This window comes from Bactrocera dorsalis, chromosome 5 (genome assembly GCF_023373825.1).
Source record: "Bactrocera dorsalis isolate Fly_Bdor chromosome 5, ASM2337382v1, whole genome shotgun sequence".
NCBI lineage: Eukaryota > Metazoa > Arthropoda > Insecta > Diptera > Tephritidae > Bactrocera > Bactrocera dorsalis.
In genome coordinates, this window is record NC_064307.1 from 14,071,603 (window position 1) to 14,215,781 (window position 144,179).

At 36.0% G+C, this 144,179-nt stretch overlaps 11 protein-coding genes across 20 annotated transcripts in view; 7 read left to right on the forward strand and 4 right to left on the reverse strand.

Annotated features, from left to right (window-relative positions):
* Positions 1-17,686, forward strand: part of LOC105228027 (uncharacterized) — a 139,729-nt gene extending 122,043 nt beyond the window's left edge. The window contains exons 2-3 of the mRNA XM_049459066.1: positions 12,149-13,075; positions 14,901-17,686. Of these exons, the coding sequence (XP_049315023.1) occupies positions 12,149-13,075; positions 14,901-17,293 (3,320 nt within the window). The 3' untranslated portion in view covers positions 17,294-17,686. The remainder of the gene's footprint in view (positions 1-12,148; positions 13,076-14,900) is intronic.
* A 5,731-nt stretch (positions 17,687-23,417) lies between these two features.
* LOC105228028 (protein draper) lies at positions 23,418-70,512 on the reverse strand. 10 transcript variants are annotated; one of them, XM_049459068.1, is made up of 14 exons: positions 70,372-70,512; positions 69,843-70,147; positions 37,996-38,424; positions 37,762-37,925; positions 35,864-35,995; positions 32,595-32,841; positions 31,376-32,415; positions 28,536-28,742; positions 28,139-28,471; positions 27,664-27,831; positions 27,294-27,590; positions 27,064-27,222; positions 26,852-26,923; positions 23,418-24,448 (listed from the first exon to the last, which is right to left on the reverse strand). In XM_049459068.1, the coding sequence occupies exons 3-14, from the start codon at positions 38,139-38,141 to the stop codon at positions 24,120-24,122; spliced, it is 3,294 nt and encodes a 1,097-aa protein (XP_049315025.1). In that variant the 5' UTR covers positions 38,142-38,424; positions 69,843-70,147; positions 70,372-70,512; the 3' UTR covers positions 23,418-24,119. The 10 variants fall into 10 exon arrangements, with proteins under 10 accessions (XP_049315025.1, XP_049315028.1, XP_049315029.1 ...); XM_049459071.1 differs by having other exon boundaries at positions 27,064-27,219; positions 70,322-70,511; XM_049459072.1 differs by having other exon boundaries at positions 26,891-26,923; positions 70,322-70,511.
* Positions 40,769-42,098, forward strand: LOC105227945 (uncharacterized). The gene is made up of 2 exons (XM_011207515.4): positions 40,769-41,138; positions 41,232-42,098. The coding sequence occupies exons 1-2, from the start codon at positions 40,804-40,806 to the stop codon at positions 41,884-41,886; spliced, it is 990 nt and encodes a 329-aa protein (XP_011205817.2). The 5' UTR covers positions 40,769-40,803; the 3' UTR covers positions 41,887-42,098.
* Positions 70,513-70,844: 332 nt separating the features above from the next.
* Positions 70,845-72,449, forward strand: LOC105227946 (adenosine 3'-phospho 5'-phosphosulfate transporter 2). The gene is made up of 3 exons (XM_011207516.4): positions 70,845-71,789; positions 71,854-72,035; positions 72,108-72,449. Exons 1-3 carry the CDS (start codon positions 71,004-71,006, stop codon positions 72,271-72,273), a joined length of 1,134 nt encoding a protein of 377 aa, XP_011205818.3. The 5' UTR covers positions 70,845-71,003; the 3' UTR covers positions 72,274-72,449.
* Positions 72,450-72,653: 204 nt separating this feature from the next.
* Positions 72,654-73,875, reverse strand: LOC105227947 (ribonuclease P/MRP protein subunit POP5). Its single transcript, XM_049459108.1, has 5 exons — positions 73,677-73,875; positions 73,555-73,613; positions 73,247-73,369; positions 72,955-73,192; positions 72,654-72,896 (listed from the first exon to the last, which is right to left on the reverse strand). The coding sequence occupies exons 3-5, from the start codon at positions 73,264-73,266 to the stop codon at positions 72,717-72,719; spliced, it is 438 nt and encodes a 145-aa protein (XP_049315065.1). The 5' UTR covers positions 73,267-73,369; positions 73,555-73,613; positions 73,677-73,875; the 3' UTR covers positions 72,654-72,716.
* Positions 73,876-74,736: 861 nt separating this feature from the next.
* On the forward strand, positions 74,737-77,911 carry LOC105228029 (FGGY carbohydrate kinase domain-containing protein). Its single transcript, XM_049459080.1, has 7 exons — positions 74,737-75,110; positions 75,802-76,309; positions 76,374-76,752; positions 76,810-76,960; positions 77,078-77,152; positions 77,230-77,451; positions 77,540-77,911. Exons 1-7 carry the CDS (start codon positions 74,928-74,930, stop codon positions 77,678-77,680), a joined length of 1,659 nt encoding a protein of 552 aa, XP_049315037.1. The 5' UTR covers positions 74,737-74,927; the 3' UTR covers positions 77,681-77,911.
* On the reverse strand, positions 77,692-79,471 carry LOC105228030 (mitochondrial E3 ubiquitin protein ligase 1). Its single transcript, XM_011207634.3, has 5 exons — positions 79,256-79,471; positions 79,013-79,182; positions 78,536-78,949; positions 78,251-78,458; positions 77,692-78,139 (listed from the first exon to the last, which is right to left on the reverse strand). The coding sequence occupies exons 1-5, from the start codon at positions 79,358-79,360 to the stop codon at positions 78,020-78,022; spliced, it is 1,017 nt and encodes a 338-aa protein (XP_011205936.2). The 5' UTR covers positions 79,361-79,471; the 3' UTR covers positions 77,692-78,019.
* A 1,514-nt stretch (positions 79,472-80,985) lies between these two features.
* Positions 80,986-82,885, forward strand: LOC105227948 (uncharacterized). The gene is made up of 2 exons (XM_049459098.1): positions 80,986-81,227; positions 81,940-82,885. The coding sequence occupies exons 1-2, from the start codon at positions 81,195-81,197 to the stop codon at positions 82,822-82,824; spliced, it is 918 nt and encodes a 305-aa protein (XP_049315055.1). The 5' UTR covers positions 80,986-81,194; the 3' UTR covers positions 82,825-82,885.
* Positions 82,886-84,952: 2,067 nt separating this feature from the next.
* On the forward strand, positions 84,953-85,686 carry LOC125778990 (uncharacterized). Its single transcript, XM_049459106.1, has 2 exons — positions 84,953-85,059; positions 85,127-85,686. The coding sequence occupies exons 1-2, from the start codon at positions 85,024-85,026 to the stop codon at positions 85,601-85,603; spliced, it is 513 nt and encodes a 170-aa protein (XP_049315063.1). The 5' UTR covers positions 84,953-85,023; the 3' UTR covers positions 85,604-85,686.
* A 1,577-nt stretch (positions 85,687-87,263) lies between these two features.
* Positions 87,264-95,412, reverse strand: LOC105227949 (major royal jelly protein 1). The gene is made up of 3 exons (XM_049459093.1): positions 94,663-95,412; positions 87,649-88,263; positions 87,264-87,576 (listed from the first exon to the last, which is right to left on the reverse strand). Exons 1-3 carry the CDS (start codon positions 95,194-95,196, stop codon positions 87,448-87,450), a joined length of 1,278 nt encoding a protein of 425 aa, XP_049315050.1. The 5' UTR covers positions 95,197-95,412; the 3' UTR covers positions 87,264-87,447.
* A 17,953-nt stretch (positions 95,413-113,365) lies between these two features.
* LOC109579657 (major royal jelly protein 1) lies at positions 113,366-115,175 on the forward strand. Its single transcript, XM_049459096.1, has 2 exons — positions 113,366-114,382; positions 114,454-115,175. Exons 1-2 carry the CDS (start codon positions 113,521-113,523, stop codon positions 114,747-114,749), a joined length of 1,158 nt encoding a protein of 385 aa, XP_049315053.1. The 5' UTR covers positions 113,366-113,520; the 3' UTR covers positions 114,750-115,175.
* The last annotated feature ends 29,004 nt before the right edge of the window (positions 115,176-144,179 follow it).

Below are 144,179 nucleotides of genomic sequence, written 5' to 3' on the forward strand. Positions count from 1 at the left end.
TGAAACCACATGTCAACCAAGTTCAGTTCTTCCATTTTTGGCAACAAAAAGTTTGTTAGCATCGAACGATAGCGATCGCCATTCACCGTAACGTTGCGTCCAACAGCATCTTTGAAAAAATACGGTCCAATGATTCCACCAGCGTACAAACCACACCAAACAGTGCATTTTTCGGGATGCATGGGCAGTTCTTGAACGGCTTCTGGTTGCTCTTCACCCAAAATGCGGCAATTTTGCTTATTTACGTAGCCATTCAACCAGAAATGAGCCTCATCGCTGAACAAAATTTGTCGATAAAATAGCGCGAAACACATTTCGAACCGAACACTGATTTTGGGTGATAAACAGTAAGGCGGCTGCGTCCGTTCTGTCATTGGTGTTGTTAAAGGAGCTACGGCAACGCCATCAGCGCCACCCCAGGTACTAATTGCGCGCACAGGTGGCAGGTTAATCAGTTACATGCACACGAACATACACGAAATGGGCTTAATTCTCTTTTATACTTTTTTTTCTTACTTATGTACATATATATGAAAATTTACATGAAGGTTGACCAATTTTGTGCGGCAAAGTCACCTAAAAGCTACTTTGTGCTTGTAAGCTAGTCATATTGCAGTTGGAATTTAATTATTCAATATACTAATTAGTCTCATTGATTTAATGAAGCCTTATATCTAAGGGTAACAATTATTAAGAAGAGGATTCTCATTTTAATATCATCAGACTGTGAACGGAACGAAGCTCCCTTGTACAATTATAGTCTAATGGCGCATGTTACTTTCTTAAAGTCTACTAGATGGTTGGGCTTCGCGGGAACTTGGTGAGCGCTGGTCAATAGTAAGCACTATTGAAAGTAGTCAAGATCGGGAGGAGAGGTCCTTCGTTCGATACACCCGTTCGATACCACGCGAGGTTTCAAACAAGGCGACTCCCTTCGTGCGATTTCTTCCATCTACTGCTGAAGAAAACAATTCGAGCTGTAGAGCTGAATAGAGAAGGTACAATCTTCTATAAGTAGGTACAACTGCTGCGTACGATGATGACATCGATATCATTGACAATAACAACGGTGCCGTTAGTTCTACATTCTCTAGGTTGGACTAAGAAGCGAAGCAAATGGTTCTGGTAGTGAACGAGGGCAAAAAGAAATATCTCCTGCCATCAAACAAACAGTCATCGCATTCTCGTCTTCGTTCCCACGCCACTGTTGACAGTCATAACTTTGAATTCGTAGATAATTTCGTCTAGCTTAGAACCTGTATTAACAGCACCAACAATGTCAGGTTCGAAATCCAACGCAGAATAACTCTAGCCAACAAGTGCTACTTTGGACTGAGTAAGCAATGGAGAATTAAAGTCCTCTCTCGACGAACAAAGACCAAACTCCATAAGTCACCCATCATTCCCATTCTGCTATATGGCGCAGAGGCATGAAGGATGACAACAGCTGATTGCTGAGTCGGCGTTACGAGTTTTTGAGAGAAAGGTTCTGCGGAAGATTTCTGGTCGAGATATTTGAAGTCTTTGCCACAATTCAATGAATTAAGAGACAACGACTACGCCTTTTTAGTTATGTTGTCCGAATGAATGAAAAGGCTCCAGCTCTGAGAGTATTCGACGCAGTACCTGCCGGAGGAAACAAATGACGAGGTGGAGGTCTTCCTCCCTGGATATATCAGGTAGATAAGGAACTGAATACACCCGAACTTATCTTCTTCATAAAACTAGTTCCCGAACTAAAACTTTCACTTATACATTCCCTACTACCGTATTGCGATATTCAGTAAATAATGGAGTTTCTGGTATACATACACGTTTAGATTATAAAGAATTTTTCTTCAGCTCCAGACAGAACGGTGTGATCATTTCTTTGCTAAGATGGTGGTTTGCCCTACTCTTAATAAAAATAGGAGAAAATTTTAAGTTTTTGAAAGTAGAATTCTCAAAAAGGAAAGAAAACGGGAATGGAAAGTAAGTGGAATGAGAAGCGAACGCATTGAGGAAAATTCGTGAATATAAAATAAACTAAATGTCGTCGGAAAGATCTTGGCGGTAGTATACTCTATATATACAAATATATATTTTCCCGTAATTCCTAGGTGGTCATAGGGCCTCTCGGTTTCGGTAATCAGAGGGTTTAAGATGAGTAGGTGATTAGCGTTCTGCATCCGAGCCTAGTTCCGGGGCTGCCGGTTTCGCCTCTAGGCAAGCAATGGCGTAGGAATTTCCTCCTCGCAGATGCCAAGGTTATACCGCCTTTACTCGGTCGTCAGAGCCTCGTTCGTAGTGAACTGGGGGTACCGCGCGAAGGTAAGGTTGACGTTTGGGAGGGATAGGTTATATATTCGCATCACCAACCCCATTTGTCCATTTTTGGTATTAGCTGAATGGGTAGTCTACTCTGCGCTTGTTTTAAGTTGGAGTGTTCCAGCATCAAAATAGCTATTCTTTCAATATGGATCAAGCCCAGGTAAGTTTTAGTAAGCCTCTGAACATATTTTTGCCATGGATAAGATTCAATAGATATTCGCAGCCAGCTGAAAACTTTTGCGACATCGATTTGTCAGATAATATGTATCTTCATAAATAGTAGAAGGGGAGAAGCTCAGCCAAACTTCTAGCGGAAATATAAGCCTAAATTATATATTTATAATTACGAATATATATGCATAAGTTGCAATATGTGTGTACTTGACTTGGAAGTGTATTACATGCTTTTTAACAGAGGCAACCGCTGCCAAGCTTCTGATGTACTTTCCAAAACATGTAATGTAAAAGTCTCTTAATCTCCGACTCGATCATATTTACAGCAACTTCAAAGCGCTTAGAAAAATTTCAATGGGCTCGTGGTCAATAAAAATTCAAACATCACTGGGCTGTAAAAAACGTGACGAAAAATCGTTGTCGGCGTATATGAAAATATATTGGGTGGTTATCGCTAACTTTAAAGCTTATATCTTATATACCATATATGTAAGTACGTATGTATGTATACACGTGTATACATGTACTCGTTTGGCATTGAAGTGCATTAAAGATCTCAATGGACAAACGTCAGTCAAGCGAAAACGCGAAACGTCGACGGAAGCAACGTATCGCGATGCAATTATTTCTGGCGCTGAGGCGGCGGCGTTGGTCGCGGTGGCAACGCTCGTTGGCGGCATGGTGTGCCAATTGGCAATAACTTGTGGAATATAGTATAGTAGAAATGCAACAATGTTGCAAGCTAAACATAAATGCCAGCAGCTATATGGCCTTCCCGCTGCTCAACGGCAATTGGTGACATTGGCACGCCAATCGTTGAACAATCAATGGTGGAGATGGTGGTGGAGACGTAGCGTAAGCTTGCTAAAAATATTCATAAAATTGAAATTAAAATTGAAATTATGCTTGAATGAAAAGTCATGCTATGTACGCATAGGTATATATGTATGTACAACTTGTATATATATATTTAAAGTCTATGTCAGTATGCGATTTGAAGCTTTGGAGGCAAAACTTCAGTTAAAATATGTAGTATATACAGATAAATAAGTGAGTGAAGCATAAGTTGTTGTTATTGTATCATGCTATACCGATTTTCGCTAAATTCGCATATATCATGTCGTAATTTAACGACCTTTACATGATCAACGCCAATGCGCTGGCTAATCATAGTGTGCCCAGTCAATGGCATGTCGTAAGCTATATGGTAAAGGGCCCGCATGCAGACGCACACACACACATACACCACACCTATTGTACATATATGTATGTGTGTGCTTAAGCAATTTGGTCACAACACTTCACCACTTCGCCAGGACATTGCATGTTATTCAGGGAGCACGACGCTTGCGCAGGGGTATGCGGTTCATAATGGTTTCATTGGAACTCATCACATGCTGGCTGCCAACAGTCCAACTAAGCTGGCTGTCGCACTCCACAGTGGCTTATTTTCGAATAGTTTGTTGTTATGTTTTTGAGATGTGAACATTTAATTTGTTCGCACAGACGTCTTTTTTTATTTTAAAGACAACCGTCCTCTCTTTGAGATGTTTAGCCGAATTTCACTTGAGCTTTCGCCGCTCTCGGTAAGCTTTCGATGATTGGAAGCTGATCGGAACTTTGAGAAATGGCACCTTCCTTCAAAATTTTAACCAATAACTCAATACAGTCCGATTAATTTTCGGTGTAACAGTCTGTAAAGAGGTTACCAGAGATTCCAATATGAATTATCCGAGTTATGTCCATCGTAAAATTTTGTCATATTAAGACCTTTAGTGATATTCCCATTCTCGCTTTCAGGAATTTTGTAGAGGGATGCTAAGTATTCTTTAAATTAATTTAAGTAAGCTATTAATCCACATCTGGTGGCAGTTTGGTGTCTTTTAGAGATGTTATATTTTCGGTTAAGTACAAAGATTTGTCTTACAAATCGATTGCAATAAGATTATAAAATTTATATACAATCTATACATATAGTTAATTATGTAAATACCACGCAGATGTCTCAGCGATGGCATACACAACCATCATTCCATAAAAGGTTGAATTCTTGTTCAATCCCAAGACAAAAACTCGGATCAGAATACATCAGGGGAAAATCATTAGAGTAGTATTTGCCTTTTTAATGTCTTCTTATCGATTTGATCTATAATGACATACTCAGTCCACAATTCTACATTCGTTTTGCCACTAACCAAGCTTGAGAGCCGCTTTAAGTGACGCTAGGTCATTGTCCCTTGCTAGAATACATGTACAAATGCCATTCCATAAAGATTCATAAATCTCCCGACCAATCCTTGCACTCTGCTGCTTTGAATCTGTCTTTGCCGTTCATCTGCTCCATATATTGAGACAAGTTGGAGGCTAAATTGATTCCAATGTTGATATATCAAACCTCCTAATAGCCGTCAAGAAGATTAAGTTAGGTTAGGTTCAGTTAGGAGATCGCTTCTAACAGGGATCTCTTTTCAACAGCTTAGAACGCCGATCCATGGTGTGCCTATCACAAATTTCTTAAGGCTATATCTCCTGGTTCTCTGAAATCCTGTCTGTCTTACAAAAGCTGGAGAAAGTGTATGAATGTTTTCACTTTACCTTCTTCCATACAAGATTAGAAAATTGCATCCGTCGAAAGTTTTAGCCTACGATTTGCCCTGTCGTGTCTCAAAAATTCTATGAAAAGATACAGCAACTAACAAAGGTTTCAAGACCGAAACATACTCTTGTGGAACCAACAAATGTGATCTAGTGACTGATGCCTAGAGTATACTGAAATTAATGATGAAACACTTCTCCAGCCTGCTGATCGTGAACCCGATTCTCCAATCGATGACGATGGAGCGACGTTCCATTGTGTACGGTATGAACGGTCTTCGGGTTAGCAATTAATTTGAAAAATGCCCAGTATGAATTCCTATGACTGCAGCCAGATGAACTTTTCTAAAGGCGAGTAATTCAGTGAATCTCCTGCGTTATACTCATAGCAGCATCTCGCATTTGCACAATAGCTGCTCATCAACCAACGACTGCTGAGCTCACGTAAGTTCGATAGGTTCAGTGCTCGATCGCAAGATAAGCACGGAGATCCATTTTATTGCCACTCCGATCTGAGCAGATAAAAGGTATCCCCTGACAACACAGACACTCTTTCACTAAGATTTTGCGAACAGTTAGCGAGTTAGCGAACTCTGCTATCGGAGTGAATGCTTACCTTCCTGAAGGAGACTGCATTTCGAAACTTGCCATACTTGAAACGTTAATAACAACTACTGCAGCTTAGAAATCACTACAGTAAACCGGTAGTCAAAACGTTAGCCTGACGGAAGGCTCTTTACAAAAAACTTAAACAACCCACCCTCATTCCAACCATAGGACTGGACTGCGACTTCTCCTGTACGTCACACGGGTTTCATTACAACTTTTCTTTTCTAAATCTGAAGATTTGGCTATAAATAAAGGGTGATTTTTTAAGAGCTTGAATAAAATTTGCAAAATCTCATCGGTTCTTTATTTGAAACGTTAGATTGGTTCATGACATTTACTTTTTGAAGATAACTTCATTTAAATGTTGATCGCGGCTGCGTCTTAGGTGGTCCATTCGGAAAGTCCAATTTTGGGCAACTTTTTCGAGCATTTCGGCCGGAATAGCCCGAATTTCTTCGGAAATGTTGTCTTCCAAAGCTGGAATAGTTGCTGGCTTATTTCTGTAGACTTTAGACTTGACGTAGCCCCACAAAAAATAGTCTAAAGGCGTTAAATCGCATGATCTTGGTGACCAACTTACGGGTCCATTTCTTGAGATGAATTGTTGTCCGAAGTTTTCCCTCAAAATGGCCATAGAATCGCGAGCTGTGTGGCATGTAGCGCCATCTTGTTGAAACCACATGTCAACCAAGTTCAGTTCTTCTATTTTTGGCAACAAAAAGTTTGTTAGCATCGAACGATAGCGATCGCCATTCACCGTAACGTTGCGTCCAACAGCATCTTTGAAAAAATACGGTCCAATGATTCCACCAGCGTACAAACCACACCAAACAGTGCATTTTTCGGGATGCATGGGCAGTTCTTGAACGGCTTCTGGTTGCTCTTCACCCCAAATGCGGCAATTTTGCTTATTTACGTAGCCATTCAACCAGAAATGAGCCTCATCGCTGAACAAAATAAAGCGCGAAACACATTTCGAACCGAACACTGATTTTGGTAATAAAATTCAATGATTTGCAAGCGTTGCTCGTTAGTAAGTCTATTCATGATGAAATGTCAAAGCATACTGAGCATCTTTCTCTTTGACACCATGTCTGAAATCCCACGTGATCTGTCAAATACTAATGCATGAAAATCCTAACCTCAAAAAATCACCCGTTAGCTTATTTAACCTAGAAATCAGTGATTGATGCCAATAGGCTGGGTTAGGATTGGTTAATCTGGTGGCTAATAAGCTGGGGACCCCAGATGCTTAAATCGTAGTCTTGCCAATGCGGGACAAGTGCACAAGAGATGCTCCATTGTTTCCCTGGTGCCTTGCTCTAAACATTTCCTGCAGTCTTCTCGATCTGTCAGCCACATACTGCGGGCGTGTGCCGCCACCAGCCAGTGACCAATTAGTATTCCGATCATGTTCCCACAGTTTCTTCTATCGAGAGATGACGTTAGAATTGCCAGTGTTATTTATTCAATGGAAATACAGACACTTAATGATAAGATATTCGAAATTTAAATAAATTTATTTCTTCATTGGCATATTCAAAACCACTGTGCGCAGCAGCTAACTGAATTATTTTTGCTGCCACATACTGTTGCATTCAACGCGATATTTGATGTTTTTTTGTTTTTGTTGCCGGCAACGTAGGTGCACTACGGTTTACGCGGATCGTGCAATAATCGTGTTAATGCCATGGTTAGTCCGTCCTGTCGCTGGTTGTTATTGTTGCAAGCTCATTGACGGTTGCATGTGTGCAATTGCAGTTGTTTAGTTGTATTCTTTTATTATATATTTTTTTAATGTTTTTGTTGTAATTTTCATAAGAGCAGCCTGTGCTGTTGTTGCTTGCTGGTGTTTTCGCCTTGGCGGGCAATGAAAGTGTGCCCTTGAGGGCGTGTCAACAGTCGTGCCAGGCATATTGACGACCACCGCAACAACAACAACAGCAGCAACAACTTGCCATGCAGTCAATGATGATAAGTATTGTTTCTAGTTGTTGTTGGCTGCTGGCTGCTGGCTGTTGTGGCGCACGTAGTGGTTTTTGGCGCGCATGCGTTTCACATTAATGCGATTGGAATGCACATGCTGCAGCAACACACACATACCTACGTACATATGTGATATATAATGTTTCTATGTTTGTATGTGTGTGGCTAGTGAAATTGGAATGTCTCGTTTAGCTTTTATTTTTCGATACTCGTGCGCTGCCGCTTATAAATCTCGACATTTGTTGGTGGATAATCGCTTTTTGTTATTATTATTTTCCATTGTTGTTATTGTTTTTGATTTTTTATTGTTGTCGCTGCTGCCGCTGCTGCTATTAATGATAATCATGATGATTCGTTCTGCTCCTCCAAGTGCTTTTAATGGAGTTTACGTCATTTAGATGATGAGTTGTGAGCGCTCTTCGCGGAACTAATGTGCAACAACAGCAGCAACAAGCACTAACAACACAATTTTATTATAACGCCTCCGCTGCGGCAATCGCCATGTGTTTTTTGTTGCAAATTGTCAGCATTTCTCCACCTGGACACAACACTTTTCGGCTCAGCCGCTTTCCAACGCTCCTCAATGCTCCCCAACAACTATTCATGCCTGTCTTCATGTGCTGTTTTATGGCAAAAAATGAAAGTGCTTCGTTGTTGTTGTAAGCTGTATGCAACCTAATTAAGCATTGCAGATTTCCTAATTCACCTGTATGTCAGCTGCAGACTGGTTCCACGTTCACCAAGGCAGCCACAGGCCACAAGCCAAGTGTTCGTAAGACCAGCAGCAATCAATATTGCTCAGCAACATATCGGAGGTAGCAAGTACGTACTACATATGAACTATATATATATACTGTATGTATACAGTATATATGTAGTTGTATATAGTATGTATGTAGTTGCAATAAAATACATTGTACGCTAGTTGTCGCCATCAAAAGCGGTACTCTCCGATCAGCGAGGCAATAAATGTTGCAAATAGAGACATAAATAGTTGACAGCCAACAAGTGTGCAATGTAATTGACTAAATTATGCCAACAACAACCCAGCAACAACAACAGTGGTATGCTTGTATAATCGCATGTGTGTATGTATGTATGTATGCACCTATTTGCTCTATGCGCTGGTGACAAATTGTCTGGGCAATAATGAAAATAGCGACGACGTTGTCATGATTTCTCTAATAGCTTTTGCATAAGCTTTAAAACATGTTTCGGTTACGTGAATTTCTTTTGTAGTATTTAGAAATTCGCACGGTCAAGTATGCCCAAAGAGATCTGTTTACGTTTTTTTTTTTTTAAACAGCTTTGTCGGGACGAGTCGAGAAAGGACGCATTTCATGCCCAAAATATTCACCAAAATCATTCGAACGAACTCACGAGAGATGTCGAGCTCTCTAACGCTTGCCTGACGATTTTCAAGCACCATATCTTCCACTTTTTTAATATTTTCATCTGTTGAAGAGGTTAAAGGTCGTTTAGAATTAGACATGTCTTCAACGACATTTCGACCGTCGTTTAAGGCTTTGTAAGCTTGAGGTTTTGATAAAATTTAATCACCGTAAGCTTGTTCCAACATTTTCAACGATTTAGAAATACGGTTAGAAATACAAATTTGGAACTAATTCTTTGTTTGATATGGTTATCCTTTGTAAAAATCGCAACGCATTACTGTTCAACTCCAGCATGAGGAGTGTAAATAATTTAGATTAGTTTATACTTGCTGGTTATAATGCCATAGATGGACCTACAGATCCTTCGTACTGCCATACAATATAATAGCAGCTGAAATTTACCTCGTATAGAACGTCAACGTTTGAACTCCGAAGTTCCTAAATAAAGAGGGCAGAAGTAGAGCAGGTTTTCCAGCGTCTCTCTCATGCCTACTTCCCTGTGCTTTCTGTAATTATCGCCTTTACTGATGTCCATCCGGCTCGCATGTAATGGCAGTAAGTTAATACCTGTGACCAGAGCAACAATCATCCTCCTATGTTTACGAGACTGTGTGAGTAAAAAGATTGTGTGTTTTTTTCGGTGCCTTGCACATGATCTTGATGACACTGCATGCTCTTAAGGCATGTATAAGTAATTTGATTTCAAACCTTTTCAAGAAAGCATATAAAGTCCTATACTTGTAATACATTTTTAGTAGGTCTATAGTATGAATGAACCTTTTTCTTATATCCAAATTATCAGTTGTTTTTTATTCAAATCACATCGATTCTCTCGGCAGAACTCATCTATGTACATATGTACATAGCTCTGCCGTCAACAAAGCACAAACCGCTCTAAGACTAAAATATGCTCAAACTGTATTTTTGCCTGTAGTTCATAAATTCAACGATACTGTCAACTTTGATCATACATACATACATATATTTACATAAATTCAAACCATTTCTTTTATGCTTGTTTAAGATGTTTCAAAATAAATAAATAAATAAATATTATTTTTTTAAACACATTCTTATAGTAAGTCAGGTACTTCTCAGACCGCATTGCATCATGTATTTAAATTCAAGTGCGAATTCACGAAAACGAAATTGCATAAAGAGCACTCAAAAATAATGAAATAAGTACAAATAAAAATTTAAAATATTTCAATGTCATCACGAGGGGCTTGGAGTTTCGTAATTAGAAGCGAGTAGGAAGCAAAGTCAAACAGCAAAGGCAGCTGAAAAAATACATTTAATATACTATATTACAAGTATATACCATATGCATACAAACACAATTAAGACGAGGGCAGTTAGATACACCTACAACTTTTTGGTAAAAAATGTGTTTCGAAAACAAAATATCTTAACTAAATAAGAGTTTCTTGAAATTTTCAGGTCATACTTTTGATGCCGAACTTAAAATCTGAAGAAATTATTCAGTGTTGGAAAAAGAAAATACTTGTAGAGGTTAAGTTATATAAATGAACCCAAGTATAAATCGTACTTTGATTGATTATGATCAGTCCTTTGTGAATAAAAAAAAAAAAAAATAAAAATAAAAAATAATTAGATTTTAAGTGTCGGTTAAAGCCCTTTTTATCCATTAAAATGGACTTGTCCTTACTTCATTTTTCCGTACAAAATGCAAAGCAATCAATAGTGAGTTTAAATCTTTTTATAACGTCTTCCTTTAAGAGGTTTCTTTAACTAGCGTCCGTTATGATTTTTAACACTAACGCGTGGACATCAAGAGAACAAGGTTCTTATATGGCCCATACAATGATGAACTCGTTGGCTCTCTGGTAACTGACTTTCAATCAGAAGGGTCTTTCAATCGTACAGTTACCGATGGTTGTGCAGTGCTCACTAAGCTTCCGCCAGTCCCAGCTATCCAATAGTAAACCCCAAGAGGACAACGAAGCTCCAACTCGTTCCTATTTCAACGACAGCGAGTTTGATGGGCTCTTACTTGTCATCTTCTCAGCTTTTCAGTGGCTTGGCATTCCGCTATGACTTGATAACCAAATTACTCCTTTCCCGTAGGTATTCCTTATTAATCTTCGAAAGCACGGTCATTGAGTTTAAGGCTACTACTGCCGTTCTACTATCGAAACGCAGAGTCACTTCCCTTAATTATTTGGTAAGCTAAAGCTAAAAGAGCATTCGAAGAAGATAGAGGTGGGGTTTAATGAGTATAGTATATATAGAATTATCGAGTCTGAATAGAACAAATATGTAGTTACTGGAGATATGATCTTATAGAAAAGATATGCTCAGTCTAAAGTAGACACAAGAAGGAATCAACGCTTGGCTCTTAGTTTTTGAACGTTCAAAAATTCATACAAATTAAGATCGAACTTACTTCGATATTGGTCATAGGTTAGGTTAGGTTGGTTTGGTAGGCCAAAGAGCCCCGCATAGACCACTTTTGGTTCTTCACGATACGAGATGGAGTTAAATTGCTAAGACCATGAGCTGTAGTCTTCCTTTAGGATGCATACTGTGGGAACCCAAGATGCTTACAGCGTAGTCTTGCCGATTTGGTCTTAAGGTTGAGGCTTATTGACTCCTTAGTCTTTAAAAACCCGGTACTCGCTGAGCTAAATATCTCATGTACCAAGTAATGTCCAAAGTAAGACTCGAGGATAGAGCGGTAGGCGTGAGGAGTGTTGTATCTTTAGTTACTACTATGTGGATCTCAATAGAAGTCACGCATTCATCAAACGACTCTTTTATATAATACGTATGTATAAATATATATACGAGGCTAAAAGCTAAAAAAACGAACGAAACCTCGACAAAGGGGATTTTTGCAGAGTTATTAAAATATTTCGCTGCACTAATTTGCGTATTTGCCTTTGAAATGGTTGTAAAGCGGAAGAATTAAAAACAAAACCTACACAAATCTTCAGTTCCCACACCGCCGACGCAACAACATTTGCAACCCTAAATAAATTTGCAACTTACTGCCTTTTCTAACTGTTAGCACAAATCTCATTGTTGTTATCTTTTCCCTTTTTCATTTCAATTCGCAGAACGCCAACAGCAACAACACAGGCGTACAAACGCCAGCAGTCAGAGCACCGAGCAAGGGCAAGGACAGCAACGTCAACAAACGCCCGCACCCGCCAGCGGCGAAGCTGTTACGCTTCGAGTGACAAATCCTATAGACAACTCGACGACGCGTCAACGTCGCACGCGCGAAGACAACGTGAGTGGGCGGAATCAGTTTGCTAATCGAGTGTTGTGCCGAACGCCGCCGCCGGTCTACGATTCACTGCCAGCTACACCACCGCCTTCGTACACGCCGCACAGCGCGGGTGTGGCTGCGGGTGTTGTTGGCGTGCCCACAGCTGAAGGCCGAGCCGTAGTCGGCGCTGACGTACCGCACAGAGCGGAAGTCTGGCAGCAATGTCAAGCATTCAGCGCCCCTCATTGTGGCAGTAATGTCGCAGATTATGTCGAAGTTTTACTGCCGGCCGGTGGTGTTGGATATCAGCAGCCGCTGGGGCAGCTACGAGCGCAGCAGCAATTAGTGCAACTTGTCGAGAATGTGGCACCAACAGTTGGCCAGCAGCAAGAGCAACAGCCAGAGCCAGGGTTTGAAGCACAAGTACAAGTTGGAGAACAACAGCAGCAGCAATTACAGCTACAGCAACAACAGCAACACTTGCGTCGCCGTAGACGTCTGCATTTGCTGCAGCAACAGCGTTTATCGAATATCAACGCGACAAGTACGGACAGCACGAGTAGCGGCAGCAACTGCAGCCTTAGCAATAGAAATAATAACAACAACAGCAACAATTATCATTTCTACAGCGCAAATCCGATTGTTGGTGTCAGTGGCCCTGGCGGCGGCGGCGGCGGTAGCAGCAGTGATAGTGAAACCTACGCTCGCTTGCCAATCGGCAGTGAACGACGACGTCAGCGTCGCCAACAGCGCATTGGTCGTGGCTTAAGGGGTATGTAAGCCATTAAATTTAGTTACAAAAACAAACTTGACATTGTTTGATATTTGAGGAATAGTTTAATACAAACGAGGTATTCCTTTTTGAACCGGAAATAGTCAGGCATTAGATGAGTTCTAGGAGACCTATTCGAACTCAGTTAAAAGATTATTTTCGAAGAAATTCAATCTTTGGCTTTAAAGTCATTAGTTGCAGACTAAAAGTCGTTTAAAATCATGCTAAGACCACTGAGCTTTTCTGGTCTGCTCATAAAGATTATATTCTTGTATTAACTTAAAGGGTGATACATTTGGAGGTTCAATGTTTTTTAAAGAAAAAACACAGAAACTTAAAATTTAGTGGAGCTATTATCATTCGAAAGTACATTATTTCGAATATATTTTTTGAAGATTATGTCTCTCAAATGTTGGCTACGGCTAGGACTCTGACGGTCCATTTGTTGAATCCAATTTCCGATGATTCGTTCGAGCATTTGAACCGGTAACTCACGAATTACACGCGTGATGGTTTACTCCAAGGCCTGAATCAAAGCGAGTTTGTCCGCATAGACTTTAGACTTTACATATCTCCTCAGTAAAAAGTCTAACGGTGTGATATCACACGATCTTGGAGGACAATCGACCGACCTAAAACGTGAAATTATCTGCTCACCGAAGTGTTCGCTCAATAAATGCATTGGTTAACACGATATATGGAAAGTGGCGCCGTCGTATAGAAACCAAAAGTCACCGAGGCATTAAATAGTCGGTTAACATGGCGCGATAATGGTCACCGTTGACGATTATATTCTCTCCGGTATCATTTTTGATGAATTATGGACCAATGATTCCATTGGCCCACAAACCACACCAAACCTTTCTTTTTTTCTGCATGAAATGACAGCTCTTGATTATCTTCAGGTTGCTCTTCGTCCCAAATCCAGCAATTTTGCTCGCTTATATACCCTTTGGGTCACATTCTTGCGCTACATCCTTCTGGGATTACGAAATAACTACATTTGGAAGAGCAAACATGAAAATCGCTCTGCGATATCTCATATAACATTTTCTCTGTTATGACAGTTGCTCAATAATATTTTATAGGGACTCAAAGGTATTTGATATGTAGACGCAGCTTATACCGAATATTGGATTAGACCTTTGTTGATTTACAGAAAATCGTATAGGATTTAAACCAGTAGATTCCACGAGTCAATGTAATTATTACCTCTTGTCTAGAGCGATGTTCAATTGAGTCAAGTTCGCCACCACAAACACCGTTCGAGAATATTGAGCCATATTGCTTCAAGCCTTCGAGAATCTCAAAAATTTTAGGATCCGTCATTTGTGAGCTTACACAATTGTCAAAGTTGTGTGGAAGAAGGTGAGAAGTAACACCTCAGGCACTTTTCCAAATTCCTCTTTTAGCAAGACTGAGGGTGAAACTTTTTTACAGTCGTAGCGGAAGATGAAGCCGAGACTGATAATAGCCACCGAAACAAATCTATGATAGGCTTCAAGAGCTTCTTATGAGCAATATACAAGGGTTTTAGACCGCATCGCACCGGCATTCCAATCTGTCCAAGTGTGATGCCAGTTACGATCGACCTTTTCACCTAACCTAACCTAATCTAACCTGACTTTACACCCAGATTAAAATTAACAGTCTATCAAATTCGTAGTCGACAATTCTACTCGAAATATTAAAGTCTTTTTTAGGAACATAAAGCAAGTTTAGGAATTATAAAACAATTTCTGACCTAAAAGTTTATAAAACTGTATTAATTAAAATCTTATCAATTAATAAAGTGTTCTTTACTAAACTCCCACCTATTTTACAGATGCCTATTGCCCTGATTTGCTGCACGCTTGCTCCTTAATCCTACATCAGCCGAACGAGCCCACACTTGAACCCAACGAGACCAGCAACGACAGTTCCGTAAGCAATTTTACAGCTACACCGCCACGTCGCACACACAGTCGTTGCTCTACAGAATATGTGGAAATAGATGAAATCCGTCCGGTGCCACGCGATCGAGAGGGGGCACGATTTAGAGCTCTACAACCCAGTAATTGGCAACCGCAGGTGGAACGTGCTATTAGCACACCTGAACTCCGAACCTGCGCCTATAATGAGGGAGTTGTAGGCGTGTCACTAAACGTGGAGAACACTGAAGGCAGGGAAATCGTCGAGTACCAAAGATTAGCAACGAACTCAACGCAACGGGACATGGGTCAGAACTTAAGCTTACGCCGGCCGCGTATCTCACTAACTTGGGTATTAAGAGAACAGCAACAACAACAGCAGCAACAGCAACAGGAGACACAAAACGAAATACAACCGCCCCTGAATGGCGATGAAGAGCCGACTACAACAAATTGCAAGCAACTCGGCAATGGCACATTAGAGACACCAAATAATAATAACGGTTGTGTAAACGGTTTGCTAACGACAAAACAACGCACCGAAGTGGTGCCAACACAGTTGACCACCACCTGCACTACGAATACAGCTACTACCACAACAACAACGACAACGAAACGTTATCGCCTCAAACAGCTGCCTGGCAGCACGGATCCACTCAATGGATACGCGACCACGCCCACCGCACATATGCCAGCCAATGCTTTGGCACCACAGAAATTCTTCAGCAATCAAAATTTATTGGAATATCGAGATAAAACTCGCGCCCCATCACGCGAACTGCTCTTCGTCTGTACGCCGCAACGTTTGCCGAAGAGTTACGACAACAGCGAAGCGCTTTCGCTGGCCAAAAAGCGCAATGAGATACGTAAGCGGCTCGCAGCCAAGATGGCGACACTGCAGGCGAACGGCAGAGCCAATGCGGACGGTGCTGAGGCCAATCAATTGGTCAAAAATGGCTGTGGTGCAACGGTAGCAGTCGGGTGCGTACTCACGCCCAACGGTATTGTGCTCGAAAAAGATGAACTAAAGTCGCTGAAGGGTACATACTCCGAACCGAGCTTGATCGCCGCCTCGGAGGGGCAACACCGTCGTCATCGGCATCGCAAACGACGCGAACGTAATCGTGGACCAAAGTTCGGCTATGAGATAAGCAATGTGGATGAGTTTCTGTCGAAGTGTTCGCTGGCAGCGCCCGGCAACATACCTGTGGTGCTCTCCGCCGCCAGCACGCTATACCAAACGCGTCCGGGTCAGCATCAGATTGAAATTCCACTGCCGCTTGGCATGGTGGTAAATGCGGTGTTCAAAAATCAAAACTGGTTATATGTACAAACGCCACATGCCGAGGAGGGCTATGTCGTCTACTCGTGTTGTCTGCCGCTCGGCATACTGCCACCGAATGTACGCAGCGGCGCCGCGGTTACCAATAAACCAGCACCTTGCTGGGAGTCCAACGGTGATATATTCCCACGTCCCGGCGGCAATATGACCGACTCCGAAAAGGAGATACGTCTGCGTGGTGGCACACGCTCCGATGGTGCACGTACGCCACGCGGCAAACGCGGCGATGCCGTCGGCACCGATGTGGATACGGCGAATGGTAATGCCACGCCCGTTATTTCCACAACCGCCTCCACGTGCGGCGAACATCAGGTGGATCGGCTCTATTTGCGTGCGGCCTCACAGCCGCGTCTAGTCGAGAAAGCGTACGCGCAACTCAAGTCCACGAAGCAGGCGTTGGCGCTACGTAATGCTGGCAACGACGAATATGTCACGCTTCAACAACAACAACAACAACATCAACAGCAGCAGCACAAGTCAAAGTTGCACGTGCAGAAACACATGCAACAACAACAGCAACAGCTGCAGCAGCTGCAACACAAGCCGCTCATCAACGGCTCGTACATAACGAACGGCCACAACGGCCAGCATCTTCATCCAAAGAATACGAACAATGCGGTGGCGTTGAGTGTGCCCTCAAATGCCACGCCCAGCGTCACCAGCATGTCACACAGCGCCAGCTTTGCGGCCAACTCAACCGCAAACGGCAGCGTGAAGCACACCAAGTTACAGCAACACGCCAGCGTGCTGCACATTGCTAGCCGAAAGCAGCATGGCCTGCGTCAGACGCTCGTTGCCATCAACACCGACTACTCCACCGAGAGCATTGTGTTGCACAAGGGCGAAATTGTGACGCTCTGTGAGTGTCGCGAGTCCAAAGATCATCGTCAGTGGTTCTATGTGCGCACGCGCGACGGACGCGAGGGTTACATACCCGCCGAGGTGGCCGGCCATGGCTACCTGTAGATCCGCTAAGGGTCTTCAACAACAACACCTACTAATCAGTAACAAAAAAACAAACGAAACTTAAATGATTTTTCTAGTTGTAAGTTGCACACACACACATTCCAGTCGCTTAGTCTGTAGCAGTTACATACATACACATATTATATAAATATAATATTAAAAATAATCTATCAATTTGATATTAATGATAATGAAAAGAAATATTTGTCTGGTGCCCGAAATGGGAGTGGTATGTATATGAAATACATTTAATTATGCTTAAAAAGTGTTAAACTCTTATGTAATTTAAGTATAGAAACGTTGTTTGTATGTATGTGTATGAACTTAAGATTAATTGCAATGAAAACTGTTTACAAAAATTAAATAAATTATCACTCCATCATCATAACAATTCAAAATCGAATCACGAAGTTTTTCATTACATCAGGGAGGCATGCATTCGTGGCTTGCAGGGTGTTATTAAATAGTCTGTCTTAGATGTTGTTTAAGTAAAGCCGAATTCTTAAGTGGCAAAAACAAAAAATCACCCAGTTATGACAGAAAAAATACGGCAGCCTTTAAAGCGTTTCCAGAAAATGTAATCAACATGATTGTCAAGTTCTTAAATGGCATGCTCAGACTTTGTTAATTGCTTTCACGAAGGAATTTGCTGATTTAACTTTATACCAAAACCTGGTGAACCTAGGCATCTGGTCAATTTATATCGACCAATTAGTATACTGATAATTATTTCGAAAATATTTGAAAGGAAATTATTGCATAGACTTTTACTTCTGCTGGAGGAGAAACAACTCATTCTGGATCACCAAAAGATTCAAAAAGTTGCACGGCAAAATTGAGCAATACGACAGCGTTCTTGTGCTTGCGCTCTACAATTTCTTCATGACTTTCCTTACAATGATTAACTCTGACTCCACAATTGCGGCAACCTATGCGGATTACACTGCATTGCTGACGTCGGGTAGCAATTCTAATGCTGCCTTCAGTTCTAGCCACTGGCAATAATACTGAATCACAAAATTCCTGCAAAACGCCTGCAGAATAGGGCTGATAGATCGATAAAACTGCAAGAAATGTTTAGAGCAAAACACCAGAGAAACTTGTCTTGCATTTGCAAGACTCCGCTGTAAACATATGGGGTCCCCATGATATGATACTCTGATGAGGCCGCAGTCTGTTAAAATAAACTCCACCTGCTATCGCAAAGGAGCAAAACTGGTCTATGAGTTGCTTATTGGCCTACCAGATTAACCTAACCTATGTAACTCTATACAAGTAGTGTAAGCCCTCAGGCACGAAATAAGTGCTCAAGTCGGCTTTTAAATAAAAAAATATAAAATTTCTGGGACCTATTGATAAGAGACGCACATGGGGAGACCACGTGAAAAATAAGGAGCACAGCCGTAATAAAGTTTGACAGCAGTAGTGCCTCCTAAGGTTAAGAAGAAGCGGCTCAAATGATTAGCAAATTTAATTATTGTTTTTTTTTTTCAATAAGACAGATTCTAAATAAAATTCCATCCGAATCAGACTTAGTGCCATTTTTTCAATGGCTGGTTAGCGGCGCCATCTGTCAGTTAAGTTCTGGTTAACTTTTTCTCGGAAAAGAACATGTTTTTAATCAGAACTGAACTTCCAGAACTGAGATGGCTGCTAATCAGATATTGAGAAAAAGGCCTTTAAAGATATTTAAAAAAGGAGAAACAAATGTGTAGTGAAATCGGAGAGCGTATTTTTGCTGTACACTAGGACCATTCTTCCATGATAAAAATAGTTTTAACATGAAATATCATATTGGCAGTCCGCCAATTGAAGACTTACGAGATAATTGATACAATAGATATCTCAAAAAAAAGTGTGGACCATATCTTGCATAAAATATTGGGCAGAAGAAAGGTCCTGCCACTTATACGCTTTCCGGACAGCAGGAGCAACCATGAAACCACTTCACATTAGCATTTAACTTTGTTCAACTACAATCCGAAGGAGTTTCTTCATCGTTTCTTGACTGTCGACGAAACGTGAATCACCTGTTACAGACGAAGGAACAGTCGAATTAGTGTACTTCAGGCGGTAAAACTGCAAAAATTAGGACGAAGACTGTCTATCGTCGAACTTATATAAAGGGTAATCCATTTCGAGGTTTCCTACATTTTTAAAGACAGAAATTTAATGGGAATGCTTATTATCATTCGAAAGAACCTTCTTTGGCATTTATTTTTTGAATGTTATTTCTATCAAATACTGGTGCGACTACGTCTCAGATGCATCATACGTTGAGTCACGTTTTCGATGACTCTTTCGAGCATCTCAAATGGTAATTTATTATTAATTATTGCCAACGTTAAATCTGTGAAGAAATTTTTCGCCACATAGTTGTTATATAAGCATACAAACCTCTCAAACCCTAGATGAAAATCTGTTTATACTCTTTTACTCTTTTTTTTTTAATTTTTTTCGTGGCCAAAAAGCTGCAGACATGTCATATCCACAAAAAATTATAGAAATTTGCATTTATTTAAAAATATTTATTAATTTACAATAAACATATTCTCTATTGTACAGTATGTATCTACGATTACTAATTCGCAATAAACAAAATTATTTCGCACACAAATTTATTTAATATAATATAGAAAATATAGTGGGCGCCATCAATTAGAAAATGCTGCAATATGGCTGCTAAATGTTGTTCAATATTCACACCAAAGTGCTGATTGCTGGTTTTACACTCTTACTCTTCTTCTTCTTTTTCTTCTTATAAATTGTAAATTATTTAATATGCTTTGCATTCTCTTATTGCGTCTCACTCGAATGTTTTTTGTTCTTCTAAGTTACATACATTTATGTATAGGTATGAAATAACTTAATTTTTTAATATATAGAAATATATACCTTACAAAAAATTACTAAATATAAGTTTATTTTTAAAATTTGGCGCATGACAATAATTATGATTTTTTCTTTACTTTGTAAATCTTATGCTAGGGGTTTAAAATTTTTACAAATTATTGCCCATATTCGTTAAAAATAATAAAAATTGTTGGAAATGTTTCACATATGTATGTAATTTTTGTTATTTTTGTATATGTATATTTGTAGGTTTTATAAATTTTAATAAACATTTGTATATATTTTTCATTTAACACACTAATCATTTAAATTTCAACAAGAATTTTAATACTTTAAACCTGATTGTATGGGTTTTATGCTTTCTATGCCGAATATTTTATAAATGGATTGTTTGAAGTTTCGATTTGTTCGTTAAAATTGCTTTGAATTTTCATTTTTATTTTCGTAAATTGATTTTAATTTTTTTAAATTAATTTTTTGTCCAAAATTTTAATTTTTATTTTCGTAAATTGATTTTAATTTTTTTAAATTAATTTTTTGTTGTCTAAAAACTGTCGAAAATTGCTGTATATCTAGTTTCTATTATTGCTGCCGCTCACTCATTAATTTGCGTATATATGAATGTATTTTATATACTATAGTCACCAAAAATGCAAAACAACGTATCACCAAAAAAATCGAAGTTGAGTTTTTTATGGCTTACGATTCACCACATAATATTACATATATGTACGTAAGCATCAAATTCTAAGCTTCTGTTATCAGATACAACCAATATATAACCATTTATCATAATCATTTTACAACCAAGAGTGAAATATTTCAATGAGTACGATGACCAATATATAGCCATTTTATAACCGAAACACGAATATTTTTTTCAATACGAGTGGTTTCTATTATATCATTTTTCGTTCGCCTGCAAACTTGTCAAAACTGATGTTACGTTATTTTGCATTTTAGTTGACGATATGTATGTATATGTATAATTCCTTGTATGCACTTGTATATATTCTTTAAATATGACAGATATGTGGTGCTATATTTCAATAATCTATGTAAACATTACACTATATTGTTATTTATATTTCTTTCTTTTTTTTGTTTTGTTTTGTTTTGGGAAGAGGTACTCATTATTTAACTGACAACATTTATGTACTATACATATATATGTTCACAATACAAGTAAGTATATTAATTTTTATAATTATTGCGCTTCGTTTCAAAAGATTGAGCAAAGTGTTTCGTTTCCAGTTAATATATTATTGAAGCAGTTGAATGTTTCAAATAATTTCAAAAATATTTGTTAAGTAAAATATATGAAATTAATGCATACAAATGTTAGCGGCTCTGAAAGTTGAAAAAAGTTTTGAAAATTTTTTCTGTTAATTTGGTGGTCAGTTTTGTATTAAATGCTCAATTAGCCAATAAGAAAGCATGATTAAATTATATAAGCTTGTGTTACTGGAGAGCCGTGCTGCCACTTATGAACAAAATTTTTTAATCAATAATGACAAAAAAAAAAATTTGTTTTTTTCATAAAATTTTTAATCCATAATGACAAAAAATGTTTGTTTTTTTCATAAAATTTGTAATCCATAATCACAAAATTTTTTTTTTTCATGAAATTTTTTATTTTAGAAAGACAAAAAAAATTTTGTCTTTTTTTTTTAATTTTTTCATGAATTTTCTTGCTTACTTTTCGCTGATTTTGGGTGTTACACAATTTTTTCGTATTCAGTTAGTATACAAAAATACATTTTTTGTGGCGCAAATTTTCGAAAAATATATTTTTGAGTCACAAAAATTGAGCAAAACAGCTGATTTTGACATTATGAGTTAAAAAAATCCTGACAAATTTCATTGTTGACTTCGACAGAACTTTATATAATTGAATCATGATCAGAAATTTTTATTTACGGTCCGCTTATTTTTTAGCCAATTTTAATTTTATATTAATTTTGCTGTTTTTTGAAAAATATTTTCAATTATGCTAATTAGAAATTTTTATTTAACTTTTAAAATTTATTTGAACACCATGTTATTTTAATTTTATTATTTTTGAAAAGTATGCCAAGTTTTTTAAAATTTGAATTTTATTTTATTTCTTTTTTATTTGTTTTCCAAATTGTGAATTTACTCTAATTTTTTTCAAAAGATTTTAGTTTTTTAATTACTTTATTTTTTTATCTAATTTTGAGTGCAATTATAAATATTGCGGATTTATTTATTTTTATTATTATTTTTTAATGTAACTAATTTTGAACTTTATTTAAATTTTTAATGCTTTTCGAATTTTTTTTTAATTTTGATGCTTTTCGAAAATTATTTTTAGGTAAACTTTTTTTTCGAATTTATATTTAATTTTTTGATGCTTTTTGAGAATTTTTTCAGTTTAATTTTTTATCGAATTTTTAATTTCCGAATTATTTTAACGTACAAGCTACGTTTTCTTTCAGAAATATTATTGCAAGAAATTGACTGTAAATTTTTAATTATTTTGTGGGCTTGTACATATTGTATATACTATGATAATATATACTATATATATACATATGTATGTATGTATGTAAAACAACACACTATCACTAACTATAAAAATATCAACCACACAACAGTTGCCGAGGCGAGCATACACACACACCTAACTTTGAAAGATGCATAAGTCTGTTTTTCTTAAATTAAAATTTATAAAATTAATTACTAAAAATTAGTATGTTATATAGAATAAGCAAAAATTAAAAAAATAGAGACAATAAAAATTTTAAATAAATAAAAAATAAATGATTAAAAAAATTAAAAATAAAAAATATTTTAAAATAAAAAAAAATAAAAAAAAAATTACTAAAAATATATTTTTTAAAATGTATGAAGAGCAATAAAATAAATAATTTTTATAAAAAAAATATAAAATAACAAATAAAAAATATGTAAAATATTTTAAAAATAAATAAAAAATAAGATAAATTTTATATTCAATCAAAAATATTAAAAAAAAAATAAAAAATTACGAAAATTTTATAATCAATCAAATATACATATTTAAAAAAAGATAAAAAATAAAAAAAATTAATAGCTAAGAAAAAAAAAATAGAAAAAAAACATATGTTAACAAATAAATAAAAAATATGTAATATAAAAAAAAATTTAAATAAATAAAAGATGAGATAAATTTTATAATCAAAATAAAAATAAAAATAAAAAATATAAGTAAAAAAATATTAAAAAAAATTAAAAAAAAAAATAAATAAAAATTTCTAAAAAAAATTTGAAAAAAGAATAACAAAAAAATTTTGTCTCAAATTATAAACACTTCGCTAATTAGTTTTTTCGCAGCTTTTAATAATTTTATATTAGAAATAAAAGCTTTAAAAAATATACAAATATTATTCGAGCGTAGAAATATACAAATATAATAAAGGCGTAATAATATATTCAGCAGTTCCAGATACATAAATATACAAGTGAATAAATAGGCAAATTAAAAATATCTACATATGTATGTATAAATATGTATGACACGCACCTTCACATGTGAAAGCATACAAACATGAGAGCGTGAATCTTGCATATCCGCATATCCTGAGCGTGGTGAACTCAAAACTTGCCAAAGGAAAAGATTTTATGTTGTCACAACAACAAGGAAAGCGCCAACAATAACGCAATCAATATAAAGCAGTAAAAATCACAAAAATTCTTGCATGAATTCAATTTTGGATAAATTGTTATTGTTATTGTTTGCAGCTATACAAATGCTAGTACAAGAACTAAAACAAAATAATATTAATAATAAAACTTCCGTCGCAATCCTGAGCTATGACAATTTTTAGAGTTCACACTGCTTGTATTATACATTTCCAGCAAACTTCTTAGCAAATATAATTGCACGCATTTACACACAGCATTTAAAACATATATTGTATGTATGTATGCGTGCACAAAAAGTTTCTCCCGTTACGCGTATTTATATAATTTATATAGCTTGACTTGTATTGGAACTGGGTGAGGCAGTCGATGCATTGTCGCAAATGCTATCACTTGTCGTATCCTCCGCACTTGCCAGATATTGCTTGGTAATCGCTGCCAGCGACGTTGAGGCGGCTTCTTCTTCGGCCGCTTCCTCGAACGCTGTCAGCGCATTGCCATTTGCAGCGTTTGGCTTCTCTAATAGTTGACTCATTGCCTTCAAGTTGCTCGGCTTTTCTTCGTCGTGGTTTATATTGAGCGTCGTGTCGTTCATGCGATGATAGTGCGGCTTCTGCGACGTACTCGGCCGCGAGTAATCCAAATGGTCATATTCATCTAAGAATGTAAATTAATATTTATTATTTATTTATATTTTCAATAAAGTGTGGTGAATAAGACACTAAACAATTAACAAAACGGAGTAATTTGAGATGTATTTAAAGAACAATGCATTGGTATGTGTGAACGAAGCGAATAAGCGGTGCTAACTAAAGCGCGGAATTTTTAGCGAAGAAGTGCTGATGTGAAGTGTATGTTTTCAAACTACCTTCATTTATGATAAACATGAAAGCTAGGCGACAGCGGTGAGCTGGATGTCTTTATATGTATGTATACTAGGATGGGCCTGAATTTCAGGATTTATTTTGTGGAAAAATTGTAAAAATAATATTTTGAGATTTAAAGTTAGGTTTTGACGTCAAATAATTTTTGAATGAAAAGGCAAAAATTGTAAAAATTATATTTTGAGATTCAAGGTTATATTTTGCCGTCAAATATCTTTTGAACGAATCGACTTAGCAAAAAAATCATACGATTTTTTGTAGACCTTTAAATAAGAGGTATAAGCTTGAATTTTCACTACTCAATCATTTCTTTAAATGCATTAAACATTCATACAAAAAAAATATTCCTGTTTTATTTATGTGGAAATTCAAAAAAGCGGCATATGTTAAAATTAATGTCAAGAAATCTAACTTAATTTAATTTGCTTTTTTTTGTACAAATTTGAGCAATATTTCCACAGTATATAAGGTAAAGAAATTAAAAGTTTTTTTTGGCCCACCCTAATGTGTTCAAAACTAAAAAGTTTTTCAAAGCAGCTTATGACACTTTTGAATAACCATTCTCTCGACACTGGAGTCTACGTAACCGGAACGGACCCGGACTTTTATCCAGTAAAGGACTGTCAACTCGGCAGAATTCTGCCGTTGCAACAATAACCTCGATTTCTTAACATATTCTGTGGACGTATGTAAAATGGACGGCAAATGGAAGGTAATGGAGCTATTTTATACTTTTGAGAGAACCTAGAACTTTTTCATAAAACACGAGCGATAAATATACACTATATATTTACATATAACACTTTTAGAATTAAGAATTAGGATTTTTATACTTAATCCATAACCGTCTGTGCATTCGGCAGCTTATCTTATACTTTTTTGGCGTAGACACCGCTTACGCGAGTATAGCCGAGTACAACTCACGTTGCTCGGAAAACATTTTTTGATAAAATTTGAAAAAACATTTAGCTCACAAAAGGTAACAGTGTGCGTAACTAAACGTAATGGAAATATTGCCACGCCCACAAAAATACAGAAAGTGCGTTATTACAATAAGTACTTTAAAGAAAAATGTTTTTTAAGACATTAAAAAAAGAGAAATGTTATAGTTTTATAAATTGTGCGTAACTACTACTGCTCTAATGCAACTTTTATGGTAATACCACACCAAATCGGACGTAACCCAGATCACATTTTTCAAAACTATTAAAGTATTAAGTGACTAATTCATATGATCAAATTTGACCCGGACTGGTACAGAATGCCTTTTTTTCTAAATTGGTACTTTTTAAATGTTCGTGTGAGCATTGTTTTGAAACTGAGTTAAGCCGCAAACCCTCGTCAACTATTATTGCCCTGCAAAGTGTGGCACAAAAAAAGTACTGCGCTCTGCTTACCCTGGATGTTGAGAAGGCGTTCAACACGCCAAAATTAGCACACATAATTGAAGCCCCGAATGAAATACGCGCCTCTGAATACCTCATATTCAGTATAATGAGTTATTTGAAAAATAGAAGCCTGATTCTTGATATGGACGAAGGCACCAAGAGCATGGTGATAGCAATAGTTAAACAATTAGTCGACCCAAGAACCAAATGCAGCTGTATAATGTGGGAGTAATATTGGACTGCAAATTAAAACATAAGGAACACCTAGCGTATACTTCCTTTAAAGCAAACAATATTTATAATGCTCTATCGAAAATGTTGGCCAATAGAAGCTGCGGGCATAATAAGTGCTTTCCGACGCTGCTGATGTATTAGCCGATATGCCATCCATTGATATCCAGGAATATGAGCTAGAATTATATTAGCTATCAGCGCCTAAAATAGTATTGGCAAAGATAGAGGAGAGGAACAGGAGCATCAAACTGAGGCAGCAGTGGTGGCTGCGCTGAGATATCGGTCTGAAATTTTGATCTTGTATTTGAACTTCTTGTGACAACCGCAAATACAAAAGCTTTGTTATTTCCATTTGATTTTTGGTACATCGCCCTTCTAATTAACCATAAAAAAACGTCTAGAACTGTGAACAATTAACGTGTGATATCACATGCTACCAAAAGTGTCAACGAGTAAACACTAAAACTACCATAAAATGAGCAAAAACAAATGTCTAAAATATTTACAAAAAACTATAGGAAAAATGGACGTTATATATGTAGGTATATACGCACACCAGATCACATATTGTTGGCTTGAATTCGTTTTCTTACCCTCAGGAAATAGTTGCTTGCAATAGACTTTGACTATGTAAGCACACACATATGCATGTATGTATGTTTCGCATTAAATTGGCGTTTGCGTATTTTGCGTATTGAAATTGATGAAATTACAAATGCATTCAAATATGTATGTGTGTGGACAAATCGAAAAGCAAAATACTTACCGGGATTATTGTAACCCTCTTTTTGCTTGATTTCATCGTATACATGCTCCACTTTCAGCGGATCTTCATACGGATTATAGATATTCGGATTGGTGAGATCAGCAGTTAAATTCTTGGCGGACATATCATGCGAAAAGTTGCCGGAATACGAAGCAGCTGCTAAGTGAGTAGAGAAAATGCGAAAATTATTACAACAACAAACACTTAGGTATATTTAACTTGAAACTCACAGCCAGTGCTGGAATTCGAGTTATAATTGTAAAGATCGCTGCGGCCCAAATTATTGATCTTCGGACGCATATTGTTGAGTAAACGTTGTTGTTGCTGCTGCTCTGGAAAACCGTAAACGGGATTGTCGAAATTGTGCCGATCCGCCCAATTCTGACTGGGATCGCTTATATACTGCACATGTTGGATTTCGGTTTTCAAATTCGAGACGCGCCGACGATAGTAGAATACGAGTGCCATAATAATGCCGCACAAGATGAGGAATATGAAGGAACCCCAGACGACGGCTGAACGATTGGCTGTAAAAATGAAATGTGAGCAATTTAGAATTGTTTAACAAATGCAAAAATATATGTATGTAGAAAGACTTACAACCCGCTTGCGCCTCTTGTATGCGTTCTTCGGCCAATAGACGATCACAATTGTCGCCGGTATAACCCTTGCGACAAACGCAGCCGACTGCAATGTGGCAGACGAAGTTTTGTGATGGACATTCACATTGGGTGATGCAGTGTTTGCCGTAGAAGCCTTCGGGACAGACTGTAAAGTGTAGAAGGAAAATAATTGTTAGTTTGAGAGTCGAAAATTTGTATTCGAGTTAAGATATTCTGTTTAGTATATGTATATAAACTCGGTTATAACCGCGTTAGCGTTGTCTACGCCAATAAAGAAGAGGCTATGTATATTTCAATCTGAGTTGCTCAGAGTTGTCGAGAGGTCTGGAGTTCTGCAGAAATTAAACCAATAATCTGATGGAGGCCCGCATACTATATTCTCCCCGTGCGACAGCTTTCTCTGCACGTCCTCACCTGGAAATAAAATCGATTTCTATGCTCTTGGATCTTACCTTCTTCACAGCGTGTACCCATCCAGCCAGCGGGACAAACACAGAAACCGTCATTCTTACGACAAGTGCCACCATTTTGACAACGGCAATGCTGCGCACAATTGGGACCATAGTACTCATCCGGACAGGAGATATTACAATTGGCGCCAGTCCAACCCGGCAAGCACAAGCATTGACCGGATACATGATTACACTCGCCGCCATGTTCACAATGACATTTATTCTTGCAGCCGGGACCATAGTAACCGTCCGGACAGGGATGCTTACAGGTCAAACCAATATAGCCGGGGCGGCAAACAATCTCACCGGTAATGTGATCGCAGCTGGTATTATCTGGCAAAGAAAAAATATTAAAAATTATGTTTTATTTGAAAAAGGACAAAATTATATCACTCACTTTGCGCCGAATCGGGGCAACGTTCCTTGCAGCCAACGCCGAAGAAGCCATGCGGACACGGCTCCGAACAGTCAACGCCAGTCCAGCCAGCCGCACAGATGCAACGTCCGCTATCGGGATCGCAGGAAGAGTTGTTCAGGCATCTGCAAACTTGATCACAATTTTCACCATAATAGCCAACGGGACAATTGGTTTCGCAATGTACACCTTTTTATGCATAATTTTTGGGCGCAACGTATTTGTGCGCACAAAAACAAAGTTAACGCAAACGTAAACAACGCAATGCAACGCAAACGTACGAACAATAAATACAGCAACGTAATGGAACGAAAGTTGTGGGTAAAAAAAGAGAAATAATTTAAATTAACCGTTATAAAAATTGGTGTTATTTTACATATGTTGTTGTGTTTATGTGTGAGTTTGTAGAGTGGGGAGTAATTGTGAAGGAGTGTTCATGCTTTTGAGAGTAAAATGTGCTTTGATGAAAGTGAGGTTAGTTTGATGGTAATAGTAATGAGTATCCTAGTAATGCATTAATTACTTTAGAAATCCTTACTTAACAAATCAAAATCATTTCCAAAAACAAAATTTGCCTGCTACAATTTTATGAATATAAAAGTTAAGTTATATAAATATGGGTTTAAGGTTAGGTTCAAATACGAAAAAAATATAAAAAAATAGGAAATGTTAAAAGAAAAAAACATTGAAATTTTTTAAATATATATTTTTTATACTAACAACCTTTTATAGGGAATATATTTTTTATTTCTTTAACTTTTTAATGATTTTATTATGTTGCTTTGTATACCTTTAAGGAATTTTATGAAAATTTCATATAAAATAAATAAAATAAAATAAAATAAATCAATTAAATTTCAAAGAACCATTTAAATTAAAAAAAAATATAATTTTGTAAATGAGTTATTTTCTTTATAAAAAAATAATAATCTAAAATTAAAATTTAATAAAAAAAAAAATATTAATACAAAATTTTTTGAATTTAGGTACTATAATTTTTCATTTGGTTTCTTTTTTATTAATAAAAATTTAAACTATTATTTCAAACAAATGTCAGCAAAAAAATATTTGAAAAAAAACTTAAAAATAATAATTTAATTATAATCTCGTAAATTAATTTTTTCTGTATAAAAAATTATAATACAAAATTAAAATTGAATAAAAAAGTATTAATACAAAATTTTGAGAATTTAGGTAACATCTTCCATTTTATTAATTTTTTGTTTATAATTTTAAATTTTAAGTATTTAAAAAAAATAACGTTAATTTGAAAACAAAAATTTATTTAAAAAAATTATTTAATTACAATTTTATAAACAAAAAATCATTTTCTGTATAAAAAGTAATAGTTTAAAACTAAAATTTTATAAGAAAATGAACACATAAATTTTTGAACTTATGTAACACTTTCTTTTTTGTTAATTTTTTTGTTTCTAATTTTGTGTAATTTATAGTTTCAAATTTTAAGTATTATTTCAAGCAAATGTAAAAAAAAAAAAAAAAATTTGAAAAAAAAATTAAGTTTAAAAAATATTATACCCGAATTTTTATTTAAATATGTAACATTTCTTTTTTTTGGCAAAATAATTTTTTTTATAAATTATATTTTATGTATCACTTAATAAAATCATTTAAAAAATGTTTTTAATAAATTAAAAAAAAAAAAAAATATTTAAAATTTTTAAAACAATTAGTTTTTATACAAAAGCAATAAAGTAAACTTAAAATATAAATAAAAAATAATAAAAAATTTGCTGTTTTTAAAAATATGAAACGCTTTCTGCTTTGTTGAAACTTGAGTATATAAATTTTTATATTTTCGAATTTCAAAATCAAAAGAAATATTGAAAAATTTTTAAAAAGTTTTAAATATAATTTTGAAAAGTAGTAAGTTTTTAGAAAAAAATAACAATGTAAACTTCAAATATCTAAAAAAAATTGTGTATTAATACAAAATTACAAATTTGTAGCTAAATCTTTTTTAAAATTTTTCAAAATTATATTTTAAATTTTAAAACACCAAAATTTTTTATGTAATATTGTGTTTTTTATACTTGGAGACAATTTTGTTTTTAATTTAAAAAAAATGTACAAAATAGTTATTTTTGGAAAGGAATTTAAAAAAAAATTAAAAAAAAAATTTTGAAATCCAATTTAAAAAAATATATTAAAAAATTATTTTTGAAATCTATTTTGAAAAATCGAATTCGATTTAAAAACAAAATTTTATATATATTTTTTGAAACTCGATTTCAAAAATAATTTTTTATATAGTTAAATTTCAAAAACTAGTTTCAAAAAATATATAAATTTTCTTTTTTTTAAATCGAATTCGAATTTTCAAAATAAAATTTGTTCTTCAAATCAAATCCAATTTAAAAAAATATATAAAAAATTATTTTTGAAATCGAATTAAAATTTTCTTTAATCGAATTCGATTTTTCAAAATTTATATTTTAAATCGAATTCGATATTTCAAAAATTTTTTTTATATTTTTGAAATCGAAAAATTGTTTATTTTTTAAAATAATCTTGTCAAAGCGTCTATTTTGAATAATCTTATGAATGAAAAATGTTAAAAGTGAAGCTATGAAAATATAAATAAGTTTATTCCAAATTTAGAGTCAATACTAGGACCAAATTTCAAATAAAGTTTCTTACGATGCAGTATGAAGGAGTGTCTACTGATGAGGGCATGTATGGATTAATGGCTTAATATGTGAGTTAAGTTATGTATGCATGTATTGTGTATTAACATAGTTTAGACGATGCAGCTGCTCCGACAAACTACACACCCACCCACCCACTGCAGGAAAACCTACCTCCCCAACCCTGCTTGCAGACACACTTCCCGCTCGCCGAATCACAGGCGATCGTATTGTTCGCATCACATTCGCATTGCAACTCGCAGCCGAGCCCAAAAGTGAACGGCTCACACTTCTGATCGCACTTCTCACCCATCCAACCGGGCGCGCAAGTGCACGCGCCATTTTGCGGATTACAGCCGGCATTATTGTAGCAATTACACTTGAATTTACAATTTTCACCATAAGAATTCAGATCGCACGGACGATCGCATTTGATATTCCGCCAGCCGGCAGTGCAGCTACATTGACCCGTCTCATGTGAGCACAACGCGCCATTCTGACAATCGCATTTCTGCGCGCAATCCTGTCCGTAACGTCCCTCCGGACAGCGCTCCTCGCAACGCTCACCCTGATAGCCCGGCGCGCATATGCACGTGCCATTGACGGGCGAACAACGCGCCGAATTCGCACACTCACAACTCAATTCACAACTCGGTCCATACTTCAGGAACGGACATGGTCGATTACACTGCGCGCCGCTCCAGCCATTCTGGCAGTAACACTTGCCCGACACCGGATGGCAGTATTCCGTATTGAGCGCATCACAATCACACGTCTTATTACAATCGTCACCGTACTTGTCGAATGTGCAAATGCGTTCGCTGCAATCGTCACCTTTCCAGCCGGGCGCACATTGACAAGCGCCGGTCGCCTTGTCGCAGGTACCATCATTCTGACACTTGCACTTCTCCGTACAGTTCAAGCCGTAAGTGTTGAGCGGGCACTCGTCGTAGCAGAGCTCACCCAAATAGCCGGGCGGACATTCACATTGGCCGCTGATGTGATGACACGGTCCACCTTTGAAGCATTCGCATTGCTCTTTGCACTGTGCGCCGTAGAAACCAATCGGACATTTATTGGCGCAGACGTCACCCGTCCAACCGGGCGGACATAGGCAAGCGCCACTGCGCGGATCGCATGTACCGTCATTCTGACAGCGACAATCTTGTTTGCACTGCACGCCGTGTTTGCCGTCCGGACATAAACTCTCACATCTTGGCGTGGCGTGGAAGACACGAAAAACAAAAAGCAAAACGAAAAACAAAAGAACAATATAAAACAAGTTGGATGGACAACTAGGCTAGCCATAAAGTATTATATTCATGTGTATATGTATGGCCAGCGGAATTTCATAAGCTAGAGCGTTAGTAAGCCAAAACCCGTGCAAACTTACAATGGCCCCGTATAACCGGGCGCACAACTGCATTCGCCCGAGATGTGATGACAGCTGCCGCCATTCTCACAGCGACACTCCTCCATACACTTGGCACCGTAATGATCTGGCGGACATGTGTCGCCACACTTCTCACCCCGATATCCTTTGGCGCACTCGCATTCGCCGGTGGCCGGGTCGCAGGTGGCATTATTCAAGCAGTCGCATTGCTTGTCGCAATCACGTCCCCAGTAACCCGCTGGACAATCTGTATTGGAATTATCGTTCGATTATTTATGTGCTTACGAGACAAGAAAAAAACAAATAATTTTGCTATTTTGCTTTCGTTGCTTTTGGCTCATTTTCAACATAATGCGCTGTGCTTTGCGATTGCAGGCAGTTAGACCCACAGCCTTTTTGGTGTTAGTACGAGTATTGCCACACAGTTACATTTTTTTTTAATTTACGCACGTAAAGCGAAGCGTTTGCGGGGACATTGACGTGGAAAAAAGGATTATTGGTTTATTAAAAGGATAATGTTAACGGTTTACACTGGCCTGCTGTGCTGTGAGTACACATAGGTAAGTGAGTGGGAGGTGTTCTATGCTTGTGATAAATAAAAATGCCAAAAGTAAAAATTAAAAGTGAAAAAAATAATTATGTAAGTATATAAGCAAAAGCTATTAGCAGGTAACAAAGCACAACAAAGCATTATTTTCAAATCAAAGCAATTTACAGCACGTTTGTTGTGATAAGAAAGTGATGTATTCGTATATATGGTAGGCACATTTATTAGGGAGCTTAAAAAGAGTATATATTTTATGTGAAAACAAGAAAAGAGTAAACTTCGATTGCACCGAGCCTGTAATAAACTTCACAAATTAAAAATTTTCATACAAAAACTTGATTTTCAACGGTCAGTTTGTATGGCAGCTATACGCTATAGTAGTCCGATTTGAACAAGATATTCAGATATTGTATTGTTGCCTTGGATAATAATTTACATTATATTCTGAGCCGATATCTCATCAAATAAAAAAGTTTTCCATATAAATACTCCATTTTCATCGGTCAGTTTGTATGGAGTCTATAGCTTATAGTCGTGCGATTTGAACAAAATACTCGGAAATTGCAGTGCTGCTTTGGATAATAATCCATACAAAATTTCGTGCCGATATCTCGTCAAATATAAAAGTTTTCTATACAAGTAATTTATTTTCAAGGGTCAGTTTGTATGGCAGCTATAATGTATGTTGTAGTCGTTTGATATCGGCGGTTCCAACAAATGAGCTGCTACTTTGCGAGAAAAGGCCAGGCGAAAAATTTCAGATCGATATCTCGAAAACTGAAGCATCGTTTTTTGAAAAAAAACAATTTAAAGTCTTTTTGAAGCACTCTAATGACGTTTCAACGGCCCGAATAATACTATATTGTTTACGAATTATTTATAAAATATTGAGGAATTTCATATACGAAAAAAATCTAATATTTTTACCAATTTATAACAAAATATATAAAAAATGTAATCGAAGCCAAAAAGTCTACAAACATATTCTCGTGTTTTCCTACAACTATTCAATCGAATTTTACAATTCCAAAATATACACCGTGACTAGGGTCATAGGTACATATCACATATTTCAATACATCAAAAGACACAAACAAACGTGCTGTCAACATTCTGCGCAAAAAATAGCAAACAAAAATTACAAAGAAAGCCAAAACAAATACGTAAAAAGTTGAAAACAATTAAGCAATCAAAGCTACAAAAGCAACAAAACGCACAAATGAACAAAAACACTAAATATAAATTCTAATTTATATCCACGTAGCGCCGGTCATGTCAATTTAGTGCAATTTATATACGATTTATTAATATTTAATAGTTTCTAAATTTTTTGGAGAGAATTTTTTCTCTCTGCATGTGTTTCGCACATCGTTTAGAGTCACTGACTCACTCATTAAGATAGTCTTTAAAGAAAAATCAGTTGTCACACTTAATTGACATTGACGCAGCACTAGAAATACATATGAAATACATACTTATATAGACACTAGAAATACATACATATATACACACATGCTGAAGCTACTCGAGCGCACTACAGACGCAATTATTTTGCGCCATTTTTTATTATTTTTTAGTAAGCAATCTCGAAAATTTATTTAACAACAAAGCAATAAAATTATTCCAGCAGCATTAGACACTTCCAAAATATGTTGAAATTGCTTAATTAAGTTGGCAACTTGTACAATTGTACTTAATTAATTAGAAATTTTCTAAAAATTCCATGAAGCATACACCATAGCTTCAGCGTGTGTAAGATTAAGGTGTCTTATTTTAAAGCGATATTTTGTTTTTCACGGTGATAACTGAAGATAGTACATACGTATAAAGATTATTCATACATATGTATATACTTATAAAAAATAAAAAAATCATGCTGCGGTGCATTCAATATGTTTTGAGTGTAATAATATCGTATATAATTTAAAAAATTACTTTCCCATATAAATTACATAGAAAACCTTATTTTCGGTCTTTTAAACTCCCATATAAATAACAAAGAAAAGAAATTTTTACGGCTTCAATTCGTTTTTCGACGTAAATTTTTTTTTCGAAAACCCCCTTGTATAACTATAGTTAAAGCTTAAAATTTGCAACAAAATTATTCTGTGCGTAAATCCTCTGAAACTAACATCTGTCGAGATAGCTCTTTATAGAGCTGATAAAATGAATGTTAATTTTATTTCACTGACATTTTTTTTGTCAATATTTATTATTTTACATTTAATAATAATTTTTATAGACAATAAGAAACTATTAAAATTTGTTATTTCAGAAATCACTCTAAATTTTTTTTTTGAATATATAGCCATTAATTAACTGATAAATAGAGATAATATTTAGGAGTGTAATTCTTTATCATATTTCATTTTTGTAAAATATTTGATATTTAATTTTTGAAGAATTTTTAATATTTTTTCTTGAAAAATATTCAGTATTTTATTATTGAAGGCTATATAATTAAAAATATTTATTTAGAAATATTTATTATCGTACGAAAAACAAATGTCTTGTATATAAAAAAATATGGGAAATTAAATTTTTTTGCATGAGCTAAGCTGATATTGCAGCTGAAAGCATTTACTCGGCGGCAAATATTGTATTTTTTCAAAGTATCGGATTTTTAAGTAGCAGAGAAAAAAAATATCGCTTTAAAATGAATGACGCTTATGTAAAATAAACATTTTTATATTTAAATAATTAAAAGAAGAATTTAACGAACTCAAATCGCAGGTATCACCACCCCAGCCTTGTTCGCATTTGCACTTCTCCGGTGCAATACATTTGCCATGTTCGCAGTCGTGTGTACACTTCGGAATACAGCCATCGCCATTCGGGTTTTCAGTGTAACCATCTGGAAGCGTGAAAATCATTAATACAAAAGTTAAAATATAAAAAGCAGAGAGTTTCATAGATATACATAAATTGCAAAATTTCTAAATGCTTATTTACAGGCGTCTTGCGGAATTAATTTATAAAATATAGTCACATTAATAGAAAGAATAAAAGAAATAATACTAAAAATAATACAAGTAGAGTTACTCTTGTGCAAGAATTAAAGCCGCTCGACCTTCCCAAGCGACTTAGCTTTGCTCTATGGACTTTTGAAAAGTTCCAAGAAGATCCGACGTTTTCAAGCCAAAATTTGTTCAGCCCATTGCTGGCTCAACGAGTATGTAAACAAGCAAAATGCCGCATATGGGATGAAGAGTAACCTCAAGAGATTCAAGAGCTGCCATTTCATACAGAAAAAACAACAGTTTGGCTTGATTTGTGGGCCGGTGGAATCATCGGTCCATATTTCTTCAAAAAGCTGCCGGTGAGAACGTATCGGTCAATGACGACCGTTGCACCATGATAACCGATTATTTGATGCCTGAAATTGAAGGTAGTTATCTCGACGACATTTGGTTTCAAGGCCAACATTCAATTTGAAGTTCTGTGTTTTTTCTTTAAAAAAGTAGGGAACCTCGAAATGGATCACCCTTTCGAATAATTAACATAAAGCAAATTGCTTAACAACTAAATAATTTTAATAGCAAGAGTGTTAAGTTGCTTAATTAGTATAAATTGTATCTCAGTGATCACAGAGTAAAATAATTGTGCTTTCTCACATGATGTTAGAGGAATTCCCCTGATCGGCAATGGCAGATATTTTAATAATAGAATAGGTAAACTACTATACTCAGATTTTTAGTAATTAGAACTAGGATTTTCCTACCATTTCGAGTAATATTTTGAAAGCTAATGATTTGGATAATGTCAATTATATTTCCGCTTTATTTGATTCAACGACTTGCTCGCAAAAAATTTCGCGAGAAAATTGCCTTACTTCTATGTACTACTATATATACATACGTACATACGTATGTACGCATGTTCATGCTAAATATTTGCGGAAATATCTTGAAGCTATTAACTAGAATTCATATAGGATAAAGTAAGCGAAGATTTAGTGGCTTTATTGGAAGCTAACATTTTTGAAATGATTAGAAGAAATGATAAGGAGTTGAAAAGCGTCCTGAAGATACAAAGTCGAGTATATTAGAGTATAAGGAATTCTAGAGAAGATTTCATGATATTTTTATTGTAATTAGAAACTGTCATTTCTGAGATATGGTTTGAGGTAAAGGAAACCGTTGAGTATCGAATAAGTTTGTTAGAAAAACTTAAACTGTGCAAATTTACTTGAAATCCCCGTTCTTTTGTTACATACTTCTAATGTAGACATAACTAGAAATCTGTGAAATATGTCAAATACTCTAGGTATTTGATGGACAGCATGTTGATTTGCGAGATATCAAGCGCCAAGCCCGGCTTCACAAGGGCAAAATACTGAAATTTGAGCCAAAAGTTCGACTCTTTATGTCGACACAAAAATTAAGGTTAAGTTTTATCTATTAAAATTTTTCAAAATTTCAACGTTTATGAGCCACTTAATCGCCTATGCACAGCTAATGGAATAATTTTTAACTTTTTTCTACAATTCTGAATGGCTCATGAAAATTTACACCTCATTGTAGGGTATTTTGCGAGGGTCTTTTTCACCTTTTTGTAAATATCTGAATATTTTCAAATATACGTATTAGTCGTGTACACCCTTATTTCTAACATACGCACCACAGCAAGCGCGCACAATGCGCGTTTTCATAAGCGTCCGCGTTTTATTGACCGTACGATGTTTGATTTGATATGAAGAGCAACGCGGCGGCACATTGAGACACCAAACCGTTTGACGCTCCTGATATGACTGCAATTCGGTGGTTGTTACTTCGACGGGATAACTGCAAGTGAAATATTGTAAATATTAGAAAAAAATGAATCATTTTTAATTAAAATGTATGCTATACTCACTTCTCACGCTTCTTGCAGACATTGGGTCCATCCAAGCCCTCAGATAGACTGACTAGCATATCATTCGAATAGACAATGTTGATTATGCTCAAGAGTATGAAGAGTTGTGCAAATAATTTGCAATAAGTTACTGTTATAGCGGACATTTTGCGTTGAGCGTTTGGCGGATGCGCCAATGTTTTGATAGCGAAGAACGAAAAGTAGACTGACGCTGATGCTATATAAATATTATATAGGCGTACATATACACACACGAGTTTATATGCGTATGTATATTTATATATTAACTTAGCAGTGCGGTGATAAAGTCGCAATTGCTCCAGATGATTAAATTATTTGCAGCATAGTTCCAGCTTTTATCTGGCTTTAGAAACGCGTTGATGATTCAATGGGCTGTCGGCAGCACTCACACACTGGCATAACATGCAACTGCAAAGAAAAAGTGAAAATGACACAGGCATTAATTTATCTGTTGACTATTGTGTGTACATTTGTTTGTTAACATGTGTAATTTTATTACAAAGTACATGGTGATTGCAGATAACAGCAGCGAGTGCTAATCGTGTTAACTGGTAAATTCCCTGTTAATAAACGTACTTGTTCAGAAGGGATATAACATTTGCTTATTGATGTTAGAAAACCACTTGGAAAGCCCGTTAACCACGATTTGATATTTTTTGCGATATAAAGAGATGTTCAACTATGTGGAACAGTCAGTTAAGTCAGTTGAGCCTACGTTGCCTACATTTCGGCGCACGGAGATACATTAACCAAATTAATTTTTATTTAGAAGCTGTTAAATCATTAGTTCTTTATGAAATGTGTACGTTATTTGAAATAATAACCGAGCATTTATTTTTTATTTTTAGTTTTTTTTTTTGAATATGCAATTTATTTTATTTTTTAAGGTTGAGAGCACTTGTGAAGTAGATAAAAAAATTGTATCATGCATTAAGACAAAGAATTGAATAAGAAATGAGCTCTTCGAGAAGAAAATTTAAAATTAATATTATTGAATAGGAAATATATTACTTTTTGGTCACGTATAGTGAGTGGTTTTTAAGAGGTTCTCTGAACTACTTTTTCTTGGTTAAGTTTTCTTGACACAATTCCAGCTGTGACTGGAAACTGGAAGTTATGGATATATTTTGACAAAGAAGTATGAAGGAAGTTGAGGTGGAATCACTTTTATTTTCCTATGCTGCCCAGCTTTTCCCACACTGAGGTTGAAATATCTCAGTAGACACACCTACGGCGAGCATTGTGAAGATGCTGGGATTGATATTAACAAATTTGTGATGAGTTTAAAATGCTTCGTTGAACTAAGATCGTCTGGTAATCCACATTTAGGAGTATTGGGTATCATAAAGGAACTGAGGGAACTGAGCTACCTTTGTTGCGAGAATTAACTCTGCGATGAAACCAAATCTGACTGCAGGTATTCCGATTTTCATCTGACCTCAATTAACATTCGCGTTCTAATTGGCAGATATTTGTATTTCGGGAGCTGAAAATCATCATCCATAGTGAAAATTGGTGAAAAATTTTTCAGAACGATATTTTTGATATGTTTCGACGACGAAAATTTAGCTCTACGCGAGGTCTATTGGCTTTTTGGTCCAAATTTCCAAAGATATGCCCAAAAACAAACAATCGATGAAAATTAGCTGAGTTCATCCATCATTGGTGATATGACACTTAAGAACTTCTTAAGAACTTTTGTTTTCAATAACGTACGAACCCAAAAATTATGCAAGATCTTCACAAAGTCCACTTCATAGGCAAAAAGTTGTCAAAACAGAGTCATTTTCTTAAAAAAAAGCTGTTAGGCACTAAAAAATCGTACTCTGTACTCATTAGAAAACCGATCGATAAGTACATTCGCTGGTTTCTATTCGCCAAAATTTGCCAATTGGCGAATCGAATAAGCAACTGACTTAGAAGAGATAATTTAAAACATTCTATGAGTTATTCTAGGTACTCTTTTGCGGTTTTTGATATATCATCTGAACAAATTTGACTCGGACAGATTAAACCGAATCGATATTTTTTATTTTTTTCTGAAGTTTGATATCCATAAGACAATTAAAGGTTTTTTCGGGGGATTTTTATCATTTGAAAAAGTTCAACAACGAGTTTGCTAAGGACTTTGTGTTTCTTATGGAATCTCCGCAACGGAATCGTTGAAAATCCTGAAGGTGAGTCTAATTTATCTTGAAAACTAATTTTAAGTACCGCAAAGCATCCAGTGAAGGATGTGAAGTCATCAATAATTACATAACAGAGAGTCTCAGCATTTCTACGAATCAACTCTACACTTTTTGGCTAATATTTTGAGTATGAAGGGTGTCAAAGCTACACTCTTGCCAAAATCTGAATCTTTTGCAAAAACGACGTCGAGTAGTCAACGCAAAAGAGATGTTTGACAATGAAGCTGAGAACTCACACTCAACATACTTTGACGAAGCGTGAATTTATGAATATGAACTCGAAAATGTTCAACAATTTAGTGAATGGCGCTGCAAAAATGAGCCGAAACCGCAAAAAAAAAAAAAATCACTGAAGACCAACCCGGCCGTGCCTTATAATAAGTGTATAGCAAATTGGCAGGCTTGTATTGACTCAAAAGGAGTCTTTTTGAAGGCGATAATGAAGATTTGCATCGAAATGCCGAAAATAGTGTTTTTTGGCAGTCTAGATAAAATTGATTAGACAGTAAAGGACAGTCAAGGTAATGTCGAAACGAACACGTTTTATATTTACTAAGATTATTATTAACTTCAACACTTTTTTAATAATTTAATATCGATGCACGGAAACTCTATTTATTCGAGAAATGAAAAAAAAAAAAACAAACACAACAAGGCTTGGAGAATACAGTTAAAAACATACACACAATATTTCAAAACAAAAATAATTCGGATATTTAAAAACAAACAAAAGAAACAATATATTTTACTAAAAAAAATAGCAGCTGATTGCTTTATTTTGCATTTGGAGAAGATATCAGCGAAAATTGAGAAGCCTAGGCCTGCAATGCACACATACAATGAAGGTTTAAATTACGTGCCACTACTGGCAGCACAAAACGCCGCACCACACATGAGCAACGGCGGCGGAGTTTGCTTCAACACAGCACAACGGTGATAAGAACAAGCCACAAACTCACAGCACAACACAATAAATAATTTAAATGATTATATGTTTTCAACTAATTTTCCCTTCTATTCATTTAGTGCCGCACGAGGGATGTCTCCGACGACTTTGGGCAGCGTCATCTGTTACAACGGCAACTATGAGGGCGATCTCAGCATGTTCGGCAGCAAGCCAACACTGCAGGCGCTGACACAGCAACGCCGCCTGGAGCTGGTGGAAACCGATTCGGACACCGAGTACCGACGCGAATTGGAAGCTTATCAACCGCCACAGCGTAGTAACGCGCACCAAAGTAGCGGCATTGAGCGGCAACTGCGGCGACTGCTCATCTACTATGGTGACCGTTTGTTGAGCCCCAAGCGACGCCAACAAGCCACAGCATTCACGAGCAGCATCTATAAGAGTTCATATTATCAACGCACAAGCGATTTGCTGTACCGAGCCTGCGCCTGGACGCTGTGGCTGTTGCGACTGATGCTATTCACGCTGCTGCGCTTCAGCAACAGCAGCTATGGTTGTTGGCGTAGTTGTATTTTGATGCGGAATACAGCGCGCCGCGTGCTCTGGTGGATGACATTGGCCAAATGTGGCGATGTGAAACTCTTCGTGATGATATTGATCGGCACACCGCTCGTATTCGTCATCGGCGTGGTGGGCCTGCTACTCTCCGTCTATTGTGCGTTGCGTGAATGTTTTAGTAATGCAAATTTTCTACGCCGATTTCATGTCACCTGAATTAGACACACACACACATGCCGCGCCACCATATAGAGAACGATATATTTTTGAGGATTTTCAAGGATATTAATTATAAATGAGCGAAATTCCATGTGCCTCTGTCATAAAGCGCACTCTACAACAAAAAGATATATTTCTATATATATATTTTTTGCAACTTTTTCACTATTATTAAATTTATTTTGCATAAATTTAGTGCAGCAAATAAATTTTACACAATTTGCCTCGGATAATAAATATTTTTCCTCTGATTCGGTGACGAGTGTTTCCGTTTTCAATTAGCGAGCGACTGATCGTTGACACAAGTGGTTTTGTGTATGGGAGCTTATCATTTTGTAAATATATTCCACGATTACGCTACGCATGTGTTTGTGTATGTGTGTGCTTACAAAATCTGATATGCGATATGTATGACAGTTATGTTGAACGGTACTTGGCGTGGGACACTTTTTGAGTAGTCTTTAATTCTGGTAGATATTTGTCATTGAGGCTATTAATATCAGTTTCAAGGAGTGGTATTTGCAATAATAATAAAAAAATAAAAATACGAGGGATTACAAATTTTAAAGAGATAAGAAAATGTCTAAATAAAACTGTTTTAAATACATACATATACAAATTAAGGAAGAGCTATTTCTGGACAATATATTTACAAGTACAAAAGGCGAGTGAAATATTTCGCATTGTTTTCAAAATTTATAAAAAAGTTGCAAATGAATTTAGTATTGTAAATTTGATCTTTCGAACCGATTGCCCATATATTTTGTTGTTGTATACATACCAACTCTAGAGATACCTTTAATCTTTTAATTGGAAATCATTGTAATCGGTATATGAGACATCGATGGAGATGCTGATTGTTATAAAGGGTGATCCAAGTAGAGGTACTTTTTTCAAAAGTCTTTCTTTTGACAAATTACGCGTCAGTCGTGTCAAGCTGTCATATTCTTTTTGTTTAATTTGGCATTTCATTAAGAGAGACTTACGCCTGAACAACGTTACAGATCGTCCGATCGATCGAACTTTATTACGAAAATTCACGTTCTCTAAAGAATGTGTTTCGCGCGCTTCGCTCAACTTATGGTCAACCTAACCGACCTACTGAACGTACTAATCGCAACTCAATCACCTATCTTCAGACCCACCATTCATTATAAGATACAAGTCGATCAAATCCAGTGGCTGAGAATGTACACGAAGACCGTGGACAGTAGATTCTGCGACGTTCACAGGAACTCAGACGTATTCTACGTCGAGATCTTAAAATAAGAGCGTACAAAATAAAGCTTATGCAAGAACTGAAGCCGTTCGACGTTCTCAGCGAAATCGCTTTGCTCTATGGGCTCTTGAGAAGTTCTAAGAAGATCCGACGTTTTCAAGCCAAATTTTGTGCAGCCCATTTCTGGCTCAATGGGTATGTAAACAAGCAAAATAACGCATATGGGATGAAGAGTAACCTGAAGAAATTGAAGAGGATGTCATTTTATGCAGAAAAAACAGTTTGATGTGGTTTGTGGGCCGGTGGAATCATCGGTCAATATTTCTTCAAAAATGAGAGAGAAGGTATCCGTCAATGGCGACTGTGATCGCACCATGATATCGGATTATTTGATGCCTAAAATTGAAGCTCTTGATATCCGCGACATTTGGCTTCAACAAGACAACGCCACTCCCTCCACATCGCATCAATCAATTGATTTATTGAGAGTACACTTCGCTGAGCAGATAATTTCACATTTTAGTCCGATCGATTGGCCACCAAGATCATGTGACATCACAATGTTAAGACTTTTTCCTGTGGGGGTTTGTAAAGTCAAAAATCTACGTTTCGATTCAGTCCTTGGAGCAAAGCCTCACGTGCGTCATTTGCCAGTTACCAGTGCAAATGCTCGACCGAGTCTTCGAAAATTCGACGCAACGGATGGACCATCTGAGACGTAACCGCGGCCAAAATTTGAAAGATATAATCTTTATGAAATAAATACCAACTATTGTTTCTTCGAAAGATAATAAACATTCCCCATTAAATTTTTATCCGGCAATGGACTGTCAACTCTGCAGCATTCCTCAAGCCTTGAGCCTTATATCGAAACTAATATACATTGTGGCAAAAAAGTACACGGATATTGTAAATAAAAAGAGGCAGTTTGGGGAACAAGAAAAAATTACACGTAGACAAATCTGCTGAATACAGTGGTTGATGGTACATAGGCTGCTATATATATTTCTGGACTAGGCAACACTAAGTGCTGCCAGGTGCAATCTGACATTTCAATTGGAAAGTTTGACATTTTTTAGCATAACATCACTCAGAACGTTTTGTCATTTAATCGTGAATTGTTTTATTTACAGGGAATTAAATAAATCATCTCGGTCAATTTTCACAACTTTCGACGTGGATTATGACGACAAGAGTGCATCGATGAACTAATGAACTAAAATCATTGTATGGCTATGAAGCACCATCCTCTAGGACTGTGAAAAACTGGTACAACGAATTCAATCGTGGCCGACGCTCGCTCAAAGACGAATTCCGTGAAGGTCGTCCAAAAACAGCCGTTGTGCCAGAAAACATCGATGCCGTACGTGAACTGATAATGCAAGAGCCGTAATGTAACATACCTTCAGATAGAGGCATGCCTATGCATTTCTCCCACCAGCATACATTCGATATTGCATGAACACCTGGCCGTAAAAAAGGTTTGTTCTCGTTGGATTCCGCACAATTTGACAATCGCTCAAAAAAAGGCTCGTGTGGATTGGTGTAAAGAAATGCTGAAAAAATACGATCGCGGTGCTTCAAAAGACGTTTATAAGATCGTCACAGGTGACGAATCATGGATCTATGCGTATGAGCCCGAAACAAAACAGCAATCGACCGTGTGGGTCTTCCAAGACGAGCCAAATCCAGCGAAAAAAAAAACATTTTCGTTGATAAATATTCCTATTTTCATTATTAGGCCAGAAATATATATAGCAGCCCTCGTATTCATTGCGTTTTTGGATTGAAATTCGGTCACAAGTGTGGCTAGACATGTTCTCGCTCAAACGCCTAAATACCGCCAAATAAAACTCCTTATTGATCGTCTGTCTCTCCGGTACAAATTCATGATGCGCCAAACCTCGAATATCGAAAAAAATAATGAACATCACTTTAATTTTTGAGCGGCTTTGTCGTGGTTTGTGGTTTTTTTTAGTTTCAGCTCGTTTTCTCCTCCATTCCGATCATTGTTGACATGTTTGCATGTCAAACTCATAAAATCACGTCTCATCGCATTTTCTTTTAAAAATCATATTTTGGTTTACTAAATACATACATACTTGTATGTACATAAGAATTTCATGAGGTCCTGGGTCTACCCGATAAATTTGACTATGTCGTCGACGAAACCAAGAAATGATTTCTTGATGCTCCTAGGAGGCCGCTGCGCTCCAAGCAACCTGTTATTGTACGGAATGCAGAGGTTTTCCACCTTATCTTTAAGTGGGTAGTTGGTAATTTTACAAAAATAGCGGTTAACTAATTTTGTGTATAAGTCGAACTCCGTTGGGTTTATCCGGACCCGTTAACTACGTTATAGAACTTATGAACATAAATGCAGACTAAAGGAAAGAATTCGTATGAACTCATTAGTTGCCGCTTGTAAGTAAGCTTCATTAAATTGCAAATCTTCAACAAAAAAGAATATTACAATGATTTCGGTGGAAGAAGATAAAAAATGGTCGGGGTTTGCAATACTACAACTAATTTAAAAATTTTATATTACCATTTGGAAACTTTTTTTAAGAATTTGTGAGTTAAGACTATAAGAAAGCGGGCTACAATGTCATGCAAAAAAAGATTTGCCTTTGGCTCGAGCGCGACTCAACACGCATTTATCGCGTAAGAAATGCGAAGTAAAGCTTTATAACAACTTTGCTGTAAAGAGTTTTTCTCAATGCGCATTAAAACAAGCCGATAAAATGCGTGTAGGTAATTTATAATAACAATAATAAAACAATTTTAGCTTATCAACGCGACTGCTACACATGAACTTCGACCAATAGCTACGAAAGGCATTAAGTAAACAAAGAGAAATTCACTTAGAAGAAATCAAAAGTAAATATTTATGCGTAATTAAGTGCTAAAATGCTGATATCTGAAAAATTTTAGCACATTATGTATGTACATATGTAAGTATGATATATGTGGGTGATGTAGGCATAAAAAAATTGTTTGAAAATGGAAGTGGAAGTGTAATTGGCAGCCAAGTGGCATTGAAATGAAATTCGAGCATAAAAAATGCTGATATCAAAATCTGTGTTCAGAATTCACACATGACGAAGCATAGCCACTGTAGTCCACACAGAGTATTGAAAAATTCCATATGTGCACAACTGATATAGGGTTACAAAAAATAACGGTGTGCGTAACATATATGTCAGCATAAAAAAATTTATACTTGTATGAATAATATTTTGTCAAAGAAATGTGGATTGAAACAAAGTGTTATGAAAGTGCATGAGAATATTGAAGTTTTCGTAATATTGCAAATATTTTATTTGTTGAGGATCGTCACACCTTCTTCCACGAAAATGACGAGAAGTCGGGCTTTCAAGTTCAACGATCTCGAAAGTTGGCGATATTTTGCGGTAAAATTATATTTTTAAAATTTTTGCGAAATTTAATTTCTAATAAAAATAAAATCAGGAGAGAAAATAAGGTTTCAAAATAAACTTAAATTATACAAAAATACTTTTTTTTTTATGTTTTTCCCAACTTTGTGTCACCCTGTTTATTGCAACTAACATTGCTTTCCTACCCTATCTAAACACAAATGTAAAGGTGATTTTTTAAGAGCTTGATAACTTTTTTTAAAAAAAAAACGCATAAAATTTGCAAAATCTCATCGGTTCTTTATTTGAAACGTTAGATTGGTTCATGACATTTCTTTAAATGTTGACCGCGGCTGCGTCTTAGGTGGTCCATTCGGAAAGTCCAATTTTGGGCAACTTTTTCGAGCATTTCGGCCGGAATAGCCCGAATTTCTTCTTATTTCTGTAGACTTTAGACTTGACGTAGCCCCACAAAAAATAGTCTAAAGGCGTTAAATCGCATGATCTTGGTGGCCAACTTACATCAAAATGGCCATAGAATCGCGAGCTGTGTGGCATGTAGCGCCATCTTGTTGAAACCACATGCGGCAATTTTGCTTATTTACGTAGCCATTCAACCAGAAATGAGCCTCATCGCTGAACAAAATTTGTCGATAAACACATTTTTGCGAAATTTAATTTCTAATAAAAATAAAATCAGGAGAGAAAATAAGGTTTCAAAATAAACTTAAATTATACAAAAATACTTTTTTTTATGTTTTTACCAAATTTGTGTCACCCTGTTTATTGCAACTAACACTGATTTCCTACCCTACCTAAACACAAATATAGTACATACATATATCTGCACACCAACACAAATAAATCTCAATAAAATGCCATCCGTTGCTTAACTCAATAAAAATGTTGCACTTTCGTATCGCTTGTCATTTCGTATGACGACATTAAGTTACCTGACGACATTGCATTACATAATCCCATTAGGCGCTCAGATATCCATCAGCTGTCATCGGAAACCTAATGGTACATTTGTGGTTATTCTGAATGCATTTGCATATTGAAAAGTCTAGAAAGCTTGTGATCACGTACTTTCCATGAGTTTCTATTTTCCGTGTGTAGTTTTATTAACAGGTGTCTAAAGTGGGTCAATAACGTATTAACTGCAGAATGTGGCAATGATGGCGGACTCTGTACTCAAAGGTATTTCACAAAATCGAATTTTCTAATCATATTCGACGAAGGTTTTCGCAAGACAGAAAGGCGAATACATGAAGAGAGAGATTGGAAATTAAAAATAAAATTTCGATCTCTTGCAGATTTTTTACGACATTTTAAAGCATGAAAAATAGATGTCATTGACTTTTTACGTTTATATAACAAATTATTTCGGTTAACAGACATAACAGTTTGAATTTGAAGATAACATCAGCTGCCAATTAGGTCTGGAACTGCAAGACCAGTCTCAATATTTCTTTAAGTAATTTTAAGCAATTTTGAAGCTCGGAAAAATGTTTGTTAAATCTCAAGAGGACCCCAGGGCAGTCGGGTCTACGTAACCGGAACGCACCTGGACTTTTATCCGGTCAAGGACTGTCAACAAAGAAGAATTCTGCCGCTCCAACAACAACAATATCCTTTAATGTCTTATGTAGATTAATGCCGGTATTCTGCGAGCAGTCTCAAGTCTCTAATAGAGACTATATACCATTTCGTTTTCCATTTAGTGTGGTCCATTCTGAACAATATGTACGGAAATTGCCTTGAACAATAATCCATGCTTAATTTCGTGAAGAAATCTTGTGAAATAAAAAGGTTTCCACACAAGAACTTAATTTTGATCGGTTTACATGGCAAATATATGATGTAGTTATCTGATATCGGTCCGAATTTTTAGATCTTTATTTCAAAACTGAGGTATCGTACACACAGAAATGTTCAGGGTATAAAATATTCGCGGTATAAATGTCGTATGGTCGGTTCTGCGAAACAGTTGTTCGAAGCGTAACTTCTTTTGGGTCGATATAGAGTATTTATAGTACGAGAGAGATATACATATATTTTTAGGTGGGAACAATCTGATGTGGTATCCATGGAACGTTTGTACAACACAAAACACTGAGCTACCCAAAATTCGTTTTATAATGGAAACAGTGATCCAAAATCATTGAAATTTATCAAAAATGCAGGTTACAGAAATCGGTCATCGTCCGAAGTTATTAACGAAAGATTTGAAAACATTATTATTGTTATTATTCTTGAGTTATCTCTATAGATAGAAACAGCAGAGCCTTCAACATCTCTAAATAACATACTCATAGTAGGTATCTTTTAGTTGATGTTAAAAGGCGTTAAACATGCCTCCGCTGGGCTAAAGACCAGTATATTCTGCCGAGGATAATTCGTAAAAGAGATAATTTCTTAGATTTGTTCTTCTACTACATCGGGTTCCTAAAACTCCAAGTGTTAGCTACGCGACCAGTACTTCTGATATGATTCGTTTGAGATCACAAAAAGCAGTTCGTAGAAATCTTCCAGTCCGAGATTTTTTTTTTCATACATATTTCGATAGGTGTGGGTCTGGGATCATAAAGTAAGATGAATTTGTTTATAAAATGTAAACTCTTCAATTATTCCAAATGAGTTTCATCCCCTGCAAAGTAGTTCCCTCCCGATAAAAGCCATTCTTGCCGCCATTCTTTCCAGTCTTCGAAGCAATCGCAGTCTTCGATTTTTATGTTCTCAATCTTGCCGAACTGGAGTTCCCGAATTTATTATTGATCACAGTTGTGGCTTTAAAAATAACATATTAAAAATTTAAATCGATACCAAAAATAGTTTTTGAGATAGAGCCTTCTAGAGAGTATCCGTTCAGTTCAATCAGCTCCATAAGTTTATATTTAGACGGGTTTTTCTCGAAACCACTTAGTTTTTAAATTTATTTGAGCGATTACTCAGAGAAATCATCCGATTCTACCTACTTTTAATCTGACCAAACATCAGCTTTTGCTGGACCAAAAATGATAAAAATTATAGATAAAATTCATCTTTATCTTTAAAATGCCGCCATTTTGGTAAATTATGATTTTTCCTAGCGTAGGACAGGACATTGTACGTGCAATATCTTCTAGTAGAAAATTATTTTCAGGTTTGAACCACGAAATAGCAACACTGCATCAGTGGATGATCTTTGTAGCGCCGTCGAAACACGCCTGTATCTCGAAAAATATTCAAATTTTTTCTCAAAACATTTTACTGTGTATTTTTTAAATTTTTATAAATATATCATTAAGATTTTGTAAAAATTTATTCAATAATTTTTTTTTTAATTTTCCAAAAATTGCATATTTTCAACCTATAAAGCCAGATGTGCCCTTTAAATATTAAAATTTGCTTTTTTTTGTAAATTAAAATTAAAAATTGCATTAATAAACATTTTCCAAGCAACTGCACACTCATAGGCATAATTATCCATAATGCTGTAGTACTTATACCCATACTTATACCTCTACAAATAAGTATAGAATATACACAAATATAATTACCAATGATTGTGGAATGCAACAGCTGTTTTGAAATTGGAACAACGTCAATAAAATGAATATTGAAAGGAAGAGGTTAATTCGATCTTACTCATATAAAGCAATTATAAAGGCAGACCCTTGAGAGTAACATTCACAACAGTTTGGTACTAAATCACCGCTTGACTGTCGAATCAGAGGTAAAACACCGAAGAGTCGAAGTAGTACTGTATGGAAACTGCTCTTTATGGAAGTATGCCGATTTAAACGAAGCTATGTCGTTTTGAGAATTTATGAGTTCTGTTTCGTCTAGAAAAATTAAGGCCATAAATTGTGCTGCGGTCAAATCTTTAAACGATACAGATTTTTATTAGTAAGCTACTTCAAAAAAAACTTTTTTAATACACTTTTGCGATAGAACTTTTTTCAGAGAGTGGAGGTGGTATAAAATAATTGTTCTGGAAACAAAAATATATATCATATACCATATATACTAAACATATAGTACTAGGATGAGTAAGTATTTTAAAGGGAACATACATATGTATATTTCCAACTACCTCTATATCCATCTACGTATGTATGTAGAATTTCCCATTTTAATAAAAGTATTTTGACTGACGACAGTGTATATTTAAACGCTCATTAACTGCACGGATGTTCCCAAAAACAATAAACAAACTGTAACATTCACTTTCACATATTAAAATAAAAAAAAACAACAAAAAACCGACTGAAACACAAAAAAGCTTTAAAAATCGTGCAATAGTAATAAGTGGAGTGGTGACCCGTAATTAGGGCTGACCTATAACTATTAACGTCTAGCAAATTAAAATATTAAAATGCAAGTAAATCTGTGTATGTGTGTGTCTATGTAGGTAGACTGAATAATAGAGTGTTGTACGTACAAATCTGTTCGGTCGGCAATAATGGAACACGTGTAAACATTTGCGTGTTTTAATGTGTTATTTGTATAACAGGAATATATGTATGTTTGTATGTATGTAAGTGCATAGGTAGGGTGATAATATTAATGCATAATGTGGACTCAGTGTAATGTTGTTAATACATTGTCAAGGTCGCCTGAAAAGTTAAGTAAATATTTGTGCAGTTCGTGCTTACTTTCGTCGAAAGGAGACATTGCAAACACACAGAAATGCAAGCCTGTTAACCTATTGCTGCTCACATTGGGTCAGAGTGATCCAAAAACTATAGCTATTTATAGTTGCCAGATTTTAAGTTTCTCTAACTTTGACAGAAGTTAAGTCAAGCTTTTTATTTTATTTTGGGATAAAATTTTTTTATGAAATTCACCACTTTAAGATAAAATGATTTACTTAGGCACCTTTAAGCCATCATTCCTTCCAGAAATATCTTATTTTCGTCGATTAACTTTGATGTGTGTTCATAATCAAGAGTAAAGTTAGGTAAGGTAATATGGCCGAGCCTTATGGTTAGGGTCACGAAGAATACTGCTGAAAGAGCCAGTATTTTCTGACGCTACTAACTTATAATTACGGATCAACAGGGCCCACATAAATCGACAAAGCGCTTTAAGCGGCTATGTTGACTTCCTAAGTGAAAAAACACGTTTTTTCTGATTTGTTTCTTGAAAGGGCAGTGTACTTAATATTTAATAAATAAGTAAAAAATAATAATAATAATAACAAATAAATAAACAAATGCACACGTACAGGATTTGACCTGAGAACATGGCCTTTAATAATTAAAAAAAAATAGATTCCTTGATCCCAGGTCTCCACGAGCACCTCCAATAAAGCTTACTAGTATTGAGGAAGATTTTCAATCTCAAATCCAATAACAACAAACATATTATATTATACCTTTAGATGAATAAAGATAATGGTCAAAGAATTTGCCAAAATTTTGATTTTTGTAAAAATAGATATTTCCCAAAAAAAAAAGTTTGTTTTGAAAAGAAAATAAACTTTAGAGTGGCTTAAAAATTCGAAATTATTATCCAAAACATTATTCCTGCGCTCATTTCTAAGGTCGAAGATCTAAGAAGGTCGATCGATTCAACAGTTCGAAGAAATTTTCCTTACCAACTTTGAATACAAGCCTACGTGTGCTACAAAGACTCCAAAGACTGTTGAGAGATCGTTGAAGACATGCCTCGTTCTGGACGACCTTTGATCTTTTAAACTGAATAAAAATATTAAAAAAAAAGTGATAGAAGTGGTGCTTGAAAATCTTCAGGAAAGGGTTAGAGAAATGACAGCAATAGAGCTCGACATCTATCGCGAGTCCGTCCGAATGATTTTGATGGATATTTTGGTTATGAAACCCATTTTTGCTTGACTCGTTACAATAAAGCTGAGTTTTGTTTTCGGAAAGAGTACGACTGTGACTGAATTTAAAATCAAAAACGCAATGAATACCATCTATCAACCACCGTATTCATCATTTGGTTTCGTGTGATTTTTTCTTGTTCTCCAAACTGAAATTGCCGCTCTGTGGAACCCGCTTTCAGTCGATCGAAGGGATAAAACAAAATTCGCTGAAGCAGCTGAGGGTCATTCCGAAAAGTGCTTATGAAAAGTGTTTCGAGGACTGGAAAAATCGTTGGCATAATACACCTACATATATTCATCTGGTGGGGAGTAATTTGAAGGCGACAAAATAATGATTGATGAATAATTAAATATTTTGCGTTTTATTTACATTTTCTGCGTACTTTTTTGTCACAATGTAAGTGCATCCATCAAATGTAATATGCATCATAGTGGTTTCATAATTGTCCGATCAGCGAATTTATTACATTTTATACTTACGTATATGTACATACATACTTGTATATGTATATTTTGAGAAAATTATTTCTGCATGATAATGCAAGCCTTGTGTGAACTAAGTTGAAAGCCTTCTGGGATTCGGTTATCATTTTAATGACTCTTCGCTAATAATTAAATTGATAATTAACAAGCAATTTGTTATTGCACAGTCGAGTGATTGCAAATACACATAAGCCATTGGAGAGGAGACACAATTATACCTACATACATATTAATGTATGTATGTACATATATGCTCTTCGTAGCCAGTGGTTAGCTTTGTGATTTCGCGATGTGTGAGTTCAATGAAGAGTGGCCGCCGCAGACGAATAAGTGGAGTGTGACCACGATTTGTTTATGTGAAAAATTATATATACAATATTTTAGCGTAGTGAAGCTGACATACTAAAGTGTAGTTATTTGAACTGATCGACCATAAAGCGCGAGTGAAGACATGAACTTTGTGATGTTTGCTTCCGCGGAGCTTTCATTTCAACATAATAAATACATAGGACATAGGAAGAGTTGTGATTGATAAAGCAGCATGATTATATAATTATATTGAATAATCAAGCACTGCACTCGCTTTCAGTCGTAAGATCGTAATCTGAAATACATTTACCTGAATGACATTAATTTGAGTCTAAGCTTTGGGAGTCTCAATTTTACGCAAAACAACGAAAAAGTCTAAAAATCTCTCAAATTCAACATAAGTAAAATTTGGAGACAGAAATGAAGGAATGTATGTATATCTTTCACTAGACATAAAATTAACACAATTTCTATACATTCGGTTATATTATCTGGTATATATTAGTTAGTATACTTTATCGGTTATCACTCGAAAATTTGCAAAAAAAAAAAATGTACCGAAATTTTCGGAAAATCAAATATTTGAATTTAAAATTTTGATAATTTTGAAATTTTATTCCGATTTGATTATCTCATTCTATCTCTGTCTATCTGTTCGTTAATACCATATACGCCAAACTAGTCCTTAAGTTTTTGAAATATCGATCTGAATTTTTGCTCACGTTATTTTCTCGCCACGAAGCTGCTCATATGTCGGAATTGACGTTATCGAACCACTAAAACATATAGCTGCCATACAGACTGATAGATAAAAATTAAGTGTTTGTATGAAAAATTTTTTTATTTGAAAATATATCTTTATGAAATTCGGTGTGAATTATTACTCAGAATAGCGCAACAATTTCCAAAGATATTTTTTTAGATTGGACTACTATATCATATACCTTTCATACACATTCAACTATCAAACTCAAGTTCTTGTATTGAAAACTTTTTTATTTGACCAGTTAACTTTCCGAAATTTGGCACAGATTATTGCTCAAATCATCGCTACAATTTTGAACAAATTGTTCAGAACGCATATAGCTGCCATACGAACTCATCGATCCAAAAGAAGTTCTTGTATGGCAAACTTTTTTATTTGATAAGATATCTTCATGAAATTTAGTATGGGTTATTGTCTGAAGCAATGCTACAATCTACGAACATATCTTTCGAATCGGTCTACAATAGCATATAGCTGCCATACAAACTGACCTATCAATATCAAGATAAAGATCTTCTTATGCACTTTTAAGCCATACGAAATCATTTTGGATTGAATAAATTCAAAGCTTATATTTTTTCTTGTTTTATTTAAACATTTTTAATTATTTCCGTTGTTTTCTCAAAAAAAAAAAAACATTGAAAATGTATGAATTTTCGAAACACTAGACGGCTTAAAAGCTTTAATTTGCTCAATCAAAAGAAAAAGGTTCATTAGCATAATCGCAATAGTTGCAATTATAATAAACAAGCAAAAAGGTCATTTCCTGGAAATCACACTTATTTTTATTAATCTGATAAGAAAAACTGATATGAACTTTGACACTTATTATTTCACAACAAATAGCATATACCCTTATTAGCTAACAGAGTGTGATTTTTTAAATAAAAAAAATATTAATAATAACAAAGATCATATACATATGTACAAAGAAATAAAACAAAAAAACTCAAGTTCAAAAGGGTTAAAAAAGCTGAGCGTTAGAAAATTCTATGAATGAAATTTACTACACTGTTTAATTAGCATTTGTGCACAAATCAATTATCGGCTTATTATTTACTGCACAGATGCGATTAACAACAAACAAATATTAAGAGACAATCAGCTGTACATACAAATATGTTTACAGCACATACGAGTCATCGATTAGTCACCCATAATTGTACTATATAGTAAATGTGTATATACAGTGGTGGCGTGTAAACGTAAATAGTTCCTATATGCCAAGAAAATTTATTTTCCACATATTGTTCATAATACACTGCTCGGTGCGTAAGTCTATATGTAAACACATTACTAAGTTAATATATGTACGTGTGTACATATATTATAAAGTCTCGGCGAATATGAGCAAAATATTCGGACAAAATTATAAATAACGTATACGCCAGGATGTCCGTTCAGATGGATAGGCACGTACATATATAAATAAATACATACTTATGCCGATATGTGTTTGTAGAGCATATCTTGGCAGAGTGAAACAGATAGTTTTCTCATGCCACAAGCAGTACAGCATATGCATACATATGTACATATGTGCGTGTAAAGGTGGCTGTGTATGTTTGCTTGTGGATTTAAACATTTTTCCTAGAAACTGCAGAAGTAAATTGTTTCATATTGCAGTTTAGTAGATTATAAAACCACATAAGTTCATACAGATATGTGTAAATACATATTAGGCTTATGAATGCTGCAGATTTATTACAGATTAGTCATACGACAGATAGTAAAAGTAAATGATGATTAAGCCATAAGTATTGCCAAGCAATTAACCCGCTGCAAAATCATTTTTAAAAGCATTTTTTAAACGCATGCTACATTAGCGTAGTGGCATATGCAAACATTGTGACAAAAAAGTAACCGGAAATTGTAAATAAAACACAAAATATTAAAATATTCATCAATAATTATTTTGTCAACTTCAAAGTAATCAAAGCCTCCCCCCACCATTTAATACACTTATGCCAACGATTTGTCCAGTCCTCGAAATACTTTCTATAAGCACTAAGCTTGATTTTTGAGCGGCTTTGGCGTGGTTTTTTGGTTTCGGCTCGTATTTTTCTCTCCATTTTGATCATTATTTACTTTTTTGCAAGTCAAACTCATAAACCCATGTCTCATCGGCAATTATTATACTTTCCATGAACGTGGGATCAGAATTCGCACGATCAAGCATATCCAAAAAGACCTGTTTACGGTACTGTTTAAAAAAAAAATTCAACTTTATCGGAACGAGTCGAGCAAGAACGCATTTCATGCCCAAAATATCCACCAAAATCATTCGAATGGACTCGCGCGAGATGACGAGCTCTCTTGCCGCCATCTCTCTAACATTTGTCGGACGATTTTCAAGCACTATTTCTTTCACTTCTATATTATTTTCATCAGTTGAAAAGGTCGAAGGTCGTCTAAAACGAGGCATGACTACAACGACCACGCGACCGTCTTTGAAAGCTTTGTACCACTCGTAGGGTTGTGTTTTTGATAAAACTGAATCTCCATAAGCCTTTTCCAACATTCGCAACGATTCCGCAAACAAAATTTGGTTAGAAATACAAAATTTAAGACAAATTCTTTCTTCGATATTTTTATACAATGTAAAAATCGCAACGCACTACTGAAGTGTACTGACTTAAGCAGTTCGGCTGCTTTTTTGTCACAATGTTATATAATTATCTTTTCCTTCAAGTCCACAAAAAAAAAATTACGATACAGTTTGTTTTCACTAATAACCTTTTAATGAATCAACTTGCGAATTTCAAATTTTGATTTTTTGCGGTGTAAATTTATTTGATAATATTCTCCAAAAATTTTAAGTTAATACGGCAAATAGTTTCGTAGATAGGGATTTTCAAAATTAGTTTAATTGGCTCACAAACTTTTCAGAGTCGTTGAGGAAACTTACTCCAAAACGGCTTGGCCGATTGACTTGAAATTTTCTCACGCACCAGAGCTACACTGAGATGTAAATTTTTTCTCAAAAAATAATCTCTTTTTGAGTAGCACCTACCTTCGATCATTACCTGTATTCTTCTATTGTACTCGTAATAATAATTATTATTTTGGTATTTGGATATGAAAGTCCTCATGGGGATCGGTTGCGGGACCAAATGAAACCAAAATTTTTCAAAATGAATCGGTTAAATTAAAATTAAATTCTGTAAATGTGAAATATTTTTATTTTTTTATTAAATAAAATGCCTATTCTCAAAGAATTCCTAAAAAATGTGTTTTTTCTGAATTGCAAGTGGATATGACGAGTAAAAAATAAATACATAAAAAAGTTTTATTCATTCGAAATTAATTGCACTGAAATGGATTTTCAACAGTAAAATTAAAATTTAAGCATTTAAAAAAAAGCTGAGTCATATTATATTGGGTTTTCAAAAAAGTCTTGCGGTATTTTTATTGAATTTTTTTTTTATTGAAATTGAAATGAATTTTTGATGACTCATGCCCAGCTCTTGACCGATGCTACGGCTGCTACTATGCCGGTCTCTTTCGACCAATTCAGCGATTTTATCGCAATTTTCGACGACAGGCCTTCCGGAGCGTGGCGCATCTTCGACCACCTCTACACCAGAACGAAAACGTTGAAACCATCGCTGTGCGGTGGAAATGGAAACTGTATCGGGTCCATAAACTGCACAAATTTTATTGGCGGCTTGAGATGCATTTTTGCCTTTATCGTAGTAGTACTGTAAAATATGCCGTATTTTCTCTTTATTTTGCTCCATGTTTGCGACGCTATAACTCACGAACGACTTAAAAGAAACGACAATCAATCAAACACGTGTTAGCGCGTGAAATGAGCTTTCCAAAAAGGTATAGCATGACCCGATGCGACGAATAAAACTAGAACTACGCGCTTTCAGCGCCAACTAGCGAAAATACCGCAAGACTTTTTTGACAACCCAATATATGTATGTACATATATCTACATATATGTATGACTGTAAATACAATTCATTTTATATATAGTAAAATTTCTATATATGTATATAATACAACAACTGCAAAATGATTGGTATTGGATTGTAATTGGAATGCTCTTTTCAACATTTTTCTAGAATAAACAGCTTCCAGCAAAGAGAAATTGCAATAAAATATTTTAAGTGCAACAGCAGCGGAGAAAATTTTGAAATATTTTGGAAAACAGGTGGTAAAGAAATCAATTAAACATTTTTGATTTTTATGGATTTATTATGGAATGTTATCTGCATGGAAAGATGTGTACTTCTTAAATTAGATTCACACATTTTTTCAATCACTGTCAGTACCTCTTTATAGAAAGTTCTTAAAAAGAATTTTGTACTCAGTAAAAAAAATTTAAACAGGTGGCAACTTCGCTAAAAAGGTCGTTGTTTCTAAATCTGCTTAAAACACCTTAATTTGATTAATATATTATAATATTTTATATCAATATTGGCAGATTGGATACTCATAAATATTATGATCAATTTAAAAAAAAAAATCAAAAATGTGGCAACTCTTCTCATTTTCTCAAAATTATCTTCGACGAAAAAGCATTTAACTAAAGCTGCTTAATCAGCCACCCATTTCGTGTTAATTTAATTTACCTTTTAAATTCAAAAAATTTAATCGCGTGGTAAGTCCGCTAAAAACATCGTTGTTTCTAATTTTGACTAAAACTATTTACTTCGATGGACTAATACATTATGTCATATCAATACTGGAAGATTGCATATACATACAGACATATTTTATCAATTCCTTTGAATTTTTTCGTTTAAATATGTGGCAACACCGCTAAAAATTTTTTCGAAAAAATGTAAATAACAAAAGCTATCATTTTTTTTTGTATATGTACATATTGCAATCTTAAATTTATTCATCAATTAAATTCGAAAAAATAAAAGGGTGGCAAGTACACTAAAAAAATATTGTTGATTGTTAATCTTCTTAAAACTGCTTAATTTGATAAACATATTATTTAAACTAAAAATGAATATTAAAATTAATATAATTTAAAAAATAATAAAAATATGGCAACTCTGATAAAATATTTTTAGTTAAAAATCAGGCAATTAAGAAGCAGACCCTTCTCTCGCCGAACAAAAATTACGCTCTATAAGTCCTACTTTATTCTCGTTCTAAGTATTATACTACACATCGCAGGTACATGGACGCTGATGAACTTAGATGAGAAAGTCTCAAAGCATGCGAGAGAACTGGTTTACACAAGTTCTTTGGAGCCGTGCGCGCGAGCGATGAATAGCGCTGAAGATGGAACCACGAACTGTATGAGCTTTACCGCTAAATGGATATAGTTAAGCGTATAAAAATCCCACGAAGGCCATGTTGTTCGCGTGATAGATGATGCTCCAGCGAAAAACTACTTCGATTCGAGACCCCTGAGTAGACAACGGAAACAAGGGCGTCACGCTATCAATTGAAGGACCAAGTGCGATCTTTCTGCACTTGTTTAATTGGCGTGACCTCGAGTAAAGGCAACTGGAAAATTTGTGTGCTCTCTGCCTAGGTCTACCCACGGAAGTAACACCACACACTTGTCTATTAATGAATATAAAATATTTGCAACATTTTTTTTCTCCTTTTCTCAACTAAAATTGGTTTCGATCAAATTCTAATGAATGTATGTATGTATGTATGTATGTAAGTATGTACATATGTATGTATGTATGTATGTATAAAAGTTTTTCTGTAAACAATAAAGCTTTTTGATTAAATTTATTGCAGTTCAATTTCATAAACGATAACAAATTGAGGCATTTCATATAAGTATGTACCTATGTATTTCTATATGTGTGTGAGTGAATACTTCTCTGTGTCGCGTTACGTCAAAGTTGAAATTTTAATTCAATTCTCCACAGCGTATTTATTCGTAGCTAGCATGTGTGGCAAATTGTACTTAAATGGTCAATATTGGTAGAGATATCGATGAATTCATTAGAATTTGTATCACCACATAAAGTCCAATGGGAAGTAGAAAACAAAAAAAAAACGTAGCAGTAAACATATCATGAAATTATTACCGTATTGCTTTATGGTAATTTAGTGTATAAAAGTTGAACATTTGAGTATGGAAGTAGAAATTTAGACCCATCATAACCTCAAAGGGTCTTCAAAACTGTTCCACATATTAAAAAATGCCAAGTTATTTTGTTCAAAATGGCAACTTCTCTCTTTTCTATTTCCTTTTTTTGACTTTCGGATATACCTAACCGAAACATACCCGATATTTAACCAAACAATGCAAGTCAATTCCTAAGCAAATTCTAAGACTATGAGGAAATTTTTTTACGCCATAACAATAATAACCACATTTGACCTTCTTTCGACATTCGGATATACCTAACCGAAACATACCCGATTTATAACCAATCAATTTAAATCAACTCCTAAGCAATCCCTAAAACCATTAAGAATTTTTTTAACGCCATAACAATAATAACCACATTTGACCTTCTTTCGACATTCGGATATACCTAACCGAAACATACCCGATATTTAACCAAACTATGCAAATCAACTTGTTCAAAATCGCTACTTTTCTCTCTTTGTATAATCTAATTTAACTATCATGCCTGCCTACTTTCGACTTTCGGATACACCTAACCGAAACATACCCAGATATATATATGACCAAACAATGCAAGTCAACTCCTAAGCAAACCCTAAAACTGTTTGGATAATGTTTTACCATACGTCATTGCAACAACAACAACAACATCTTCTGGTGCTACGTCCGCTGTTGGGCTACCATGCAATCACACCGGAAATTATTAACCAATTTTTTAACCACTAATTAAAATTCGCTAAAAATGCATATAATAATTGTAATTTAAATGAATTCAATATGTATTTTTCCAACAATACCACTAAATTATTAGTCATTCGTACAAAGCAGCAACAAAGCAACATTTTGCACTCATTTTAATTCGCAAATGCAATTCAATTTTCCTTTTTCATAAATACATATACACACATAGATATTTACATAGGTAACTATATCACTGCATATTCAAAAAATGTGTGTGTGTGCAGTGCATATTTGGTAAAGTTGTGGTGTCGGCACATATGTATGCAAGAACATATGTCGGTTCATTTAAAAATAAAATTGCAATTACAAACACACGAATATATACATACATACTTACTATGTACATACATATATGTGCATGTTTATGTACATATATAAAGTGTAAATATCAGCACGTTCTCTTGAACAGCTGAGTGAGCGTTTAATCAGCCGATGTTTTGTACAATGAGTGTGCATGCGTACTCTCACAATTCCATTTGCATGTATGTTTGTATGTGTTACAGACAGATACTGTGGCAACGGTAAGCAGCACTCTTTCACCCATTATATTGCTTCATAAACGTGATCAAAGTGTCAATTTCATACTGTCACTTGTGGACAGAATATTCCGTTGAAAATTAGGGAAGGCAAGAATTATTTTTGAAATAATGTTATTGTAGAGATTTTGAGACTCAAAGTCTCTTCCACATACACCTATTTGAGAATTTATGTAACATAAGAAATCATAGAGATAATTTGTTTTTTCACATTGCTAGAAATTTTTTCAAAAAATGTTGTCCTAAATTTTCAAGTTGATCCGAGTAATAATATAAACATTTTCTATGCAGAAAAAAGTTATCAAAATCACCCTTTTTTTCTTTCGTCGAAGTTCTAAGTTAAGGTTTTAACTAAAACACGTATTTTTAGAGGAGTTATCCTGCCAACCCGGACGCATCTTTTTTCGAGGGGTCACTGGAAATAGCGTCGCAACGGCAGAGTTTAAAACATTGTTCTCCAAAAATTTCAGAATTTTTTTTGTTAATAGCGTGTGTTTGTAATAATAAAAATTTCGAATAAAATATTTCGTTCTTTAAATGAGAAACTAGATATCCCCTTGAGAAGTTATGTACATATTATATAAGCAGTTCCAAGTCAGAAAAATGCGATTTTTGCAAACTTTTGAATAGACATTTTGTTTTATCAAATAATGTGCATTTAAAGGATTTATTTTGGTTAATTTTGAAAAAAATTAAACTCCCTAACCGATCTCTAGAAGGACCTTCGAAAAAAGGTGTTCTGGTGACGAAGAATTTTCTACTCAAAATTAACTCAAATAAAATAATTAGCGATAATCTCACACTTTTGATCATTTCCGAACAAATATATCTAAAAGAGTAGCAGTGAGCAATTTTCTTCACTGACTCTGAAAACAGAGTTTCGAAAACGTATAGTTTTGAGAGCCGATTACACGAAGTTAAGAGAATTCTTACAAATACACTCATATATGCGAAACTATACCGGATCAACTTAAAATTTACAGAAAAAAACAAAAAAATCTTTTTCTTTATTCAGAAGTGAACATAACCTCTTAAATCATTGCTTACGCTTGGAATATAAAGAAAGTAGACATTGTATTGGCAATCTAATCATAAGCCGTACAAGAACAGCTGATTCAACTAACCTTATGGACAATTATCAAATTATGGACCTTATCAGGCACACTATCGATCAAATCATGGGTCACTCTCCCAGAGGTTATCAAACACTTTCATTACAATTGGTTTGTAGATTATGTTAGGTTATATACTCGTATATAAGTACATTTCTTATAATAATTTTAACTACTAACAATTCTAATTGAACCAGCGAACTATGATAATAAATATCGATTACTGGTGACCGTCGTAATAATTATGCTACATCCAGATATCAAGAACTGTTCTCAAGATATAATAGTATTAACGGGATTAGTATTATAAAGTGATAAACGAAAAGGTTTGTTATTGCTTAAAAGACGAGCTTTAACCTTATTTTTATAAATGGTTATTGCTTTTTAGATGATTTTGTCAGTTTTATAAACATTTTCTCTGCTGCAGAATTACCTTTTTCGTTAACAATATGTCAGGTAGTTCTATTCAGTTCGACTTCTGATTGTTCGAGATAAACAAATTCTGCATGAATGAAAGTCATAATTTTATTTTTATACCACATGACTTAAGTGTAAGTCTTTTTAAATCTTTTTTAAATCTAAATAAATGATTATATCATCCTGTTAGTATGTTATTTATTTGTTTATTTACACTACTTTCGCTTATCTCAACACACTGTGCTACAGAGGAGACAGTCACAGTGTAATAAATTCTTGTAAACATAAAAATTGTCAGCAGCGGGAGTAATGACAAAACGTTTACAGAAAGCAGCCAATGAAATGCTGGATTAAAAAGACATTTTTATCTATACAAATATACACAATAAAGAAATAAATAAATGCATATACTCGTGTATACTGAAATGTTTGTACAAATGTACACAATGCAAGGCGAGTATGAGTACATTAGTGTGCCGGCGGTGTCAGGTTACAATTCTTAATGGCTGATAAATTTAATTTTAATATACATACCTATACAGAAAGTAAATAAAAAAGTATATGTAAGGCACATTTCAGAAGAAACAACTTTTTAGTCAATAACAGACTATGAAAAAGCTCAAATATTTCTATTTTTTATTTCATACTTTTAATGTCGATAAGATTTGATCATTTTATGCTCTATAAGTAGTAAACACCAAAAGAAACTTCTTGCCTACAATAAGGCGCATAATGTAAAACTGACAATTTGGCATCAATAGTTTCATTGATAGTAACATAAAACTAAGGTCAAACTAAAAATTTGGACATAAATCCTCTGCTGAGCCCTCCCAGAGGGTTCTGTCTTGCAACAGATAGAGACCACAGTATCAGACGTGGGTAGAGACAGGCAGCAGTGGCAGCTAAGCAACAGAGATCAGTTGAAGAGGCTAAGCTAAATTGTTAGTCGAAATACCAAAGATTAAGAGCGTGACATCTGTAAAATAATTTGGTGCTGCAGCCGGGTACCGCGTTATCATTGGGTGCACTCTGTGCTGACTAAGGTGGCGCTGGAAGTGATTTAAGGCAATCCAGGTCCACGGTCTACCACCGGTGGTGGTACCAAAATCAAGAAAATTGCGCCATGATGGCGTACGACCCTTACACTACATAAATTGGCAAAGTTGGAAAAAGTTCCGGATCCAGCAGCGGTAATTAGCAAAGATATTCCATCCCAAACAAGAGCAATTAGTGTGAATCGCGTTTACACCATCGCCGCGGAATCAGATAATGCAGCTGATCAGAGCCTGTAAACGGAATATGCAAACTGAGGGATGCAGATTCGTCAATGCATCGAAGACCCCGGTGAATCCGGATACTAAAGGAGCCACAATGAAGCTTCTGTTGTTGTTAACAAAGAAATCCATAGAACCGCTGACGAAAAGGGGCGAGGAAATTAACTTTGGTGAAGAGGTGTAGATCATGATTTATAAGTCACAATCTATAGAACCGCTGACCAAAAGTGGCGGGAAGATTAACTATTATGAAGTTCTCGAATCACGTTGAAAGCATTAAACAAGGTCAGTGTTCTTTGGCGCCTGAGCTTCCAGTCAGAGCTCTATTTTTTGTATGTTTTACAAGACCATTTTGTAGAGCATTATATTTCCTAAAAAAATTATGAAACGAAATATTTTCTCCAGTTGTTAGAAGAGAGATGTGAATTTTTCTATCTGATAATAAGAAAAAATATATAAAACTGCAGGGCAGAGGACCTTCCCGTTACAATTGAGAGCTCATACTTGCAGAAATTTTCATAAAGACGTCTATTTTACAATGTACCAAGCGAAAAAAAATATTTTTTTATATCCACTCTAAAATACAGGTATACATATTTAATATTGATATTCAATAAATATTTTTTATTGTTTTAATAATTTATTTATTTTTATTTTTATTCTTATTTTTTTTTTTAGTTTATTTTTTTAGCCTAATTATTATTATTTTTCTTTTATTATATGATTTTTGGATAAATTATAATTTTTTATACTGTATTTTTTTTTGTTTCTTATTTTATAATAATTTTAATTATTATTTTTTAATTCTTTAATTTTTATCACTTATAGGCGCGCATAATTTTCTTGCTTAACATTTATCTTTGTAAATTCCATTCACGTTGGAACGCACCTCTTTATGTTCATTTGTGCAGACTGCAAGTGAATGCCCGCAGGATAAACAGATAATGAGACGCCACAGTGAGTCTGATTGTCATATTAATCTGCTTGTTTACCACATGCATATGTTCATACATGCGCATACATGTTATCATTTGTAGTGAATATGCCGAGTGATATCCAAACACAAATAAATACATACCTATATACACCGGCAGATACATAGATATCCTATATGTATGCATTGAATGGCAGCAGCGAAATGAGAAAATGAGAAGGTGCTGATTCTCCGCTGCGCTTTTAGTTGGTAATCACAAGCTTTTGTTATGCAAATAAAGATTTCAAAATAAAGCGGAGCATGACAACAACAGCACTGTAATTATTATTGCAACAAAGAACGATAACAGACGGATATTTACGAATATGTACGAACGTATATGAAAGTAAGTAGTCACAAAAGAGTAACGTGCCATTGTCACGGGTTGATGAGTATTAAATTCTACTTTTATACGAGTACATATTTATTTACATTCATATACATATGTATATGTACATATATATGTATATGTACATATGTATATAGTATTTATAAATGAAAACTTTCAAATATGTGTGAAAAAGTATCGTAAAGTCATTTTGCACAAAACATTCCAGCAGACTTTCCCAAACAGCAGTGCCCGCTGTGTATCTTCCCATGCACTTCTAATGTCAAAAACATATCTAAATAAACACATGTCAAGCACATGCAACATTTTTCTGCGCTTAGATGAGTGCATGACATTTATGTAAACATCTGCGAATAACTGGATTTCCCGTGTGTGTTGAACTGCAGCAGTTCGTTGTGGATTATTCTTGGCTAGAATTTAAAAATTTAGGTAGCAAAATAAGTGTAATCTTCACATCAAATTTGACTTGGACTGATTAAAAAAAAAAAAACAATTTTATGTATTCTAATACAAGCCTTTATTATCGGCTTCATAATAACCCAAAAACATTAACCAAATTCTTCCGGCGGATCTATAAATGATGTCGAGATCCTCTGCTACCTCTTTGATGCAAAAACGACGATTTTCAAACAGTTCTAGAATATTGCCTTAAATTTTCAAGTTGATCCGAGTAATAGTTTCGGAGACACAGTTTTGAGAACTTGTGCGCCTGAGGCTAGCTGGACTAAGTGCGCCCTCTTTAAACGAGCTCGTTGTTCAATATTTTTTTCCAGTGTAAAATTCGCCAGAAAAAGTTTTCGTGTCGTAAACAAACACACACTAATTGACATGTTGAACGCAAAACTTCACAAATCAACATAAAAAAGTTTTAAACAACCTAGAAAATACCAGTCCGGGTCAAATTTGATCAGATGCTATAAAGAGTGTTTGGGAGTATTTAGATCAAAACGTCACACGTCAACATAAAAAAGGTTGAAACAACTTAGAAAATATTTTTTATTGATTTGGGGTGGTATATGTAAATCGACCAGTCCGGGTCAATTTTGATCAGATGCTATGTAGTGTGTTTTGGGTTTTTACACTGTAAAAATGATGGATAAAGAAATTACATTAAGTTGTTTGTACTAAAAGTATAATTGAATGCTCGAAACCTTCAAGTGGAACCTTCAAGAGGTTTATCATCACAATTAAATGCTTTAAAAAGGGAAACTTGCTGGGTACGTAAGCATCTCATTCGAAAAGAGCAAATCTCAACTTTTATTTACTTTTCTCATTACCGCTATCTATCATCTATAAAATTTAAAATTTTTCTAATCAAATATGGTCGTACATTTAGAAGAAAAAAATTAATTATGTGATATATATGTACATCTGTACTTATATAAAAATACTTATGTAGATATATTCCAGACTTTGACGTCGCCGCAGGTCTTACGCCAATTGCGGTTAATAAAAAAAATTGTTTTTTCTGACCACAATTTGAAGTGTGGCGTGAGAGTTTTTTCTGCTCAAAAAATAGTGTGTAGATCTCAACAAATGTAATATAATAGGGAATCTATTGCGAATTTGAAATAAGTGCAAGGTTTTTTTCATAAGTGAAAATTGAAAAGAAAATCTATAAAAATAAATTTACGCGCATTTAGTGTGACTAAATTTATAATTAGCAATTCTAAAAATGTATTTAGACTTTAAAAGCGTTTCAAATGCACTATTACATAAGTGCTTACATTATTGCATACATACATACATATGTATATTTCACATACATATACAAACAAACATATTGCAATCCATACACTTGCCGTCTCGCTGGTGTTCTTCTAAACAGAACTGTGAATATTAATTTTTCTCAATGTCAGGATTCTCGAAAGTGTCAGTTTCATGTAGAGCAAAGCTTTGTGCATATGAGAAATGTGCAAACAAACATAGGAAGGCATAAGCCTATGTTTGTATGTAATCACATAGTTCCATTGCTTACAATTTACATTGTATTTCGCGACGTCAGCAAAAAATTTTGCCTTACGCCATCTTATTCGCACAAATTACAATGTTTAGGAGAACACTAGCAGACTTTATACATTATATTATTAGAAATCAGGCACAATGCACTTTGCCGGCATTGCACATGTTCTAAGCGAGTGTATAGGAGAGCTGTGTACACATGGCAACCAGACTTGAATTGCCATGCAAGAATGGAACTGGATGTAGTATGATAATTAAATGGTTTGATTTAATTTCAACTAAGGTTGGACCGAAGCTATAATACCCTTCACGTGTGCAATTTTTATGGCATAAAAGGGTATAAAAAGAGCTTTATCTTTATTTTGATCGGTCAGTTTGTATGCCAGCTATATGCTATAGTGGTCCGATCTGAACAATTTCTTCAAAGATTATACCGTTACTTTGGATAATAATCTATGTCGAATTTCGAAGAGATATCTTAGCAAATAAAAAAGTTTTTCATACAAGAACTTGATTTTGATCGAACCGTTTGTATGGCAGCTATATGCTATAGGGGTCCGATTTGAAAAATTTCTACGGAGATTTTACCGTTACCTCGCATAAAGATGCATGATAAATTTCGTGAAGATATTTTGACAAATAAAGAAGTTTTCCATACAAGTACATGATTTTAATTGGTCAGTTTGTATGGCAGCTAAGCTAGAGGAGACCGGATATAAATATAATTTCTGATAAATAATTCTAATTCATAGAGAGAAAAGGTTGAGTGCTAAATTTTAGATCGATATTTCGAACGCTGAGGCACCAGTTCGCATATATACAGACGTATGGACAGACAGATGAGCCAAATGAACTCAGCTCGCCACACATCCTTTCACACTTTTTTAACTTTAAATTAAAATTAGAACGCAACACTAAAGTTGTTATCAATACTTATACAAAACGCGGCCACTTTTTTGCACTCAACTGTATAAAGCACACACATAACTTGTAACTTAATTCCACAGTATATACTCGTACTATATGTACTGCAGTGCAGTTTCCATTATCATTAGTAAATAAACAGAAGTATCTAGTATATAAAATTGTTTCAAGGAAGCAAGCAGTGGCACTCACTCACTGTTGCAGACGTTTGTTGCAGCCACGCTTGAAAGTCAGAGTCATGTTGCAGACGAACTGCCGACTGCGGCATTGCTCTTACATGATAAACTAGTATTTCCCGTTTGAATGCATTTCATTTTCTATGCATACGTCTGTCTATATGTGCGGACGTGCGTCCCTCTCTTCTCAATGCCGCAAGCGTTTAGACACTCACCAAGCGCACGACGATGGAAATGTTCTTTTAAATAAAAACTATGCGGGCAGACACAATCAATTGAAATCAGCGGCCGCTTGGGCGGTTTGGGAGGGGTGTTTGTTTATTTAATACATCAACATACATACATATGTACATATTTACGTACCAACTTGTACCTACTGCGCACAGCATCTTTATAGAAAATTTTATTGCGGTGGATTTTTGTTGGCAGGAGAAACAAGAAAAACTCACATGTGTATACGATTATGATTTATAAAGAAAATAAATAATAATTATTAATTTTCGGAAATTTTTATTTGATGAAGTAATTAGATTTTAGGAATACTATGAATGTAGTTAATATTATCAATTAAATAAGTTTTCAAATTTAATGGCTTTTAACCGAAAATTTTTCGCGTTTAGTTGCACTTTATTCAGTATATTTTCCACAGATACATACATTACATTTTTATGTACAAATAAAAACACGTAGTAAATTCAACATACTTATTTCACAAAAACTGTTCACACAACTATGTAACTAATCTTTTACTCATAGGAAATATTTTGTTTTTTTCGTTCTTATGGGCTTAATTTTGACAGCAGCATGACATAGAATGCATTAAAAACATACAGACAAACACATATACTTAGGCACTCACCCACCCTCACATTAATTACGTCTCTGTCCCTTTAAATTCGCCCTATTTTAAGGTCATTATATATTTACATACTTACATGTATACACACATGGTATACGCATACTTGTACATATGTATGTAATCTGCATGCATATGTGTAGAAGTATCTTTTAGTCGTGCTTCTAAGCGAAAGCCATGAGATACAAAACACACATACAAACAAATGCATTAAACCACTTGTACCCGATAAAGACGTACACAAGTACAGAGTAATTTAAAAAAAATAAAGTAAAGAAAAACAGTACCTAAAGAAATCCAAGCAGAATATAAAAAATAAACAAAATGGAGAAAATACTTTGTTAAACGAATGGAAAAGAAGTGGAATGGCGAAAGCGATTTTTTAATTGACTGGGCTAGAGCAATTACCTAAAGCGTAAACTGTGGAGAAACAGCTAACTCTTTTCGAAACAAATAACTTGATTGTTATATGTGGTTGCAGAAGGAAACCAAAAATTTGCAAATAGTTATGTGATAATGCATATTTTTCGGTTTTAACTTCGCTAGGTAACTACTTATTGGCATAAACAAGACACTTACCTTTACTTCATATCACAAGAAATGCTTCTCTAATATAATGATAATGTATTCACTTAGCACTGGTTTGATTGTTTTCATAAAAATATCTTTATTGATATTTTAATATTGCGTTTACTTTTAAAAAATTGCTTTCTCTTTGCATACATTAACACTTTTCACCAATCTTTTATTGACTTATTAGTAATTTCGCATTATTTTTATATATTACAGCATCATCGCAGATTTTTTCCAGCAGTAAAAAAAAAACAAATAATGACACTAAACCGGTTTTCCACAGCTTTTATATTTGATATATAAAATTCCAACTAGAAAAAAGCAATAAACACAAACCAACTCAATTAAATCATATTATAACAATATATATTTTAACAACACAATTTAGTTATCAGCAACGTTACTTAATTTATTAGTATTAAAACCACAAATCACTGCCCAATGCGCAATTAATTAATAAAATTTGGTGAAACGAAGCGACCAACCTTTTATAGATAGGAGAAAATTTATTTTACCGATGTTTTCGCACACTTACAATATATGTACATATATAGTCGTTTTACTTCACGCACTCAAATTGAAATTAATTACTCACAACTATTTATTGTACTTGTTAACTTTTGAGTCGTGCGAAATATTAAACAACATTCACTCAACCGATCAAAGAATAAACTGAAAATACATGAAAATGTCCCATTTGACATCACTGTCAATTTATTCTTCTTTTCTTTCTTTTTTCCATCTTCTCCAGTTCATATAGGTTGCCACATCAATTTCTGTTGAAGCGAATTTATTAATTATATACGGTGATTCATTAAAAATATTAAAGAAAACTTTATCGAATAAGACTTTTTACTTTTTTATTTATAATGGCTTTTTCAAAAAATATATTATTATAGCAGTTTAAAGCGATTGGCAAACAAATTGTTTTTAAAATTCGAACACACCGCTCCAGAACAACATGCTCAATATCTACGTGTATACCGCCCTTAATAGAACATCTTGAATAATCGAATTTCGAACTTAGAAAGAATGTAAATGTGGCGGTTGATAGGTAAACAAAGATTTTGCTTAGAATTCATTTGCAGATAAAAAGTTTTAGCCAACAATTTGCCGGTGATGAAAAGTGCGTTAATCAAATAGAACGAAATATAGAGTAGCTTAGAAATGGCGTCGGTTAAAGTGAATAGTAGTGGCAGTAAAACATCAACCGACTCCGATAATCCACCTGAATTACGAATTCTTTGCTTTAATCTTACCTACTACAACCGCACCACACAATTCCTTTTGAGCTGTGCAGGTGTTTTTGTGCTATACCTTATTTATGGGTATCTGCAGGAACTAATTTTTACGGTTGAAGGTTTTAAGCCGTACGGATGGTTTCTCACACTTGTACAATTCGGTTATTACATTTGTTTTGGTGTAATTGAACGCGATCTAGAAACTAGACGTAGAGCTCAATTACTACCAGGAGGTAGTGTTGAGACATCTGAGCGTCGTATACCAATGCGTACTTATTTTCTACTTGCCGCACTAACACTCGGCACTATGGGACTGTCAAATTCTAGTCTGGGCTATCTTAACTACCCCACGCAGGTGATATTCAAATGTTGCAAATTGATACCAGTGTTGGTGGGCAGCATTTTGATACAAGGAAAGCGTTATGGGCCACTTGATTTTGCTGCCGCTTTTGCCATGTGCATTGGACTGGCCTGGTTCACCCTAGCCGATTCGCAGGTCTCACCAAATTTCGATCTCACCGGTGTCGCCATGATATCAGCGGCACTGCTTTGTGATGCAGCTATCGGTAATGTGCAGGAAAAAGCAATGCGAGAACATAAAGCGTCCAGCAGTGAAGTTGTGCTTTATTCCTATGGGTTGGGTTTTATTTACCTGTTGGTTATACTGATGGTGACTGGTAATTTTTTCAGCGGTTTCGCCTTTTGTCTTGAGGTGGGTTTCAGAGAAAATTTCGTAAATAATAAGTAAATATATTTTATTTTTTTTTGTATTCTAGCACATAGTGGAAACTTTCGGCTATGGCTTCTTCTTCAGTTTATCAGGTTATCTGGGCATACAGTTTGTGTTGGCTTTGGTGCGAAGCAGTGGCGCGCCAGTAGCTGCCACCGTGACGACAGCAAGAAAAGCTGTAACGATCGCATTATCATTTGTTTTCTTCAGTAAACCATTTACCTGGCAGTAAGTTAAAAAATACGAGAAAAACGACATATACATACATATTGAACAAAATATTTTTTTTTCTACTTGCAGATACCTCTGGTCAGGCTTAGTTGTGGTATTGGGCATATATTTAAATGTGTACAGCAAAAAACACAAAATGACTATGCGCGATTTTCAACAAAAGTTCAAGTATGCGCTTAACACCTTCAGAGTTTGGGAGCGTTCTTCAAGCCGCAAGTTCTTAGTAGAAGTTTAAGCGTGTAAAAATTTATAAATATCTTTTACGTGAAAAGGTACATTAAATAGTAAAATTGTAAATGTTTGTTACTATAATGATACCAAAATTAGTGTAGTAATTGCGAGTAGTTCGATTTGACAACAAACACTTTCTAGCTGTAGTTTTGACTTTAGCCCGTAGTGAGTAGTAGTAATTAATATATTTTGTGAGGTAAAAAATGAATCAAATGTAAAATTCATTTAAATAGAAATTTATCATATACATATGTATGTATTACCAACAAGAAAGCACTTTATTTCGGTGCTTTATTAAATGGATATACCACCTAATTATGTATGAATGTAACATTTTTCTTATAGCTTTAGACTACCATGGGTGTAAATAAAAACAAAAAAATATATAAAAAATTAAATTTATTTACTCTACGATAAAATGTAAATTCCTATTGAAACGCAACGTTGCTATTGCTCTAGATCGAATTCCATAACACGTTTGATGAAGTCCTTGCGTTCCTTCGCAGACGCGATTTGACCCACCATTTCGTCCAAAAATCTTTGCTGGTGATTTATTATGAACTTGTTGCAATGTATTATAGTAGCACCGACATAGAGCGTATGGAATTTTGCACGCACATCTCCGATCTACATATTAGGATAAATATTTATTTTCTTTCAGTGTCACTTATACTCATGTACCTACCATAGTTATCAAGGGCAACGTACTAGTCAACGTACGATGTGATCGATGTAGGCATCTCATTATTGCTATTTTTGTGCGTTCATTACAGTATTTCACGCGAAAACCATGCTCCACAGTACCCAGTCCATAGTCGCCGTAGTATTTTTTCACATTGCGTAGCACGGATTTTGCTAGTACGGCATCGTCAATTTTTAATATATTCGTCGGTTTCTCAGGCACTATCCTGACGACTACATAACTAAAATTTGCTAATATTTAAATGGGTTTATAGAGGATTTCATTAATTATTTACCGATTTTTGATCCGCACCATTTTTGTTAGAATATCACGTTGATTTGTTGATTTTCGAACATAAACATAAATCAGCTGTTCGTAGTCAGATAATGGGGGTTGCCAGATTTGAAATTACAAGAATCTTCCGAAAAATTGAATTTTGAATTAAAATACAAAAAACGTTAACCTCGATTGCGGAGAAGTTAGAATGCCTTTCACAAATAAAGATATACTATATACTGAGATATATACTGAAAGACAATCGGACAGACAGACAGACATTGCTAAATCGACTCAGCTCGTCACGTTGATCATTTATATACATACCTTATTTGGGCTTTGAAGAATGTAGCTTCAGACCAAATTTAGTCTTTCAAAGTTCATGGCTGTAAGCAAAGAGACAATAACTACATTCGCAGTGGGTAACTCGTTAAATATCATCTGCTTACCCAGTCTTACAAGAAAAGAAGGAAACTAAACACCAGTCGATTTGGCTCAATCGGCCCCCATCTCCTCCAATGATTGTTTAAAAGAGTGTACTCTAGAGGAACACCGTAGTCCTTGGAGCACTAGCAACACACGGCATACCACAAAGTTACTTTGCAGTAGAGTTGATGGTGAGCAGACTTTCAGAGAAGGTGATCTGCAAAAAATACACTATGGTCAAACCCCGTAAGTTTTTTTATTAGTGAACACGGGTTTGTAGTCACTTAACGAATTTAAAAGTATTACGCCGTTCCCCCGAGAGTCGAGAAGTGGAATGGAGCCCAATTTACTTAAGTGATATTTTCGGCCGTTACAACAACAACTGAGGGGCTAAAAAGTTTCCACACAAAGTAAAATACCGTTATGTTTAAAATTTTACGTGTATCCGCTGAATCCGGAATCGCTACCGACAGCTTCTTTCATCTATGTATAACAGCCTGGGCCCATGTAATGGAAGCTGCATTTATATTTCATATATTCAAATAAAAGTTTTAACATTTGGTACACATGTCAGAGAACATACATAGGTATGAACATATGTCGGAATAATTGTAATGAAGCTCTTAGGTGCCACTAGTTTCACAAAGCTGTGCACAATTAAGTACTTCTGCCCACATCACTTGCATGGAGAGCAATTTATGAGCTCAAAGTGTGATTAACTAATATTTTCAATTTATTTACGCTCTTGTCTACACTTCATTGATAGCCCCCTACGTAGAGCAGGTGCCACCTGCACATCGCACGAATACACTTTGAGCTCTGTGAGTACTTACTGAGATTACATCAGATTGTGGCAAATTCTGAACTTTTCTCTTTCAAGTCAAAATATAGAAACAAAAGGCAATACATACATAAGCTAGTACGCGATAATTACTAATAAACTTAATAATTAACTTAATAAACTAGTTAGTCGATCTACTTTATCAATATATTTTAGCTTAAATATTTTGACGCAAATTTTTTGACTGATAATGCTTTAAAAAGAAACTACAACACGGCAAAAGGCGTGTAGCAGCAGGTTAATCGAAAGCTAGAAGTTCTCAACAGTTTCAGATTGCTGACGCCAGTCGGGGAGTTAAGTAGTGCATTATCGACGGACATTATTACTAAAAAATTGCGTATATATTTGAAAAAAGCACTTAGACCGGTTTTTAACGTTCGCTTTGCTTTGCGTCGTCTGAAGAATATTGATAACACGCTTCACTTAGCTCGCCATGACCGAAACGTTCTTTGTAGGTGTTGATATAGGCACGGGCAGTGCCCGTGCTGCACTGGTCGATTTGAAGGGAAAGGTATTGAAGCAGTGTGTGAAACCAATACAGACTTGGAATCCCGAGCGCGATTACTATGAACAATCATCCGAGGATATTTGGAGTGCAGTGTGTCATTGTGTGAAGGTGAGATGAAATTAAGCGATATTTGCAGCAAAAAAAGAAAGTAAAATGAAAGTATTTAAGTCAGGTTAAAACATATACTAAGACATAAAAAAATAAAAAATATAATAATCTTTTTTTTTCAAAGATTAGCTAGAATAACTGTTGGAAATCCTCTACTTAGTTGAAACAGGATGCGGTTAATATTTGAATTTTTAAACAAAAGATTAAGCGCGGGAGGCAAATTTCAACTTTTAATGAGATTAGATAAATTAGTGTCGTTGGTATATAACATTTTTTTTGTGTTTTGCCGATAAAGAGTGAGTTTAACCTTCGTGCATAACCTTTATATTTTGATTAGAACGATTACAAAGTGATTATAGACAATTGTTTACGAATACAATAGAGAAAATGTTGCATTTGTTTGATTTGTTGATAACTTAAAGTGTAATAATAAAATAAAATGCATTATGTAAATATAATAAAACATAAACTATAATAAAATAATGTTGATATTAAAAATTAAACAAGTTTTTGAAAAAAAAAATAACGTTGTCTTTGGCAGCACTTTTCACCCAAAATTAAGCTTCCATTAAAATCTTTTCTATTTGTGAATTATTCTAGTTGCGGTGAAAACGATCTTAATGTGATATCCTGTTTTTAATGATTTTTTCTAATAAACTACATACTTAAATTCTACAAAATATTTTCGCAGGAAGTCACAAAGGAAACCACGAAGGAAAGCATAAAAGCTATCTCTTTTGATGCCACCTGCTCCTTGGTGATATTGGGCGAAAATGGTGAATCTCTCACTGTCAGTCGCACCGGCAAAAGCGAACAGAATATCATATTGTGGATGGATCATCGTGCACATGCCGAAGCCACGCTTATTAATGCAACCAAACACGAGCTGTTGCAGTATGTCGGCGGACAGGTATCACTGGAGATGGAAATACCGAAATTATTGTGGTTGAAAAAGAATCTACAAAGTACATGGAGTAAAGTCTGGCGCGCCTTTGATCTGCCCGATTTTCTTACATGGCGCAGCACAGGCGTTGACACGCGCTCGCTGTGTTCGGTGGTTTGCAAATGGAATTACGATGCTATGAATATGCGTTGGAGCGCAGATTTTTTAAAGCAGATCGGTTTGGATGATTTATGCGCAAATGATTTTGAAATAATTGGACAGCGCATCTGTGAGCCGGGTTCGGCGGTGGGCGCAGGTAAATAAAAACTGATTTTAAAACGTGTCTCTAAATAATGCAAATTTACACTCATACACAATAGGTTTAACAGCGCAAGCTGCCAAAGAGCTCTCACTACTGCCTGGTACAATCGTTGGTACCTCGCTAATTGACGCACATGCCGGTGCGTTGGGCATGTTTGGTTGTCGTGCCGCATTGGAGGCGAGTGATAAGCCACTGGAAGCGGCATTGGAGAATCTCCAAGGCAAATTAGCGCTTATATGCGGCACATCCACCTGCCACATGAGCTTGACACGCGAGCCCTGCCTGGCACATGGGGTGTGGGGTCCTTACCGCGGTGCCATACTGCCGAATTACTACCTTAACGAAGGTGGTCAGAGCGCTGCTGGTATATTATTGGATTTCATTGTAAAAACGCATACAAAATATGCCGACATACAAGCGAAATTAGGCAAAAATGAGTGAGTTCGCATGATTTGGCTTTTGTTGCAACATTTTTGATGAATTTTACATTTCAGGCACATATATCAATATTTAAATAATCTATTGGAGAAGATGCGTTTGGAACGCGGTTACGATGATATTTGCTTTCTGACCAATGAATTGCATGTTTGGCCCGATTTTCATGGCAATCGTTCGCCTATCGCTGATCCCAATTTGAGGGGCATGGTAAGTATTTAATTCCTTTTAGCCTATGTAATAAAAGTGCCAATCAAATGCGTTTACTTATACAACTTACATCATATAAAAATATTACATTAACTACCGCTATTTAACACAATTTAGATATCGGGTCTCAATATGAACGCCGATGAGGAGTCGTTGGCGCTCTTATATTTGGCATTTGTACAAGCATTAGCTGTGAGTAACATCATTATTTATTGATAAACAATGAAAGCACTTGAACTCTATTTTTATGCTCATTTTTTTATCAATAGTATGGCACCCGTCACATTATTGATAACCTCGTCGAGAAATATAAACGTGTGCCCTACAGCAGTATGCTGTTTTGTGGTGGCCTAGCTAAGAACAGCGTGTATGTACAAGCACACGCTGATATCTGTCAATTAGCCGCTGTGATACCAGATGAGCAGGAAATGGTATTGGTCGGCGCCGCCATGTTGGGCGCATGTGCCGCTAACGTTTATGGAAATTTAGAGGTGGGTAAACGAATATTTTCGTTTATATAATGAAGAAATTATGTTTTATTCTTATTTTTACTATAATCTTTTATGAATGACATTTCAGGCTACTTCGAAGGAAATGGGCGGCACTGGTGTACTGTTAAAACCGAAAAAATCCACTGCGGACTATCACAATCGCAAGTATCGAGTGTTTCTGCAAATGCTTGAAGATCAACGCAAATACAAACAAATAATGGAAAAGTAAAACCGTTATAATAAAGGCTTAACAATTTAATTTTGTTTTTATGCATTTATTGTACCGTTTTTTGTTCAATATTGTACCTACATAACGGCACATTACTACTACACACATTTGTTTGTACCTTAATACCTTCCAAAGATTTTATAAATTGTTACTATGCCATGAACTAATTAATTATTAAATAAATTAAGTTTTGTTACATTTGTTGCAACAAGTCAAAAAGTTGTGCCCGTACTTAATGTAACTACTTATCACTTTATTGCAGCGAATGCAATGCAGATTTTATGATGTTTATATACTAGTATGTATGTAAGTATAAGCAACCATTGTTTTGATTTTACATTAAGCGATAAAAGCAGCAGCTTTTGTCGCAATTTTGCCACGGCATACGGGGCAAGTAACACGAATCTTTTCGGAGCAGTCCTCACAGATGCACACATGTCCACATGGCAATATTATGACCTGTAAAAAATAATATTTAAACAAAATGTCATTTCTTGAACCCAAAAATGTAAACAAACACGCATATCTGACAGTCCTGTACAATAATTTACTTTGTTTACACTCACTCACCTCTTTGGGATTCGTTGTGCATACAACACACAACTGCTCAGTGGTAAGATTGAGTGGGCGTGTACGTGCACGTCTCTCACGTCGCTCCTTCTCTAGAGTTTCTTTGATTTTTCGTTCATCACGTTCTTGCTTCTTTTTGTTGTACAGCTTACGTACTATGTAACCAATTAGTATAGCTGAGATTGTGCCGCAGACAAAGATTTTAACACTATCAAAAAATAATATATAATTCTTTAAAATTACACCAATAAAAAAAAAAAGCTGCGGTTGCACCGTAACACTTACAGCATGGATGATTTAGCCTCTTCAAATTTCTTAATTAATGTAGATTTGGTAGCGGTTGTTAAAAAGAGTGGACCCACCGGCGATGGTTGCAAACGTAACGTTTTACCATCCAACTCCAATTCACCTATCGCTGTAATGAAACTACCATCCCGCAACACTTCTTCGGTAGTCTGCAAACCTTTTTGTCTGACACCGGAGAAGAAGCCGAAAACATGATCGAAAAACGAAAGCGAGGAAGGCTCATAATTGTCATACACCACATCCAAATCCAGCACAGCAGCGCTTAATGCATCAATGATTTCAACGCCACTTTCGTTGTTGCGCAACTCAAAGGGCATTTCGTTCGACGATACATGTATTAGTTTGCGTTGTTCGGTCCAGAAGCCGGCAAAACCGCGCGTTACGCGATGTTCACTAGAAATTGAAAAATTCGAAATTGTTGTGCAACAACAATAGCGTTAAAATATTTGTTATCACCTTAATTTGATTATTTGCAAGACACCAGTTACGGATGGCGACATAACACTGCGCATAGGCACACCAATTGGCGTGACCGTGCCGCGCACCACAGCATACGGTATCTTTTTATCCTTTTGTGCACCCACATATTTCTTGAGATCACTATCAATAGCCAGTTGTGGTGCAGCCTGGAAAGCATAAAGCACATGCGATTTATGTGAAATTTGTAGCTCACTATCAGCTGTTGGTTGCTGCACTAACCTTGAGACAGTTCACATTTTTCTTGTAGCTGACATATTCTTTAACACATAGCCCTAATATTAACAAATCGACACCAAGCGCAATTGATTCGTGCAGAAATTCCATTATTACTGCAGAAATTATTTAATTTTTCAGGAGGTATCGATGTATATTTACATTTTTTACGCGAGAGTTGACAGAAAAACTGATACGAATGAGGAAAAATGTGGCAATGAGTGATAAATGAATTACTTGGAAAAATGTCAATAATTTGACACTTTCATAAGTGCTGCCAAATCATAATTTCATTAACGAATGAAATAATTATTTCTGTTTCCGCCAATTGTTTCCTTTTCTTATTGCTTCGTTTTAATATATTTCAATTTGTCTTTCGCGTGAAGGATGTGAGTTAAAATGGTTTATTTTATAATAAAATCTTTTAAATGTTACTGTTATCTTAACAGAAATGTTAATGAAAGAATAATGTATGAACATATATAAAAGTAAATAAAGAAAGCACAGGAAGGAAGATTGCTGATTGCAGCTACCACTTTCACAACTACAATTCCACATATTTTGGCTATTTGCATTTGCAATTCCATTGACGAAAAGGCACTATCTTTGCTCAGCAATAAGGAAAAGAGCTAAGATTCCACCTCCAATTTCTTGATAAATCAGAATATGTGGAGACATTTTTATAAGGCCATTGCTGTAGCTTTTGAAAAGAGTAAAGGGAAAAAAGCATAGTATGATAAAACGCTTTTGAAAAGGTAGATAAAATAAGTAAAATGAAAAGAAAATATTTTACGGGCGATCTGAGGCCTGGGACATAAAAATTTTAGTTAAAAACTCAAAATTCGGGAAAGAAAGCAGTTTTTTTGTTAAAGATAATAATAAAAATATACTTGATTATTTGAATTTTTAAAATAAAGTGTAAGTTTATGTGAAAAAAGTGTTATCACGAAAGTTCTAGATTCTTTTATTACCTACAACTTTGCCATTTAAGTTTCTACCACAAGATATGTAGTTTTAAGTCCATATAAACCGTTTTTTAACAGATAAAATTCAAGCAACCTCACTCCTTCCTCTTCTTGGTCACATATCGAGGGTAAAATAAAATAATATATATTTTTATTTATTTTTTTATAATGATTGTTATTTTATTTTCCTTTTTCAATAGCTTTTTTCTTACTATGAATGTTTTGCCTTCAATAATCATCAACTCTCATCAATATAAGGCATCAGCACAAAATTACGCACAAAGTAGGTTAATATATCGTTGGTATTTGGTAAATAAATATATATTAAAAGTTTACTTAGTGTAAATATTAACTTTTCCAACATCTTTTACAGAACTCTATTAAAAAACTATTAAATGGTCAATTATTTGCTAAGCAAAGTGAAAAGATTTTTTGCCAAATAAACTTCGGCAATTATTCGTTACGAACATGCGCCTTCATTAGAGCCATCTCGAAGCATTTCGGCAATATAAATATTTACTCCAACTTTCTAAAGATTTCTCACGCCAGCGCTGCTTTGAACTGCTTTGAATTTACTGATAGCGTTTAAAAGACAAACAAGCCAAGAGCAGAATGAGTCATTACGCATATCTACTTGCACATATACATATATCTACATATATCTATCTACTTATCGACATGCATATATTTCTCAATAAGAATATGATGGCCTATAAGTATTTTATCGAGCTTTTATTTGGGATGCTTGCAAGAAGTTGCTTCAGAGTGGTAAAAAACTTCATTGCAGTAAGATCGTTTTGAAAAAGTTAACTCAGTTTACGCGAAGAAGTTCGAAAAGTGTTTAGTGATTGAAATTTACATCACTTGTAATTAGTGTTACTAAAAGCTAAATACTGTGTGTGCTAAGAAATTGTAAAACAGCAATTTTTATTCGAAAATTCAAATTAATAAAAGTACTTCGATTTAAAATAAAGGAAAATATGAAATTTTCGAATACATATTCAGTGCTCGTGGTAAGATGCATGCGTGGCAAGAAAGTATACGTATAGGCATATTAAAAAAATATATAAAAATCAGCAGAGGGTAGTCGAATTATTTTCTAAAGGCTAAAATACATATATTCAAAAACCATTTTTCGAACAATTATAAAATATATTTCTTTTTGAATCAAAATTCTGTGAGAGTTTAACTTTGAAATTCCAAGATCGTTTATATAGAAGTCAGTGCAGTGACGAATGGAAAAGTGTGACTAAAAAAGTTTTCGACCTTTTACAAAAACTGGTGAACACTTAAATGGATATCCTGAAAAATATGTGAAAAATCCATTTATGAATAACCAAACTGAGGAATTTTATTTAAATAAATTCGTTTTCTAGGATTTTCAACCTCGAAATATATCGCCATTATTTTGATATTTAGCGATCCAATTTTGAAATAAGAACAATAAAAACGACTTAGAAACCTTTCTTTAAACCTTTCGTAATTAAAACTGGTAGAAAATTATTCGAAAATGGCAAAGGTTCTGAGTTACATATTTCCAGAATACGTCGAAGATGGTTGTAGACCTTACTAAATCGTCACTTTCTCTAAAATTGCGGCTCTTTCAACAAACTTTTCATTGCATCCTTAGTTTTTAGAAATTCGTATAAATATAACCAAAACCAATATTTACCTCACTTTATAACTGAAATTTTATTTATTTTTTGTCTTTTTTCCTCTCCCCAGTTCGGCAGCCTGCTGTTGACGTTGTGGTTCGCGTTGACCGCCTCGCAGATACAACCGCGTGAGACGAATACCTGTGAGGGTCGCCAGACTACCGGTAATATTTGTGAGTCATGCGAATTGCTGTCCACATGCGTGCGTAACTCCAGCGGTTGGATGACAATCCCCATTGAAATATGCGATACCGCCAAGGGCTTCTACTGCAACTCACGCGCCGGCATGTGCAGCAATTCGACCGGACCGTGTCATCCCTTCGCAATGGATGGCAATTTCCCATGCACCTCGCAGGGTATCTTCCCAGATCCGTACGATTGTCAGAAATATCACATGTGCTACTTTGCGGGCGTCACTCTGGTGGCGGTAACACTGGAATGTTACGGTAACAAGGCATTTAATGCGGCGACTGGTCAATGTACGGCAACACTGCAAGATTCCATCTGTTTGTTGCCGCAATTTCAATGTGACAATGTTGGTGATGCGCATCCATGGCCGAATAGTCCGAATGTTTTCTACATTTGTCGTGCGCTTTCGCAGCAAGATGAACGTGTGCTCTATCCATCGCTTTATCGGTGTTCTGATGGTGAGGTCTTCAACGGTTATGGCTGTCAACAAGGCAGCATAGCATTGGAAATGACGACAAGATCTCCCACAGCGGTAGGAACAGCGACAACAACAGTAACAGCGGTTAGCGGTTCAGGTACTGCCAGTGCCACTTCGGTCTCACCTTCCACTGGCAGATGTTTGGTGGCTGGTTTATCGGCCGATCCAGAAGATTGTACCAAGTACTATTACTGCTCGGCGGTGAATGGAGTCCAGCGTCGTCGTAGTTGTCCATCGGGTACTCATTTCAGTACTCAGTACGTGTCTTGTGTCTTGGGTGCTTGCTGAAAGTAATTGTTTATACTCGTATATTTTGAGTAGTAAATAAAATAAAGGATTTGCTATAAAATGGCTTTAATTTTTTTGCCGAGGGATTATTATATATAATGGGAAGATTGGACAGGAAACTTGTGTAGCTTCAAAGCCACTGTGGACTTTAAATGTGTTGTTGTTATAACGGTTATATAGTCCGTGTTAGGGTGGTAAGGCTCAGATAAATTAACAACGAGGTCATCCAACGGTAGGCCCGTGCTGTTTCGACGGGAACGGACCGTAGGGAAAGGGCTGTCAGATGTGTAGGGTTAGCTGGGCATGCAGAAAAGTGGTTAGAGTCATGCGGGGACTCGTTGCATGCTGGATATACATATGTTTGACATGTCTGGAACGATGCTGGATAAGACGATCTCTTTCCGAGATATAACCTTGTTTGGGTCAGTAAGTTAAAGATTTTCAAATTGTCGTAACTCTTTACGAGTTCTTTAAGAGTACGAGAATGACCTTGCATTAAGTGTTTAGATTAATAAAATATAACGATAAACTTCGAAAAAAAATTGGCCTGTGGTTTAAAAATAGTTTGAACCAACGTAATTTACGTCAACTGATTTGGGTACGGCGACGGCAGGAGTGGGAACCGATGCGTGGTCATGGTGAAAGTGCACTTTTTTCTTCGACAATTTAGGTTCGTTTTTAGATAACACTTATCTTGTGCTGGTGATGGCCTGATGATGTCGGATACCTCCTTGAGTACTTCAGGCTCCAAAGCACCGACGACTGCCTGGTAAATGGTGTGGTCGTTCCTGATGTTTCGTGACCCAAGCTGTATCTTCACCTGAATGAACCAGAGCTCGGGATCGTTGGTCCAGAATTCAGGGCGTTATTGGGCTGGACGTTACGATAAGGATAGTGATTGTTGAAGTTGCCTTGTGTTATTGATATTTCCTACACCGAAACCCGTTCTAATGCCAATAACATCGCCGTCATCTACTGAGCCGCTATCCTCACCGACATTACTTAAATCGGAACCAACTCCGATGCCAAAATCATAGCAGTCATTTTCCCTATCCCCATCCTTCCCAAAATTTACTACACCGGGACCCATCTGGCGCCCATATCATCACAGTCTTGTTGTTGTAGTAGCGGCAGAGTTCTGCCGAGATGACAGTCCTTGACCGGATAAAAAATCCGGGTTCATTCCGGTTACGAAGACACGACTGCCGTGGGAACGGCATCACGATCTCTTTCTCACGGTCCTCATCTGTCCTTCATCACCATCTTCTTCAACATTTTCTACATCTCTGATTGGAGCTTAACAGTGTGACGTTCTACTGCTCTGTTGATGGTCATGTGTCTTCCTGCTTGTAATCCAATTCCGAAGAGCATATAATTTTCAAATTTTCCTTATTCCAAATACCAGCATTGGACCACTTTCCGAGATCTGCATATTCAAATATTCACACGGTGAGGTATCTATCCAAATATATATATAAGTTCATCAAACTATGTAGGAATGAACCCTGTATTCCTACATAGTTTCCTGGAATTTTGACAGCTTTCAAGCTACATATTTTCTGTTGAAGGACGAGGTAATAATAACTCTTATCGGAGATCTATTGATTACTCTTATTGGAGATCTCTTGGAAAGCGAAATATCTTTTTGATTTTTGAATATATGTTTCTATATTTTAGGTCCAAATACTTCAATGTATTTTAGTAATGAAACGGGTAGATAAAATTATTATTGAGAATGATCCATCAGCTGTTTCTCAGGGACCTTCCCAAACTTAATTTCCAATAAAGTCTCAAAGAGGTTATTTTCATTTCACGGATATTTTTTGTGGATCTCATGACATTCACATAAACTTCTCTTTAATCTTGCTGTATACTCCTTTCTTCAACTTTCTAAACTCTTTAGGTTCCATAAATATTTAGGGTATTTTACCTACAACCGAATTATTTCGAACGCTGTGCAATTATCTCAGCGGACCCTGTATACCCGAATGAGTACAATCTGAGTTATACAAAATTAATTAATATTTTTAATCGCAACAAATTGTACAACTGTTAATCTCGACACATGTTCAGATAAATTTGGCAATATAACACTAACTAATTTAATTTAATTTGCCATAAAAGCGAATCAAAATCCGCGAACCCATTAATTGCCAGCGTTACTAGCTTGAGCACACACTACAGTTGGAGTCACGCAAAATGGGTAGCACTTTCTTCACGAAACTTTGGATTTCGGTGAGTAGCTTTTATCTCTACGACCATTACTTAAATGTTAAGGTATATAAGCGTCTCTTTTTTACAGTTTCTTCTTGCAGTCTGCATCACCACTTCAACACAGGCGTGGTTTCTACCTCAAGGCAATGGCGCCGGTGGTTTTGGTTTTGGCTCCAATGGATTTGGTTTCAATGGTTTTGGCTCCAATGGTTTTGGTGTAGCCACTACGTCCGAATTTAAATGTCAAACGCTCGGTCGCTTTCCCGATCCAAACGATTGTCGAAATTTCTATGATTGCACTAGCAGCGGTACGAGTACATATACCCGCCATAGATGCGGTCCCCTTAAACGGTATTCGGTTAATCAGCAAGGCTGTGTGTTCGCCTTCACCGTAGCTTGCTATAATCCGGCTGTTAGTTGCTCTGCCGCCGGTGATAAGGGCGCATGGCCCGGTGATGCCAGTATATATTACGTCTGTGAGCTGAGTAGTACCAGTGGAAAATTAATACCAACGCTATATAAATGCCCCCAAGGTTCATTATTCAATGGCGCTGCTTGTGCATAATTTTGTGGAATATATATTTTTTTGTCAGATTTTTTGTAATTGAAGTCAAGTGAAAGTGGATGCAAATAAAATCAGAGAACTTAAAGGAAGATAACTTTCATTATTTGCTAATAATCATTTAATCAATAATAAGTCTATAAGGACTAATTCCTTAACGCTGGTTATATTTTAGGTTAGCTAAATAGGCTGACATTCGTGAGACCACAAATAATTCCATTTGGACTGCTAGAGGTGGGATGCGGGCATGTGAACCTTGCTAAGGGCTAGTAGCCCCATGGATCCTTTGCGTTCCACCCTGAGCCAGAAAGTTTTCGCAACCCAACAATTGTTGGTTGCTGACCAATGCTTATTGAGCTCCCGCGAGACACATAGATCCAGCGCTCGAGTGCATGAAGGTAAGAGAACAACTGCTCGTTCCTATCCTAATGAGATTTGAGTAAGGCTGCGCTTTTAAGTGGGTTGCCGATGGACTTTACAGTTTTCGACGATACCAGTGTGGCCAGACACCCAGAGTGTTTAGAAGTAGCATGATGCTACAGCTCCTGAGGCTGCTTGACTAGCTTTAAGCTCACTGTCAAGGTCTGGACGCATAACTCTCTAGAAGAAGCCGCACTTTGTAGAAGTACATCTGCGGCAACCATATTAGCAGTCACTTCTCTTTGAAAGACACTGCAGTGGTCTGGCAGTCTGAAACAAGAGTTGGTTGAGAGCTCCCGACAGAAGAACTTTTATATTGTTTTCCCGTCGTATTTCTTGACTGCTACTTTCGTTGGTCAGTCTGCTGCTCATTTGTAAATTACATATTGAAAGGTAAGAGCGGGAGAAGGGCATTTCGTACATTGATTTGCTGGGCGGTGAATACCCATGTCATCAAAATCCGCAAAAAAGAAATAAGGCCCGATGATGCCACCATACCAAATTTCCTCAAGAGGATTTGACTTAGCCCAATAGCCACAGTTGGCGTTGTACCAAAGTGAAGCTATCACCATTGGAAGATCCGATCCTGAATTCCAAAAGAACAAAAACCCAATAGTAACCAAATCCCTTTCCTGTATAACGCCATTTCATAAGTCTACATAACGAAACCGAGCTTGTACAAGTTTGGATAGGCTAGATCGTCTGGTTGTAACTTGCACCAAAGTTAAATCAAGATCCCATTTGAACACCTGTGAATCTGGTCCTTTGTAATACCTACAACTTCAAGATATGAATCACCAGACTCTTTGACCACAAATTTGTTAAAGCGGCTAATATCAATCCCAGCCAATTTGCAATGTTTGCCGAAGGTGTATCTACAGAGATATTGCAACCTCAGTCTAGCAAAAGCTGGACTATAGAGAAAAAAAATGTCTGAATGATTCCATCTCGCCTTCCTTCATAAAGTTTTCCCAAAACCCATCTTCTAAGAACACCTAAAAATGCGGCGTTATGAACTTTGCCAAAAGTAAGTAGTTTAGAGGACCTCTTACCACACTCTGTTCTGGCTGTTGACCAGGACTTACCGAACCCTAGGCTTCTAGAGGATAACATAGTATCGCAAGCTTCCCAAATAATGCTTTCTTCTAAAAGTGATCCAAATACCTTCATATTTCTCTTAGGCTTTAAATTAAATATTTATTTTAAATAATATTAAAAAAAATATTTTATTTTTTAGTAAATATTCTTTAAAAATGTCCAACAGGTCAATAAGAATTGGAAAAGGAAGCGAAAGATAAAGATAATAGTTCAGAAAAAAGGATTCAAAAATCAAATTATAATACATTGCTTTAAGAAAATCAGGTAAAAAAAGTCTTAATATATAGACTTCATACAATTCACTTAAAACTATCTCCACAATTCGACCCTCAGTTATCACATTCGCGCACTACGGGATGCAGAACAATCGATGCGCCATTACAACCCGTTCGCTCCGAAATGAAATCATGGAAATTGCTCTCCAAAACCCACATGAACCGCCTGTGACCGGGTAGCACCTGAAGTTAAAAGAAGAAAAGTACAAAATTTGACATTCCAGCCCCCAAATTACTACTATAATTACTACCAACCTGTGTCGACAGACGACAATCACCGCCATGCTGTACTTCTTTTAAATTGGCTGCCTTGAAACAAGTCTCCGAGTTCCACATATATATGTCGTTTTCACCCTTGTAACGGAAGAACAAGTTTGTGCCACCGTCGGCGCCGAGCAGCACCATTTGCTTGCCATAAGGCTTGGCGCCCACATCGACAAGCGAACCGGCACCCTGTCCAACACGCAAATACTGTCCGCGTATGGAGTATAGGCGTGGTGAACTCAGATACGTAAAGTACAGAGTCGATGTGCCTTCCGGTGTGGCGGTGAGCGCCATGTACAGCACATCGGTGGTAGTTGGAGCAGTGGCTTTGGGTAACACGATGCGATATGATTTGCCGCCAGCTATATCGTAGACGAGTATGCTGCGTGCTCCCGCGTCGGCAACATATACGAAAGGCTTTTTGTCCTTGGAGTAGTCGACCACTATGAACTGCAGGCGGGACTCAGACGTTACGAGATCAGACATGTCGATGATTTTTACTACTTTGTTGTCAGCTGTGTTGATTGCTACGATTTTTGGTCCACAACGGCGGATAGGTTGTTCCAATGTGTTCACTAGGCCTACGTCCAAAGCCCAGAGGAGACCCTGAAATGAGATGAAAGTGGGATGAAATTAAATATGTGGAGTTTAAGATTAAGATGAGATAGCGCGGGTATTATATTTTCGTTTTAGTACAAGATTTTCATAATACATATATTTCGATTGTACCAAGCTTTATGACTAAGGCTAAAACACCTTGGATCTAACACCTTTAGACAAGGAAACAAAATTAAACACCTAAACAGATCCTGTAGTGGATTAAAGACGCTTTGTTAGTACTTAAAAACTTAATACCCAATTATTGGAGTTCTTTTTCTGGCTATCATTTCTTAGGAGGAGTTCTATAACGTAACCTAACCATATGACCCAGTGAGCAGCAGGAATCTCGAAGACCTTATAAGGTCTGCCTGTATATACGTGAACTAGTCCCTCAGTTTATGAGATATCAATCTGAAATTGTACACATGTCTTTTCTTCCCTAAGATGCTGTTCATTTGTTGTAATCGCCGTTGTCGGACCACTATAGCATATAGCTGCCATACAAACTGACCGATCCAAATCATGTCCTTGTATGGAGAACTTTTTTATTTGTCGAGGTATCTTCCCGAAATTTGGGATATATTAATATCCAAAGCATCGTTACAATTTCCGAACAAAATGTTCAGATCGGATCATTATAGCATATAGCTGCCATACAAACTGACAGATCAAAATTATGTCCTTGTATGAAAAACTTTTTTAATTGTCAAAGTATCTTTCCCAAATTTGGCACAGGTTAATATCCAAAGTATTGCTATAATTTTCGAACAAAATGTTCTGATCGGATTAATATAGCATATAGCTGCCATACAAACTGACCGTTCCAAATCAAGTCGTTGTATGAAAAACTTTTTTATTTGTCGAGGTATCTTCCGCAAATTTGACACAAGTTATTATCCAAAGCATTGCTACAATCTCCGAACAAAAAGTTCAGATCGAATCAATATAGCATATAGTTGCCATACAAACTGATCGATCCAAAGCAAGTCCTTGTATGAAAAACTTTTTAATTTGTCGAGGTATCTTCTCCAAATTTGGCACAGATTATTATCCAAAGCATCGCTACAATTTCCGAACAAAATGTTCAGATCCGATCAATATAGCATATAGCTGCCATACAAACTGACCCATAAAATCCTTTTTTACTCACAATGCCCTCACCTCATAATGTCAAATTCGCTTTCTAATTAACCAATAATTCCATTATCACACGCAAAATCGTCAAAAATATTTTCTAAATTATTTTTCCAATATTTAAAATTATAAATTTTGCAATAATGCTTTAAACGTGTCCAAATACCCACAAGTACACTCCCTCACCCAGTTGCATATGTGTGTGCTTGCATAACCCACAATTGCTTGCATTCATACATTTTCGCATATTTTGTAATAAAATGTATATTTGTGTGCACTTGCCACGCTCGTATAATAATATTTGTGCATTTTCCACACTGAACAGCGACATTTGGTCGAACGTCAGTCCGTTTTAATGCTGGCCGCCGTTGTCATTGGCGTTGTGGCCAAATGGCTGCATACAGTTAACGAGCAGCGAATTATGAACGCCACACCCACACACCGCGCTATGATTTACGGCCAACGCAGCGTGTCGAAATATAGCGTCATGCTGACATACAAACACACACACACATATATATATAATATATACGTATGCACTTGCAATTGTTTTTGCATGCAATGGCTGGAATATATTGAATATTATGCCACGAAATTGCACATAACTGTATTGAAAATTTCTCGCCTCCGCAATTTTCGTTGTCAGCAGTCTGAATATTTTACGTTATTGTCAGCGCGTAGTTGGAGCTATTCTAAATTAGCACAATTTTCGAGCCCAGCGGATTGCGCATATTTTGCAGGGTAACGCAACCACTGTACCCAGTGGTCTACTATATTTTGGGAATTGAATTAAATTTATACAAAAATTGAAATTTAAACATCCCATAAATGCTTTTAACAGGTCAATTGAAAAGTTTCGGGCCTGACACACAGATGACGCTACTAGAATATGATTTTTAGTTAGTCATAACCTTCGAAAAGACGCGTGTATAAATTTGACAGCTGTCGGTTCATTAGTTTTTGAATTATATTATTTAGAGTGAAGCAACTTTTCTTTTTGTGAAAAAATTGAAAAAAAGAATTTCGCGTCTTGATAAAATATTTCTTTTTGAAAGAAAAAAAATATTGTGGAAGCAAAAACTTGGCTTGATGACGAATTCTTGGGAACCATGACGCAGGAAAATCCACCAACAAGGGTTGACACTAGTTGTTATATATAGAAATCGATATACATATGTATAGTGTCTAGTACATCGAAATCTATAATTTATCTAATCTACTTTTGTACTGAAAAGCTTCTTCTACTATGCCAGGAATAACGGTCACAAAAGTTTTGTTATGTGCTTAGTGGCATTTGCAGAGAATCATCTATTTTCAGATACTTTCTTTTGTCTGTATGTTTACCAGCATGAAATTCTACTAAGAACTTTAGATGAAATTTTCTCTTAAATCAAATATTTAAAGTTTAGAAGTAAACGACCTCACAAATACATACATACACAAGTTAATTGCACTGAAAAGTAAATATATACTCAGTATATACAACATCAATATTCTATTTCATTATTAAATAAACTTTCGCTTTCGATTTCAGCCAATCTGTCAATGACTGCTAAAATCTGCTTATTGCACTTAGTGACTGAAAAGTGGCAGACCGACGATGCGAATGAAATTCGAAGCTTTAAATTCGAACTGCAACTTTTAACTGTCATTTACCTAACTGTAAACATACAGACATACATATTTGTATATCTATAATATATATGTCTATTTATATAGATACAAATGTATGTTTGTATAAGTGAACGCGCTTGTAGTGCGTTTGGGTGACTGAACCAAATTGAAATGAAATGGACAAACAAGCAAACAAAGCAAATAATTCGATAAAGTTCAATGCGAAGAGTGTTCTACCGCGAAAAGCGTCTAAGGAAACAGGGTACAAAGTAAAATAAAAAGCGTAAATATTTAGCTAAGTAAAATAAATAATATTAATATGTTGGTTTCAGCTTTAAGTATGTATGTGTGTTCTTATTGATTTTAGTGATAACTGGTACTAGCTGTTTGTTTACCGTTATTTTTACTGTGTCAGTTACAGCCAAAATGTTTTTGTTATTGCACAAAATCTTTGTAAAAAGCACGTCCCAATGTTTCAACAAAAAAAATTAAAATAAAACAAACAAAAAAAATTATATTAAATTAAGTTAAATTAAATTTAATCAAATTAAATTAAATTAAATTAAATTAAATTAAATTAAATTAAATTAAATTAAATTAAATTAAATTAAATTAAATTAAATCAAATTAAATTAAATTAAATTAAATTAAATTAAATTAAATTAAATTAAATTAAATTAAATTAAATTAAATTAAATTAAATTAAATTAAATTAAATTAAATTAAATTAAATTAAATTAAATAAAGTAAAAGAAAAAAAAAAAAAAATTGTGAAATTAAATTAAATAAAAAAAAAATAAAATTATATAAAATGAAAAAAAAAAATAAAAAAAATGAAATGAAATAAAATAATATAAAATAAAAAAAAAATGAAATGAAATGAAATAAAATAAAATAAAATAAAATAAAATAAAATAAAATAAAATAAAATAAAATAAAATAAAATAAAATAAAATAAAATAAAATAAAACTTTGCGAAGATATTTTGCCAAATAAAAAAGTTTTGATTGTGATCGTTCAGTTTGTGAGGCAGCTATATGCTATAGGAGACCGATATCGAAGGTTCCTAATGAGCGATTTATTTTATATTTTTAGCAATGACATTTGAGCTTTCACCTTTTGCGAAAGCTCATAAGTTGTTTCGGCATCAACTTTTGATTTGAGCCTAGGTAAAAGCTTCTTAAGGCAGAAATTTGTTTACTCAGAAAGCTTTGCAAAATCGGAAAGCTTTCCAAAATCATATTTATTTGAATATTTTCAAAAGTCAAACCCAGTATTGCAGTTTCATACCAATATTAAGATTATCTTCCGAAAAGCTTAGAAGCTTTTTGATTTAGAAGGTATGAAGACATGAAACCGTGTGAAACTATCGAAAGTTTTCCAGGTAAACTTAAGCATACACCATTCTTTAAAACTTTTAATCACTTAACTTTGTTATAGCTCTCAAAGAACCGAAATTTATTTATAAGTCGTAGTAGGTTGGTCTCTGGATTCAACCACAGCTGATGCAAATCTTGAACTGTATCAAATCCTGTTTGTATTGGCGATCGTGGATCAGCATGTAACGCCAAGGTTTCCTACAAAGTTAAGGTGGTTCAGACTTCCATAAATTTTAAGAATTGGTATTCTGAGTTTAGATGTGGTGAAAGGAACACCGAAGACGGTAAACGCTTTGCACACCCAAAAGAGATTGTTACTGACGAAAACGTTAAAAAAGTCTACAAAATAATTTTGGATGAATGTAAAGTTGTGGCAGGTACTCTAAAGGTATAAACAGAACATGTATATCATATCCTTCACGAATTTGGGTACTCGTATAAGAAAGCTCTGTGCAAAGTGGGTGTCGGTCAAGCTCACTTTTGACTAAAAACAACGACTAGTTGATGATTTGGAGCACTGTTTGGGATGTTGAAGCGGAATAAATCCAAGTTTTTGCATTTATATGTGACAATGGATGAAGCATGGCTCCATTATCTCATTCCGAAGTCCATTCGGCAGTCATCTGAGTGTACTGCACTCGATGAACCTGTTCTAAAGCGTGGAAAAGTACAACCGTCGGCAGACAAGGTTGTGGCGTCTGCATTTCTGGGTGCGAATTTTCATTGACTACCTTGAAAAAGCAAGGACCATCAACAACGACTACTACATAACGTTATCGGACCGTTTGAAGGACGAAATCGTTGAAAAACGGCTGGATTTGAAGAAAAAGGGAGTGCTGTTTCACCAAGCCAATGCACCGTGCTACAAGTCAGTGAAGATGGTGGCAAAAATCCATGAAATGAGCTTCGAATCGCTCCCGCATTGAACGTATTCTCAAGACCTGGCTCTCTGCTATTATTTTCTGTGATCAGATCTTAAAAGAATGCTCGCTGGGAAGAATTTTTCGTCGAATGAAGAGATGATCACCGAAACGGAGGTCTATTTTGAAGCGAAGGACAAATTGTACTACAAATGGTATAAGAAAGTTAGAGGATCGCTATAAATTGTTTACCACCCTTGAAAGGAACTATGTCGAATAAAAAAAACGAGCTTTGTCAAAAAAATGTGTTTTAATATGGTAGGCTGGAAACTTTTCAATTGACCTGTTATAGAAAACTTTTTTGGAGATATCTTCACGAAATTTGGCATGAATTATTATTCAAGGTTTATATATAATCTGAGAAGAAATTGTTCAGGTCGGACCACTGTAGCACAAAGCTGCCATACAAACTGAACAGTCAAAATGACATCCTTGTATGGAAAACTTTTTTATTGGACAATATATCTTCACGAAATTTGGTTCGAATTCTTATAAAAGTTAACGGTACAATCTCCAAAGAAATTATTCAGATCGGGCCATTATAAACCAAAGCTGCCCTATAAACTGGTCGATCAACCGAGCTCTTGTGTGGAAACTTTTTTATTTGTGAAGCCTATTACACCTTCGGTATTGCCGAAGTTTACAGTTTTTCTTCTTTTTCGTTGTTATTGTATTCAAAAAACAGTTGATTTATGTAAATAGAGATAAAGTGAAAGTTTTCCTTTTTCTATGCAAAGCGGCTCGTCTGCGATAGCAGAGCATATGCCTCTTGGCCACTAGACACAGGCATACACACACACGTACACACAGAGAACAAAAATAGTTACACGACTGCGATAAGAGCATATCCCAGTGACAGGCGCATCAGACCTTTTTGCATTAAACTAATTCTCGCACAACTTTTCTACTGAATTTTTGCTTTTTTTTCTGGTAGTGGCCGACCGTCGTTCCTCTATACGCATACGCAATGGCTTCCAGCGGCAAAAAAAAACAAACTTGCAATTGTAATGTCAGATGCTATCGCCGCATTGTGTGGCATGCTGACTGACCCCGCTCACCGCCATGCCAACGGCTGTGACCTTGTCTGCAACGTCAAGGCGACAACACATAATTTAATATTGGCGGTCAGAGCACGAACGCACACACACCCACATACATACATATATATGCATATAATGTATTTGTGTATGCGTGCTTGTGTGCGTGTTGCATATGCTAGTTATTTGCTATAAATTAAATATTTACTAAATATGGCAGATAAGATAACTAACTAGATTTATTACCCCAAAGGGCTCTCGGCATCGCCGATAGTACGCTGGACACAATCGCGCTCCCTTACGGTGCATGTATGTACTTACATTGGGATCCACAGCGATGTCGACGACGGACTGCAATGCCTGACAATTGCCCTCCTCTTGTATGGCCCAGCACGGATATGGCGCAATCTTGGCCACACACTGACCCCGCTTCAATTGCACGCGACCCAATGTGAATGGCACACCCTGTTTGTAGCGCGGCAGCGCCACAAAGACGTCATCGCGTCGCAGTTGGGCGCGCGTCACGATCACATTGCGCGGCACATACCGGCCGGATTGGACGTAAATGCTCTTGGTCGACTCGCAAGGCCAGTGCAGGTTGTTGCCGCTCAGCTGGAAGGTGAGTGCGGCCACTGGATTTTTGTCACATTTACTGACATACTTGTTGCTGTTGTGGTGGCCGTAGCTGTCATAGTCAGCAGCGGTGTCGGCTACGTCAGCAGGGTCATCGTGTAAGTTGGTGGAGTAGGCGGCGTGGCACGGTGTGGGCCGGAGCAGGGTGGCAAGTGTGGCAGCAAAGAGTATTAACGGCATTTGCTGTTGTTGTTGTAAGGTGTTGTGCAGCTGCAGTTGCATTTTGTCTGTTGGCGTGTGTGTGCGTGCGAGCCTCGAGGGTATTACGTATTTCCAGTTGTTGCTGTTGTTGTTCTTACACTTGCTTGTTGCAGTGATTTTACTGGTACTTCTCGCGTTTTAAACGCTGGTTTATCACCGATTTTTATGAACTGCTCACTTAGACTATTCGCACGGGTTCGCACCTTCGTCTTATTTATTCAGTGAAACTGCCGGCAGCGCCAGCATCAGCGCTGCATTTATAGTGTTCGTGCTGCGGAGTTGTTTGTTATGCTCACGTTCATGCAACGCAAAAATATAGTAATAACAATAAAGTTATAATAACAGTAAAATTTTAAAGTAGCGTTTTCCGCACGCTGGCTGCACGTATTTTCCACAAATGTTTGTTTAATTTCTTTTTTCGCTTTCTTTCATTCATTCTTTATTTTGTTTTTCTTCAATCAATTGTTTATTTTAAAGTTCTGCGAAATGTGACTTTATTTAGTTTCGCACAGTGGTTCATTTTACGGCAAAGTTTCATCAATTTTGCTCCAAATAACCAAAATATTGGACGTTGGAGAATATAAACTATTGAGGTTAGATTATACCTATTTAATATAGTCTGATCAAAATTGACCCGGACTGCCTAAAAAAATACATTTTCGCGTATTTATATACAAATAATTATCACCTGCAAAATAGGTTCTTGAGCCAATATAAACAAACCAAGTCGTAATACAAATTTCATAACTCTTGCTATAAAACTCGGTTGGGATGGTCTTCAGTACTTTCAGGTTGGTTTTTTTCGGTTTCTTCTCATTTTTGGAGCGCTATTCGCTAGATTTTCGGACATTGTAGACGTCATATTCATAAAACTACGTCTCGTCACCAGTAATGCCGTAGATACTGGGAAGAATGTTGGGTTCTCAGCTACGTAACTAAGCATCTAATTTGCGACCCCTAAGTTAGGTTAGGTTTGATGGTTGCTCCAGATATCATACTTGGACTACTGTAAGCAGTTCGTTGCGAAGCCATAAGACATACATACATTTCTGTATTTGATCTTTTAAGTAAACAAAGGGACTTGCGGCCAATAAAAATTTTTAAATTTACTCAGGCATTTAACTTCCACCAGTTCGGTGGTGTATCTGAGAGTGTGAGCTCCCTAATGTTTAAAATTTGATCTCGCAAACGCGATCAAAAAAAGTGTTGAGATGTTTTCACCTCGTCACCTTCCATTCAACATCTGCAGCTGGCGATCGGCTAGATCCTCAACCTTACGCCGACAGAGCAATGGCCTATCAGAACCCCTACAACTAGGGGAGGTTAGTGCAAATAGTTCACTGGTTTTCTTACGATCGATCTTGGGCCAAAAGGGAGCTTGGGACAGCAAATGCACTGATGGTAGCCCATAGCTGGACAAACTCCTGTGATGCCTAGCTATCCAGTAGCAGAACACACAAGGAGAGGGAAGACCGTTCTCGTGCTACTGGTAGCGGAGCTAGGGTAACTTTCCCCTTTTTCCAGCTCATCAACTCCACAGTTGCTTACGATTCCGCTGTCACCTGGCATCGCTGCTTGTATTTTCACACAGTGACTTGATGTCATTGAGCACGAGGTTAGGCATTCCCTAACCAGTCTTGTACGCACAGTTAGTGAGCTCAAGGCTACTATCCTCGCCCTGATATCAGAGTATTTAGTCACTTCTCTCCCCCTGTCTTATCGGCAGCAGCATCGCCTTGAAAACCTCCGCAATAGTCAGGTAGTCTGAAACTGAATTCCATTGAAGGTTCCTGACAATATATCCCACTTCTAACTTTCCCCCAAGTTTCGACCTGTACGTAAAGAAGCTCACTGCCCCTCTTTTCCAACGGCTTCCACCCACCCCCAACTCCTTCGCAGGTATGTGGTCGGTTAAAAAGAAAGAGAGTTTGCTTTGGTTTGATTATGGCATTGGTTACATGATCCAAGAGATCCGCCATAAGTTAAAGGGTGTGAGTATTTTTAAATGTGTTCACTTGGAAAACCAGATTCTCTGAGTCTGCTAGCAACTGTCGCGGCCATACACCTTCCGGCGATTATATGGAATTTATATGCAAAATGGCTTTAAGTGTCATGGTCGGAGTATAGCTTAGGGCAGTACACATGCTGACGACCCCATAGTACATCATAATCTTGACTGTGGTCTCGTAGAGTCATAGGACTACTTTCTGTGAGATACCCTACCTTATAGTAGAAGTCAATCAATGCCTGAGTTGCTCTCTTGCCTATATAAGAGCTTTTGTGAAAGGTTTTATTTGTGCCCTCTAATCGATGTCGTAAAAATCTCAGTCTTGCTTGTACATGTCTGAATTTCTTATGAAAATCAGAGCTGAAAGTCCTTAGCTGAATCATTCAAGAAATATACACGTGCGACAAACTCGAGTCTAAGCGTTGATTTTTATGAGCAATTGAAAAGTTTTCTCAGTGCAGTTAAAGCTCTGGTTTTAATTCGAAATTTTATTGCTACGAAAGCTAGAGTCTATATGTTTATATTTATGTGAAACTGTAAAGACTTATTCTTTATTTGTTCTTTGAGAAATTGCCAAGTGGACAATAAACCAAATCAAATATTTCAACGGTGAGGCTAACTTGGTTGAAAAACAATGCTAAACATTAAAAAAACAGTTAATTTGAGTTGATGGTGAAATATATTTCATTCTCGTTGCGCTTTTAACTCAAGAAAAATTCGATAACGATCTCCAAGAATATCCGGAATTCGTTAATTACTTCGCATATATTTTCTATACAACGCTGAGTCTTGTTTGTCCCGTATCTTATTGAATATATTTTTTCAAATTAATGTTTGTGATGTTACAGAAATAAAATGATAACTGAAAGTGCCGTTATATTCTTCTTTCTCTTAATTTTTATTATCCAATTAAAAAGGGTAAGTAGAAATGAGTTGTCTTGAAGTGAAGAGTGGAACAAAGATAAAGAAGCAACCGACTCAAAACGGCTTCCCGGAGCGTTCGTTTGAGTTTGCTGAATAGTCAGGAAGTCATACGGAGTTTAATCAGACAAATACGGTGGTTACGGGACGGTATTGGTTGAAAATTTGGCGAAGCACTCACGAAGAATCAATGCAGTATGCGACGGTGCATTATCGTGGTGTTAAAATCAACAGTTATCGGCCCATAATTCTGGCCTCTTTTTATGAAACAAACAAGGAGCAAACAACATATAACGCTCAAATAGTATTCCTTTTTGACAGTTTGGCCGCTCGGAAGAAATTTGGAGTGCACTACACCTCGATAATCGAACAAAACTGTCAGCATACCCTTGATTTTTAACCTTCTTGGCTTTTTCGGCTTCGACTCACCTTTGCAAGATATTCGACAGATTGATCGTCTGTTTTCGGGTCGTAAATAAGAGTAGATCAAAGACTCATCGCGTTTCTATAATACGTTTCATGACATCTTAATAGTCGGAAAGCATTGTTTCACAGACGTTAACGTGGTGCTGTTTTTCGAAAATAGCGAATGATTTTGGAACCAATCGTGCCTTCACTTTTCTTAGACCCAAATGATATTTCAAAATGATTTTCACTGCTTCTTTCGATATTCCAATGATGCCAGTAAGATCTCTAACTGTTAGTCGTCGATTCTCAAGCGTCAATTCCTTTACTTCATTGACGTGTTCATCATTAGTTGAGGTTGATGCCTGTTCTGGACGTGGTTCGTCGTCAACGCGTTCTGGACCCTCTCTGAATTATTTGTATCAATTAAAAATATTTGTTCGTGGTAAACAATTATCATTGAAGACCTTTTTCAACATTCTGAACGTTCCGGGACCAGAAATTTGATTTCGCACACAAAATTTAATGCAACTTCTTGGATGAATAATTTCTCTCATCGTAAAAATCGCAGAATGCACTTTATGTACTACAGAAAGACATGCTTATACTAAACACAAATGATTATTCTGATGTGATATTTGGCATAGACATCACTGACAGTCATACCAACCTAAAAAAAAATATTTTGACGAATTAGTTTTTCGCCCCAAATTTACATTAAAAAGTCTTACTAATTTTTCCCCACAGCAGTATGAACAAACCAAGTAAAATCAAACCTTGTATGGACAACTTTTTTATTAGACCATATATTTTCACGAAATATGGCATGAAGTATTATCATAAGCTTCGCTACCATGTCCGAACAAATTTTTCAGATCGGACAACTATAGCATATAGCTGTCATACAAACTAAACGTTCGGAATGAAGTGCTTATATGGAAAATTCTTTTATTTGTCGAGATATATTCACGAAATTCGGCATAGATCTTTATTCGAAGCAACGCTAAATTATTCGAAGAAATTTTCTCAAATCAGACCACTATAGCATATAGCTGCCATACAAACTGATCAATATGAATCATGTCTTTCTATAGAAAACTTTTTTATTTGTGGAGATATCTCTTCGAAATTTGACATGGATTATTATCTGAGGTAAGGGTATAATCTCAGAAGAAACTGTTTAGATCAGACCACTATAGCATATAGCTGTCATACAAACTGAGCGTTCAAAATTTAGATAAAGATCTTTTTATACTATAAAAAAATGAAACTGAGCAGAATATTTTAGCTTGGGGTTAGTTTCGGCATGTTAGCGTTTTTTCTTGTTTCTTTTTTGTGCTTCAGTAGCTGAAAGTACGTTTGTTATCAGTAGAGATGGGTTCTCGTCTCATGTAAGCTAACTTTTTAATATTATAATATTTAATCTTCTAAATTGAGTGATAGTTAAATGTGATCATAGGTATATCCGTGCTTGTGATTTACTTTACATTTATCTTAATCTTAAAAGGATCCATGCACTGCATCAATGCACTCAAGTTATAAAGCTCGTTCTCTCCCTCTCTCGCTCTATTCACTTAAGTACACGCGCGCTCGGATTTCTGATGACAAATATAATTTATGGGCTTAACGAAGTGCACGACAAATCGAATAAAATTTTGCACGCATTTATCACAAATCCAACTACGGTACAAAATGTCATCGTCGTGCACAGATTTATTTTCGCAAAAAAACACACACACATCTCACAGCCCTGCGAGACCCCACTTCATACACATGTTGCATAGAATCACGCAGAACATGCTCGCAACGAATTCTGTGCAAATATGTTTGTATGTACGTGTGAAGCATACTAGACGGTGTACAAAAACAACAAAAAAGAGACGTTGGGCACACACTGCAGCCACACGGTCACACCAGGCGTTGCACATGACCCCGGTACGTGTCGGATGGCTGCCATTGACCCAGCACACGGACGTTGGTGGAGCTGCAATAGCGAATATGTTTGTATTTCTACGGAAAATGTGTGTGTGTGGCATGCTGTTTACCTTCCGGTCATATAACGGGTGTGCGCGCCTGCATATTGCATGCATGTAAGCACACGCACACATACATATGTATATAAATGTCTGTATTAGCCAGATCATAGCATGCATTGAGGCGCTCATGCGCCAATACACTCACCCACAAGCACACACGGAAAAGCGCATTCACAATTTGTTTTTCCTATTTATTTGCCCAGCAAGTTGAGTGATGCTTCTGTTTACTTTGCCTGCTGCAATTCTGAAAATAACTGTGCATATATGTACATAGATGTATGTATGCGTATTTGAAATAAATATTGCCAATAGCAGCGCCTCAAAAATAGTTGTGGCGCACTGAAGCAGCTGGCGTGTGATGAAATGATATTTGTAGGTTTCTGAGCAAAGTAAATTGAAAACTGCCTACCTCATCGATAGCTGCCTATGTAGCAGATAAGAAAAATAGCTATGAAAGCGTCAAATGATAAGAAAATTAATTTTAGATTTTTTTTTTTCATAAATGGTTCGAAATATCGCTTGGTGATAGGCAATTCTACTGTCAAATTTATGCTTTAAGCAATATATATAGATATAATAGTTATGTATATATTTACATATGTATATGTATGACAACAACACACCATGAGTTAAATTTAATAAAAGCATAACGTTAAAGAAAAAAGAAAAAGGTAAAAAAAAACACAAAAATTTGGAGCACCCGCTGTTAGCCAACAAATGAACACGCTGCAACGTGTGATAAGTCTGTATATACATTCTTATGTGTGTACATACATACCCACACATGCATACATGCTTATTTCTGAGGTAGGCAAGCATTGTAAGAAAGAACGCGGCGGTGAAGCAACCCAGCAGCTATCACATTACATCAGACAACATTGAGTCACCTGCTAGGCGTAAATTGATACCATTTTCATTTTTGTTTTGTTTTTTTAATATTTTTTTTGTTTTGTAATAATTTTTTTTTGTTATTTCTTGGTTTTTTTTTATTCAATAATGTCATTGACTTTAACATCACTTCAACTATGCTTATCACTAAAGCCAATTGGCGTGATTTGGTGATGATTTTGGTTTAAGTGCTTGTGTCTGCATTTGATATCCATTTGTATTATAACTGTAATAGTAGTAAAAATGCTGAGTGCTGAATATGAATTAAAAGAGTAATCGAATTTTATGCTTAAGTCTGCAGCAATTCATATAAGATTTCCACTTAGCAGCCGGGACAATTTATAAGTGAAAATTTCTATAGCACAAGGTGATCTATTTCGAGGTTCCCTACTTTTTTAAAGGAAAAAACGTAGAAACTTAATATTTAATTTAGAATGTTGACCATCATTCGAAGTACATTCTCTAGCATTTATTTTTTGAAGATAGTCTCTTTGAAAGATTTGCCGCGGCTACGTCTCAGATGGTCCATCCGTTGAGGCAATTTTCAATGACACGTTCGAGCATTTCGCCTGGTATTTGGCGAATGTTGCGCGTGATGTTTTGTTTGAAGGCTTGAATCGAAGCGGTATTGTCCGCATATATTTTAGACTTTACATAGCCCTGCAGATAAAAGTCTAACGGTGTGATATCACGTGATCTTGGTGGCTAATCGACGGTCCCAAAGCGTGAAATTTTCTAACCACCGAAGTGTTCTCCCAATAATTCCATTGATTGATGCGGTGAGTGGGAAGTGACGTCGTCTTGTTGAAACCAAATGTCGCCGAGATCACGAGCTTCAATTTCAGGTATCAAATAGTCGGTTATCACAGCGCGGTAACGGTCGTCATTGATGGTTCCGCTCTTACCGGCATAAGTTTTGAAGAAATATGGATCGAACAAATCGTTCTTTTTTCTGGCTGAAATGGCAGTTCTTCAATCTCATCAGGTTGCTCTTCGTCCCAAATATCCCAAACTTTGCTTGTTTACATACCCATTGAGCCAGAAATTGGCCTCTTCGCTGAACAAGATATGGCTGGAAAACGTGGGATCTGCACAAGCTGTATTTTGTACGCTTTCAATTTAAGATCTCGACGTAAAATGTTCAAAGCCGTCCAATACGTCAACGTCTGACGGCAGCCCTACCCCATGGCGTTCAAAAGCACACCGGATCAAATCAATGCTTTGATCAACGCCCTGAAAATGATAGGCATTTTCAGCACCAATTGTCAGTGTGAAATGGACGCACTAACCACCTTGGTTGGGTTCGAGGCCCATCTAAAACCTCTGCCCTGCTTTGAGTCCGGCACCCGGTTGCAATGCAACTCCACATTCAACTGACAAAGTCAATTCTTCCCGCATTCGGGTTTTAACCAAAACCACCACGATATTCCACGAGGGGCCAGTCCGCATGAGCAGGTTGGAGCGAACTCCAAGGGCTCCTTCTTCCCGTGGTACCTGAATTAAGCCTGCGGTCAGATCTTGTAACCGAAGCTACTAGTTGAGCTTCCATACAGCGCTGGACTGGTGGCCAGGGGTTAGACTCCATACACACACCACTCATACAAAAGATAACCCTAATTCCCAGCTAAACGCCTTCGCCGCTTAAACAACTCACACGCAAACGACCCTAACTGTTCGGTATTCCGACTAGTGGAGATCACACCACTAAATTCTAATCGCCCATCAGTACAGTTAAACCCCATACCACCCAGATCAACGTCAGACGTCCAATACGTCAGTCTGAGCTGCTGCGAACGGCGCCGATTCGACTCTCCACGGTCTTCGTGTACACACTCAGCTACGTCTGCTATATTTTCTTCACAGCATGCTGGTCGTGGTTTATTGGGTCGAATATTATCGAATAATGAATGCTGGGTCTCAAGATGGGTGATTGTATTTCGAATAGTATGATCAGTAGGCGGATTACGTTGACCATAAGAAATATTATTTTCATATATTGAATGCTATGACTATGTAATGAGTTTCATATTTCAGAAATTCATCGATTGTTGTCTAGATTGACTCAACTTCTTGATTTGCTTTCTTGCTTGTTTATATTTCTCTTTCTCTATTTGTTTCTTTTTCTTTCTCCTTCCTTATCTTCCTGTGTCAATCTAATTATCCCTATCCCACTAAGCTGTGACTTATTTACCTCTACTTAAATAAAATCGCGTTGTTTGAAAAATTGCTCTGTTTTAGATTTTATCGAAAGGAAATAAATTAACTCACGTTCTCATAAATTTCCGTGAGCTCCCAACATGTTTCTTCACTTGACACATTTCGCTCACAATCGATTTTTGTATACACAGCTATTTTCGAAATACTTTCCATTTATCAAAAAAAAGGAATATGGGTTCGAGAAGTATGAGCGAATATGACGAATAGTAACGAGTATATTTTATGTCACCAAAAATCAATTGTCGTTTTGTCTCATATGAAAAATACTCCAACCAGCACCATGTGGGCTAAGTGAGATACATATTTTATGCCAACTCAAACCTCCATAATTGCAGTCATCAACGAATAAAAGGGTCAGCGCAATTACTTACCAAATTTCCGCTTTCATGCTCCAAAAATAAAAGACAATAAATGTCATATTTACATTGAATCACATATGAATGTATGTATGTATGTATGTAAAATAACAATTTCGAACAAAATGTGCACCATAAAGCCATCATCAGGAAAAAATATTTGTAAAAAGTGGAAAGCGTTGAATGAATGCCCGATGGAGTACTATAAAAGCAACTGCTGGATCAAGCATAAAATAAAATATCAAATAAAAAGGCGTACATATGTACATATGTACATATATTTATGTATATTATAAACACTCGCATATGTATATACTTGTGATTTTTATTCACAATGCCAGTTGCGATTTTCATTTATTATCCGCTTCCTGTTTTACTTTTTATTTCAGACCAAATAACCGCAGGCATTTCTGTTGTCAATTTATTTAGATATTGTGTGTATATATGTATATTATTTGTGTATGAAAACCAATTATTTGGGCACGAATATCTAAATCTACTCATATAATACGAGTGCAAAAGTGATTTGTGTTATTGCCGTTTCGATGAGCGCTTCTATTTTGATTTTTACTGGCACTCAGTATTTACGAAGGATGTATAAGGGGTTACATGGGTTTCCTCCGGTCAAAAACGAAATTTTTTCAACAATTTGTTTCTCTTTTTAAAAAGAAATATTTTATTAGAATTATTTACTGTTACTAAAATACACTATTAGCAAAGATTCTGAAATTTTTGGAAAAAAATATTTTCATATTTAAATATCCAAAAAAAATACTTCGTCCAAGTCTTGTTTCTCAAAGGCCTGTGTAAAATTTCAAGAAGATCGGCTGAGTAGTTCTCAAGAAATCTTGCCAACCGACTTCAAAACTACAGATTAGAGAAAAACTCGTTTAAAGTCAGCGCACTTAGCCTAGTTAGCCTCGAGCGCACAGGTTCTGAAGCCTGTTCTCCGAAACTATTACTCGGATAAACTTGCAAATTTAGGACAATATTCTAGAGGTTTTGTAAAATTTAATAAGTCAATAAAAAAATTCGATTTTTGGAAACTTGTAAACCCGTGTAATCCATTAATGAGCTCTCCTAGAGAAAAAATAAAAAAAAAATTTTATTCGGTCAAGGACTGTCAACTTGGCACCATTTCTGGAAATTACTTCAGGAATGTTTTTTGTCGCTAAAGTCAGCTATGCTAGTAAGATTTCTGAGTGTTAATCGTTCATTCTGAAGCACTAATTCTTTGGAGAAATATTCTTAGATAATTTTTAAAAAGATTTAATCAAAAAAAATCGATTTTCTAAAGCAGGCTTCCCCCTTAAAAGCGGCCGGAAGTTCGATATATATCTCACAGATTGACCGATATTTTCAATAAAGAGTCAGCCATAGGCACCGAGGTCAAATATTTATATTTATTTCGCTTATTGATAAAATATAGCTTTTTTAAGGGGAAAAAACAGTTGAACCAAAAATTTGGCTTGATGACGAGCTTACGGACACTGCTCAAGAAAATCAAGGATTGGCAGTTTAGAAGTTGTGAAATCAGCACCGAAGACGGTAAAAATTAAAAAAATTATCAACAATGGAGATTTCTTTTTAGCAATATTATTTAAAATTTGAATACAATTTTGGTTATGACCAATAACTGACCCAATTTTACAGTTCTTCCAGCGAAGCCGACATTCTGCGGAGCTGTAACGAAATTTGCTTCCTCGCTTTCAAAAATAAATTTCCGAAGATTTGAACCTTCTCTTTCAAGTCCAATTTTGCAAAGTATACAAACCTACATTTTTTGACAGCTGATTTGACATCGTATCAATAAATTGTATACCCCTAAAAGTACACCCTGTGTAAATTCCTTCTGTTGGCTTTTGCTTCGACTAACATCAAGACTGAAATTTCTTTACCACTCACTTGCAGCAAAATTATGCGAAATGCGAACAAATGGCGAGTAAATAAGAATACAAATGCAAGCTAACGGGAAATAGGTGTTTAAAGCTGCACCAAACGTGTTTGACTGCAAATATAAAAACAAAACTAAAGCATTATAAATGAATTTGTAATTTCCTTTGACACAAATTCGCTGACGTGCATACAAATATTCAGTAAATACATACATACAAAGCATGCATTTAAGACAGTGACATTTGCATTTCGCTTGCTCTGAAAATTCAGCTGAAGAAATACTTTCAACGCAACTGCTTGCTCCAATTGTTTGGTGGAATTGTTGCTTACGAGCTGGCAACAGTGGTCGGTGGCAAAAGTCGCATGTCGGAAATGTATATATGTGAATATTTTATATATATATATACGAGTATACATATAAATACTTCAACATATATATCTGTATACTGAAAGGTTTTCGAACCCAGCAAAGATGACCCGAATATCGGCCGGTGGTATTAACAGTTTTAAAGTGATACTATACTTTGCAGGGTTTTTGACATTATGAACTCACTTATACTTAATTGTATTTAAACGAATCTAGTTGTTTTGTGTCTAATTTGTAACTAGTTGTCTTGAGTCCAATTTGTAACTAGTTACTATAGGACCAGTTCTAAACTAGTTCGACAAATTGGCATTTACAATTTTCTCTGCTGAAAGTGAACAACAAATTCATTAAAGTAGATTACTAACTAGTTGTTCTTGCGAAACTTACTAGTACTGCACTAGTTCATAGTTAGAATTTATAAATATGTTGTCCTACAGGGTGTCCCCGCACTTTGCATCGCCCTTCGTTGGCGTTTGTTCATACAGCAAATCATCATTGTTTATAGTGACTCATGAATGCTTGTGTGGATTCAAAGAAATTTATGTGCATTCAATGAGCTGGCTGGTGCGCTTTCCATATTGTTTGTCTTCTATGGCAGGATATGCAATTGTCGGTGAAATTATTGCACTTGTTTACAGCAATTTTCATTTAAAACACATAAAAGCGAAGGCAAAACGTTTATTGGCGATGACAATATAAATTGAATGCCAGAATTTATGGGAAATATATTGGTGTTTACCCGAAAGACGACAATGAGCTTTGGCTGTAGTTAAACGAATAATTCATTGTATTTGTATAAATGTGTCGAGAATTGCAGATGAAACGGAGTAAAATATTGCAATTTAAAAATGTCAAAGAAGTTTCAATAATTTAATGAGAAGTGCATTTACCATACTTTGAATTTAAATTGAATCAAGCAATCATGCTTAGTAGGCTTTACTAGGGGCTGTTTGTTAAATCCTAAAGGTCCAAGGTTTAAGGTTTGAACTTCAAGCAGGTCGGAATGCCGGAGGAGTCATTCAAATATGGCGGCGAATAACTGATAAGAAGCATGCCCGACGATTGGAATTTAAGTGTGCTCTGCCCAATCCACAAAAAGGGAGACCCCAGCCATCTGCACCAACTACCGTGGGATAAGCCTCCTCACTTCCGCTCATAAGGTTTTATCGAGCGTTCTGTGTGAAAGATTGAAGCTCACCGACAATAAACTCATCGGACCTTATCATTGTGGCTTCAAGTCTGGAAAATTAAAAAGTGACCGGATATTCACCACAATACACATCACCTCTTCGTCGATTTCAAAGCAGCTTTTGATAGCAAAGGATCTACCTTTAGCCGATATGTCTGAGTTTGAGATCCCCGCAAGACTAATACTGCTGTGTAAACTGACGTTGAGCAATACCAGGAGCTTCACCAGGATCAGGAAGAAGTTCTCTTACCCGTTCGATGAAAAACTTATCCTAACAAGGCGATTCCCTATCGCGCGACTTCTTCAATATTCCTGGAGAAAATAAGGAAAAGGAAACGAAGCAAATGGTATGGTAGTGAACGAAGGCACTCTTCTGTCCTGTCATTAAACAAACAGTCGTCTTATTCGCGAATTGGCTCCCACGTCACTGTTGACAGTCATAACTTCGAGGTCGCAGATAATTTCGTCTATCTTGGAAAAGAGAAAGAGGAAGAGTTCCACTGCGGAAAGACAAGGTAGAGAAAGGCCTGGTTACACTTGCAATCTCCAATGGGCGCCTAATAGTGTAAAGGAAAAACGAGTGGCGTGCTGTTGTAAACTCAGCTATAACCGCGTAAGTGGTTTCTACGCCAAAACAGAGGAAGAATACCTTAATAGAACTTGTCGATTTTTCTCTCTCCCTCTCTTTTTTACATTACTACACTTTTTCTGGAAAACTAGCACAGCCAAGTCCTAGGTTTCTTGAGATTTCTTCCCAATATTCGACTACTTTTGGAAATAGTCCGATGACTAGCCGATTATTGTCTCGGAAAGGTTCTTACCTAGGTTTTCTCTGTTAGGGTATAACCTGAAACAACTGAAATGCTTGGGATTTTGGCTAGGGAAAGGTTTACATCGGGTTTAATCCTTATGCCGGGCCAAAAGGTACCTAATGTTTGTTCAAAAGTCAACTTTATGGCCTTTAGCGGTTTATGGTGGGACAGTTCTAGTACTCCTTATGCTCACAGGTCGAATTTGGTCTAAAAATGGCCGTAAGAGAAGCTCTTTAGTTTTTATGATCTGTTATATGTATGTGGGTTTATATCAAAGTTTTGAGGCTGAGAGGTGGGGTACATACCTAACCATTGTTACCCGCAGTTCAAGTTTAGTATTTTCATTCTGAAATGAATTACATAAAAACACCAATTGAAAACTGTAATTATAATTAATTACACGTGTATATGCAATTATTGCCATTTAATTATCGTTAAGTGTAATTTGATTACAACAACAAAAATTACAATAAATATGGAGTGTGCCATTAAATTATTATTGTGGTGAAATTGTCTACTCGGCATATTAATTTTCGCTAGCTCGTGCTTACGTTTTTGCTGTTGTTGCATTTACTGTTATTTTTAATAAAGCTAAGTTATTACTCACTGAAAGGTAAAAGTCGGCAAGGTGCAAAAGCAAAAGGCAAAAAACCACTAAATCGCCTAGACCTGCTTAAACGAATGGAAAAAGGTCAGTGGAAACACACAAAGACAAAATACCAAAACGAAAATGGATTTATGCTTCTTAGGCATCGCTCGTTAAATACAATGTGTTGGCGATTAAAATAACGCACTGATTATTTGTTTGTTTACAAGCGCTGGCATCTCCACCGTGCCCTCTCATTGCCGGCATAAAAGATGAGACAAGCAACGTGGCCATTCTTGCCATTGTTGCCACAGTTGCTTGAGAGAGAGCAAAATGCGAAATGCGAGCCCATTGAAGTGTGGCATCCATGCGTTTAATATCGACATTAATCGTGCCAATCATTCGTGATTGACCTACAAAAAGGAGGAATATTGCGAGAAATTGCAAACAATAAGATAGACAGCTCGTAATTTATGTGAATGGCTATAATTACAGTGTTTGCCTTTGACTTTCTTGTATGCGCTCACCATTGTTGTATTATCTTGCTTTTTTACTTTGCTCAGCAATACAGCAATACATTTGCGATTTGTGATTATATTTAAAGCACTCGTCTGTGTGGACTTATGGCATACAATATGTGTGATCGTAATGGTTGGCTTTGAGCGCTTGCCTTGCCTGCAAGGGAGTTCACTCAGTGGGAGAACGCCTGTAGGAAGTTGAAACCATAAACAATCTTCACTTTGGAAAGGCATAAAGTAATTAGAGAAAGTTGGGATTTCATCAAGCGGTTTGAGGTATTTTTGATTATTTTTTAGAAGGTATTTGATTGGCGAAGCATTGATTTAACAATCCTTTCTCTTAACAAATAACAAAGTAATAGTAGGAGGATGGAGCCATGTGTAGAATATCACGCCAGTGAATAAGTTCTCTGAGTCCCATTCACTTGAAAATGACCAAAAACAATTCTTACACATATGGCAAAAGCAGCTCTCGACTTCCGGCCTTAGAACAAGTGTACTTTGGATAGCCAAAAACATCCGCTTGAAGGCGAGCTAAAGTGAGAAAACGAATCATCCCTTCCCAGTGTTGTGCACTGAGTTCGAGACCCGCCACACTTCTAATGAAAAGGAAATAACAGCCTAAGATAAGAGACCCTCCTTTTGATAACGACCAAGGAACACACATTAAGGACTACGATTTAAGGGTATGCACCTGGAATGTTCGTCCTCTTAATTAGGAAGGTACCGCTGCCCATCTGGTTGATGTCTTTGCAAGAGTAAAGACTGACATGACCGTCATCCAAGAAGTGCAATGGATGGCACAAGGACTGAGATGAGTGGGACTTTGAGAGATATTCAGTCGCCGAGTCCTAGCGTTCACCCCGATGAATGAACGACTAGCCACAATCCAGCTCTAATGCTGAAACCCAAAATGGGTTGAGGCTTATCGACTTCTTTGGGGTTCGAAATGTGGATATCTGTACTACAAGATTCCAGCGTAGGAAAATTCACCAAGTTACCTGGCTGTCTCCGGATCGGAGAGCCACCAACGATCATGTTCTGATAATTTTTTTTTCACACTTTCAACTTTCCTGCAGGGCTATTCAATTCCATTCACATTTTCATTTATTTGCTTCAGCAAACAAAATCACGCAATAATGTAGCATAATTTCTGGCGTTTTAATAATAAAGCGCTTTTATTGGCATTTAAATCTCAACTTTTATATACACCCATGAAGGGTCATAATAATGCTGCTCATTCGTTATATCGCTCCACCATAATTTTATGCCGCCCTACACAATACCGTTACCCCTCCGTATGCCCTTTCAAGTTGCGCGAAGCTTGCTTGCGCTCGCATTAAGTAGGCATGATTTCATTTAAGGCAAAAGTGGCATTAAAATTGAATTAATGCAAGACGTCCAACAACAACAAGAAGGGAAATTTTATTTTTTATATATTAATTTAAGTAATTTTGCGTAGTCATTGTATTTTTATGTAAATATATCAATTTGTTATGCTGTCGGCGCGTCTTAGCCAGTGCAAAGTTGTTTATTCAACAATTTAGGTAAGATATACATATTTATATAATCATTTTCTTAACTGTTTGCCACTGTTGACCCGTTCTTCAATTAACCGTGAATATCAATTTCCATAATAATCTTCATTAATTCCACCAAATTACATTATTATTTTGAGCTTGCCGTTGATTTGAGGCGAAATTGAAATCAGATCGCTTTGGACAAGGTGAAAATGCTGCGAAATTAATTGCGTAAGTATGTGCGAATTTACCGTTAACTGCTGAAAATGCTTTCCAGAAAAATCTCAAACGAAATTGCGTAAATAAATTCGAAGAATACCGCTAAGCCTTAAGTACAATTGCCGTAGACTGATTGCGAAGGTGTTAAGACGAGCTAATGAACTAGTCGCTTGGAGCTATGACCTTTGATTAACTTGATTTTATGACCCCTAAAAATTTGATTTTTTGATGCAAAAGTGTGAATTTCAAAAGTGCACAAGCAACGATTGTAAGAAGCTTTAAATATAAATTCTATGAAAATTCTGTTTTGAGGTTTGAATGAGCTGAAAGAGTATTGATGAATAATATACCGTACGTACAATTGAAAAATACTTTAAATTACATACTTTTTTGGCGAAGCTTATATATACTCGTATTTAAATTTTCAAGACGCAACGAATGTAGGACATATGTATGTATATACGAAGTCATAACGAATATTATTGAATATAAACTCAGAAGCTGAAAGGGAAGTTTTTTAGGAAACACTTAAGAATTTTAAGCGAGCAGAGCTACAGCTTGAAGATTCTTCTGAAATAAATAACAACCAATAACTTTGGTTTATTTGGAGGACTTAGAGGCTTATCTGTACAGAATTGTTACTTGAATAAACCAGATTTTTTTGGAATTTGTCCTGTTGACACTTTTACTTCGGGGACCTGTGGAAAAAAGTGAAAAGTAAGGTGGAGACTTTCGAAATTTCTCCAAATATCTATGCATATCCTAAATTCTAGAACTGTAGACAACACATCCAATAAATCATTAATGAACCAAAAAGTCAAGTGGAGAGTTTAAAATTCTCTCCAAACAATAATGTATACCCTAAATTCTAAACCAATAAATCATTTATGAGCAAAAAAGTCAAGTGGAGATCAAAATCTCTCCAATTGTCTATGTATAATCTAAATTCAAGAGCTGTAGAGAGTACATCCAATAAATCATTGAGGTTTTAGAAATTTTTTCTGACTTTGCGCCATCTAACTATTTTAAGGAATTGTTAAAGCAGAGTTTCCGGGTTCTTGATCATATGTGTGTATGGATAAGGAAGAGTTCAGTATACCAATTAAAATTTAATTTTTTGGGATGTCCTGATCACACTTTTACTTACAGGGACTATGGAAAGTCTATTCAGTAGCTCGGAGAACCGAAAAGGAGAAGTGGAGACTTTCGAGATACTCCCAGTATCTATGTATTTCCCAAACTCTAGAGCCGTAAATAGCACATCCAATAAATCATTGAGGTTTTCGTAATTTTTTCTGACTTTGCATTATCTAACTAGTGTCTAAGTACTAAGGGTCTCTATTTACTTTGGGGTCTAAGTACCACACTTTGGCGAATTGAAATTGTGGTTTTGGTTTCAAAAGTTCTGAATACTTAAACGAAGTTTGTAATATGATTGGAGTGTTAAGGCTCAAGAAGGGTAATTTCAGCTTTTGATTTGACTAAGTATGTTATGGAGAGCTTTCTGTTAACCGAAATCATGCGGATTCGATGGATGGGTCGCAAAATACCATACTCCTAGGTGAAGTTCTAATGAATTTTCAGAAGTTAGAAACCTCTAAAAAACACTACATGAAGGTCTACATAATGAAGCCCAGAAAATTTGGATATTTGTAAATTAGGTTATGTAATTCATTGTTAGCTTGTTAGAATTATTTGTAAGTTAGAGTATCAAAAGCAACATATATTAGAACACGATTCAAGTCTCAAGTCTCTGTTAAAACAATCAGCAGAAATTACTTGCAAGAAATATATCTCGAAAGTTCTCCACCTCCACTGTCATTTTGGTCTTCTTCTCAAGTCTTCAGACATTTTAAAAAAACCGGAACTTGTTTTCAACCAAGAATAAATTATTTACAGCTACTTTAAGTACATGTGGGAAGTGAAAATGGAAGTGAGTAACATGTACCAGAAGTAGTAAGTGGCTCGTGCCGCAAGAAAGACCTTCGTCTTACCACGCTCTTATTGCGCATACATACCGACATATGTCAACTGGTGAAACCATAACAAAGCAACATAACAACAAGCCACCAAATACACAATAAACGCCGGCACTGCTGACGGCGGCGGACGACCTTGACAGTGAAATTGTAATGGAAATCCGCAATGCGCATTGACGCGCGTCACGTCTGTCGCCAGCCAATTGCGAACTCGTATGCGCGCCATGCGAAGCCAGCAAAATGTAAAACCATATAAAATAGCAATAAATTCATATGAAATAAATATTATTGCTGAAGTTGCAAATAAGCAGGCGCTGGCGCAAAGTTCGGCGAAGTGCAAACAAATTACACATAAAGCGTTCAATAAATAAAATTAAGCAAGTTTGCATAATAATTGCGTAATACCCTTACTAAATATACGTAGAAGCATGTGGACACGTTGCCTGCTGCTTACAGCCTTCGCACAATGTCTGTGGACTCACGCGCTCGCCGCGAAATACGGGGATGCGCGAAGTAGCGCTGAAACGGTGGTCGCGCCGCCTGCCGTCACCTCGCTACAATGGACCGGCGGACAGTTCGAGTTTCCGGGCTCGTCGCGTTCGCTCTTTCGCAGCTCGGGCAAGTACATCTCGAAGAATGTGATAGCGACGCGTGCGCAGATAGTGGGTGACACCGTCTTTTTGGCATTACCGCGCTATAAGCACGGCGTGCCGGCGACGCTTGTGAAGACCACGCTCAAACCTGGCGCTTGCCAGGCCACCTTTGCACCCTTTCCCTGCTGGGATATGCAGGATGATAGCACATGTAAGGGTTTCCAGTCCGTAGTCGATTTGGTTGTCGATCAAAATGACGTGTTGTGGGTATTGGATACGGGCATTGTGAACACGCTCGAGACGCCGGAACGCAAATGCACCGCTAAAGTGGTAGCGCTTTCTGTGAAGACGGGCAAAGTGTTGAAATCCATTTCGTTGGAGGGTCTAACATCGCCGAACTCGCGCTTGCAATATATTGTTGTGGATTATGCACCTGATGGCAGCTGCTTCGTGTATGTCAGCGATGCTGCGAATCGTGCCATCATCGTTTATAATTTACAAGCTGATCGTGGCTTCCGTGTGGTGCTGCCGAAAGCTGTAGCTTCAGGTTGCAGAGCACGTGATGTGCTCTATATCGCGCTCATACGCAAGGATTGTGGCACAACGGAGTTGTACTTCACCTACTTAAGCACGAACAGACTTTTCTTGCTACAGTCGGAGTACTTGCGCAGTGGTGTGGCTGATGGTCGTATATTGGGTAAGTTGGGATGAAGGCCACAGTTTTGCTTAGCGCTCTGATAACTCATTTGTTATACTTTTTACTTACAGATTTGGGTAAGAAACCATCGCGCATGGTCATTATCGGCACTGACAACGGTTCGGCCATATTCTTCCGCAATGAAGGCGATGCGGAGGTCTATCGCTGGGACACTTCCAGCGCTTTTACGGAGACGAACTTTAAGCCTGTCTACCGCAGCGACACCTGTCAGCTGGCGACGCATGCAGTGCCCGACTACAAGCGCAATACAATGCGTGTGCTGCAGAGCAATTTCCCGGATTATATGCAGAATCGTGTGGGTTGCGGTGCAGTACAGCAATTATCCGTTATGCAGGGCTGTTGGTAACAGTTATTTGTTAAGGCTGCCGGAAGTCGGAAATTGAAAATTATATTAGAGTAGTTTGTTGATGCGGGTAGTAGTAGTGTTGATAAGAGTTAAGGACCGTTAGAGTGTGTATATAATTTGAGGTTATGAGGAAATCTCTTTCTATACAATATCCGGTTAAGGGAAAGTGTGTTATGCATATTTTAATTGAAGTTGCCAAGGGCAGAAATTGCACTGTTAATATGTATGCATTGTTATTTAGTTAGTTGGGTTGGTTAGTCTGGGTAAATAGTTATAGTAGCATTATATTGGTGAAGGGTAGTCGTGTGGTTAGTCTTTAAGTTTTTAAAAAGGAACTGGAAATATATTTCTCATACTTAATTTTGTTAAATTTGAATAAATTTATATTTATAGATTTTGTAAAAGAGAATGAATGTATACAGTGTTGCCTCAATAAAACGAATTTTGTAAAATAAATAAAAGATATAATGAAATTATTTGGTGTTTTTTGATTCTTTAGTAGATAGCATTCTATTATATATATATTTTCAAATTTAACTATAATTTACCATCTGATCAAATTTGACCCGGACTGACAAAAAGACTACATTTCCTCGCATTTAAATACAAATCTTTACTATTAAATTTAAAATAGGCGCCTATGTCAATACAAGCAACGCTTAATCCAAGTTTTCATACATTTGTTATAAGCCTTAATCCTTCAGTGCCTTTACCGATTTTAGGTTTTTACGGTTTTGGCTTAAGTTTAGCGTTTCATTCGCTTGTTTGTTGGTCAGTTTCGATGTCTTAATTATAATCCCACGTCTTGTCATCTGTAATGCATTTCTCTTGCGGCCTCTACTTGACGTCGTTTTTGTAGAAAATTCAGGTCTTTGATACAATACACTTCATACCCAAAACCTAACCCAAAATGTGTTTAGTCTATCCACAAGAGATGTTGAGATCCTTTGTTATATCTCTGATGCCAAAAAGTTTTTGAAACACTGTTTCTTTAACTTTTTCGTAGTTATAGTCGTTACAAGTGGGATGTGTACGACTCAACTCACATGGTTCAAGTTTTCAATGACTTCGCGATCTTCACCTTATGTGTTGTACCATTCAAATACTTGTGTTCGTGATTATGTATGACTCCTCAAAACACTTCTAAAAGCAGCAAAATGCAATCTAATTTAGAGACCAAAGTGATCACATTAACTTAAAAACAGGTTTTTCTTATCTACGATAGACGACTGGACGCTGTATAAGACAGTATATGCCAGTTTTATGAATCATCATGGGTTCGGCGCATTCTCGTTAAAACCCATACTTTTATCGTTTATCTTAGGATTAAGAATATGCGATTTGTTTTCGAGCAGGGAGAACACATTGAAATTATTTCTGGATGATCACTTAACAAAGAACCAATTACTGTAGAAGTGCATCTAAGGGGGCTTCAGGACGTCGATTTTCTCAACCAACTAACATGGGCGTTATATTCATTAAAAACATTAAGTCCCGTGGATCTGATGGCATCATACGTGCGCCATGATCACAGCGGACGGCAAAGGTATCAAGCAGCTAGTTGTTCCCCTCTAAGCGAACTGTGTTAGATTAGATCACTTTCCTAAAGCTGAAAGGCAGGTAAAGGAGGTGTTCATACCGAAGACTGGAAAGAGTATTAATCTTAATTCAAACGATTAAGGCCCATTAGTCTTTCTTCGCTTAGTTGAAAACGTTGGAGAAGGTTATAGATCTGCACTACAGAGGCATTATACCGAGAAATTTTATACTTGGGTACGCCGAGGTGTCATGGCTAGAGGAAACCCTCATATATAAGAGAAATGTGAGGGTGAAATTTCTCAACATTGAGCGAGCATTCAACAATGTGAAGCCGGAAGCAGTCAGTATTACCCTGGAGAGGTTTGTGGTGGAATCGAACCTGAAGCATCTTTTCTGTTGTCTTCTCTGCGACAGAACTGTAGTGACGATGAAGGGAAGGGCACTACAAAAGGTCAATGAAAGCACACCGCAAAACTGGGTTCTCTCTCTTTTACTCTGTATACTTAGGAAATGGTTTATTGACATAACTCGAGGAATGAAACTGTCGGTTGATAGTCAATGCAGATTATGTTACTCTCATGCTTAAAGGAAAAATTCTATATACTGTTATCGTGTTAAGCTAAGGGTAACTCAATGTGTTAGCTAGCTGGGCGGAAAGAAGCGGCTTAAAACTCACCTGTTTTTTTTAGCTGTATGTATAAAATACCCTATTCTTCCTTCCCTCATTAGGAGACTTTTAACTCCACTCTACCTGAAAGGTGCAATACTTAGGCGTCATCCTTGATTGCAAGCTAGCATTGAAACTCAATATTGAGGAACGTGATTGTAGAGCGTGTTCAACGAACGACTCTCATCGGCATCAGTGGTGCACTACGTACAACACCAACGTTTGTATTAATTTGGCATAGGAGCCTAATTTGAAATCGACTTTAAAGACAGTCCGGGTCATATTTGATCAGATGTTATGATTGTATGGGTTTGCTCTAGAAGAAAAAAATTTAGTTTTTGAACATATAGTACACTGTCTTTTTCCTAATTTTTAATGTTCAAAGAAATAAAATTTAAGTACTTCTGTAAATATATTTGAATATTTCGAACTTTCGGCTCATTGAAGCATAAACTCATAGTGCAATTTGATGAGGAGAAGGCCATAAATTTGTTTAACGCCTTTATTGTATTTGTTACTCCCCTGATAAGCGCAGTGTTAACTTAATTTGTGGCGGTGGTATTCATTTCTCTCCATTGTTCACCGGATGCCAAACTTCGTATGAGATATGAGAAGCCGAAAATTTGCGTACAAAGGAAATTATATATGACAGGATCAATAAATTATGAATGAAAAAGTGTATTTCAATGCATGAATTCCTAACGCTTCGAGCAGTCTGGCTGGGCATATGTGTGTGGGTATGTTCAATGAACAAAAAACACACATAAATATGTTTTATGGCAATGAAAAGTGAATGTGTCAATAAAGATATCGAAATATTTATGTATTTATGAAAGAGAGCAATACTCTGCAAAGACCAATAATAATAATGATGACTCAAAATATGAGAAAAAGGACAAAAAGAAGCGAGAAGCATAGAGTCAAAGTTCATATAAGCCAGTATCCAAAAAAAGTAATCAAAAATTGTTTTTTTGCGGCGAGTCTTATTCCAAGTAAGGGATGATGCAATGCATTCATCATATATTTTGTTAGCAAAAAATATCTATTTGTATGCGCTTTCATCATAAAAATGTCAGCAACAGGTTTTTGCATTCACGCTAACGGTACTTAATAGTACGTACATATGTAATATGCACAGTTCCCTTTGGCTGCATACTCTCGTAATATATCCCATCTGCATTTTCGGGTGCTAATAAAATTTCATGCCCCAAAAAAGTACAAAAATATATAAATACTTTGAATAAAGGACTTTTTTATCAGCAAAAAGATATGTGCACGTGTGCTTAAAGTACACACCCATTGGGAATTTTTTTCCCAGACTTGCGGTCAGCTCTTTGATGTCCACGTTAATTGGAATGTTGATTTTGCCGCTGTTTCCAAAAAAGTATCACGAAAGGCATTAAAATCTGATCATAAGCCAAACTACAATAAAAAAAAAGTATTCAGCAGTGGATAGATAAAAAAATTAAATCTGAATTCATACTTTTATACTTTAGTAAAAACGAGAAACTGTAAGCTCGATAATAAGTTCGAAGATTTTTGCGTTGATATGTCAGTTTGTATGACGGTTATATGATATAGAGGTCCCATCTGAACAATATGTTTGGAGATTGTTGGAGGAGTGTTGCCTTGAAACATTATCTATGCTGAATTTCGTGAAGATCTCGTCAAAAAACTATGTTTATACTCATTCGATATCGGCAGCAAAATTTCAGATCGTTATCGCAATAAGTAAGGGATTAGTTCACCTACATACAGATATATATGTATGTATTTATCACAGCAATATTCATTCGATGATAGAATAATCTCATTATTTATTTTTCTTAACTTTTTCGTGAGATTTGAGGCGTTGATTTTCTGGGTCACGTATCTCAACATAATCCTTTATATCAGTTTTAAGGGCGTATTCTAGTCTGGAGGCACAAACTTCGAGCTTTTTTTTTTAAATTGATAAGCATTTGATATTTATACTCTTGCAACCAGTTGTTACAGAGTATTATAATTTCGTTCACCTAATGGTTGTACGTATCACCTACAACAAAGCGAGATAGATATAAGTTTACATACATATACTTATCGAAAATACCGGTCAATGTGTGTTATTTATAACTGAAATTAAGGGATAATCCATCTATCATAATGGTATTTCTGTATGCCAAAAATGGGTTCAATCGGGTCAATATTTTCCTGAGCCGCCATATACGTAACATACAAATTTTCGAAGTACCAGGTGACTTTGTACCGCATATATCAGCCAACCTGTGAGTTATCCCACTGAAAATAATAGAGCGTGTTTTATTCATAACAATATATCTTTGTGCCTAAAATAGATAAATTTGAGCGAAAACTTGGCCTAGCCCCTATATAACTAACATCCGGGAGACTTTACTCTATATGATTGGTTTTACAGCTTAAAATATTTCCCTGGCTTGGATTCTTGAAAGTTGCAAGAGTTTAAAAAGTTGGGTTGCACCAGAATTTAGCCCTTCCCAAAAAATAAAGTGACATTGTATTTATTTTGAAAATTCTTTATTTATTCTTCCAAATCAATTTCATCCCCTTCAAAGTAATCCCCTTCCGATGCAATGCACTTATGCCAACGGATTTTCCAATCTTCGAAACACTGGTTGTAGTCACTTTCCGGAATGGCCTTCAGTTCCGTCTTCGCTGCGGCTTGAATCTCCTCTATCGTATAAAAACGGTGTCCCCGGAGCGGTCTTTTGAGCTTGGTGAACAGCCAGAAGTCGCACGGCGCCAGATCAGGTGAATACGGTGGTTGCGGAACGATATGGGTTGAGTTTTTGGCGAAATGATCACGAATTACGAGGGCAGTATGGGATGGTGCATTATCGTGGTGTAAAAACCAAGAATTGTCTTTCCACAATTCCGGCCTTTTTAGGCGGATAGCGTTCCGCAAACGACGCATAACGTTCAAATAATATTCCTTGTTGACTGTTTGACCGGTTGGAAGGAATTCATAATGCACAACACCACGATAATCGAAGAAAACAGTCAACATGACCTTGATTTTTGAGCGACTTTGGCGCGATTTTTTTTGGTCTCGGCTCTCTTTTGGCACGATATTCGCTCGATTGATCGGTTGTTTCGGGGCCGTAAGTATAGATCCAAGTCTCATCGCCAGTTATAATGCATTTCATGACACCCTGGTAGTCGGCAAGCATCGTTTCACACACTTCAACGCGACGCCTTTTTTCCAAAAAATTCAATGTTTTCGGTACCAGTCGAGATTTGACGCGCTTGAGGCCCAAAACATCCTTCAAAATGGTATTGGCTGAGCCTTTCGATATGCCAACTTCATCAGCAAGGTCTCTAATTGTTAATCGACGGTTTTTCAACACCAAATCTTTGATTTGTTGAACGTGAGCTTCGTCGATTGAGGTTGATGGTCGCCCTGGACGCTCTTCGTCTTCGACACGTTCACGGCCGGCTTGGAACTCACTATACCACTTGTAAACATTTTTTTAGACATAGCCTCATCACCAAAGGCTTTCTGCACCATCCTCAACGTATCCGCAGCAGAAAATTGATTCCGTAAACAAAATTTAATGCCAGTTTTTTGCTCAACAAATTTCGACATCGCAAAAAACGAAAAACTCACTTTTAGCAGCTAACGACACGCATCTCAAACACTAATGAATATTTTGTCATGAAATTTGACCAAAATGTGACTGACAGTACTACCAACCTAAAAAAAAATAATTCTCCAAATCCTTCGACGCGCGCAGTTTAAATTCAAATGTCACCTTATTTTTTGGGCATTGATTTCATTTGATTTTTTAGATTTTATTTAATTATATTTTTAAAATGCAAAGTAAACGTTTTGAATAAACGGTGTACACGCAATCTCAGAAGGCATAAAAAACAATTCCTACAACGCTGCAGTGATTCTAGCTTCTCCGTGAAAGAAACCCAAATAGAATTTCTAAAATATATTATCTCGCATTTGGAAAAACATCAAATTTTGATGAAAAAGCAGCGTTAAAAAAAATTGGATTTATTCCAAAATTTTATTGTGTTTTGGTTTGCCAAAATTCGATTTTTGATTAGATCATAAACTAGTAGGAAAAAATGCTACATTTATATATGCTAAGCAATCATTTCGCATTGATGTTTATCGCTATTTATTAAGTGCCAAAAGCGCTTCCAAATGGGTAGCTTGATACAGTTACATACTTATTACATATGTAATACCTAAATATGCAATGTATATATGGTGGTAGGTATATATTTTGGTCTACTCACATATGGCCAAAAATGTGTTTGATAAGTTGATGAATGCTTGTGCTATTCACTTTTGATTTATGGCTCATCACACTTTCGTCTATATTTTCATCATACACTTCAAGCCATGTTCATACGTAAATTTGCACCCAACGTATAAATAAAATTTGAAGGACCTACTTAATACTGAATTCTTTTTATAAATTTGTTTATTTTTATTGTTTTAACTGTTTATATAATATAATATAACTCTTAGTCGTGAAATCGCTACGAAAAAAAGATTTTAAATAGATTTTATGAGATTGGACTTATTTTATAGATAGCTTTGGCACTGTAGAGAAAGGTTATGAGAGCAGTGAGTATTGTTGATAACATAGTTATTCTCGAAATTCTGACTGAAGATAAAATATTGGATCTGCTAGAACAAAAAACAAGAATGGTTTCAGAAAAAATTACTCGAGAAGAATTAAGTTGTGTTAAAATGAATGATAAATGTATGAATAATGAACTTTATAAGTCATATAAGAGAACTTGAATAACGGTTAAGCTTAACTTTGATAAAGGAACTGAAATCGGAACTAGAAATAATTATCCTTTGACTTATCTCTATTTAAATTTATGATATACAAAATGAAGAGAGCGACCAAAAACAAGTCCTCCAATGCCGTATTGGTATTTCGAAAACAACCGTTATTTCGAAAATTTCGAAATTAAATATTTCTCAACAACTGTATGTGGTTGAGATTTCGAACTCAACCCTTATTTCGAAATTAAATTTTCGAAATTAAATTTTCGAATTTAAATATTTCTCAAAAGCTACATGTAAAATTCAGGCATTTTATATAAATTTCTCCTTGCATATCAATTTTATTGCTTCCGCTGCAGTCCCGTTAGTATAAAAATAAATCGGTTAACTTGCGCATCTGCCACTTTTTTGACAAACCAATTCGATTGCATGGCCCACGCTATCGACGAGGCACTTGAAGCGACAAACAACAACAAAAAGTGGGAAAAAGTACCAAAAATGAAAATATCACTTTTATTTCGGGCGATAAAACTTCGGCGTGTTAAGTTACACTTGTCGCAGATAAAATTATTTATCTCCTGCGTACTTGTATGTACATGTGTTTCGCAGACGTGTGCCTGTGGCTGTGTAATGACGTGCGACGTGTGAGTGCGTCTGTTGCTGCTTTGCTCTCGGGGAGCAATTTACCACATCGCGAAAATTGGGCAAGTGTTTGTCGAAATATTTTTATCACTTTGCATTTTTTGTTGTTGTCTTGTTTTTTTAATAGCAAACGTGTTAACAATATGTTGCATTTTTTGGCACTTCAATAAAATATCGAAGCAGATAAAGCATGCCGATAAATAATGGTGATTTATAGAACAATGCGAAATTTTTGGTCTATCATAGGTTAATATTAGATATTTTCAGTGCATGTGGTGGACATATATATGACATACTCATATATATGTATAGATCTATATTTACACAGAACACCTGCTTGTGAAGATATGTGTTTCTGTACTGATATTTTTAGATAATGATATATACTTGTAGATGGTTGCATTTTCTTTTCATAGACATTTTTCTTTGTCTGAGAATTTTAATTTCGTTGCAAATCTTCTTTGTGGGCCAATCTTCTTTCCGTTTCCTACGACCAACTACAAAACCTTAAACGCCAAAGAAAAGGCGCTGCTTTCAGAGTAGGTGAGGAAAATTTTTCCTAAACGTATGTATATAGCTTTTCAGAATTAATGGTGCCTTTCGATGCCCGGGCGAGGTCGAGGTCGAGGTATCTAATGCTTTCTCTACGCATACCGGCTTTGTGGACGAGTTATCGACCCCTTCTGGCTGACTCGTGGGAACAAAACAACAAAAAACAACAACCTCTAATACCTACTATAGGACACCAGGACCCGTAACGGAGACCGACGAAGACACCATCTCGGATGTGTTAACCATAGTGCGTTGATGGAGACAGTAGTTACTACAACGGGTACCAATTAAAGTAACCCTCCATTCCGATGATTGAATACCAATCGAAATACACTGCCTGCTAATGGATTAAATAAGCGCAAGATAAGGAGGAAGTCCTTAAACCACAAGTAATTAAAGACGGTACCAGACAGCAGTATTTATACTGGGTAAGACTGCAAAGACAAGACTGCTGGCACCTGTGTTGATGCCAGAAGCAATTAGCGTAGAGATGAGAAATGTATGAGAAATCTGAAAACAAACAGTCAGTACCTCTTGTTGAAACCAACGAGTATAGTAGTTCCCAGAAAAGGAATCACTCACAAAATGAGGAAGCGGAAACTCTGTCCAAAAAAACAATATAAGAAACAAATCTGAACAAGGCACATCAGTGACGTGTCTAGAGACAGCTTTAAGGTGGCTGACATAGGCAGCAATTCTTCCTTTTCTTACGGTGGTGTCTCTAAATTTAACGACGCATTCGCAGGTCTCAACTTGAAGGTTTTACGCAGCAAGAATATCGCAAGGAGACCTCTAGCGTACATTTGGTTGCCCCTTCTAGAGGAACCAAACGAAAAGCACCTGCTCCAAAATAAGTGTATAAAAGGTATGGATGACCAAAATCGAGCAGTCGATAAGGACCTGATTGAAAGCTAATATGGATGTGGCGGTAAAAAACAGCAAGATGCTACGAAAACTTATAAATCTGACAAGTCTATTATGTTTTAGAACTTTTAGCGCATATTAGCTACATGTGGTATCAAAATTATACATACATACGCTGAGTTAATTTAGAAGATATATATATGTGCAAATGAAAAATATCAGTAACATTCTTCACATTAGCCAAACGCTATGACTCATACGAGAATATGTGTGAGCTTGCTGGCACCGTTTCAATTGAAACCAATTTTCCAATTACCCTGTCAATTAACCATTTAATTACATTTCAAAACAAAAATGCTGTCACCATATAGTGCTAACCTACAAGTTCATTTTTAATTATCAGTGGTGCAACTGATTGGAAGGGTAATGTACCAAACCTGATTGGTGATTACGAAAAAGTAACATGGAGAATTTCTTGCAGTTTAAATGACATCACGAATAATGGGGAAATTTTAAATTTGAGTAAGCTTTTTTAAGTTGCATGAGATCAGTTCTTAATATGTATTTTATTTCTTCTTTCTATAAATTTTCAGTGGATTTCTTGATGCTGATTGTTTAATTGAAACTATTAAACAATTACCATACAAATTCGGTCCAGCTTTGAGGCAAGTCATACCATAAATTAAGCATTGCTTGTCCTCTGGCCAGAACAAATGGAATTGCAACAGCGAAAGCGCAATTAAAGTTAATGGCAAGAAGACTGAATGCGAACGCGATGAAGCATTCAGTCGTAATTGTTATATATGCGCATAACTGTACAATTGCATTCGTGGTCATGCTTCGCTTGCCGTGCTCCTTTACAGCGTTGCTTTGTGGAAATTGTTGCCTCGGTCCAGCTCTACGCTGATTGCTTGCTGTTTGTCAGCTATGCTTTCCTCTGCGAAAATGTAAATATTTTACAAATGAGTGAACGTTGGCACAGAGCTCCGCTTAACCCGAAATTACACTGTCGTTAGCTATATTGCAGTTATAATGGTGGCTCGTGCTGTTAATGACACCTTTTGCAGTTGATTAAGGACTGGCGACTGCGCTTGACTTGGCAATGCATTTTCTATGAATTTAAAGTGCGAGATAAATGACAAATTGTACTAGAAGGAATTATAATGGAATGTACCGTTATAGGAAAGTATACGCAGTTATTTGGTAAAGTTTATTTTTTACTGCAGAGTGAGTTTCTGGTTAGATTGTGCCTTCATCGTTACAAGGAATGAAAATTCTCTGGGCTTTGAGCAAAGCTGGACTTGGTGATCGTCCTCACCAAGACAACTATATATCTTGACTTGTAAATATAGTAGAAACAATTTAGAGCTGCCTCATAAATACTTGGTCTATCAAAGAAGCACCAACATTTTGGAAGAATTAAGTTTTTTTCCTCAACACTGTCTTCTTTTTCTGAATAAATTGATCTCCGTGATGCTCCGAACTCTCTCTATCTGAAATATAAGAGCTAGGGAAAGCAGATTCCTGTGCTGGTTCCTCATTCAAATCAAATTTTGGCCGGATGAATGAGCTTTTCAAGTTTAGGAACGAAAATCAAGCACATGGTTTTGGCTATGGTGACGAAGAAGTATGATGATGCAAGGGCCCTTTTTCTCGCCAAATGGGGTGTCAAATCATTCCAATAACTCGAAATTCTAGAGCCCTGGTAAATATTGATTAAATCCTGTGTATTCCAGAATACGGACTTGACCTTTTCAGCCGATATCTTGACTTATTCAGCCGATCTCTCTGAATCGACAACTCTGGTCCTTTTCAGAACAACTTCGCTGGGTGAAGTCTGGAGGTTTCGGCTGATTCTTGGTCTCTGGTGTGTACTAGTGGATCGATATTTTATCCACGGTCCAAGAACCAAGCAGAAACTCTATCGAATTATGCTTACGTAGAGTCAAATATTGTTGACAAGTTCTTTCTCGATTGCGCTTGTTGTCTGGAGATCATAAATGCAAAACTAATCGCGCCGACTATTGTCTTGGGTCCAATATTCAGAATGTATCTACAGGATCTTTTAAGATGCATACCACCTCAGCTATCACACGGATCTTTAATCGGCGGTTCGCCAATATGAGATCGTGAACTTTTGCCACGGTTTCTTTCACTATCAAGCGTAAGCCACGCGATCCTTTAGATCTTCGATCTGCGATCTACCAATACGAGATCATGAACTTTTGTTATGGCTCCCTTCGTGGTAGTCATATTGATTTTCCTACGAGACATTTTTTTCAAGAAGTAGAATTGAACCACTGACCTTTATTGCTGTATTTCAAACCTTCTAAAATCCGCAAACACGCTCGCTTTCGTGAATATTTCGATTATAATGGAATTGGCTTCAAGAACTTCTCTTTTTTGCCCTCGGTCTTTATGATCATTCGGAGTTCTTTCAGCCCACTACGAAATCAGCTCTATTTTTACTCTCAAACTCTCATAAACTCTTCTAACTTCTCAGAAATTTTTATCAGTTTCCTTAATGAAACTTCTCAGTGTATTGCAATCTCACCTATAAAATATGCATGTATGTATATTCAAAAAAGTTTCTGCTCGAAAAACTCGTTTAGGTTACAAAATCAACATATTCATTTGAGTTTGAATTAACTTCCCAAGTAGTTAGACTTTACCACATCACCACTCAGTTTCAATCAGAAATTCAATTCATTATTTCAAAAAGCAACAGAACACTTGCCGCCAGTCTGTTCACTTTATATGCTTATACGAAAATAGTTCACATTTTGCCGCAAAAATAGACAGGCAGGTGCTTCCCATTCTTCGTAGTCACGGCAACATGATTCCTACTTTATGTCAACCGTGAGTAAATGACACTCTCAGTAAGCGCCAGTGACACTGAATGCGTGACAACAAAAGTTTGAAAAGGAAATACGAAACTAAAAAGTATTGCCGTTTCATACACGCTTATGTCTGTGAGCATGACATATGTATATGCAGAGACATAGCAGTATTTGCGCAAACCGTTAAAGTGAATTAACAAAGTGAATGCTTGCTGTGACAAACGGGCGTCTGCCGCATTCGCCATTTCGACATTACGAAAATTGTCAATGAAGTGTCATTTTCTTTCCGCACTAACACACAAGGATTTAAACGCCTACTAAAGAACAACAAAAAAGAAACACAAATTTGACAGTGGGTTAACCCAATAAGCAAAATTGTTTAGTAAAATGTGAAATATGAGAGATGGAGAGTAAAATTTTCACAAACATAAGTTTGGAGAGGGCTTGATTCCATACTTTAATTTGAACAAGAGCAGACAGATCCTTACGCACTTGGTTCTTCCATTGGATTCATGAACGTCTGTGCTTCAATAGTTCACCTATGGGCCTCGAAATCGAAGAAGTTTTGCTTAACATCGTTTTTCTTCCATGTTGCCGTAGAGCTTACACAGATCGTGGTTCCATCATCATCGGTACACACGGACGGCTCCAAAGACGTTGTGAAGAACAGTTCTCTCGAATGGTCCAAGTGTTTTCTCATATCAGTTGGTTATGGTCCCTGTTCTTGCACTGCTGAACAATTCTCAATTGTCTTTCGACCCCAATGTAGCAAGTGTTGGAAATATTTAATTATTGTACTAAATATACTCTTTATTGGTGTAGACTGTCGCTGTTTGCCGCCAATTAGAGATTCCAAGTGAAGGTCCTTCTCTACCTGGTCTCTGCTTGCCTCGGCGTGTACTGCGTCGAATACTCTCAGAGCAAGAGTGTTCCCATCCATTCGGAAGATATGACCTGGCCAGCGTAACCACTGTCTCGCTGCTCGTCGTTTCATCGATTGCGGTATTCGCCATTGCTAATGCACAAAGGACTATAAATATCAGTAGAATCTTTCTCTCGAAAACTCGTAACGCCGACTCATCAAATTTTGTCATCGTTTAAGCCTCTGTAACTTATAACAGAACGGGGATGATAAGTAGCTTGTAGAATTTGGTTTTTGTTCGGCGATAGAAGACTTTCCTTCTCAGTTACTTATTAAGTCCGAAGTAGCACCTGCTGGCAAGAGTTATTCTGCGTTGGATTTCGCGGCTGACGTTGTTGTTGGGGTTAATGCTGGTTCCAAGATAGACGAAATTGTTTGGTACTTCGAACTTATGACTGTCCACAGTGAGGTGAGAGCCTACTTGTGAGTGCGTCGACTGTTTGTTTTATGGCAGGAGATATTTCATATTGCTCTCGTTCGCTACCAGATCCATTTGCGTCGATTCCTTATCCAAACTGTAGAAAGCAAAACTAATGTCGCGATTAAGCTCTGAAGTTCGAATTATTTTCTACAGCAGTAGATTGAAGAAGTCGCACGATAGTGAGTCTTTAGTCTGAAACCTCGTTTGGTATCGAAGGTCTCGGAGAGGTTTTTCCCGAACCTGAGATAAGGAGTTTAGTCAAAAAGTTTAGAAAGTTCTAAAGTATCATTTTTGAAAGCATTATTACAATGCCGAGCGAGATTTATAGATCTCAGATGTCTCTTGGTTATAACAAAAAGTTTGTATAATTTCGAGGTGGGCTTCAAAACTAGAACCTTTTGGATCACAACCAAAACGATAAATTGGATTCCTGATAGCGTTTCCAAAAAAAAAAATTTGCTTTGCGATCCAGAAAAGACCTGCATATTTTAATGGCGGAGAAATTCATATACATATATTATAAGCATAAATTAAGTTAAGAAACTATATTAAGTCTCATAATCTCACGAATCATTCTATTTTAATATATTCATTACAATTTTCAATAAACCAATAATTTTTACTCGCTGTGCCGCTGCTTGTGCAAATATATATTCGTTTGAGTACACACAAAAGCGCTCATAGATCTGCTTAACACAAAAATTTTCAGCACTTCCGGTCTGTCAGTAGTGACTGTATGCTGAATCCTGAATGGCTGAAGAGCAGCATTGCTTTCAATGCTCTTGTCATAAAATGCACAGTTTCAGAATGTGTTGATTAAATTTACTTCAAATGGCGCTCAACGCGACACCGACAAATACGCATTGTAGCTGGCAATCGGTTTAAGAGTATAAAGGATGATGACGCCTGTCAGTGCGAACATCGTTCATTTACAGTTATTGTTAACGACAATGGGTGTCGACATATACTACTCACAGCAGCGCGTGCATGTAATATTGAAGGGATTATTCTTGAAATTGTGTAAACAAATGCTGTCAATTTAATACCGTTTTTGAGTAGTCGAGTTGCCATAGAGAATTGTGTGGCCATTTGTTGAGTTCTTTCCGATTTTTAAATTTATTCGTATTGCTTGAGGTGAGGAAATAAATTGTGTAAATTTTGGATTATTATAAAATAGTTATTGATAGTTCATTTCAAGGAGTTTATGAGGTGAGTTAAGGTTTTTCTTCACTGTTGCCACCGTTTGAAAGTTCTTAACTAAGATAAACCAAAATGGTGAAGAGTTGAGAAGGTTTAAAATCGTTTCGAAAGTTGTGGGCAAAAAAGATTGATAATATAAATAAACACTATGGGCATCCAAAAGTGTTTAGAAATCTTCACTTAAAAAACAAATCTTGAGTAGAGTTGCCACTTGATTAAATATTTTAGTTATATACTTTTAGTGAAATATACGAATTAGAAAATTAGATAATTTGCCTAAATATATTCGAAAAGGTTTCCTGGTAAAATAATTAGAGTAGCCACCTGTTTAAGTTCTTTCAGTTATCACAAAAATTATAACAGTTGCCATCTTTTTGAAAACTTCAATATAAACAAATTAATATTTTGTATTGCAAAATTGAAAAATCTTTAAAGTACCTTTTGATCAAATTTGAACCGGACTAATAAAAAGATAGGTTTTTAAGTTAATTAAAATATTTTTATCGCTTTCAAAATTGGTAGCAATTGTTATAACTGAGTTGCCACCTGTTTCATTTCTATTGGTATGGTGGTATGGAGATATATTTGAAAAATTTTTGAAGTGCCCTATGATCAAATTTGAACCGGACTGATAGGAAAAACTACATTTCCACGTATTTCAAAACACATCTTTATTATGGCTTTCAAAATAAGCAAGCATAAGCAATTGCTATAACTGAGTTGCCACCTGTTTTTTTTCTAATAGTTGTTTAAAAAAACGGAGTTGCCACCTGTACAAAAACTAATACTTTTGATTGCAATTTTCGTATGATTTTATGAATTTGAAATATTTTTGATGTACCCTGTGGTCAAATTTGAACCGGACTGACAGGAAAAACTACATTTTCACGTATTTCAAAAAATATCTTTATTATAGCTTTCAAAATGAGCAGCAATTCTTACAACTGAGTTGCCACCTGTTTTATTTCTATTAGCTTTTGAAAAACTGAGTTGCCTTCTGTTCAAAAACTAATACTTTTTATTGCAATTTTCGTATGAATTTATGAATTTGAAAAATTTTTGATGTACCCTGTGGTCAAATTTGAACCGGACTGACAGGAAAAACTACATTTTCACGTATTTTAATTTTAAAACTTATCAACGCTTTCAAAATAAATAAAATGTTATAACTGAGTTGCCACCTGTTTTTTTTCTAATAGTGGTTTAAAAAACGAAGTTGCCACCTGTTCAAAAAGCAATAATTTGCATTGCAATATTGGTATGGAGATGTATTAGAAATTTTTTATGATCAAATTTGAACCGGACTGAAAGGAAAAACTATGTACATTTTCACGTATTTTAATACTCAAATTTTTTATCGCCTTCACTTGTTATAAGCCTTAACCTTTGGCTTTCTTGGTTTCTGAATTTTAGTTTTTTCGGTTTCTGAACATTTCTGAAGTACCACCCGCCAGATTTTTGCACAGTTACGACGTCATATTCATAGTGTAGGGTCCTTAACTACGTCGTTAACGTCGTTGTGACCTCTCGACGTTTTTGTAAAAAAAATTTTGTAATTTGATACTATTCTAGCAATGCCTTGCTTAGTGCTCCAAACATTATTGAAAATAGGTACAGTCGGTCTGTAAGAAGTCCCTCAGTTTTTGAGATATCGATCAGAAATTTTGCACACTATCTTTTCTTCTTAAGAAGATTTTCATTTGTTGGTACCGCCGATATCGGATAACTGTAGAATATAGCTGACATTCAAATGGAACGATCGGAATGAAGCTTTTGTTTGGAAAACTTTTTATTTTTCGAAATATCTGCACGAAATTTGACATAAACTACTATTTATAGTATGGCTACAATCTCCTGGAAAATTGTTCAGATCGGATAACTGTATCGTATCGATTAAATTCAAGTTCTTGTAGAGAAACTTTTTTTGACGTGATATCATCTCGAAATTTGGCGGGGATCTTTGTCAAATCGTTACAATATCTTAAAAAATTATTCAGATCCGATCATTATATATCTTTTTGTACCCTTGTATGTACCTTGTATGTACATGGATCCAAGGGCCTTTCGAAGTAAACATTTTTCCTTATACTTTTTCCATTTTTGTTAGAATCTTTTCTCAGTCTGGGTCAAATTTGATCAGATTGTATATGAAAGTAACTTCAATCGGGCTTATTCTCATATTTAGTGTAAAAGGTGCCTTTAAGTTTTTGTTCTAAGAGCTTAAACCTTAACTTATTAAAGTTTTAATTGTTTTCAGTTAGCAACCACACTCATTACTCATCGAGTTTTAGTCACGTACTCAATGCATAGCTCGCAGCGCTGGCTTGAGCTGTAAAAACAGAGATTAAATTGTATAAAATCACGACGGTTAAACTAATAGTTACACCGCAAGTTGAGCAAAAGTTTTGCCAGCGCCATATAAAACCAGCAACTGACACTAAATTTAAAGTTGTTGGAAAATAATCCCTAAAGTTGCAGCACGCACACGAGCTGAAGGCACATAGTCAAAACAATGAGTTTGAATTCAAAGCGTTTAAAGTTCAGCGTTAAATATATGTATGTATGTAAATATATTATATACGTTATACATATAATCATAATATATAGTACATGGTATATAGTGAGTGTAAGAAGCAGCACCAGCAATTTACCCTCAGGTCAGTTTGCCAGCTCCAAGTCGAGCTTAGACGGGTTTAGCGGCGTAAAAAGTAACAAAAAGTGGAGCGCCGAAATTCCCTCTTTAATCCGACAGGCATCACAAATATGAGTTTTGCAAATTTTCTGCAATCTTCCAAGCCCCCAAAATTGTCGGCCGACCCCTTTCTTGTTTGTGCAGGCATTACTGTCCCACGCGCATTCCTCACATGCTCACTTGATCACTCGCTCGCGCGCCTTCTTACTCACTTACTAGCTTGCCGAGAGCCATGCAGCACACTGGCATTTCACCTCGTTATGGCTGCACATCGTTTGCGGCAGCACGTACCGATGATTATTTTATTTTTAGCTGTCCCGCCAATAAGTCCTTGCGCCGCGCAGCGCCATTTCCAGTGGTATGCGAGTCGGAAAATGGCAAAAAAAAATTAACTTTAAAAGAAGTGAGAGATAATTTTTATACAAATTTCACGCGAATTCCAGAAGGGCAAGAGATTTGCGGGCGCTGCAGCGCGCGGTGTGAGCGCCGCGCACGTGTCGTGGCCATCAAATGCCTGGCGAGTGTGGGAAATGAGCGTACGTGTGCGCGCTCGATGGCCAGAGATGGCACCGTTAATTTGCATAAACGGTTATTTAACACTTTTTCACCGCTGTAAATTGTAATTTAAATGGAAAACTGCAATGACCACAAATATACATATAAATATGCATATATATTGTACCTTGTGGCAAATGAAGCTGAAAATTCAATTTGCTGGGCAGAAAACCTGTTGCATGCTTAAAATACAATTGCATACCAATACAAATGCAAATTTTTTCAGATTTTAAATTTATCAAATAAACCTTTATTTTAAATCACATTTAACCGTTAGCAATTAGTTTACATTGAATAAAGTTATAAATGATTTTATTGATTAAATAAATCAGTTCGTAGTATGTGTTATTAAAATCACATCAAAGGTGATATTATATTACAGTGAGAGGAAAAAATTTTCTCTCGCATGTGTGCAGAATAGCCGCCAACGAGCAGTTATGCAAATTATTCGTTCTTCCACTTAGATGTGGAAAAAAAACAAATTTTTTAAAGTTTAAACATTTATTGAACTTTTCCTTACAGCTACTTAATTACGACTAGTCTACCTTACGACTACTTAAATTCGACTGCTTAATACTAACAATTCTGTCTTACACTATACCTATCAATAATTTATGGTCACATTGCACTTCAATGTGACCGTATAAAATTCGGCTGCGCTGACGTTGTAACTCTGCTGTGGTGTTGTTGTTGATTTCCGCAAATTGTTATTTTGCGTTTCCTGTTTTTGAGTTAATGCAGACGTGTCGTCAGCAATTTTGGTTTATTAATTTTATACTTGTGTTTTTATTCGCTTGTTTATTGCTGTGTTAGCTAATTTATTATTATCTAACTAATTTGGTGTTAACTCCTCCGCCCTTAAATTCGAGCGTCCTCGTTCGTTCAAACTATTAGGGTTATTGGCACTTGTGACGTGGGAGTTTCCGATGTGTCTTCTTTGTTATTGGCCACATTCACGTTTACATTGTAGCTCGATGGTTCTATTAGTTTTGTCTTGCAATTCTTCCTTATGATTGGTACAGTGCCTATTGTTGCTAGACTGATCAGGCAAATAACTACTAATGAAAAATTTGTTATTAGAGCTGCTGTGTGGGTTGTCTGCAGTGTTTGTAAATGATTGGTGTTATTTATGTGGAGTTCCTTCATCATCTCCAGGCTGAGAATTTCTTCCTCTTTGTTCGAAGGGATATTTGACTGTAGGATTGCGGGTAATGGTTTGCTAGTTAGTATTTCGTTAAAGGAGTGTTTTTGGTTGTCGATTAAAACTGTGGAATTGCGATATTGAACGGCGTATGATCCCACAAGATTTATTTTCTGATTATCAATTTGAATTGTGCCATTATACTGGTTTAATAATATGATGCCAGGGAAGATGTTTTCTATCGATGGGATGTGCTGGTTATTTATTTGAGTGCATTCTGCTGGTTCGCTTCTGAGTAATTGCGGGACACAAGTAGTGTTACTAATATCTATCATATTCTTATAGTTACAAATTCTTATATGATTATTTTCATTACATTTTGTTTTTATTCCAAATACCTTATGTTTACTACATGTTACGATATCCTCATAGGGAATTTTATTAATATATCTATTTTTCTTTATGGGTTTGATTACAATTGAATCGCAAATTTCTTCGTTTATTAATGGTATTCCTATCATATAAAATAACATTGTTTCATTTGAGGCTACTTTTATATTCGCAAATTGTAGCGATTCTTCTACGTTATTTAATGTGAAGTTATTTTTTATAAAAATGGATTTTGCTAATGCTAGTTCTTCATTTGATAAAATATACGAATTGACGATTCCGGCTTTGGCCCAATGAATCGCATAATCAATATTAATAATTTCTTCTTTTACAATCTTTAATTTATATTTTAGTTCTATAGCAAAATTGCGTTGTACATCTTCATTAGATTGTACTGTTTTTAAAATCTTATTTGATACTCTCGTAATATTATTTATCCTATCAAAAATTATTTTATTTATTACTACTTGATTATTATTATTGTTTATTATATTATTTATTTGATTATCTAAAATTACTAAGTCGTCATGATCGGGATTTCCCGCGATCCATTTCCAGACTTTTCCTATTGTATCTATGGATTTTTTAAATCTTTTGGGTCGTAATCTATTTAGGTAAGTTTGGGTAAGGGTTAATTCATTTATCAAGATGGGTAGAAAGGGATTTTCTGATGTTATCTTGGTTTTAATAGTGTTGTCCATTTCGTCGAGTGTCATTTGAAATGCGTCTAGGTCTACTTTATGTATTATTCGGTAGGTTCCTGTTTGTATTCTTGTCAATCCTGTATCAAATGTTGCTAATTGTGAATTTGTATAGTCTATTATTTTAAAATCAGCGTACACCAAATGTACGAAAAATCTGAAAAATTAAAATAAAGTATGTATTTCTGTCAAAAGTGTAATAATAAGCGTGCTATGCGCTCTTTTTATCCTTATAAAAGAAAAAAAATATTTTTTTTATATTATTTTTTTTGAATAATAAGCGTACTATGCGCTCTTTTTGTCCTTATAAAAGAAAAAAATATTTTATTTATATATATATATTTTTTTTTTTTTTATAATAAGCGTACTATGCGCTCTTTTTTATTTATTTTTTGTTCATTGTTTTGATTAATTTTTAATTATTTTTTCCTATTTCTTTTTTCCTTTTTTCCTTTTTTCATTTTTTCATTTTTTCATATTTTTTTTTTTTTTTTTTTTTTTTTTTTTTTTTTTTTTTTTTTTTTTTTTTTTTTTTTTTTTTTTTTTTAATTACTTTTTATAAGGCTTTTGTGGACTACCTTGCCGGTTTGTGTTAAAACTGTAGAATTCTTATTTTCTTTTACTATTTCTTCTTTGTACCGTGAAGTTAACTTATTTCCGTAACGTTTATTGATTCTAACATAGATTGTCTGTCCAATTTTATATTCTTTAAATGGGCTTCTGTTTTTATTGTGAAATATTAGGTCTTTCTCTTGTTTTTGTTTTATTCTTTGTATGTTATTCTGTCTTGCCTCTTCGTACTGGTCGGGATTAGTGAATATTCTTCGTCCAAAAAATGATTTAATCGGTTTTTGTCCTGTAGTTGTGTGAATTGAATAATTGTACTCATATACTGCCCTGTCCAGCAGTTCTTCAAAAGATCTTTCTGTCTTTTCCGATTTTAAACACCTTAAAATTTCTGATAGGGTTGAATGGAATCGTTCAACCTGACCGTTAGCTGTACTAGTATGTGGAGGTATCCTATGTATTTTTATTCTGAGTTGGTCTTCTAACATAAAAGTTATTGAGTTGGAATTTAATGATTTTTCATTGTCTATTATTATGTTTTGTGGAACTCCAAAATTGAAAATGATCTGTCTAAGTGGTTCTCTAATGTCTTCTGTAGCTCTTGATTTTAATATTTTCGCTTGTGCGTATTTTGAGTACTTATCTATGGCAGTCAGTATTAGTTGTTTTCCGGTAATATAGATGTCTATATGGATTATCTGTCCTGGGTATTCGGGAATAGGAGTTGCTTGAATTTTTGGGTTATTGGGATGTCTGTCGTACTTGTTTTCTGCGCATACGCCGCATTGTTTAACTATTGCTTTAATTTTCTGGAGCATTTTAGGGAAATAAAATTTTTCTATTAATTGCTGTTTATTTTCTACTGGGTTTCGATGAGCTCTTTTATGTGTTCGTAGTATTTCATTCTCTTGTTGCTCGTTTGTAATGAGATCTTTAACTTGCGTTTGTGTGTACCTAGCTTTGTAGTTCTTGAAGTGTAGGGGATAGATTTGTTGAATCTGCCCCATTATTTTTTCGGTTGTGAATATTCCATTAATAACTGAAGGGTTGAGGTAGCGCTTTAGTATTGCTGTCAAGTCGTCTATTGAATAATTAGGTTTAGTCAAAATGTGCCTATGGTACGTAGGGAAGGGTATTTTGAATTGATAGCTATCGATTTGGTCTGTTAAGATCCAAATTTGATTTTTAAATACATTTATTGGGCAATTAATGGTCGGAATTAAATTATGCGAAGAGCTTTCGTCTGAATTAGTGGCAACTGATAACGAATTTATTTCAAATGGTCTGGAGAGTGCGTCTGCAACAACGTTTGCTTTACCTGGTTTGTATTTTATTTCATAATGATATTCTTCTAAAATTGCCTTCCATCTTTTCAATTTGGAATTGTTGTTTTTGTTACTGAGTGCGTACGTAAGGGGTTGGTGGTCCGTATAAATGGTTATTTTAGCAGTACCATACAAATAATTTCTGAGGGAATTGAGTGCCCAGATAATGGCAAGCATTTCCCTTTCGTTAGTTGTATAGTTTTCCTCTGTTTTGCTTAAAGTTCGCGAAATGAAAGTGATTGGTCTTCCATTTTGCTCTAGGACTGCTCCTATTGCATGTTTGGAAGCGTCGGTGGTTAGAGAGAATTCCTTTTTATAGTCTGGATATTGAAGAATCACATCTTCGGAAGTGAGTGCAGATTTAATTTTTTCAAATGCTTCTTTTGCTTCGCTATTAAGTGTAATGGGGACTTTTTTTGACATATTTTTCGAGATGCGACCTTCTTCGCCGCGGAGTAGGGTTGTTAATGGTTTTGCAAGTGAAGCATAACTTCTTATGAAGCGTCTATAGTAACCTGAAAGGCCGAGGAATGACCTCAAATCTTTAAGGTTTTTGGGGTATTGGAAATTGACTATTGATTGAACCTTGGCGGGATTGGTTGAGATGCCGTCTGATGAAATAATAAAGCCTAAAAATTCCACTTTGGTTTTAAAAAATTCACATTTATCAATCTGAACTTTCATATTAGCTTTATTTAGAGTGTCAAAAATTGTATCAATGTGTTTTTGGTGGGACTCTTTATCTTTGCTGAATATGACTATGTCATCTATGTAGACGTAGCATATTTTCCCTATATGGTCTCTTAGGATGTCATCAAGCGCTCGTTGGAATATACCAGGGGCGTTTTTAAGCCCAAAAGGTAGTCGCGTGAATTCATATTTTCCGTTGTTCACGGAAAAAGCTGTCTTCTCAACATCGGATTCCTTAAGAGGAATCTGGTGGAAGCCACTCTTCAGATCGATTACAGAAAATATTTTGTTGTCTCCTAGTTGAGAAAGTACCTCGTTTATTTCCGGTATTGGATACCTATCTGACACGGTGACACTATTCAGTTTTCTATAATCGATGACCATTCTATACTTTTTCTCTCCCGATGCGTCCTCTTTCTTGGGGACTACCCATATCGGAGAGTTGTAGGGCGATCTGGATGGTCTTATTATGCCGTCTTCCAATAATTTATTTATCTGTTTATCTATTTCGTCCCTGAGGGAAAACGGGTAAGGGTAGGATTTCGAGTAAACTGGCGTTTCGGAGTTTGTTCTTATTTCGGCCACTACTTTGGTGGTGTAGGTCAGTCTTTCGTTAGGTTCGGAGAAAAGATGGCTATGTTTATGGATGAGTTTCCTCATTTCTTGTCTATCTTGAGTATTCATATGCGTGTCCCTAATTTGGATTGCGTTTACGTCCTGTGTTTTGTATTCTTTTAGATGAATTTTCGTGTGGTTTGCTATAATCATAAAATTATCCTTACTATGGATTATTGCGTTAATTTCTTTTATGCTGTCATTACCTAATATTCCGTGAAATGTGGGTAGTAGGAAAAACTTTAATTGATTTTTGAGCTTGAAAAGATTTATATATGTGTGATGGGTGATCTTTATTTTGCCTCCTATCGAGTTTGCATGAAATGGGCTATTATTTTCTATTATTTTCCTTGCTAAATGAGGCTGTATGTAGTTCTTGCTAGAACCTGTGTCTAGTAGTATTTTAAGAATTTCTCCGCTCTTTGTTCTACATTCGAAGTAAGGAAGCGAAGAAGTTTTCATTCTAAAAAATGTATATCTGTTGGGTCTAGGATTTCGGGTTGGTTCTGATTGTAGTTGAGAGAGTCCTGGTCAAGAATATGGTGGTATGTTGGTTCTTCAAGAGGGTTTGCAGAATTGGGGCCTTCCGGCTGTATCTGAGAGCAGTTTATATGGAAATTTCTTTGAATTTTGTGGGGTGGATTCGAAAAATTCGAACTTGGTCCTTCCTGTCGTTTTCCGGCATACTTGAAGTTCGGTCTATTGGCATAATTTATTGCGTTTGTTCTAATACTTTGGTCTATGTCCATTGGTTCCGGTTTTGGTAATGGTTTTTGCGCTAGAGGTCTTGGGGGTGGATTGTTGTAAGGATTATATTGTGGATTGTTATAGGTGTTATACTGTGGGCTGTTGAATGGTTGATAGGTGCGTTGCGCGAATTGTTGTGGGCGGTATGCGTTTGGCGAAAACGCTTGTTGTGTGCGTGGCATATATGCGAGTTCTGGGTGAAAATATTGTTGAGAGGGTTGTGTATAGACTTGTCTTTGGAAATGTTGGTGTTGTGGCTTTGGGGGAAGTTGTGGTCTATCCATTCTGTAGGGTGTATTGTAATTGTTCGCGTGTGTGGTTCTAAAATTTTGGTTTTCTAGCTTCATACAAAGGTGCAGAGCTTCTGGCAGGTCGGCAGGTTCTTTCATACCAAGCAATTTGGAGAGGTCTCCTGAAAGTCCTCGTACGAATGTATCGAGCGCTTTCTCCCTATAGGTTCGAGAAAGAATTTGTATTGATTCTTCGCTCATCTCCATACAGGCGATTTTGTTAAGAATTAGTGACAGATGTGCGTATACTTGCGAATAGAAGCTTTGTACCGATCGACGTCCTTGGATAATGCACGTCATTTGATATTCCAATGTACTTAAATCTCTTTTATCCGCGTAATGCGTTGTTAAGCATTTAGAGATCGCTGTCCAGTTCAGCGGTGTGTTGTAAGATTCGAGTACCGCGTCGGCCTTACCAACTATTTTATTCCTAATTACGTTTAAGATTCCAAAATATTTTGGAGTGCCTATCAAATTTTCATAGATTTTGAGGATGCGCTCAACGCTTTTCCTCCAACTGCTAAATTCGGTGGGGTTTCCGCTAAATTCTCTAAGTGACCTGACAACGTCTGGGATTTTGTCCATATCTGAAAGATTGTTCCTATAACGTTCGTCAATCGTTTGGTCCACTATGGGTGCTGGGATCATGTCATTCTTAATTATACTTTGTATTATGTTTCGTCCATCTGTGAGTAGTAATTGACCTAGTAGTTCTCTTACTTGATTTGCTAAATCGGGTTGTGCAGGATTTGGATTAGGTGAGGGTAGTACTGGTGGCCTTATGAGGTTATTTGGATTTGCCATTTTTTCTTCCCTTTTTACTTGTTTGAGGGTTACGAAATATGTAAAAAAAATTCTATTTATTATTTTATTTTCTCTAAAACTAATATTTCCTAATTTTTCGTTATTAACCCTTCTAGGAAAGGTAGCTTTTCTACTCTGGAGGGTCCGGGGGAATCGCAGAGTTAAGCGTTGTTATAGGTTTTTTTTTTTTTTAGTTACTGGCTGTACGAGCCTTTTGTTATTTAATTTATAATTTATAAATCTCTGGAGGGTCCGGGGGAATCGCAGAGTTTTTATTTGTTATAAGCTGGAGGGTCCCCCCGAAGGTGGTGAATCGCAGCTTTAATAATATTTAATTTTATAGGCTGTACAAGCCGTATTTTATTTATATTTACTTACACTATAGCTTCACTTAATAATTTATTTATTATTAATAACAAACAAAATTTTTTTTTTCACAATTTTTCCTCTCTGGTCTTATTACTAATTATATTTCTTACGCTACTTACACTATACACAGCTTCATGATGATCCTCGAAACCGATGAGTGTGTATTTGTCCTGTTCCGTGTTTGTACTGGGGTACACTTCCTCACACTGTTTTTGTTTTGTAGGCTTTTTGCTGCTGTTCCTTGTCGGTGTCGCTGGAGCGTCCAGGAAGGATTTTCCTATCCTTTTCACGCTCTTAATGTGTTGGTTACTTTTTTATCCTTTAATCCGCTCGGCCTGTAGGACCACTTGTCACCAGTTAAAGGCTAACCTTGTCTTTTTCGCGGCGTTTTTTTTTTAACGGCACTTTTAACTTTTCGCGAACCGAACAAGCTTTCTTCTTTAGCTCGGGCGCCAATTATTCGTTCTTCCACTTAAATGTGGAAAAAAAACAAATTTTTTAAAGTTTAAACATTTATTGAACTTTTCCTTACAGCTACTTAATTACGACTAGTCTACCTTACGACTACTTAAATTCGACTGCTTAATACTAACAATTCTGTCTTACACTATACCTATCAATAATTTATGGTCACATTGCACTTCAATGTGACCGTATAAAATTCGGCTGCGCTGACGTTGTAACTCTGCTGTGGTGTTGTTGTTGATTTCCGCAAATTCTTATTTCGCGTTTCCTGTTTTTGAGTTAATGCAGACGTGTCGTCAGCAATTTTGGTTTATTAATTTTATACTTGTGTTTTTATTCGCTTGTTTATTGCTGTGTTAGCTAATTTATTATTATCTAACTAATTTGGTGTTAACTTGCATAAAGAATGCAAAAACAGGAAATTGCTTTCGAAATCATTTATAATTGCCACGAAGAGCATACATACAGACAAATAGTACATAGATTTTCCAGTAAGGGCATACGTGCATACAAGTATCAAACATATATCATATATAAATCGGTAAGCGCATTTTCATTTGCTCATATATGACAGCTTGTTGATACAATAAAGCCACAATTGTAACCGCAACTTGCTTTCATCTTATCTTTACTAAATTGACCACACATAAAATCACCACTTTTCTCTAACTAAATTACCTCACTTCTTCTAAGATAAAATATCTGTAGTGCTAAGTGCAAAAAATAATAAGACTTTGTTCATTAGTTGAAAATTCTTAATTTATTCTTCAAAATATATGTCGTTCTCCGCAAAGTAAACCCCCTTGGCTTCAATACACTTATGTCAACCTTTTTTTCAAACCTCAGAACAGTTGTTAGAGTAAATTTCCTGAATAGCCTTCAATGCGCGTAACGATTCATGTTTAATGGCTTCAAATGATTCAAAACGGTTTCTCCGGAACGGTCATTTGAGTTTGCGGTATAACAAAAAGTCACACTGAAAATTTGGCGAGAAACTCACGAAGAATCAGTTCAGTATGCGATACGATATGGTCATCTCTAAAGCCCTACACCACATAACCTTAGAGTATAATAGGCTTGACTATGGTGTTATAGAGACAGGAAAACACTTTCAATGAGAGTCCCCAGATACCAGTATTTCACTGTATCGTCAAACCGAACTCTAGCGGCTCCTTCTCTGCCCATATACCGACGAGGGAGCTATGGGTGGGAAGAAGCCGTTGGAGGAGAGGGGCAGTGAGCTTCTTTACAGATGGGTCAAAGCTTGGGGAGAAGGTTGGTGGAGAGGTCTATTGTCTATCAACTCCAGTTTCAGACTTTCTAACTATTGCAGTGTCTTCCAGGTTGAGGTTCCAGCCATCAATGTAGTAGTAAATTGGCTTTTTATATATGTATATAATAGAAAGATAGAATCAGATATAAAGAAACAGAAAGAGATACAGAAAAAAAGAAAGAAAGGGAGAAATGTAGAGAGATTTAGAGAAAGAATGGAAGAAAGATAGGTACATCAAGAGCAAAAGGGAGAAAGTAAAAGATGTAGGAACAGACAGAAATAGATAGGGGAAAAGATACAGAAGGCGAGAGAAAAGGACGAGTAGAAGAGTGAGATCGTGAAGGAAAGATCAAGGGAGATAAAAATATCGCAAAAATGAGATAAGAGAAGGTAATCTGAAATATATACTCGTAGGATATCATCAAAACTAAATTAGAAGTGAGAAATACACAAAGTGAAAGAAAAAAGGCAGATTGAGAAACAGTGAAAGAGGACTTTATGAAGAGAGAGAGAGAGAGAGTCATATAAAGTGAAGGAAAGAGAGAAGAGTGGGAGAGAAATATAAAACAAATGTTAGCAAACCAAAATACATTGGACTGTTCAAAATGTCTAACTATGACTAAAGTGAGAAAGTTAGAAAGAAATACTAGGACAGCGGAATATATATATAGGAAAAGATATAGAGTTGATGAGGGATATATTAGTAGTGAGATAGAGGTGAAAAAGAAGGAGACGGCATAGAATGAGAGCAAGATGAAAAGAGAGAGAGAGAAAATTAACTGAGACAAGCTGCACTAAACTAGAACTGTAGCGAAAGAGATAGAAAGGCAGAAAAGGACTGAGATATAGATATATAGGTAGAAAAAGAGAGATAAATAAAGAGAGGAGAGAGATGTATATTGTTAATAGTAAAGTAGGGAAAGAGTATGACGGAAAGGGAAAAGGTAACCTGAAATACTTTGGACTGTGCACAGTATCAAAATCTGAAATAAATTTAAGTCTGATGGATAGCTGTGGCCGCCTAACACCAATCCATGAGTTTTTCAGATCACGAGAGCTTAGCTTAAGATTACGTACAAGATATTGATATACATATAATATTTAGACTATTTAAACTACTCAAGTCTCTTTGAGCCAAACCAATATCATATCGTCATTTAAAATAAATCTAAAAATCTCCATTAAATCAGCCAATCATTCTCAACTGAGTAAAAGCGAATTCGAATATAGCGTAATTTTCCAAACTATTCGAGCGTTAGCTGAAAATGATTGCAGCAGCGTGTGCGCACGACAAAACTGTGAAACAGCAAACTCCATATGTGTGTGTTAATTACGCCAGAGTGGCTTTCTATTAGAAGAGGTGGACATGTGTGGGATTATACAGTGAAACGAAATCAAACAAGGAAAATAAAAAAGGAGAAACTGAAGAATTCAAATGAAAACTCAGAAGAAGAGGAAGACTTTGTCTGAAATATTCGCACACACACACAACCACGACACATGTACGGTGCACGACAATTTACTGCTGACTTATGATTGTTGTTGTTTGTCGACATTTTCACCAAATAATGGGAATAAAGACGGATGGCCATGGCCAAAGGAAGTTGACAGCAGCGTAATATAGTGTCCGCCCGCGCCTCAAATGCCACTGCTAATACACGCAAAATTGGTGAAGCGAAGTGATATCGAACTGCAATTTTTGTTGTTTTGCACTTTTGAGAGCTTTGTCGGAAAATTGCAGAGAAAATTGTAGCGAGCAGAGCTAAATGCAGTTGCTAGAGTTATTTGCAGCAATTGTGCAATTTCCAATAATTATCTTAGATATGCTTTAAGAGGGACTATTAAGGTTGATGGAGATGTAAAACTTGCTGAAATGACGAAGAAAGATAGTAGAAAGGTAATAAAGTAGCATATATGAGCTCAGTCGATATTAGAGCTTCTGATTTTAGTTGGTATTTTGTATTAATGAGTGCGATATTGACTATTTGGAAAGTATTATGAGTTTAAAAGCAATGTAAAGTCAGTGCTTTGAATTTTTTTAGACTTAAGAAGCAAAGTTTGGATGCGAGTCGTGCATCCGCCTCCGTTAATGATAATACCATCGAAAAATTAGTTGACTTTACTCCATATGATTGGTGACTGTATATGAGATATCTTAACAAAACTCAACCCTTACTTCTTTATATATAATATTTAAAACGAAACAGAAATATTTTATTATTTATAAATGCCTTTGCAGCCATCAAAGAAATTTCAAGGGCAGTTTCTGAAATATTTTTAACCAAATTTAAGTGCCACACACATAAGCATATATATTTATATTTATATTTATACTCATGTGTGCGACTATTGCAGTTACAGTGACCTCTGTTTGCCAGAGAGGAAGGC

What these genes read in the sequence shown, in the direction of transcription:
- LOC105228028 (XM_049459068.1), bottom strand. Translation starts at nt 38,141, where the DNA reads ATGTCCGCTATAACAGTAACTTATTGCAAATTATTTGCACAACTCTTC. An exon ending in CCCGGTTATACGGGGCCATT is followed by an intron (nt 32,416 to 32,594) that starts GTAAGTTTGCAC and finishes CGCCACGCCAAG; the next exon opens with ATGTGAGAGTTTATGTCCGG. An exon ending in CTCGAATTCCAGCACTGGCT is followed by an intron (nt 27,223 to 27,293) that starts GTGAGTTTCAAG and finishes CTACTCACTTAG; the next exon opens with CAGCTGCTTCGTATTCCGGC.
- LOC109579657 (XM_049459096.1), top strand. Translation starts at nt 113,521, where the DNA reads ATGTGGACACGTTGCCTGCTGCTTACAGCCTTCGCACAATGTCTGTGG. An exon ending in GGCTGATGGTCGTATATTGG is followed by an intron (nt 114,383 to 114,453) that starts GTAAGTTGGGAT and finishes TTTTACTTACAG; the next exon opens with ATTTGGGTAAGAAACCATCG.
- LOC105227948 (XM_049459098.1), top strand. Translation starts at nt 81,195, where the DNA reads ATGAAATTTTCGAATACATATTCAGTGCTCGTG. An exon ending in ATACATATTCAGTGCTCGTG is followed by an intron (nt 81,228 to 81,939) that starts GTAAGATGCATG and finishes TCCTCTCCCCAG; the next exon opens with TTCGGCAGCCTGCTGTTGAC.
- LOC105228029 (XM_049459080.1), top strand. Translation starts at nt 74,928, where the DNA reads ATGACCGAAACGTTCTTTGTAGGTGTTGATATAGGCACGGGCAGTGCC. An exon ending in CATTTGTACAAGCATTAGCT is followed by an intron (nt 77,153 to 77,229) that starts GTGAGTAACATC and finishes TTTTATCAATAG; the next exon opens with TATGGCACCCGTCACATTAT. An exon ending in ACGTTTATGGAAATTTAGAG is followed by an intron (nt 77,452 to 77,539) that starts GTGGGTAAACGA and finishes ATGACATTTCAG; the next exon opens with GCTACTTCGAAGGAAATGGG.
- LOC105227949 (XM_049459093.1), bottom strand. Translation starts at nt 95,196, where the DNA reads ATGCAACTGCAGCTGCACAACACCTTACAACAACAACAGCAAATGCCG. An exon ending in ACATCGCTGTGGATCCCAAT is followed by an intron (nt 88,264 to 94,662) that starts GTAAGTACATAC and finishes ATCTCATTTCAG; the next exon opens with GGTCTCCTCTGGGCTTTGGA. An exon ending in ATTGTCGTCTGTCGACACAG is followed by an intron (nt 87,577 to 87,648) that starts GTTGGTAGTAAT and finishes TTTTAACTTCAG; the next exon opens with GTGCTACCCGGTCACAGGCG.
- LOC105228030 (XM_011207634.3), bottom strand. Translation starts at nt 79,360, where the DNA reads ATGGAATTTCTGCACGAATCAATTGCGCTTGGTGTCGATTTGTTAATA. An exon ending in TTGCAAATAATCAAATTAAG is followed by an intron (nt 78,950 to 79,012) that starts GTGATAACAAAT and finishes TTCAATTTCTAG; the next exon opens with TGAACATCGCGTAACGCGCG. An exon ending in GAGGCTAAATCATCCATGCT is followed by an intron (nt 78,459 to 78,535) that starts GTAAGTGTTACG and finishes ATTTTTTGATAG; the next exon opens with TGTTAAAATCTTTGTCTGCG.
- LOC105227947 (XM_049459108.1), bottom strand. Translation starts at nt 73,266, where the DNA reads ATGGTGCGGATCAAAAATCG. An exon ending in ATGGTGCGGATCAAAAATCG is followed by an intron (nt 73,193 to 73,246) that starts GTAAATAATTAA and finishes AGCAAATTTTAG; the next exon opens with TTATGTAGTCGTCAGGATAG. An exon ending in CGTTGCCCTTGATAACTATG is followed by an intron (nt 72,897 to 72,954) that starts GTAGGTACATGA and finishes CCTAATATGTAG; the next exon opens with ATCGGAGATGTGCGTGCAAA.
- LOC125778990 (XM_049459106.1), top strand. Translation starts at nt 85,024, where the DNA reads ATGGGTAGCACTTTCTTCACGAAACTTTGGATTTCG. An exon ending in TCACGAAACTTTGGATTTCG is followed by an intron (nt 85,060 to 85,126) that starts GTGAGTAGCTTT and finishes TCTTTTTTACAG; the next exon opens with TTTCTTCTTGCAGTCTGCAT.
- LOC105227946 (XM_011207516.4), top strand. Translation starts at nt 71,004, where the DNA reads ATGGCGTCGGTTAAAGTGAATAGTAGTGGCAGTAAAACATCAACCGAC. An exon ending in GTTTCGCCTTTTGTCTTGAG is followed by an intron (nt 71,790 to 71,853) that starts GTGGGTTTCAGA and finishes TTTGTATTCTAG; the next exon opens with CACATAGTGGAAACTTTCGG. An exon ending in AGTAAACCATTTACCTGGCA is followed by an intron (nt 72,036 to 72,107) that starts GTAAGTTAAAAA and finishes TTCTACTTGCAG; the next exon opens with ATACCTCTGGTCAGGCTTAG.
- LOC105227945 (XM_011207515.4), top strand. Translation starts at nt 40,804, where the DNA reads ATGCACGGAAACTCTATTTATTCGAGAAATGAAAAAAAAAAAAACAAA. An exon ending in TGCTTCAACACAGCACAACG is followed by an intron (nt 41,139 to 41,231) that starts GTGATAAGAACA and finishes CTATTCATTTAG; the next exon opens with TGCCGCACGAGGGATGTCTC.